The 121896-nt window shown below is 34.0% G+C and overlaps 8 protein-coding genes across 10 annotated transcripts in view; all 8 read right to left on the reverse strand.

Annotated features, from left to right (window-relative positions):
* Positions 1 to 6877, reverse strand: part of LOC123557496 (heat shock 70 kDa protein 12A-like) — a 13931-nt gene extending 7054 nt beyond the window's left edge. For 2 of the 3 annotated variants that reach the window (XM_045348979.2, XM_045348978.2), the window contains exons 1-5: positions 5689 to 6877; positions 3158 to 3289; positions 2610 to 2810; positions 2156 to 2374; positions 830 to 986 (exon numbers count right to left, since the gene is read on the reverse strand). In XM_045348979.2, coding sequence (XP_045204914.2) covers positions 830 to 986; positions 2156 to 2374; positions 2610 to 2810; positions 3158 to 3289; positions 5689 to 5715 — 736 coding nt within the window. In that variant the 5' untranslated portion in view covers positions 5716 to 6877. The remainder of the gene's footprint in view (positions 1 to 829; positions 987 to 2155; positions 2375 to 2609; positions 2811 to 3157; positions 3290 to 5688) is intronic. The other variant, XM_053543812.1, reaches the window with a different exon arrangement.
* Positions 6878 to 7075: 198 nt separating this feature from the next.
* Positions 7076 to 18246, reverse strand: LOC123558483 (heat shock 70 kDa protein 12B-like). Its single transcript, XM_053543813.1, has 6 exons — positions 18120 to 18246; positions 16357 to 16488; positions 15051 to 15242; positions 11821 to 12039; positions 10045 to 10201; positions 7076 to 9703 (listed from the first exon to the last, which is right to left on the reverse strand). Exons 1-6 carry the CDS (start codon positions 18144 to 18146, stop codon positions 8640 to 8642), a joined length of 1791 nt encoding a protein of 596 aa, XP_053399788.1. The 5' UTR covers positions 18147 to 18246; the 3' UTR covers positions 7076 to 8639.
* A 15020-nt stretch (positions 18247 to 33266) lies between these two features.
* LOC123559097 (keratin, type I cytoskeletal 9-like) lies at positions 33267 to 37117 on the reverse strand. The gene is made up of 3 exons (XM_045350913.2): positions 36484 to 37117; positions 35573 to 35938; positions 33267 to 34569 (listed from the first exon to the last, which is right to left on the reverse strand). Exons 1-3 carry the CDS (start codon positions 37007 to 37009, stop codon positions 34532 to 34534), a joined length of 930 nt encoding a protein of 309 aa, XP_045206848.2. The 5' UTR covers positions 37010 to 37117; the 3' UTR covers positions 33267 to 34531.
* Positions 37118 to 55588: 18471 nt separating this feature from the next.
* On the reverse strand, positions 55589 to 67154 carry LOC123557497 (protein eyes shut homolog). The gene is made up of 13 exons (XM_053543815.1): positions 66845 to 67154; positions 64996 to 65133; positions 64156 to 64377; positions 63469 to 63606; positions 61936 to 62157; positions 61183 to 61404; positions 60938 to 60982; positions 60511 to 60617; positions 59906 to 59970; positions 59196 to 59368; positions 57844 to 57928; positions 57018 to 57049; positions 55589 to 56757 (listed from the first exon to the last, which is right to left on the reverse strand). Exons 1-13 carry the CDS (start codon positions 67002 to 67004, stop codon positions 56237 to 56239), a joined length of 2130 nt encoding a protein of 709 aa, XP_053399790.1. The 5' UTR covers positions 67005 to 67154; the 3' UTR covers positions 55589 to 56236.
* LOC128557108 (uncharacterized) lies at positions 67134 to 68102 on the reverse strand. The gene is made up of 3 exons (XM_053543817.1): positions 67940 to 68102; positions 67722 to 67814; positions 67134 to 67540 (listed from the first exon to the last, which is right to left on the reverse strand). The coding sequence occupies exons 1-3, from the start codon at positions 68100 to 68102 to the stop codon at positions 67161 to 67163; spliced, it is 636 nt and encodes a 211-aa protein (XP_053399792.1). The 3' UTR covers positions 67134 to 67160.
* LOC128557107 (uncharacterized) lies at positions 67979 to 86774 on the reverse strand. The gene is made up of 7 exons (XM_053543816.1): positions 86497 to 86774; positions 84046 to 84120; positions 82975 to 83199; positions 82639 to 82750; positions 80366 to 80552; positions 70387 to 70519; positions 67979 to 68116 (listed from the first exon to the last, which is right to left on the reverse strand). Exons 1-6 carry the CDS (start codon positions 86614 to 86616, stop codon positions 70495 to 70497), a joined length of 744 nt encoding a protein of 247 aa, XP_053399791.1. The 5' UTR covers positions 86617 to 86774; the 3' UTR covers positions 67979 to 68116; positions 70387 to 70494.
* A 1069-nt stretch (positions 86775 to 87843) lies between these two features.
* Positions 87844 to 98776, reverse strand: LOC123558484 (uncharacterized). Its single transcript, XM_053543814.1, has 7 exons — positions 96474 to 98776; positions 96087 to 96220; positions 95233 to 95473; positions 94010 to 94382; positions 90919 to 92079; positions 90450 to 90571; positions 87844 to 88505 (listed from the first exon to the last, which is right to left on the reverse strand). Exons 1-7 carry the CDS (start codon positions 98306 to 98308, stop codon positions 87977 to 87979), a joined length of 4395 nt encoding a protein of 1464 aa, XP_053399789.1. The 5' UTR covers positions 98309 to 98776; the 3' UTR covers positions 87844 to 87976.
* Positions 98767 to 121665, reverse strand: LOC123559098 (uncharacterized). The gene is made up of 14 exons (XM_053544660.1): positions 121455 to 121665; positions 120372 to 120472; positions 119293 to 119564; positions 118321 to 118361; positions 116594 to 116685; positions 115840 to 115948; positions 114362 to 114439; positions 113032 to 113286; positions 110033 to 110290; positions 108509 to 109687; positions 108199 to 108303; positions 107292 to 107479; positions 105222 to 105383; positions 98767 to 100302 (listed from the first exon to the last, which is right to left on the reverse strand). Exons 1-14 carry the CDS (start codon positions 121663 to 121665, stop codon positions 98767 to 98769), a joined length of 4587 nt encoding a protein of 1528 aa, XP_053400635.1.
* Between the last annotated feature and the right edge of the window lie 231 nt (positions 121666 to 121896).

Raw genomic sequence — 121896 nt, forward strand, 5'->3', positions numbered from 1 at the left:
CTATCAATGAAAATACTCTGGCGTTTTTTGGTTTGTTTTGTTTTGGTTGCTTGGTTGTGATTTGTCACTCATCACCGGTGTGCAAAACCAAAATAACAATATAGCGTGTCATACGAAGAACTAATTTCGTTTTCTTTTTAAATATGACATGTGTTCCAAGTATGTTTCCAAGACGAGTGTATGTAAAAGGCAAAAGTTAACTAGCAGTAGTACGTCTGAAGGGTAAATAAGCGAAGAAAAATCTTTATTATCCATTAATAATGGCCAAACTGTAAATGTCTAGCATTGCCTCTGGACTTATGAAACGTCATTTAACGGCCAGAAAACAGGACTTTTGATAAAATTCAGTATTTGAGTTCATCAAGTTGTGTGTCTGGAAGTAGCATCAAGACATCAATTTGATAGATTTTCTATCTGCTAACTGCTTGTGTATACAGCGAAAACAACACTCATCAATACGTCTGCAATATGCCAACAGAGAGATCAGTAACAAACAGATATTTCAGCAATTTTAAAGGCAAACTCTCTGTGACCAAAACTATAGGGCTGAATTTAGATTCCACTTTTACAACCTCAGCATCTTATTGTGGTTGATACTGAAGACAAGTTTGAAAGGCTTTGTTTTATAGAATTGGACCTTGGTGTCTAGATTTTAGTTTCAGAACATTGAAGAATGTGGGCTCTTGAGAATTAAATCAGCGTACTTGTCATGCACTATTCAAAAGGTCACAATTGAACGTATGAAACGATCATATCAAGATTTTTAAACTTAACATCGATGTACAAAAAATGGGCTCAGAGGGGTAAAACGTTCTTTTGAATTTAATACCTCCACAATCTAGTATCATGTATTTCTCCCCGATACTGAAGCTTCTGATTTCAGTTTGTTTTACACCGGCAACTCTTTCAACAGGAAGATATCTGCAAAACAGACTGGCTGCCTCAGGTTCGAGACTAAGAGAAATCTTGTCTGTGTGAATCTCTGCCTGGAATAAACAACACACATGTACCGTTTATTCTAACCAGACAATTCTAGTAGTCGATATATGATCAACAAAGTGTCATTAGATATGTAGCCGAAATTATTTATACTTTTATGACCTCTTAGTTTTATTTCAATGGTTTGTAATAATTTTCTAAGCTGATTAACAAAGTACAATATTTATTTATATTTGATTAAGCATGCAGAAAATTACGTAATACGAAGGTTATGTTGTAAGTAATTATAGTAGACTAGTGTAAATTGTGCTAAGTAGAAAATGGCATCCAACTTCTATTTTCAGACTTACTGTGACTTCAGATGTTCTTGTATCTGTAACATGTATTTCTATAAGCTATAATACATTTGGGGTGAAAGCGAACATTACTGTTAACTCGAGAAAAGTAATGGAAGTTATTCACACTACATTTACTTAAGTTTTGGTAATTCAACTTATTTCATTTGATGGATTATCCAAATAGTATACAGTCCAAATCATTTCTTTGAGAGCATCGCATCATCTTTTAAATAACAGATCATTTCCATTGTGCAGAGAATGGTATACTTGCCTTATTTCATTAACCTTACCACTTACGTTATTATATGTACATGTAATAAACAGTTTCATACATGTTTCAGAGAATTAGGTTATCCGCTATTTTGTGTGCATACATACACTACTTAAAACTCTTTTCATATTTATTTTCAAGAGCACTCTGTGTATAGTCGTCTACATAGAACAATGTGATGGCTATTCTAAGATTGCTCAAAAGTAAAACCTATCGCAATGAAATATTTGGACAGTTGGAAGTCAGACCTAATCGTTAATAATATTTGATGCGGACATACCCCTTGTCGAACTCATCTCCAACAATGAAAAAATAGAAAGAACGGAACTTAATATCGTCCTATGGATTTGTGAGAGGAGAATAGTTACTCAGTTCAATTGTGAGAAAAGCTTTCATTTTATTTCTTCTTTTTCCACTTTCAGGAGCTGTCAGTAATGTAGTCCAACTCGTGACGTAATTATCATTTTCATTTCATTTTGGTCTAGACTATTAGGGGAGGTAACTTCAGTCACTGGAGTTATCGATAATCTTGAAATATAAGGCGGTACTATCATAACCCCAGTAGGGGCCGATATCAACTTGGTAAAACTGAAACTTGTATTCTTACATTTATTGCGGCCTCTCTCATGAATTGTTTGGCAGAGTCAGTCCAGATTGCGGGTACAGTAATTACCCAGTGGATGTCTTCTGGTCGTACATCTATTTTAACAGCTTCACAAGTCTTTATCATATGGTCTTTCAGGTACTTTATAGACGCTGTGAACACAGTCATTGCAGGCATGTTCAAACCTTTGTCATCTTGGAGAATTGTCTCGCGTGTCAATGCCTTAAAATATAGGAAAATTCGGTTACTATCAGCTTGATGAAATAGTACATATTCATATAGAAGTTAATCTTCTTTAATTATATGCATTGCAAGACACTGTAATATGTATTGCTATGTAGCCTTCTAAGATATCATTATAGCTTCTAGATAAAGGACTGGAATGTCTTATTACAAAACCAAAGTGGTCTAGCTTTTTTCTTATAACGGATGTTATTGCATTTCCAGTAAGACGCACCTCATCCTTATACAGAAGCATCTTGAAACGCTTGAAAAAGTACCAGTTCCAATGCTCCCCGTCGCCAGCCACTTCATTGTACTTCTGCTCCGCATCATGACCGAATGAATGAAACTGTTTCTCTTTATCGAACAGTATACACGATGGTGTTTTGTGAGAGACCTGAGCCGAGGATGATGACCAGTTATTTGCTATTATCTTCTAGAAAAACAAAATCAAATGAATTGAAAACAAAGAAGCACGTGTAAAGACATACCCGTTTAAGAAAGAATATTCAGGTGAGTTTAAAGGTTAAAAACAACGTAAATAAATATCTGTGTCGTGCCGTATATGCATAAATGATAATACGATATAGTAATACGCATATATGCTTTTTTATTATATATCCTTTTCCGCTTTATTCAACAACATACACAGTAGTTTGAATAAAGATTTAAGTCAATACTACTTTTATTCATTATCAGTACTGACTCAGAACATACACATATTTGTTCTAAAAGGAATTTAAATTGTAACGAAACTGTAAAAACCTCTCAGAAAAACCTCACCTGCAATGGGTCAGACTCAAAGTGCTTTCGCCTTTGGAAAGCATACCCCGAGTATGTTGTTCCGAAGTCAATGGCACCTACCAGCAAACGTTGTTTGAGGGCACCAGCTCGAACAGGGATTGCTGTAGAACCCTGGATGAGAGAGATCAGACTGAATACGATTATCTCTGGGTCTCAGGAGTTATCTATGTATTATGAAGGTAGTAAAGATTTTCTGTACTATCTCCTTGATGTTCCAACAGATGTTTATAAAACGTCGTCATTATGTTTTTAACGATGCGAAGGTACTTGATAAACTTATACGACATGAAAAAGTAAATGCTGTACTTAAGACAGTTTATGTATTTTTATAAAAAGGATGAGGATCTAGTATGAAAGACGGAAATATTTTGGCACCTTATGTTAACGTTAAAAAATGTACGTAAAAGTTTATATAAGTAGTTTTGGTGGAATTTTAAGCCATACGATATAAGAGGCTGTATAAATTATATACAAGCATGCACTTGAAATATATGTACTTATCCTAGGTTTAAAGAAGTCGAGATTTACAGTATACATGTATATTGAGAAGTTACTGAAGTGTTTTGCACTATTATTTCGTGTTATTTTCAGTTGGTATATAGCTGAGTTCAATAGTCATTTAAGTCATTCGAGGTTGTCTGCTTTGCTTGACACAAAACACACTTCTTACATGTAGACAAACTGTATCCCTTCCCGCCCACGCATTGAAAGTGTATCCATTGCATCATTTTAAAATTTTAGTAAAATACTAAAGTTTAAAACAAATTAAAAGTTTAAACAAATGGTAAAAAAACTGGTCGATATACATGTTGTGCATTTGGTACATGGTTGGAGTTGCATTCATTTCAATATCTAAAACTAAATTATACAATAGCCATGAAGGGAGGTAATCAGAACTATTAAATTCAATGATACTTTCAGTTGAATTTGTATATCACTCAATCATCAAACTCCTGACAAATATTCAAATACTGGAGAAAATAATTATCAAAGAAAGAAATTAGAAACTAAAAATAAATTCTATGTTTATGTTCACAAAAGTGTGACAGCTATATCATGAACAAATGTATTACGAGTTTTAACGTTATTTCGAATATTAACAGTACAAAACACGGCATGAAAACGTCCCATATGCATGCTTAACCTGCTTGATATGCTTAATTTTAAGAGCTGTTTTAAGTATAATCAGTACCTAACTTGTTGACAGTTGTTAGTAATACAATATAGTTTATATTTTACAGATTATTCCAAGAATTGAGGAGTTTTTCTGGATCATGACATTATCGCCCAGATTTCTCGGAATGGATATGCTTTTAAGATTGATGCATATAGAGAACTGTTCTAAAATGGAGTGAAGTACCACGAATGATACATTTGTCTCGTTCAAAGATCCTTTAAAAATAGAAAGTTACATTTTTTAAGATAGAAAGATAGAAGACAGTACTTTACCAAATTTTTCAAAGTCGCGCAAAATATAAATGCATTGTTAAAATTCAAATGAATTTATACGTACTCGTAAGTTTGATGAAATGATACGTTTGGAAGATATGCATGTAATGAATGTACTTGTTTTTGGCTAGCAATTTAACTGCCATGTCACTAAGGATTATATTTGTCGGCAATAAATTATTGGTAGGGTTGTCAGGCAACCAGGCGATTGTACCTAGTCGTGGGACTTGGTATCTTTCTACTTTCCCCTCCCACGACGGGGTAGGATTAAGTAGCTGCCTCGCAGCACACTGACTGGGTAAGTATATGTAAGTTTTCCGTGTAGGAATTAACGAAAATTGATATTTTATATGATTGAAGTTCAGTTGAACAGGATATAATCATAAACTTTAGGAGGTTCTTGTATTTTTAACTTTACAGTAAAATATGTGAAGTTTTCGTTTACTTTGAAAAAAAAGAAAGAATTAAAGTACATACATGATGTGTTGGTGTTAAAGCTAGAAAATGTGTTAACAATTTCGATACATGGCAATGCATAATTATAACAAATCCTTCCTGTATTTGTTCTCCTTTCTTCCCTCGATTTTATTGATTATGGGATAAACGATTTGTTTTCGTTTTTGCGCAGCGAATTAGGAAATAAAATATTCATTCCTTTGACATAAAAAATGTAAACATATAGTTAGATATAAATCAAATTACTATATTGTGGTACTTATGAAAATGCCCGAGGCACGCCCAAATGTCCCAAACAAAATATTATTTCATGTTCCATATTTCAACCCTTTCAGCCGAGTTGGTTTTACAGATAAAACGGTTAATACATTTAAACACATTCACATACGTTTAATCTTAAGTAAAACAAATATATTACGAACTCGGACACATTAAAAGCAAGGAATTATAAATTGAAAACTGGAAAAGTACTTTTTATTTTGAAAAAAAAACAAAAAACAAAAAAAAAAAAAAAAAAACAACATGAGATCATGAAATCATTACTATCTTTATATTGAACATATTAGTGCATAAATGGTTAAATGATTCAAATATTTCATATTTACCTGATCTATCCTGCTGTTCGAAGCCATGTTAGGTAAAAATGTTTTGTTTTAACTAGTAGGTAAAAACATTTTGTTTCGGAATTTTTCAAAAACTTATTAAATGGCTTTTAACTTCCTCTTTCGATTTCAATAGTCTTAGTATTGATGAAGGTAGGTAACACTGTTAACCACTTGCAACCTCTGACAATACGATTCCGCTCCCTTTGAAGTAATCAGTGGGTAATGTATAAGATAAAATGCTATTGATAAACATATGGTTCGTTATTCAGGCAATTGCTATATTGTTATTGTTACAAACCACTTATAAAGCAATGTCTTTCAGCATGTATACATGTTTAAAAGTGCTTTACAGAATATGGAAGGAAATGAAAATACAGCGACAACCAAAGAAGAAAAATACACAACCAAAGTAACTGCTTTTTAAACTTACGACGAATTTCAAACTGCAGTGAACTTGTCGGTTTGCCAAAGAATCAGACAGTTTGCTAAGTGTTGTAAAAAGAGACTCTGCTTCTCTAATCCTGATAAGGCCTTTGAGCAGTGTACGCAGATGGAAGTTTGCTCTAAATACCATATTTTGTTATGTCAAAACAAAAATAAATCCGCACTGCGCATACGATTATGTTTATCTCTAAATATGCATTCTGACAAAGAGTTTCTATTTTTAAATTCATCAAATAACAATGTCAGAAGGAAATAGAAACAGTATCCTTCGGGTGCTACACGAGATGCACGTCGCCAATAGTTACCTAAAAGGTGACGTAATCTAAAGGAACATATTTTGATTTAAAAAGTAAACTATAACTGATAGTAAAATCGCTCATTTGTTGTTTAATATTCCAAGCGTTTGCTTGAGTCTGTTGAAGATTAGATTTGCGTATAATGACAAAATGATTTTTGGGTAATAACTGTACGTTCAAAAAAGTCTCGAAAGTCATTTTTAAGGAATAAAAAATGAAATAGAAATGAATTGTTTCGAAGAAATGATTTTACAGCCAATACTTTACCCATTAAGCAAAACGTTCCTAAAATATTAGTACGCTCTTACAGTGCACATTTGGGTCGGTCTCATATGTTATTTTGGTACATTCAATAACAAGTACAGATGTTTGGTTCAACGTAAAAGGGTTACGTAAGGATGCATCATCTTGGACAGTCAGTAAACTGAAAATTCAAATCTTAGGTATTTTCTATGGAGGCATGCAAGTATAAATGAAACAATATAAAGGAAAGTTTTCTTTGACTTTCGTTCTAGAAGGGATGATTGTATTGAATTTAACATTCAATGTAAAAAGTATATATTTGCTTACGAATACCATACAAACTGATAAACAATATTTATAGACAATGTGACTTAAACTTTTGTTACTTAAAATGACAGCAAAGATTGTTATTGTCTTTCCAAATTTTATTTTGAGAACTTTATATCAGAATAATAACGATAAAGTAGAACAAGGAAAAAATAAAAACACTTAAATAATATCACAAACACTATCATAGTGCTTCATATTTACTTATTTTTTCTATAACCTTCCCCTTGAGCAGATATAAGAAAGGTTACAAAGTATTGAAATCCGTTACAGTTAAAGCAAATTTTGTAAGGTTCAAATAAAATATCATAAAGGAAAACTGGTCAAATAAAACAGAATACAATGTAAATGACCGCATAAGTATATACGTTTCAGTTATTTTGTACATGTGCACTTACATTTAAAATGCTTGCCAGGAACTGGACTGACTTCACTCTGATTTTACAAGGTCTTAATTTTTTATTAAAAAGTCATGTAATATTAATAACCAGTGATAAAGAACACAAAGTGTGACAAGGTTAAATTTGACACATAAAAAACAAAAAATATTCATTATTGATCAACAGATATATAAAAGTGATCACACCTCCATGGCGGCCATGTCTTTGACAAATCATAATAATTTGAACAATATTGGTAAGTTGGGATATTTTTTAATCGGGACTGCAGTTTCATACATTAAGAAGATTCTTAAAGTTTCCACTACATTCATATAGAGAAAACTGGCCGCGTCCTCTGGTTACCATGATTTTTAACGAATCGGAATAATTTGAAAATCTTGGTAGAGGATCTTTTTTATTTCCAAATTGGGCCAGCAGATTCATACAAGAAGATTTTAAATGTTTACACTATATACATATAGGGAAACATAACCACGTCCAGTTGCAGCCATATCTTTTCATGAATCGTTTTATAAGGACTATTTGTGTGGAGTTATTTCAAAATCGGACCAGCAGTTTAGGGGGAGATACCTTGTGAAGATTTTTCTATCTATTAGCTCTAACGGCCCCTATGTGCAACCAAGCGGAACCATTTGAACAACTTTGGAAGAAAACAATATAAAGAAAATCTGGGTCAAATTCCATCAACTTCCACCATATTGTTTCAGAGTGCATTATGTTTGAAAAAAAATATGGGCAGACGGACGGACGGACGCCTGACGGTAAACGATCACAATTGCTCACCTCGAGCACTTCATGCTCAGTTGAGATAAAAAAAGAAACATACTTTCTTTCTAAAGATATGTCAATACTGCCGCCAAAACAAACTGCTTAAAATTTGCTGATCTTATAAAAATGGATGAAGCATACGAACCTATGCTTTACCTTGACCATAAAATTGAGAGTATGTGATAAATTTCATGACAATCTACATTGTAGGAGAACTTGTATACGTGAAAATTTATCATAAATGTGATTTTCCTATAGACCAACCATTAATTTAAAAAGACGTGCGTGATATCCAAATGTTTCAAATCACTCCAGCACTTGACCCTACCTTTTAAACCAAATTTTCTTGGCATATTCTGGGTTTGAAATTAAACGCTTTATTCAAATTCTACACTGCAGAAAAATTGACCGGAACGTGCAGAACTACCTCACCTACATTCTTTTGGCAAAATCTGTTTATTCATGTCTATGATTATATCCTTAGCAGATCAAAATCAGCTTCTTTCTCTTGTCCAGTTTTTGTTTCTTTTACCTTGACCTTTAATTCAGTGTTGCCGAACTCAAATTGAACAACTACAGGATTATCTTTGCCAGTTGCGTCGTTCAGAGATATATTGATTTCTCCTATTTTTCTACTTCCCTCTTCATCCACATACAAAGGGTGCCTCCTGGGAGACGTGTATACCAATACCTCCATTCTAGATCCGCTGGCTTCAGAAGGAACATACTCTTGCGTGCATACCTTTTCTTCGGTCTTGTACTCCTGTCCGACCGTTGCATGCTTACTGAAATAGTCCTTACATAGAACTATGTCCCCTTGGATGACTCGCTTTTCCGGTGGATCAATGCCTGGCTCAAAATGCTTGAATGCGCATATACCGTATGAATATTTACATACACGAGCTGTTATCATCTTTGGATTATGTCCAAAAAGGACAGCTCCTTTCAAGACAGCTTGTCCCGCTTCTTCTGGTATTATTACACGAACTTTTGGAAACGCCTTTCGAACCTTGTCTTGTAGCATCTGGGACTCACTAAATCCACCAACCATTAGGATTTTTTCAATTTTGTGTTCGCTGACAGACTGGTAATACTCCTTTGCTATTCCACTTATCTGGTCACAAACATCTGTGAAAAAGTCCTTCACAACCTCAGCATCCACTCGCATCTTATCTTTGTTGAACGTAATTTTGCCTTTTGGATGTTTTGGAATACTAGTACTTTTCTCAATATCCATATTATTGAGCTCTCTGTATGTACTGGTAAATGATAACGGTATCTGGAATGTCTCAAGACCTGTAAATTCCGGAGAAACTCTTCTTTTCTTTATTTCAAAGCTTTGCATCACGTCTAGGTAATCGTCTCTGTAGCGCTGTTGGATAACTTCCATCACGTCAGGACCAAATACCTCGTTCAGCAGCTGAATAAATTTTTCATCTACCTGTGTACCACCAAACTCTCCTCCATTTGCTTTTGCCAGTTCCTTCAATGTGCTGTCTTCCTGTATTTCGTGTACAGTTATATCAACAGTACCGCCTGCAAAACGAGAAAATGAATTCATTTAAGCGCATTACAGTTTTTATGTTTCTTTAGCTGTGATAGACAGACTTAAAGTGGCTGACAATATAAGTATATGATATACACAAGTTGTGAATTAAGAGAAGCAAACTATTTCTTGAGCGACACTTTGTGCGTTTGTGTCCCTGTCTTTGACCCTTTGAGATCAATTCAATGCTACTGTATACTAGAGTTCTGCTTAAATCAGTGCTTGGGGAGTGATACTTATTGCATATTTCATAACTTCTCATGATGAGATTCAGTCAAACTGGTACTAAATATTTATTGAGCGTCAAAGTTGCAAAGTCGTAAATTAATACCTCCACAATCGAGTATCATATATTTATCCCCAATACTAAACGATCTAATTGCAGTTTGGTTCACACCGTCAACTCTTTCAACAGGAAGGTATCTGCAAAACAGACTGGCTGCCTCGGGTTCGAGACTCAATGAAATCTTGTCAGTGTGAATCTCTGCCTGGAATAAAGAATTCAAACTTAAAATTAATTCTATTCAAGCACGGAAATTAATCTTTCAGCAGCCATATGCTACTGTAAATAATCTGTCATGAAATATATAGCTTAAATGATTTCTTCTATAATGGCCTAGGTTATAATTTAGCCTTCTCTAATACTTTGATGGTATTTTGATGGTATCCACACCTGTATATTAGTTAATTGTACATTGTACATACTAATATAGAATGGTTCTTGCTAATAGTCTAGGTATACAGATTATTGAACATGTATTCATTATCAGTGTAAAAAGAATCAAAGGTAAAGCGAATATTGAGAGAAATAATCTGTTCTGATGTAATTTTAATGGTCTGCAAGAGAGAAATAATAATGTGAAAATCTTTGTTTATTCCAATGAGTGTAATCAGCATAGCTGCACAAATAATAGACGGGGCGTCATATATTTCAAAGAACACTATTAACTGAGTTTTAAATGTGTAATATGTAAGTGTATTCACTTTAAGCTAAGAACGATGAAACGGATTTTTTTCGGGATTGTCTGAAAGTCAATGTTAAGGTAGTGTAAGTTCAGACCTTATCATTAACAAATGTCTCGGCTGACAAAAATCACAGGAAACTATTCTCCAACATTGGCAGAAACAGAATGAGCAGAATTTAGTAGCAGTCCAATGAATTTATCATAGGACAATATTCAGTCTTATCTCGCCTTCTACAATTTTCTTACATTTCTACCTGTCAATAGATGTTATGTGCAGACAGGATAATATTCCATATCCTGCTAGTAATTTTCCGATATGAATTTTGATTTAAATAAATGGCTGCCGCATCGCTGGCGTGATTGAAACAAGTCAGATTATTAGCTCCGGCAATAGATATCGTTCATAAAAGGAAATTTAGTGTTTTCTTGCCGTTTTCATTCGCCTATTTAGTTTAGTCTCGTGAAGTTAGCCGTACGAAGCGGAAATAAAAGAACAATAACTCTGTATGGGAAACACGGCCCATTGAAATCTTGTTTTAAGTTAGATCATCGCAAAGCAAAGGAATAAGCGTATTTGTTACTCAGCAGTTTATTGTAGGATCATTTAATCTACGTGCAAGATAGAGGATTTAAGAGGAAACGGGATGAGTCCCGAAGTTTCAAAACATTTCTGACATCATAAAATCAGATGATTTTCGAAAGGATGGAACAGAAAGTTTATTTTCTGTTTCTGATAAAACCAGTTTATTACCTGTATAAATGACTTGTGTGTGTTGTTGTTCAGTCAAAATACAGTTCATTGTGCTTTTATGGCTGGTGTTAATCAATTAAAAACAAAACATGATGACCAAACACATGATTGCAAGATTCCAGTTTGCACTGTAGACTGTATCGAGTATAGCATGGAAGTAAAGTGTAGTCGGCAAGATAAGATCATTACATAGCTTGTGGGTGACAGGATACGTGATATACACATGCACGATGTCTCAAAAATCCATATCAGGCTCGAGCATACTCTCGCCTGATACGGATTACCTCAACAGCGTATATCCCGTATCCTGTCACCAACAAACAGTGTAACCAGTAATATCATAGTGCAGTAATGGTTCCATATAAGAAGCTGAGATCAGGTACATTCTTACATTTATTGCGGCCTCTCTCATGAATTGTTTGGCAGAGTCGGTCCAGATTGCGGGTACAGTTATTACCCAGTGGATTTCTTCGGGACGTACGCCTGTGTTCGCAGCTTCACAAGCCTTTATCATGTGGTCTTTCAGGAACTTTATAGACGCTGTGAACACAGTCATTGCAGGCATGTCCAAACCTTTGTCATCTTTGAGAACTGTCTCACGTGTTAACGCCTTGAAAAGTAGGAACAGTTCGTAAATATTTAGAATGGAACGTTTGTCACAAAACCTAAAAAATCAAATTTCGAACCTGCCATATTTGCATTTGATTAGACAAATTTAATGAATTCGTGATTATTGTAGGATCAGTTGGAAAGCCTGGCCGACACATTCACATAATTTGTCAAGAATACACTTATTGACCGAAACATCAACCATTCAATATGCGTTTTATCAATGACATCAGAAATAAATTACATACTGAAGCATCGGTAAGAAACGATTTTCAATGTTATTAGCCAAGAAATGTGATTGTTTTCATAAAATATTTATTAGTATAACTTTTAACAGGAGCTTAATACCTGTACATGGTTGTGGTATTAGCCCTCTAGCCATAATGGCAAATCTCATATCATGATATGGCCCGAGAACTTTATTTCGAGCGCTAATATGAAACTATGTGAAACGAGTTGAGTCATTATAGTCAAAAGGCTAACACAAGTCGTTTACTGAAATTTAATTGCAGTATATACTACATGACGTCAGAACTCGCGGATGTTTCGCGACGGACCGGAAGCGTGCAAACAGAATGTTAACGAAACAAATACAATTTTTTTTGGCGTTCTCAATTCTGAATGATCTTCGGATAGATTTATTTGATGAGCATTAAGTATAGCAGACAACCACTGACTGGCAGTTCACTAAGGAACTGTCCTTTCCCCTATTCCTTTCTATATCTTGTCAGTTAGGATAGAACTTTCATCAAAAGTAGTTGCAGGAAGATAACAGTACTCAATCAGTTGGTGTGAAATGAAATTATATGAATTTTAGTACATTTTGTAAGTGACCCCTAAAGTGCGTTTCTAAAACCTTATAATTCTATACCTACTTTATCAACGAATTAACAAAATAAACGAAACGTTCATCGATATTTAATACAGAATGCAACTATCATCTTCTAACTGAAACAAGCCATTTCATTTATACACCAGGGGCCGTATTCATAAAGCATCTTAAGTATAAGTTTTGACTGAAGTTGAAGATTTTACTTAAGTTTGTGGTGATTTCAGCTTAAGTCTAAGTAAAAAACTTAAGTCCTATTCATAAAACAGCTTAAACTTAAGATACGTAAGAAATGACTTAAGTCAGAAAACAAAATAGCGTCGTGAGTACGATTAAAGTGTTGTTTTTCAGATAAAAGCACTTTAAATATAATTGTGCATGTTGTTTCTGTCTGAAATTAATGTGTTTTTTTTAATGTTTTCGTCCTCAATAAAAGCCAAGAATTACTTATTAAATTGTTTTATGAATAACAAATATACTTAAGTAAAATAAATTTCTTACTTAAGTCATACTTAAGTAAATAATCAATTTCTTATACTTATACTTAAGATGCTTTATGAATACGGCCCCAGGCTGTCTGGTTTATTGTGCACTTGGTTTTCAGCCCATTTCGTGTTACCCGATTGTGGCAAACTTTTAAATGTAAACGTTAAAAAATGTAAAGCTTTATTCAGAATAGTTTTTCTTTTATATTTTTTTACAATGAAAGTACTGATTATCACAAATGATCACAAAATGGACTTGGGTTGTCAAACTTATTTTATTGTCAGACAGTTAGTATAAATATAATTGCTTTTGTACTATGTAAGTTCAGAACTATAAATTTAAAGAAGCTTTATTTTTCATTGTTCTAGCGACGAATTCCATTAATTGTAGGAGTGTAAGGAAATCCTTTTTACCTAGCTACTACACTATACGACTTAATTTCTTATCATCCGCCACGAGTAGTAGGGGTTATAGGAATGGTCTCCGTCCTTCCGTCCGTCCGTAACACTTTAGTGTCCGCTCCATATCTCCTAAACCCCTTGAAGGATTTTCATCAAACCTAGGTCAAATGATCACCTCATCAAGACAATGTGCAGAACTCATAAGTCAGCTATGTCGGCTCAAGGTCAAGGTCACAACTCAATGTCAAAGGTTTTAGCCTTCCATTTCGTGTCTGCTCTGTATCTCCTAAACCCTTTGAAGGAATTTTATAAAACTTGGGTCAAATGATCACTTCATCAAGACAATGTGCAAAACTCATGAGTCAGCTATGCCGGCTCAAGGTCAAGGTCACAACTTAGGGTCAAATGTTTGAGCCTTCCATTTTGTGTCCGCTCTGTACCTCCTAAAAGCCTTGAAGGATTTTTTATGAAACTTTGGTGAAATGATTACCTCATCAAGACGATATGCAGAACTCATAATAAAGTCAGCCATGTTGGCTCAAGGACAAGGTTACATCTCAGAGTCAAAGGTTTGAGTCTTCCATTTTGTGTCCGCTTTGAACCTCCTAATCCCCTTGAAGGATATATATGAAATCTGAGTAAAATGATCACCTCATCAAGACGATGTGCAGAACTCATGAGTCAGCCATGCAGGTTCAAGGTCAAGGTCAAGGTCACAAAGGTTTGAGCCTTCCATCTTGTGTTCACTCTGTATCTCCTAAACCCCTTGATGGATTTTCATTAAACTTGGGTCAAATGATCACCTCATCAAGAATTCATGATTCAGCTATGTCAACTCAAGGTCAAGGTCAAAACTCAAGGTCAAAGTTTAGAGCTCTGTTTCTCCTAAACCCCTTGAAGGATTTTCACGAAACTTGGGTCAAATGATCACGTCATCAAGATGATGTGCAGATTTCATGAGTCAGTCATGTCAGTTCAAGGTCAAGGTCACAGCTCAGGTTCAAAAGTTTACCCTTTCACTATCAATAATAGTGGCGGGGGATTTAGCTGTCTTTCAGACTGCCTTGTTTAAGTTAAGTAAGCCTTTGAATATCACTGATACACAATAAACTTGAAACTTGAAATACAAACGTTATACATGTACATCTTTCAGGAATAAAAAGTAACTACTTCAAATATTAATTATATGACAGTTCTTATTATTTCAAGAGTATTTTTAAACATATTAACAATATACTGTAAGATAGGTTTACAATGACAGCTAGTTTTTAAAACTTAAAGATTTAAATGATGTACCTCATCCTTATACAACAACATCTTGAAACGCTTGAAAAAGTACCAGTTCCAAGTCTCACCAGCGGCTGCCAATTCATTGTATTTCTGCTCCGCGTCATATCCGAATGAATGAAATCGTTGATCTTTATCAAACAGAATACATGTTGGTGTTTTTTGTGAGACCGTTGAGGATGACCAGGTGTGTGCTTTTATCTGTGGGTAAACAGGATTAGAATGAAATTATTTGAATATTAAAATATTAACTAAAAGATAGAAACAGCAAAAGGGTGAAATAGTTATTCAGTTTGATATGATAGAGGAGTTAAGAAGGATTGCAGATAAATTTGGCGTCGTACAGCATATGCCAAAAAGGGGGACAAAAACAATAGCGCCATAGTAAAACACACATGTTATTAGTTTGACTACAGTTGATAAAATATGAGATGAAGAGTTGAATAATCACACGCAACCTTGGGGTTTTTTTTTACATTATCAGTCAAGTATTTTTTCGAAACATACAATTTTTGTTCTAAATGCTATGGTGGCTGATTTCTTCCATTTCGCATTTTTTCGCTCCGCGACCCCGCCGAGCGAAAACTCGAGGATTAACAAGTTAAAATGGCGGGGGCGCGGGGCGAAAACTCGCTATTTAGCGGTGGCATGGAGCAAAAACACGATATTTAGCGGGGTCACGGGGCGAGATTTAGAAACTTGTATGTTGGGTGCGCGGGGTGAAAACACGATGATTAGCGCTGCTTAAACGTCGAGTTTTCGCACCGCGCCCCCGACATTTCAATTACTAAATCTCGCCCCGCGACCCCGTTAATTATCGTGTTTTCGCTCCGCGCCCCCGCTAAATAGCGAGTTTTCGCCCTGCGCCCTCACCATTTTAACTTGTTAGTTCTCGTGTTTTCGCTCGGCGAGGTCGCGGGGCGAAAACTCGCTATTAGCGGGGGCGCGGAGCGAAAACACGATAATTAGCGGGGTTGCGAGGCGACATTTAGTAACTCGAATGTCGGGGGCGCGGCGCGAAATCTCGTCGTAATTATTGTGTTTTCGCCCCCGTCCCCCCCCCCCCCCCCCCCCTCAACATACCAGTTACTGAATCCCTCCCTGCGATCCCGCTAATTATCATTTTTTTCGCTCCGCGTCCCCGCTAAATAGCGAGTTTTCGCCCCGCGCCCCCGCCATTTTAACTTGTTAATTCTCGTGTTTTTGCTCGGCGGGGTCGCGGGGCGAAAACGCGAGATGGAAGAAATCAGCCGCCATAAAATGTAGCTTATCTTGCAACGAAAATATTATCATAATAGCTTAGACTTCAGCTTACCTTTAATGGATCGGACTCAAAGTCAGCCCGGACTTGGAAAGCATAACCTGAGTATGTTGTACCGAAGTCAATGGCAGCTACAAGCACACGTTCCTTGAGGGCACCAGCTCGTACAGGGATAGACGTACGACCCTGGATGATAAATATTTAGTATATGTTTACCTGATATAGATTTATCAATCGATATTAAATTTAAACACAGATAATCCTTATCAAGTATATTTGTCTTGTCTAGATACATGTAAATAAACTTTGTAAATAAACCATGTTTGTGTGACACGTAGCAACAGCTGAAAAAACCGGGTTTAAGGTGACTGTACAAATTCATACTACATGTATGTTTAATAATGCATTTATCAATTAAGTGTGTACTTTTTCAATCTTCAGTACTGTTTACAGGTTATAAGCGTTTTGTGTTTATATAGATATTTCGTTTAAAAAACAAACAATTGTGTGCATAATGTAACTTAAGGTAGTTCTGCACGTTCGGATCAATTTTTTTTCTACAATGTAGAATTTGATTAAACCCTGAAACTTCAGAATATACTTACAACATTCTGCAAATAATAAAGATAGGGTAGTGCGCTTGATTTTTTGCTAGAAGGATTTGAAAAAATTGGACCTTACACAAGTTTTTTTTTTTATAACTGGAGTCTATGAGCATATCACAATTTTCATAACATTTTCTTGAATAGAATTTTTTTTCTAAAATGTTAATTTTTAATGAAATTTCTTATAGTCGAAAATAAACATATGGTCTATTATATGGTATAATAAAATGTACAGGTCCGTGTGCTTATTTAAGAGATCATGAATAAAGTGATCCGCATATTTGAAGCTGATTTTAAAACGTTATTCGGAATTATTTAACAGGTCATATATTTAAAACCATATTTAAACTTTAGAAAGGTAGTAAGTTTGCCTAGTTTACAATATATTTACTCACGGGTTGCCATTAATTCATGAAATGCTTTTCATTTCAGTACGCCGAATCCAGGCTTTCCTCTACGTTATCCGGATAAATGACGTTACGTCATTACTTCCGGTTCATCAAACGTGCAGAACTACATGTACCTTAATTAAGTAGATAGACGAGATTAAAACGAGATTGTCTCTGATGGTAACGTATGTTCCAGCTGAGAAGCATCCAGCGATGCAGACACTTGTTAATCTCGTAGCACATGCTAAGCATGCGTTCGACTTTTTGTGAAATTTTATACAATAATTGAGACCTTTTGGTACATTAATGGTAAAGTAATTAAATGAAACTTTATATAAATACTTTTGCTTTTTACGTGCATATAATGTATGTGTCTCAATTATGGAAAACCTGACACGAAACTAGCTATATAAATGTGTAGAAATTATATGAATTGTAAAATAACTTGCTCCTTCGGCTTCAATTTCGTTTATTGACTTAACCACAAAATCCACGAAAATAAATACTCTCCTATGAATACTGAGTTTACAGTACGCATGACATTACTATATTGTGTTATTTATTTAAAGGCATTAAACCACCTTGTTCTAAAACAAGTTTTAGCCTGTATAAAGGCCCGCTCAAATGCATTCAAACTGAAGTGAAAGAAAAATTAATAACCAATGCCAACACATTATAAGCAAGTTTTTATCTCAACTAAAACAATAGGTAAAAAAAGAATGGTACTTTCACTTTTGTTAAAGTTTTAATATGAAATCATTACAACATTTAACTAAATATATTACGACATAAATGGTAAACAATGTAAATATTTCATATTTACCTGACCTATTCTGCTGTACGAAGCCATGTTAAATAAGTGTGTTTGTAACAACTACGCAAATCATTTCTTTTTGGAAATTTTTATGGGTGTAATCTTCCTCTTAAATGGGTTTAAACTTCCTCTTTCGATTTCAATTGTTACAAGTTAGGAAGGTAGCTAACAGCGTTAACTATTTCAATCTCTGACAGTACAATTTGTCTCCCTTCGACTAGTTATATCGAAAATATGCAGATTGGATATATATATATATATATATATATATATATATATATATATATATATATATATATATATATATATAATGTGATTTATCCGGTCTCTTATTATTATTATTTTATTATTATTATTAATAATATTATTATTATTATTATTATTTCATCATCATCATTATTATCATTATTATTACCATTATTATGATTATACCACTTGCACAGTACTCTCTTCATGCATAAATACATTAAAGAGTGCATTACACAATACATTAAGAAGATACAATCGACAAGGAAGGGGCCTCCGTGTCCGGGTGGTTAAGATCGCTTCAAATCACTTGCCCCTCGCCGATGTGGGTTCGAGCCTCATTCGAGGAGTTGAACTCTTTTTATTGCCAGGAAGCTATCCAGCTGGCTTACGGAAGGTCGGTAGTTCTACTCAGGTACCCGCTCGTGATGAAACAAGCTACTGTCTGTTTTGAGCTTATATGATATATACACTAACTCATATTAGCCGGCTTCATCTAATTTGTAATCAAGAATAAATCATACTGGTGGAAATATAATAAGTTCAAAAGGTTATCGTCTTTCATTACTTTTCATCAAACTGACAATATAATGTAACATATCTCCTTATAAAAACTCAATGAGATTTTCAGCGTTTCTTAACAGCACGCAACTATATAATGTAAATCATTTATTTTTAGGTAATAACTGTACATTCTTGGATGTCGATTTTTACGAATTAAAAGATGCAATAAAAATAAATTGTTTCGAAGAAATGATTTTACATCTGATACTTTCACACATTAAAGTAAAACGCTCCTAAAATATCAGTATGCTCTTATTGTGCACATTTTGAGTCTGCCTCATACGCAATTTTTGATTGAAGCACATCCAACAACAAGCAGTAGTTGGAAATGTATCATGTAAACAAGGTTGTTCACGCATATATTTAAAGCATTTCTTGACGTGTAAATTTTGAGTGAATTTTGAATTTGTTCGAAATAATTTGCATTTTGTTACATCTTATTGTTTGATGATAGTGTTCAAGTAAAATTTTGCCTACTGAAAAAAAGAATCAATTTGTAAATCTGAATAGAAAAATACAACTATTCAATCCGTTTATTTGCTAAAACAACCATACTTCTTGAAAGTTATTCGGATAATTTTGTGACATCTTCCCAGCATAATAAAAATTTTCATGGCATAGGCATGTTAGTATTACAGCAGGGAATATTCAATTTTGATATACAAATGTTACAAGAAATCACCGTTTCTAATATTTTAGCATTTCAACACATATAAATGACATTAGATCTTTATTTATTTCCTAAAATCTGAAGACCATTTCACCTTCATAAAATACAATTGCGTTGACTTAGAACATATCATTCTTGATGTTTAACTTACCAGACTGTAAGATAATATTAAAAATACGTAAGCAAGAATCTGTCACAACTGCCTATTATTGTACACAGAGGTAAATTCAATACAGTTACGAATATAAGTATTTTATGTTCATAATGGAAAATGTGGCAGCCACATTTTAAACAAAGGCATTATTAGCCTTTAAGGTGAAGAAGGTGTAATGAGCAGGATTTTCAAAAACAAGTTGCATTCTTGATTATATACGTAAATAACAGCAAAAGTTGATCTTTATCCAATGTACAATTATTGAAAAGGTCAAATGCACATTTTTTACGCAAATGACGTCGAAATTTCACGTTTTAGCCTAGTCGAAAGTAGTTGTGACGTTGCCGTTTTCATGGCGATTAATTTAGTTTCGGGGCGTTCATTTTATTAAAAAAGAAGTATTTTATTTCATTTTATATAATATGCCAGTCGAAACCTATACGGTGATATAATTTCCAAATATATGCTCCCACTATTCGCCGAAGGAATGCTTACTTTATGCAAAAATCATGCCAAAATCTTTCTTTGAAATTATTGTTTTCGTGCGGAATGACTAAGTAGTGTGCAAAAATTGGTCCATAGATTTAAAAAAAAAACATTACTTATAAATTAATTTTACTGTAAAACGAGCAAAGAAAAATCGGGGGTCACCGACTTCGTTTTCGCAGTATTGTCATAAATTTTCCCCTACCCCCCTTTTCTCGTACAGTTTTCAGACATAAAAAATCATAAGAAAATCATTTGATAAATCAATGAAATACACTTCTACCAGATAAATGTTAGCCCACAGCGACATTGACTGCACACGAGTTTGTTAAGTGATAAGTTTGAGTCTGACCCTTTCCGAATAATTAAAATGTAGCCATAAATCGTAGCATGTGTTGTTCCAAAATCTGACCTCTACGGAAGTGACGGTTCTTGTATAAATTGGGAACATGCATTTACTGGTCCATAGATTTTTTTTTAAAAATTATACAATTACTTTAAAGTTACTCAGCAAAATAACGAGAAAAAAAGTCCTTAACTACCGACTTCGTTTTCGAGGTACGAAGTCGCAAAAAATAATGAAGTCTCAAATGGCGCTATGGGCGGCGTTTGACGTTGCGCATTTTCCCGCTTTTTTTCTGACGTTATGCAAACGTCTTATTACTAAAACGGTGTATGCTGTTTGCAAATAAATATTAGCCATTCCGTTTTATAAATCTAATACTTTACAGCAGCTACAATTACCTTAAAATAAACAAATCAAACAGCGTTGGTAATAAAGACCATCAAAAAGGAAATAAACTTGTAATAATTAATGCATAGATTAGATACATATCATTAATTATTCATGTTAATTGTCGATAATATGTCTATGTAAATAAATTTATAAACTAAGATCATCAGATTTATTTTCCTAAAATTACTATTAAATCAGAAATTTCATAATATTTCAGAGCACCTTCAATTAAATGCAAAGTAAATTGAAAACAGAAACCTTAACAGGTAGAAATTTTGAACATTTTTTTTTTACTTTGATGCGAACATTGTGCAGCAGGCATTATGCAAACTAAAATTTTAGCAGGCTTTTGAAAAAAACATATGTACAGACTTGAAATTTATGGACGGTAAAGAGATCTTGTCTGTAACAATCTGACCAGGGTTACCACGATTAGCTTCTGCACTTGACTTGATTTGGGCTCTAACTCCGAGTGCCTGGTTGGCAAAGAAATCTGGCTCATGACTATGCCCCACTGTTGATTTGATGTCTGTAAGAAGCTGAAATATATGGAATATCTATACAGTAGTTACTTTTACCATTTCGTTAGGAAATGGATTGGCACTTTAACAAATAGACTTATTTTTGGCTGCTCAGTGCTACATCAAATTTTACATTTTGGAAGAATTTTGATTCGAACATGATACAGGAAAAGTAGCAATGCATTTATGCTGCTTGTGCATTTAGTAACGTAAGATATGGTCACACAGGCTGACAAGAAATGTAACAAAGTAACATAAGTTACAAATGCATAATATCAGTGAATCTTAAAAAAGGTCTTTAGTTTTGTGAAATATGTCAGAGAAGCTGTAATTTATATAATGTTATATAATGTATTTATTTTCCTATTTTCAACAAAACCAGCTGCACATATTATTTCCTTTCCAACGATACTTGTATTTTGTGGTTACCTCTTGGGTGCAATAAACCCCTTGTTTTTTCCTAATTCATCAGATAGAGTATCGGCGAAAATATTGTCAAATATAAGGGAATTTTTACAAATATACATTGTAAATATAAAAATTCACTCGCCAATATATCAGTGATAATTGCACCCTAACAAGACTTGGCAATATTTTTAGAGAGCATTCTCATTTTATTGTGGACTTCGATTGACTCTTCTTCATGTATGCAAAGCCAGCATTAAGGAGTTTACGAGTACCTTTAGTACTTTGAATGACTTCCATTATGAAAGAACATACAATGATCACTCTGGGAGTACTACGTTACAACGTATGTCAAGTCTCAACGATAACATGTGACAACAACTCAACGACGATTGCTACGGTATCGCTACGACTTTGCTGATTCATTTATTATGTGTTATCAAGTATTGATTCTACGTTTTCATACCTGAAAAGGTGAGTTTAATGTGTGAAAGCAATATTAGCTATTTGCAGCAATTTTAAAGATAAAACGAACTAGTTACAAATAAACTTATGTAAGCTACATAAATGTTGCAAGGTCGCAACGATAACAGAAAAATATGTGACAAAGTCTCAACATCATAATTACCATTTCAAATTGTAGAAAATTCGTATGTACATTTTCTCTTTACGTCGAGACCATTTCTTGGACACTTTCATAAATGACTGGATGATGTCTGAGCAAGGTACAACAGTTTATTCAGTATGACAAACGTATTTGTCGTTCAAAAGCTAAGCTATCATTTTACATTATAGTCTTACGCAGGCTGGAATAAAAGTCTTTGAAATGGATGCATAAAATCATATAATTATACAATGTCAGCATGAATTAAAACGTATGGTTAATGCTCTACAATAGAAACAAGTATCTTCACGTGTTCCCTATAGATAGAGGATATTACATGAGTGTCTTTTTCATACTGAATTTATTAAAGGAGTTGAATAAAATTATAATATGAGAGGCTCTGCCGAGCATTTTATCAATTTTATTCAACGAGTTTAATAAATTAAATGTGGAAAGTCACAAACGTAATATTCTGTTTATCACATGTTAGCTTTTTTCCTGCCGAAACATCAGAAATTCTACTTTCTTTAACTATTATAAACAAGTAAATTTGACTAACGTTTCTAATACATTAAATGACGTCGACGTAAAAGCTTTATTAAACTAGTGTATTATCATTTTTATTTAATGGCTTTATTTCACTCCCGCGTCGTCAAACATGTGAAAAAATACTTTCATTTATTTCAAATACCATGGAATGTTGTAAGCATTGTCGGTGACTCCTACAGTGTTGTTCAGCTGAAACATTACTCATACATTCAGTTTTAAGAAGTGTATATTATGTTATGCATTTCAATGTTTACATTGTACGCTAAAAGTGGGTAGAGAACCTGAAACAAGAGGCAAAATGTGTTTGAAACTGGGCTTGTCATTTCAAATGTACCTCATATAAGAACACTCGAATAAAAATACTGTTTGTGAAAAAGAGACTTTATTTCAGCTTTGTTGTTTTCTAAATCCTTTCAGGCATTATCATTAAACCTCAAAAATATCATGATCTGATTTGCCGTTTAGCTCAAATAACTGACCTCGGAATAAAAAAAGTCGGTCAAATCCATTCGAAAATCATTAATTACTATAATGTACAAGTGCGTTACGCATCCTGATGATGGATGTAAATTAGCTAGAGACACAGCTAATGTAATGTACTGATTTTAGTAACAGGAATGAGAGTTTCGCTCTTACGTTACCCGACCACAAAATTAAAACTATTAAAACTTTTGTTTCTTCGAGCGTATGCAAACCGAGGGATAGTAGTCCCCAGAATATATACCATTGTCTTCTGATCTAGAATATAAGCATGGACGGATACTTAGAAAATAAGGAAACACAACTTATATTTTAAAAAAATCTGCAATAAACAACTACTGATGCACTGACCGGTGAGAAAACAATATGACGTTTCACATGAAGACAAATTGTCACCAAAAGTCCGATTAATAGTTCTTGAATCACGAAGTCGAACAAATTTTATCATAATAGTTTAATATTAATGTTAGAAAGAAGTGATGCAAGGCTTTCTTGTGGTTAAACACGGCTCATAGTTCTAACGCCTTCTTGGTTTAAATCATTCGTAGCTACCTCTGAGTCGTGGTACATCAGACGATAAATCAGGCAAAGGCTTTGATAATTTAATAATGCTGCAAAAAGTTTTTAGATTTTGCCATATATGACATATAATACTTCAGATTCATCAGACTGTGGAGCGCCCGCTTCGAGTGCGGGAGGTCGTGGGTTCAATCCCTGGCCGCGTCATAGCAAAGACGTAAAAATGGTGCTTGTAGCTTCCTCGCTCGGTGCCCGGTGTCAGTATAATGTGACTGGTAGGGATATCATGTCAAGTGCCTACGGCGTGATATAGATAATGAAAATAATTTGTTTAGCTAACCCAACCTACAGCCTTTCACGGGCAGTTATTGCGTAAAACTACCATGACCGTTTACTCGAAATCAAGAGCAAACAGTTCTGGTAGAAATCATTTTGTTCAGAAGTTTATCATATTTCATTCTTCTCCATTATCTGTGGAAATATGTGTTTATATCAAGTCTCAAGGAATATCCTATATCCCCGACGTCCCAATTAACACACTCGGATACGTCATAAAACATGTTTTATCTTCATAATCATCATGTATGTTTGTACCAGCGTCAAAGATACTAGAATGGTGGAATTAATTGAAGAAAGGGAATGCCTTTCACTTCTGTTAATTTATAGTCACACGTTTTACCCACATTCAATTAATGTTCCAAAATCCGACTGTGACACATTGCTCCTGTACTTTATGACATTTTACTCATACATCCGGTGCGTTTGGCGCTTTTCTTTAGGATCTCTTTTTATAAACTTCAATAAAAGGTGATAATTTATACATTTAGTCACCTTTTCTGGGTTTCCCAGGCTACACTGAAGGCACATAGTACGTAATGTGGTACTTTTGGAAGTGTCTTACAATGTAAATAGTTTGAAAATTCGAAACAAAAGTGATGGATTGCTACGTAGTTAACTAAATATTGCTTTGAACCACGACGAAAAACGTATTTTCCGCTACATGAAGGGGAGCTAGGATGTCAATGATATGAAAAGGAAGATACTAATCTAGCACATTCGCACACGTACAAACATAAGGTCACAATTTATTCACAAAAACGAACAAACTCGTAGCATATATTTAAAAACCAAACAATGCTTTTAAGTAAAATATTCTAGTTAATTCAACAACAATATCCTTTAATGGAAACAAGACCGGGATATAGAATAAATACACATTGTGGCATCCATTTATTAGATAAAAATGTTCTGCTACTAGAACCCACTCTTACGGTTCTGTATAATATATTTTGGATTGCATACAAAGACGAACGTTGGTCATTCCTGTCTTAACTTTGTTATTGTCGTATGATTAGTGAACATTGGTGAAACGAAAATAGCTGTTTGTAAAAGAGATGGAGGCATTTAAAGCATAATTTATGATATGTTACAAGAATACGACGTTGCGACTACATATTCCTTTTAGTGTATTCGCTTAGAGCCATATTTTGTGTCCCGTGCGATTGTAAAAAAAAATTAATGGCGACATATACCAATCTGTTCCGTAATGTCTGAAGTTTATTTTAAGCCATGTCGCCAGTGTGAATTCTGGGACTGGACCGAGTTATGACGTCATCGAAATGGCGGCCATTTTTTAAAATCAAATATATCATCATCTTAAAATGACTGACAGAGGTGTTTGTTTTTGTTGCTGAAAGTGAAGTTTTTTTATAGTTTACACCGTACACATACATAATTATTAGCATTATGTTATGTTAAATAAAAGGAATGTCATTTATACAATATTTAAGATATATTATGCCCAAATTTCATATTTGAATACATGAACAATTATCGTATATCATTTATGGAATTATAAAATAAACATGTTTGTGAGTATGAAAGGTAGTATGTTAGGTTTAAATACTACATACTAATTAATGTGTAAGTAAACAAACATAGTATGAATATATTACGCTAGTAAAACTTTGGAAGTTTGTTTGAAACAAATGTTGTTACTTTACAGACATTTAATTCTGATTGCAGTATAGTTAGTTTATATATTTAGCCAAGGTAAAGATGTTTAATGAGGATTTACTAGATTTAGATCAATATGCAATGATGACATATTTATGTAAAAGGTAAGCATAGTTTATGTTTAAAGGGACGTGAAATAAAGGAAAAGCTTTGTTGAAGTAAATTCTATGCTGCATCGTAATTCAATGTAAATCAAAAATAGAAACCTGTTGATAATTATCTTATAGTAATAATCTTACATAACTGAAAACAGTAATGATAGATTATACAAACTTATAACCGAAAGCTTAATCATCTCGCAGGGACTTGTACTCACGACCCTTCAAAATTATATATCAATATACTTTAATATGATTCTACATGTATCTTTCTGAATGAGTGCACACTTTTCTCTTCTTGACCTCTTCTCTTGCTATTTAACACAGTTGGACATAACTATAGAATAAAAGAGTATATTTATATCTAATTTATCTTTCACATTTATAAGTTACTTTCTACTTTTCGTTGCTGTTGTTGTGACACTATTGACCCATTCAAATTGATGTGTCGTCGCCAAACCCTTTAACCATGAAATATCACTATTCCGTAAAATATACACAGCATTCAGTGAAAACTGATATGATGTCTGAGGAGCATTTACAGTAATTTCAGAAATGTTTAAGCCGCTGTATGAAACATCAATAAATTTGCTTCTAACATTTTCTTGACATTGTTTTAACATATGTTCGTTAATATTTTCTCTGTATTATTTTATACCTCTGTATTAGTTTATACATGTAAATATGTATCAAAATGTCTGCTCATAACAACACTAAGCTCCAGTAGCACAACTTTGAACGATATGGCAACTATATACGGGTATGAGATATTAAACATACGGTGGTAAAATGTGCCCTAGCACTTATGCAACAGCCTTTTCTACCATTCGAAAATGCATTTAATATGATGATCACAATTTCTCTGATGTAGACTGATTTTGCACCTTGATAGAACCGCGTCAGTAGGGACACAACTGATCGCGCTAAAATCAGATACGAAACTATTTTTGTTGCAAAAGCAATAGAATAAAAAAGTGGAAACTTAACAGGTCGCTCAACACGACAAGAACATAAATGTTGCATGCTCGGTTTGATTGAGCCTGTTTATGGACGGTAGTGGAAATGCATGCTACCATCCACGCCTTCTAGTCCCGGGTTGAGCAGAACTCAACATTTACACATGCTAAAAGTACGAAAAGCAATTTAGAGACATCCGTAGATGTATTCAAACGGCGGTGCACATGGAACCTTCAATGATACACGGGTTGTGGCGTGTAATTCCATGAAAAGCGGCGTTTGGTCCCCAGATAAAGTAATAGGTTTGCCCCAAACGAAAAAACAATGGGCATAACTAAACAAACTGGAATTTAGAAAGAGGATCTGAGGTAAAATATGACTGACAATTAACAAACGCCCTAGTACCAACTAGAAGTGTTATAATGATTCTTTTTAGAAAACAAGAGCACCGCAATGCGGAGCAATATAGGCCCGAAGGTATGACATATGACCCATAAGTGTGACCTAGACCTTGAAGCCAGCCATCCGAAACATACACTATGCACGTCGTATCGATGTGGTGAACATTTGTGACAATTGTCTTTTAAATACTTCAAGCAGTCCAAGAGTTACAGAGCGGACACGAAACAAGGGTCGTATTTGTGAACACGTGTCAATTTCTTCGAAATCCTTCTATGGGTTCAAGAGTTACAGAGCGGACACGGAATTGCTTGCGGACGGACGAACAGACGGACACCGCCGACATAATATAAAACGTCCCTTAGGGCGTAGAAAGAACTTGTTTGTTTTCTTGTCAAGACTGGCAATAGCAAATATTAGTTATTGCAAGAGGCCAGTGCTCTGTGGGTGAAAAATTACAAACGGCGATCAAAAAGTCTTACAATATTTCAAATACGTCTAAATTCGGCAATAAACACAAAATATGCCAAACTATTGTCGATGAAACGAATATATAGCAATTCAGTTTTTGGACGGAAAGGTTAACACACAAGAGCTTTCCTCTATAGCTAAATTCTTTAGGGGAAAATGATTCTCATCCCTCAGGCTGGTACTTACAGGACCATGATAATCAATATCTTATTTGGAAGTCCATACCTATTTTATTGCATGTTATTTACGTTGGCTGATTCTGGGTCCTCCAGCGGATATCAAGAATGACAATTTGAACATGTCAAGGACACTCACGTTCTCAACTCGTCACAGAATCGACCCTTACATGTACGCGTACATCCACAAACCTACTGCAACATTTCGTGGTTATAACTAATAACATTTGCAGGTTGCAGCCAGTGTATTATACATTAAAGATCAAGAAGTATAGAACTAAAATACTTCTTACACGGGTTATATATTTATGTAGACTACTCTTAGCCCATTAGAATCAGATAGCTACTAATAACTGTTCTCTAAATAGGTTGTCTATATTCCAAGAAACTTTGTGAATGGTCGCCATATATTCTTTGCTGTTGACAATTGTGATGTCAAGAAAGACACTTTTGACAGCAAGAAATCTGTCGTAGAACTGTAATGAAAATTCTCCAAAAATGTTGTTAAATGTTGTGCCAGCCCTTGATAATTGACAAAATTATCACAGAACTTTCAGGAGTTTTTAAAATGCCAGACGATGGCAAATGATTCATTTCACAATCGTGAAACCCATCATGAAAAGTTTCCTTATCACAAACTGGGCTAAAATGACCGAAATGTTCTAATATGAAGGTTACAATCCGAACTATGTACTATGGAAAGTTTATTGTTTAAAGACTCCATTATTGTTCAGTAAGGTTTTGAGATCCTTACTTTTGAAAGGCTTCTATCAAAATAAAACATATCTATCGACAAAGAAACGTTAGAAAAAGGTAGGAATTCTAATCATTGCATTTGATTAAGTGCGAATGTTAAAGGGCGTTGTAGAGTTCAACGCGATACGAATGGTGGGTCAGCAAATTGGTACAGTGTGCATGTGTAGCAGAGACATAAAGCACAAATAAACAGCTACAACCCTACTGGAATATGATTATATTCGTATATGTTGATGGTATAGTATGTATTAAAGAAATATATTCAACAAAAAATAAGCTGCTGAAATAAAGTAGGTGGGGTAAGATATATTTTATTATTTCACATTATTAAATTGTTTATATACTTCAATATTGTTATTACATTGACAACACATTGTAAGATGGAAAACCAGAGATAATAAGATCAAGTTTTGCTGTGTCACATAAATAAATAATGAATTACGCAAAGTTATATTTTCAAACTTTGCCGCCATTTTGATGACGTCATAGATTGGTCCAGTCGCGGAACTCGGACTGGCGACATGTCTTTTCGTGACAATTAGACCTTGTCTAACAGTTTGGTCGCCATTAATCTTTTTTCCGATCGCACGGGATCCCCGTTCTGAATACACTATTCATATTTATAACAATATGGCTCATTAACTCGAATATCTTGGGAACAAGCTCAGGAGCAAATGAGAATGGAATTATTTTTGAAGTTAAACATTGAAAGCCAGTTAGAGATTCGTTCACTGTTGTGTTTTAAGTCTACACCAAAAGGGGCAATAAACCGGAAGGCAGAGGTAAACGTTTGCCTTCGTCATATTTTCCTAAGTATACACGTGCGCAAGTTAAGTAGTTAGGCTGAAGTTATCTCATAACATTTCTGTTTACAGCAAACACACTGAATACAGATCCATGTTAGATGATGTATGTCCCATTTTCGTTTCGTAAACATATAAATTTTCTGTCTTTCTCAGCATATTAACAAAAGTCTTGAACCACTTCAATACATTCCACTTCTTATTTTCGATTTGCAATTAATTTGGACCGTAGTTAGCTTCGTATCAATATTACAGGTAGTAATTATTATAAATTCTGACTCGGAAAACAAAACAAGTTAATTTCTTTCATTATAGTTGGAAAAAAGAAGGGGAATTATTTTGAATTAATCGCGAAATTTCATAAATCCGCAATTTTGTTTTATGTTGCCATGGAAAAAAACTACTATTCTAGTAAAATATTGAAATGTATATTACTTTATTATTGCTAAGCAGCTTTTAAAAATTCGTTAAGCCCCTTTAATGATTTAAAGTAACCTAATAGACATAATACCTTTAGAACACCATTTCCTTTCCCTCTTCAGTTATATTATTAGTTCAAATTGACCTAAGTATACTTTGTGAAATGGTCCACTGATTATGGTATTTGCTGTTTAATATCAAAACTGTATATCATATAAACGTTTGTTTGTTTGTTTTGGGTTTAACGCCGTTTTTCAACAGTATTTCAGTTATGTAACGGCGGGCAGTTAACCTAACCAGTGTTCCTGGATTCTGTACCAGTACAAACCTGTTCTCCGCAAGTAACTGCCAACTTCCCCACATGAACCAGAGGTGGAGGACTAATGATTTCAGACACAATGTCGTTTATCAAATAGTCACGGAGAACATACGCCCCGCCCGAGGATCGAACGCACGACCCCGCGATCCGTAGACCAACGTTCTTACCTACTGAGCTAAGCGGGCGGGCTCATATAAACGTAACATTACTTTGACTACCTGTATTACCCTTCTCATTATGTTGTGATATCGGCTACTGATTGATAAAAGGAAGCGTTGGTGCGTGCATTTTTTTCATGCCGGATGAAAACAGTCTTCTTAACTTTACATATAATTCATGCCTATAATTCATGCCTGGTGAAAGTAATACCAGCCTATTCAGATTGTAATCATACATATTATAAAATCATTGCTTTTCATACGAGAAAGTAGTAGATATGCTAATTCACATATGCATAGGATCAATACAACGCATGAAACTTCCTCCTGCGAAGTAATTTTGTTGTAATTTCACGCCCAAAGTATCATGAACTTTTAGTTAAATGTAACACAAATTTTAATTTTGCAATAACATCTTATTTAGTTTTACGTAAACAATGAATTTAATATCATATATAATCTGATGCCTTGTTAGTGTTTGAAATGCAGTGAGTCTTTATATCATAAGTCTTATTTGCGGCCAAAGATCTGGCGTAAAAACTCCATATAAGAAAAGCAAAAGTGAGACTAAACGAACTATAAATGAAATGTAGCTGAAATAGTCTGGAATTCATACGGCAGTATTTTGTACTTGTATGCAAAACATTTGAACAATTATATATCGACTTACAATTCGTTGTATTTTCTTGTTTCTTGTATGTATATCTTAAATATTACTGCGGTAATTATAAATATAACCAGAAACACTCATGCTTTACTGAAATTAAGAATATTGCCATATTACAGCATCCTTTTGCAGTAAAACAATGATGAACTCAATAATGCATAGGAAGTTGATTTTCTGTTAATATAGAAAGTAAAAATATATACTATTTACTTTTACATTTAAATTACCTGAATGACAAATTTTATCAGATTAGAATTAATTACAACAACAATTAAATATATCTAAGTGACCCCCAAAAAGGCACATTTGTCACCTATTCACATAAAGCGTCCATGACCGCAGTCTAGCCCTAATATAACATGGAAAGTACCTGCATAACTGACCATCTTACTTGGAACAGCCATGTCGGCACAATCTGCAGCAGGCTTGACTTTCTACGACGTAACTAAACAAGATACAAAAGGCTTATCAAAGCTAAATGTTATATCAGCCTAGAACGATTCATCCTTGAATATGCATCAGTAGTATGGGACCTTCTTAGCTTCTAACATGCAGCAATACCAAGCAGCTTGAAGCGGTGTACTATGGGGCAGCAAAATTTGTCATGAGAAACTAAATGACCACAAACAGCACTAGCGTAATGACTGAAGAGATCAGTTATGACTCATGAAATGTTACGATGTATTTTGTCATCATCTACTTTGGATCAGTCAGCTCTTGGAGCATGTCGCGGATACTCATGTCGCGGGCACGCGTAGACCCTGGACGTCTCGAGTCAGCACTGACAAGCCTACACTGATTGCATAACCCGACTTTTGAATCAATCAGCTCTTGAAACATGTTAAGGCTGCTTAGAATCTGAACATCTTCAAGTTAGCGATAGCTGGCCTACACTGACTGCATAACCCGACTTTTGAATCAGTCAGCTCTCGGAACATGTTGTTGCTGCTCAGACCCTGGGCATATCAAGTAAGCGCTGGCTGGCCAACGCTAGATGCACAGGGCACGGCTTTTATCTCTTCCATCACTGCAATGTTTCATTTAACTTACAATGTCTTTTAAATACACCCATCTGAGACGATCTGGACTCTGCAAATAATTTTTTAGACAGGACTTGCGTCACTATCAATTCAGTTGTTCTTTGAAGTTATATAAAATATCGTTATTAGTTTTGCATAATTTCATTGATAAGGTTAAGGTAGGTAGGCAGGTAGGTAGAATTTATTCATACAAAGGCAATATGCTAATCAGTACAAAATATACATACAGTGATTAATGTCTATGGCATATTATACAAAGAGATAGGGCATAAAATTGACCCAGTTTGGTGACATACTTTGCATTTGTTACAAGAATAACATCTAGTTACAAGAAGTAACATTAATTAACATGTAAAGACTATTAAGTAGTGTTTAGAAGCATGCGTAGCATTTTGACTACAAATAGTCGCCAGACGACACGTAAGTAACATCCATGTAACATCCTTGTAACATTCTTCTGACATCTTTATAACACTACTAAAGAGGTAATTTTGCCAAATTTAAGAAATGAAGTGTAACATGCGTAACATTTTGACTAGAAAAAGACGCTTCTTTTCAGACACACGTAACATGAGTAACATCCATGTAACAACTTTGTAACATCCTTGTTACATCTTTATAACACTACTTAAGGCGTTTTTTCGGCCTAATTTAAGGAATGAGGTGTAACATGCGTAACATTTTGAAACAAAAAGACGCATCTACTCAGACACACGTAATATAGGTAACATCTATGTAACATCATTGTAACATCTATGTTACATCTATATAACACTACTAAAGACTATTTTGGCCAACTATAAGAAATGAGGTGTAACAGGCGTAACATTTTGAATACAAAACGACGCCTCTTCTCAGATACACGTAACATAAGTAACATCCATGTAACATCCTTGTAACATCCATGTAACATCCATGTTACATCTATATAACACCACTAAAGACGTTGTAGCTTTACTTTTGGTTGCACCAGTTGTGCAATTAAAAATCCTTAAACCCGTGGATTTACAAAAAAAAAATAAAAAAAATTGCAGTTTTGCTTTACATGTTTGTCTTGGCTCTTTCTCGGCATAGAAGCTTGTTTTCTACGTATTTTTGTCTATGTTCTTTAGTTTACATGTACATTTGGATATTTTTGACGGCTTCCTTCCACTTGTATTTACAACCTTTGGTTTGGTTTTTGTCAGGTAAGGACTGTTTTGTTATAAGTTAAATTTCAGGTATATTGTATGTTTAAATCAACAGGTTGTCATGTGATATTGTGTTCACATTTTTATTTGTATTCATATCTGCCGGTTTCAGTATAGTTTCGAATATCTCGTCCTTCCTCTAGACGTATCTGTTACATTCAATAATTGGTTCACATCAGTCTCGTTCAAGTACGCTGAATTCCTAGCATAACTGCTATGGCTCATGTATCATTCCTAGCTATGTCAACGGAAAATGTATTAATAAAACAGTTTAGAATGAAGATGATAATTATGTATGAACAATTTGAAGCATTTTGCAGCTTATTTCATCAAATTTCAAGCTATTGCAAGTTAATTTTTATACATAATCTCCCCTATTCTATCACTTGCTGTCACTTTTCAGCTCCCAGTACAAAAATGTGCTAACATGTATTCAAATGCGCTCAAGACCATTATAAAAGAATCTAAATGAACTCCCTAATAACTATGTAAAAAAAGTGGATAAAGAGATAAATCACGACAATGAACAAGGGGTATTGTCGCCTTTGAATCCCTCCTTTGATATTGCTACTATACTGTTATGTAACGTAGTACGCTAAACCAATCGGGAAACATGTCTTAAACCATTTTACCCTTGACGAAAAACCTAGTTTGACACTTTTTCTGCATTTTTCGATATTTAGTCATCCCTTTTTAGTTTCAGAAGAGTTGTACAAAATGCTTACGTTCGTTTGTAATTTCTCTTCGATTGTCCCTGTCTACTCTGATATTTTGGTCCTTGTACAAACCACGACTGTTTCAGTGTCAACATAGTAGTTAAACTTTACAATAAGTGTTAATTTTGGATAATCTTTATGTCTGTATTTAGGACTATGTAAAATACGTCCAATCAATGTGCTTTTTCAATATATATTTATAAACTCTTTAAAATTCGCAAGTTTGATGATTTCATTTCAAATCCGCCATTTTGTGCTCACAAGGAACATTTTTCTCATTTGATTCTCCGCAAGTGCAACTTCACGAACCATCAAACTCATCATCCCATGAAGCATCCCCTGCAATAATTTAGAAGTTTGAATGAAATAAAGATCATCTTAACAGGAATACGAACGATCAATCGGTATTATTTTCCCATGTGTTAGTACGCAATGATTTCACCCACTTCTTTCTTCTGTTTAGGTTATGTAAGGTGTTTGGTTTTCTTATGGTGCTAACGTAGCATTTGCTGCATCTGCAACATGTGACTAAATGGTTATATTCTAGTATCATTATAATAAATGTATGAGATCCTTAAAGTAAGCTCGTATTTATTTGCCATAAGGGCAATCATAGCAGGATGTATCCAAACAAGAATTATAATATTGAAGAATAGTTAAGCCACACCATAAACAGCGTAATCCCGCCCGCTTGGCTCAATACGGAGAGCGTAGGTCTACGGATCGCGGGGTCCTGAGTTCGAGGCCTGGGCGAGGCGTATGTTCTCCGTGATGATTTGATAAAATTCATTGTGTCTCAAATCATTCGTCCTCCACCGCTGATTCATGTGGAGAAGTTGGCAGTAACTTGCGGAGAACAGGTTTGTACTGGTACAGAATCCGGGAACACTGGCTAGGTTAACTACCCGCCGGTACATAACTGAAACATTGTTGAAAAAAAAAAAACAATAAAAAACACCCCCCCCCCGCCACCACCACCACCAAACAAACAAAAATAAACAGCGTAACTATAATTATACTGCTATCAGATATTATTAGAAAATATTTAACTCTTTGTTAAATTTTTATAATGTACTTATCCATCTTTCTATTTAGACCCTGTCATTTACTGTCTAAAGGGGTGCTTACTAAAAAGAGACTAAATGGCGAACAGTGCAGATCTTGATCATTCTGCACAGGTGCGCAGGCTGATCATGATATACACTGATCGCAAAAGCAGAATCAATCGTGTCCAGCATGATAAGGGTTAATGGCATACAGGAAAGTAAGTTTCATACCGATTAACGTTTAATGTCTACTCTCCGTGCACAACATATACTATACTAAATGTCTCTCTACTTACAAACAGGAATTCTGCCACCAGAGCCCTTCGTACCGCCACCAGAGCCGTCCGTACTACCGCAGCCCTCCGTACTACCAGAGCCATCGGTACTGCCACCAGAGCCGTCCGTACTACCGTAGCCATCCGTACCACCAGAGCCTTCCGTACTACCACCAGAGCCGTCCGTACTACCGTATCCATCCGTACCACCAGAGCCTTCCGTACTGCCACCATAGCCGTCCGTACTACCACAGCCCTCCGTACTGTTACCAGAGCCGTCCGTACTACCGTAGACCTCTGTACTACCAGAGCCCTCCGAACTGCCACTGGGGCCCTCCAAAAGATACGTTGTAGTTGTTTCTTGTTTAACGTTGAGAGTATTTTCAACTGTAATGAAAATAAACAATTGAATAGGATAACATTAGATTGAACTGAGACCCATACTTGGGCATTTCTTACATAAGGACTATTTATATGTTATAAATATATTTTTTTCTATAAACTGTACAGGATGTAGTCTTAACCATTTGCATCAGACCAGACAGATGCCACTTTACATGTTTCCTACCCTTAGGCATATACTAAAAGAAACATGGCACGAACGGGAAAACATTCTTACCCATTTTGATTGTGCATATCTTACCTTTAAAGCGCAATTCGGTGATTGGGTACTTTACATAGTGAGCAAGTGTTAAAATAGTTCTGCACGTTGAGATCAAAATGTTTCGTCAACGTTTAACTCTTCACGGCTATGTCAAACTTTAACAAAGTCTGGGCAAAGTTTCTCAATTTAGCTTCTTTTTTGTAACATTCAAAATACCTTACCGTTAGAATAATACAACGAACTAAATTAGAGCCCATTAGAAGCAGTTGCAACGATGACATGTGAGAGACAATTATTGAAGAATCTGAAAAAAAAAAGAATACTAAACCTGGTTGTTCGGTCGTTGTGACAAGAATGACGGCTATTACAACTCCTGTAACTAGCAAGAAAATGATCAATAGTAACAACAGTATTTTCCATTTTCTTCTTAGACAACTAAATCTCCGTTTCCGTAGAATGCTATAAACACTAGCTCGGTAACGGGTTTGCAGAGGAGTTGTGTATGCTGTTTCATAGTCTGATCTCACGTCTTTGCGCTGTATGCCAGGCGACTTTTGGCGTATGTTGTAAGAACTGAATTCAGTATCATCTTCGCTTTCACGAGTCAATATTCCAGTTCTTTTTTCTGGATCTCTTTTCAACTTCTCTAGATTTTCATAATCCAACTCCTGTTCTACCAAATCACTATATACATGCTCTCTGTATTCTTTTCTCGATTTATGAGTATTTTTTTCAGGTAATACCTCATATGTATTTAAAGCTGCTTCATTTACATAAGGCTGATCATCATCTCTGAATTCTTCAAGTTCAATAGCAGTATCGTATTTATATGTCGGATTGTTGATATATTCCATTTTTCTTATAGAGAAAAGATTTATATTTGCTCATGTAAACAGAAATATATAGTTCGTTTCCAGTGTTCAGGTTGAGATGACAAATTTTATTATATTAAGTTGAACATAACTAAAATGGTTTTTATTTATACCACCCCGAAATAGAAGCAGGAAGTTAATATTTAATGGGTTTGACACATCAGTGGTTTTAGCAAATATTGCTGTTGTTTTTTTTTTCTGCTGAAAAATTTAGTAACGTATTTTTTGGACAATATTTTTTCACAAATCATATTCTTAAAAATCGTTTGTAATTGTAATGTTTTATTTACAGCAAACCTCGTAATAATTATATTAAAATCTAGGTTTTTAAACAATATCATTTTTTTTTTCATTTGACAGTCTTGAGTCCATTCCATCAGTCTTGCTGAAGAACCACATAAACCAGTTATAGTAAATGTAACATAAAAATTGCACTGTAAGCGAGTCTTTGTTTCGTTTTCTTTGTTCTAACATGCCTTGATGTAACATGTGAATTTCTAATTAAATATAATACACACAATTGGCATGTTCTCTAATTAAATATAATTATAGGTTATTAGCTTTGTATCGGAAAATGTGCACGAGTTCTTCAGTGGAAATATTGCGCGACTTTAGGAGCGCAATATTCTTCGCTGAAGAACGAGTGCATATTTCCCGATGCAGAGATAATAACCTTTTATTACATACGCATCTACACGTATAAATATTATGTAAATATTATTAATATGTTCAATAGCCTGAATTGGATTGACAATACTGAACTAAATAGAAAAAAATAGTACAACAACACATACTGAATTACGTCACGCACCCGATATGAAATTCAGGCGTCAGTGTATGGAAAAATATTGACGTTTCAGGTACCAGAGTAACTTAACGGGGAATAGAAACAAGTAATGTATCGGGTGTGTGACGTATTTCAGTGTGTGTTGTTGCACTATTTTTTTTCCATTTTGGTCAGTATTGGCAATCCTATGCAGGTTATTGAACATATTTATAATGTTAATATAATATTTATACGTGTAGATGCGTATGTAATAAAAAGGTTATTCTTTATTTGTACTTGTCCGCACAATAAACGCCCACTTCCGGTTTTGATCTGCAAAATTGCCATGTGGGATGTATGAACCTGAAAACAATCTCATTTCATGCAGAATGTATTTTAGTAGTGAAAAAGTGCGATTAAAGCACTCGTTCTACAGGGATTCGCGCAAAAGAATGGGAAAATTAGGCTCTATTTACTGTGGACGTCTATAGACTGCACCACGGAAGCACATTTTCGACCGAATTACTGACCTTATTCCTTTATTGGTCTAAGGTCAGTAATTCAAATCCTTGTTTGTTTCATATAAAAATCGACAACTTCAGGTCGTCTTTATGTATCTTTATACAACATCACTTTTTCTTAAACCTATTTTTCACAAAAGTTCTATCATAAATTAATGAAAAAGTGAAAAGATAATATGGGTTGAATAGTTACTAGTGAAATGCCAGTCAGTTTTGGTCTGCTACCCTAAAAATGACGCATATTTGCTTTTGGCCTAGAAACCTTGAAACCTACTTCCGGTTTCGATCTTCAAAGTTTGTCATGCGGGGCGTATGAACATAAAAACCGTCGCATTTCATGCAGAAGGTATTTTAGTAATGAAAAAGTGTGATTAAAGCGGTCGTTCTACACGAATTTGCGCAAAACAAATGGGAAAATCAGGATCTATTTACTATGGACTTCTTTCGACTACACCACGGAAGCAGATATTCGACTTATATACATGTATGACCTATAATAAAAAATATGTAATTACTACAGAGTATGATCAGGGAATCAAACTAGATTTAACATGCTCATTCTTTGTTGTCGACACTCCCCTTTGTCGACATTCACCACTACGGCATTCTTTTTCATTACCATTTATTGTCGCAGCCTTTTAGACTATTTCTTCGTAGTCATTTTTAGTAGTTAGTACAATGATTTAAAGATATGAGGAACAGATGGTCAACATCTTATCTCAAACAATCAATATCTTATTTCGTGCGCACGACATCTTATCTTGAGCGATCAACATCTTATCTCGAGCGATCAATATATTATCTTGAGCGATCAACATCTTATCTCGAGCGATCAACATATTATCTTGAGCGATCAACATCTTATCTCGAACGATCAACATATTATCTTGAGCGATCAACATCTTATCTCGAGCAATCAACATCTTATTTCGTGCGCACGACATCTTATCTTGAGCGATCAACATCTTATCTCGAGCGATCAACATATTATCTTGAGCGATCAACATCTTATCTTGAGCGATCAACATATTATCTTGAGCGATCAACATATTATCTCGAGCGATCAACATCTTATCTCGTGCTGTCAACATCTTATCTTGAGCGATCAACATCTTATCTCGAGCGATCAACATATTATCTTGAGCGATCAACATCTTATCTCGAGCGATCAACATCTTATTTCGTGCGCACGACATCTTATCTCCAGCGATCAACATATCATCTTGAGCGATCAACATATTATCTTGAGCGATCAACATCTTATCTTGAGCGATCAACATATTATCTTGAGCGATCAACGTCTTATCTCGAGCGATCAACGTATTATCTTGAGCGATCAACATATTATCTTGAGCGATCAACATCTTATCTCGAGCGATCAACATCTTATTTCGTGCGCACGACATCTTATCTTGAGCGATCAACATATTATCTTGAGCGATCAACTTATTATCTCGAGCGATCAACATCTTTTCTCGGTCATCTTATCAATATATATATTAAGGACCTTTGTGTGAATTCAGATCTTTAGTAAAAACATACGGCTGCCACCGTTTTTGTTTTTGTTTCGATTATTCTTATAATCGTTTCACATGTTTGCAGGGTTAGAAATTTAAATACTCAAACTGATAAAAGAAGGCAGCAAAAAATCAGTGATGATGCAAAGAAATAAATTTAAGTCCTTGACAAAAATAAATTAGTATGTAGGCTTCGCCCATATATCAAAGAATTTCCTTGTTTTTCCTTAATTAATGCATGCAACTTTTCTGCGCGAATTCATCAGTCGAAGTGAAATTTATTGTTATTCTTACATACAGTATGCATCATTGGTTATGTTCATTTGATTATGAAGATTAGGATGACCAATTATATGCATTGCTCTCCTAAATGATGTGATAAACTTGTACATGTACTTGTGGGAAGTTCAAATAACAGCGGAATAGGCGGGACCCTAATTAACAACTTGTCCGTATGTTTTACAGATGACCTAAATGCACACACAAAGGGCCTTAATATATATAAATAAGATGTCGTGCACTCGAGATAAGATGTTGATCGCACAAGATGAGATGTTGATCGCTCAAGATAATATGTTGATCGTTCGAGATAATATGTTGATCGCTCAAGATAATATGTTGATCGCTCGAGATAAGATGTTGATCGCTCAAGATAATATGTTGATCGCTCGAGATAAGATGTTGATCGCTCAAGATAAGATGTCGTGCGCACGAAATAAGATGTTGATCGTTCGAGATAAGATGTTGATCGCTCAAGATAATATGTTGATCGCTCGAGATAAGATGTTGATCGCTCAAGATAATATGTTGATCGCTCGAGATAAGATGTTGATCGCTCAAGATAATATGTTGATCGCTGGAGATAAGATGTTGATCGCTCAAGATAATATGTTGATCGCTCGAGATAAGATGTTGATCGCTCAAGATAAGATGTCGTGCGCACGAAATAAGATGTTGATCGTTCGAGATAAGATGTTGATCGCTCAAGATAATATGTTGATCGCTCGATATAAGATGTTGATCGCTCGAGATAAGATGTTGATCGCTCAAGATAATATGTTGACCGCTCGAGATAAGATGTTGATCGCTCAAGATAAAATGTTGATCGCTCAAGATAATATGTTGATCGCTCGAGATAAGATGTTGATCACTCAAGATAATATGTTGATCGCTCAAGATAATATGTTGATCGCTCGAGATAAGATGTTGATAGCTCAAGATAATATGTTGATCGCTCAAGATAAGATGTCGAGCGCGCGAGATAAGATGTTGATCGCTCAAGATAATATGTTGATCACTCAAGATAAGATGTTGGTCGCTCGAGATAAGATGTTGATCGCTCAAGATAAGATTTTGTGCGCACGAGATAAGATGTTGATCGCTCGAGATAAGATGTCTCGCGCACGAGATAAGATGTTGATCTCTCGATATAAGATGTCGTGCGCACGAGATAAGATGTTGATCGCTCAAGATAAGATGTCGTGAGCAAGAGATAACTTAATCTTAAAAAAAAATAACATATGTCCTAAACATACTACCGTATATAAATGTCTGTGAGTGTATGTATAAAATGTCTGAACAACCCTGTAGGTAGAGTAGACCGGTTTAAGATCATAACAGAATAGGTTCGAATCCAGCGCTAATGCCTCTCGGTCAAAATTTTCCTTTTTTTTTTAGTAATTTCATTTTAAATTATTTATGTTTTTGTTATCTTTTTTTTTAATTTTGCTGAAAAACTGGGCCTCCATGGTCAATTGGTTGAGGTATCTGACTTCAAATCACTTGCCGGTCATCGTTGTGGGTTCGGGCCTCACTTGGGGCGCTGAATTCTTCTTGTGATGAAGCCATCCAGCTGGTATACGAAAGCTCGAAAATCGTCAAATGACCTATAATTGTGTCTATGCGACGTTAAACCCAACACAATAGAATAGAATTAATTTGCTGAGAGGATTAGGTAAAACAATTGTTAGTGCAAATGCACAAACATATCTTACTATTTTCCTTTTGCCGCCATTTATAGTTGTATTCCGTCACACGTATGCACATTTGATTAATTTGTGCTGATAAAATAATGGGACCATTTATTTTTGTTATTTTCTGTAAAAAAAATGTACACTTCACGCATGAATAATATGCACAGAAGAAAGATATATAAATCATTTGTTTAAAGAAAATTGTAAAATATACGAGAGGGATTCGAACCATGGACCGATATAAACAGTGTATGTTTTATCACTTTTACACGCTTGCGTACCGTCTAAGCTATAAAACGCTTCGGTTGAACGGTGCAGTTTTTTGACGATAATATTTTTATCACTCATTCTGCATCGCTTTAATAAACAACATCATATCCCAATAACAAGGAAGAGTTTATATTTTAGTGAGCAGTCACGGCTCAGTAAAGTGATTAACTAAACATGATTTATAGCAAGGGTGTAACTTGTGATATTTAAATATTTAATAAACCTTAAAATGTTGCATGTAGACGGAAGAAATTTGTTTGCAATTAAACATACTATGCGACTGATAAATAGGTCAATCCGTTCAGACCATTGCCTTCTCTCTGATGGTGGCCGTGCGCGAAGCACGAAATCACAATGGCGAAGCTCGAGGCCGAAACGAGGAAATAACTCTTAATTTCGCCATGGTGATCTTGTGCTCCGACATCCTGATCTTGCGCTACGCTGATTGATTCGTATGATTATGAAGGGCAAAACGCGAGAACAAGTTGGTAAAGCGAGAGATGACGATGGCGAAATTGAGAATTAAATTGATGCTTTGCCATTGTGATTTTCCACTTTGCCATCGTATTAGTGCGCTTCGTGTATCACCTTCACAAGTTGGAGAAGCGCTAAGCTCGAAATCACGATTGTAAACCATGGAATAAAGATAACAAAGCATGAGATCGCGATGTCTAAGCACTAAATCGCCGCATTCCGTCTTTTCGCGCTTCATCATTCATCATTCGCATGCGATACGGGAAGCGCGAGATCGCAATGCTAAAGCAGGAAATTACAAAATGTTCTTGATTTCACGTTTCGTTGTATGAGCGATGCGCGGAGGGCAACACCGTGATGTCGAGAGCGAGATAATGATGACGAGCCTGCTAATTTTATGCTTTGTCATCATGACCACGCGCTGCGCCATCGTGACCTCGTGCTTCACCATCACGATCTCGAGCAATATTTAATGTTTTATTTGGTACTAACAGAAAATAAATCATTTCAGAATTTTGAAGACACTGTTTCTTTTTAGTCTACAACTTTACCATAACAGAAATAATTATTTCTTAAAGACGCACCCAAATATATTTCAACATTAACTGTTGAGTCCTTAGACTATCCTTTCTAAAGTTTCTCATTATGATTCCACTTGACTGCACGTAGGGCAGCTGTGTATGACTTTATAAATGCTTGTTAGATCCTCAAACTTGGCAGTTTTGAATGGTCAAATAGATAAGTTCGCTTAAATGCACGTAGACATTGGCAAAGCTAAATCAGAATCACCTTAAAACGACGTCTATTGTTGAAATATTGCGTGAAGTTGGTCTGTAACATCCTAGTTTTGACCTTTCTTAGATTTAGGATAGTTCACTGAGAAATAGTTTTACAGATTTGTTTTAAACAATTTCGTATCGTTATTTCTTTTTGACATGGTTACTTGCACAATACGTCTCGAATATAAAAATATACAATCAACTTAGTTTTCCTCCGAGTTTGCAAGGCAAAAAAGAAATGAATTTCAAAAGTGGATTTACCTTAAATTGTGTATGAGGGATGCTAAAATAAGAATAATAATAAAAAATCCCTACCAAGGATTAAACATCTTATGCCTAATGAACTATACGCCGGAAGCCTTACCGATACCGTCCATCCGCTTGACATCAATAATCAATCTGACTGAAGTACATCTCCTATTACGCTACGCATAGGATCTGAAAACGACCTATTCATTGCCTCGTTCTGACGGCATTTCACTAGCCAATCAGAGCCTAGCTTACAACATCTTGCAAATCTACCTCTAGCATTGACTTTTGATACTTACAATTCTTATGTCGCAATGTATCAGATAGCCGGTTAGCTCAGTCGGTAGGCCACTTGCTGTGTAAGCGAGGGGTCCCGGGTTCGAGTCCTGGAATATCTGCATATTTTTCTTACTCTTTGACAATCGAACAAGTCGTCTGATTGGATAACATAAAAATGGCAATAATGGAAATCCAAAATATACAGAAGACGAATGTGAATGGGTCGTTCTCAGATCTTCGTTACATAAGTCAGATTGCATCAATAACTTACCCTTTAAAATACATTGACACAAAGGACAAAGGGAAGCAAACTCAATAACTAAATATGAATCTAACACTGTTCGAGTTATTTGCGATATCTTAAGTGTTCTACAATGGGAAACAATTTTTTTAAAGTTAAAAGACAGCATTGGCACGAGTTTTGGTTTTTGGCAATCGATGACAAAAGAATGAATTGTTTATAGATTAAAAGTATTTAAGGAAAGTGAACCTAAAACAAAAATGACCAGAAAAACTGATATTGGTTTTATTTTTACATTATTTTATGAAACATGTTTCATTTTTTTCTTGTAGTAGTTATTTTATTACTTCATTTTAATCGTATACTGACGCCAGTTGCATGAATTGCCCGTTAAATGAACGAACATTTGTCGAGTTCTTGAGATTTTAATTGGCATTTCGAAGAACAGTTTACTGACAAGTACGTAGAAGAATGTTGAATTGTCATTTATTTCTTAAAATATATTAACAATGTGAGTGGTAGCTGGGCGTTTCGTCCGCACAGATTTATCTGCACATGCGACAGGAGGATGTAAATTAAGAAACGTATATCTTGTATATGTGTTTCCATAGTAACGTACCTATTTATGCTCGGACACCAAAAATGAATTTATGGAAACTGCGAATTATGACTTTGTGTATAGCTATGTAAGATATCACAAAATAAAAAACTTCATTAGTCTTTGCGACAAGAATAATGTGCAATTTTTACCGCTCTGCGATAATGATGATTGCTGAAACGACATATCTCAGATACATGTATTTGATTTCTTAATAAAGTCACGTGCATTCTGATACGCACTCGTCTATAACTGCTAAAGAAGACTGCAAGAGATTTAACTGTATGATGTTAATTTTATGCATTGGCGTTGGAAGCACCATTTTTGTGTATATATATATATATTTTCTTTTTGATGATAAACACCATCTTAAATACTCACTAGAATTAATCATTTTGCTTTTGAAATATTCTGAATAATCAGTGGTAACAATTCCTACAAGGGTCCCGCACTCAAATAAAATATCTTGCTCAGATTCTTTTCCAAGACTTTTTCCTCATTATATAAGCAATCAAACTAAAGAGCAATAGGCTTGCGAAACCTTTAAGACTGGTATTTTTCACCAAAATGCAGGATTTAACGTTTAAAACATCAAAATGTTCTGGGGCAGGACCCCAGTACCCTTCCTAGTCATAATGGTAAAATGACCATCTTATTTAAAGAAAAGCTTCAGGCTGTCAAGCGGTCTTAAAAATAAAAAAAGACCTTTTCGACATTTTGATAAAATTGCTAAAAACGAGTAAAACTAGCAGGGCATTCCTAGATATACATTTTTTGTCCAAATTCCTTGATTCCTAGATATACTTTATTTTTTTCTCCAAATTATTTAATTTTTATTTTTTATCACACATGGATTTGTTAACATAAAATTAGTAATTGTTTAACTGTTTATAAATTCTAGTAATTCCTATACACAGTACTTTAGGGATTATGTATAGCATTCCAGTTTGTTCATCTGGGAAAGATATGGATTTAATACTTATCAAAATATGCCTTGTAAGACTATATATCTATAAGCGTACAGCAAATCACAGAAATATGAGCCGCGTCATGAGAAAACCAACATAGTGGCTTTGCTACCAGAATGGCGACCAGCATGGATCCAGACCAGGATCCATATTGTTCACTAACGGTTTCTCCAATTGTTATATGCTTTGAAACAAACAGCATGGATCCTGACCAGACTGTGCGGATGCGCAGGCTGGTCTGGATCCATACTGGTCGCAAAAGCACTATGTTTGTTTTCTGATCACGTGGCTAATGGGGTGTTTGTTGAATGGATAATGCTTTATCTTTTCTTTTACTACGGGTCTTTTAAGTAGAAAGGTCGTGTAAAGCTACCTTTTTGTGTGGCGACGTCAGGTGTATACAACCCCAGGCAATGATGCGACCCTTGGAGTGTCTATTTTGTGTAAGGCAACACCAGTCGAGATTACTATTGTATGAGGCGACCCTTGGAGAGGCCTATGGTCTGTCGGTGTCTGTGTCACAGAATTATGTTGGAAGACCTTCTTCCTCGTCCTAACATACATGATGGTAATAAAAACTTCTCGATCTGATATGCATGATGTTCATAACAACTTCTCCATTTTTGTTCATAACATATCTTCTCCATCTTAGATCCATGATGTTTGTAACCACAACTTCTCCGTGATGTATATATATATTCTCGACATTACTCAGAGGCGGAACGTGTTAAATTAAGATCTTTTTGTTTGAGAATTATTTATTATTTTGTTAATTGATACTTACCAGTATCACACAAGTTGTTATTTAGGAACAATAAATAGATGAAAACAGTAAAATTATACCATATTGCTGCTGACCCGATGTTTCTGTTTATAGGCTAGATTACTGATACCATTCTGTTTGTTCTGTTTTCAGCATATACCGGTGCTAAAAGGATTTGGTTATTCAAACAGATGGACAAACTTCACCATTGTATCAGAGAAATCTCCAGATAAAAACGAATGTCAGCCTTACACTTGGCGCAAGAACACAGCTTGAGATAGTAACGCTTTGGAACATGGATAATTAAAGAATAATTTCGTCAAATTTGATCTTGAATGGGCTGCGTTTACTTTTGGAAATACACAGCCAAACACTGAAATTGATGGATCCATCAGTTACAATTAAGAGCGTTTATACTAAATTTGGACAGGTCACACTTGACATGCAACAATTTTATGCGGGCAACATAGATTTGAGAAAGCTTATCGATAAATAAGCGCTTAAATAAGAAGCAAATAACTCGGTTGCTGGAGGAAACTATTTCCTCACTCTTCAGTTTTAAGTGTCTTTAAAGAATTGAATATTGAAGTGATCTCTGCATCGATCATAACGAATATTTGTAAAGTTACAAAACAAAACCATGCATAATCATCAAAACACTTTGGCATGAAACGGTGTTTATTGATAATATTTGCCTCAAACTATGTGCACCGTGAAACTCTGAATAATACAAATACCTGTCAAAATAAAATGTTTTATTGAAGAAGAAATATATGTATTAAAATGGTATCCTTGTCTGTGTTTACTTGATATAAATCTTACAATACCTGTATTTACTTCAAATCAAAGTAAAAAATTGCCATTATTCTGGGACAAAACCATTTCTCCTCTGGAAATATCATCTATGCCCTTTTAAACAAAGATCTTGCTTTCGATTTAGATAATTTAATTACGTAAGCGTCTTGCGTGTGTTCCTGACATACTACACTGAATGAGCGACGGTAAATAGATTTACTACCCCTAAAACACTAAGTGGAGAACTAGTCAGATTTTGAAACTTAAATTTCAATACGACCGGTAACTGTAAACACATAATATTGTACATAAACCTACATGGCATTGACCCACTCCACAAATAGCAACACCTTTCATTTGAAAAGAGTATTTCTGAGCTAATTGCGATAGATTAGCTTATTTCAGGCTTGTCGTCGGCTTGTAGCAAAAATACAATTGATTGAAAGCATTGCTTTTTTGTTACATTAAGTCATAATACAGACTGATCGGAATAAATATGTGGATAGGCAGGAACACCAAACAATCAAAAGTACATTGTAACCCACTTTTACAGACTGACAAGTGTTTGTTTATCACCCAAATACCAATAAATCTACCAGTATCATTAAATAAAAATAAAAAAGAATAATAATTAAGATCTTAAATTACAGAATATAAAGGCGCTCACTCGAGAATCGATGAAAAGTACAGTACAACCTCCACGAGCGGCCCTCTCTTAAGCAAAAACCTCTATAACAACATCATCAAAATTTCCCTAAGCTGAAATATACTATCAAATTTACCTCTTCAGAACAACAACCTCTAAATAACAGTCAATATTTGTGTCTCCCAAAGGGTGTTGCTCTACAGAGGTTGGACTGTACGTACAATGTGTAATTCGAACTGTCCATGTTATCCCTGACCGTTTCCGATATACGAAACCCAGAATAACTCGAATATACATGTTATTATTGATTCCCCTGTGAGCTTGATCAATGGATGTTATACAATGTTTATTTGAGATTCGTTGTATAAAAACGACATGGTTTGTATTTAAATTCAGCGACAACACAACAGTGAATATTTCTGTCTGTTAACATTAATTTTATGGCGTCTATTTCTTGAGACACTGGGTTTGGTTTGTGTTTTACAGCACAACAATAAAGTACAGGTTATATTGCTCCAGAAAGAACTTCACATCTCATTCAGATCGAAATAAAAATATGAAGTATCGAATTCAAATTTTATATTCCTGCTAGAATCACAGAGATACAGAAAAACTAGTGTTCAGGCCCTATTAGTCGCCTCTCATTATTATGTAAGGGTAAAGCAGTGGTTCCACTTAATTTCATACACAATGTGTCCCAAAACCACACTGGACATTTTATGGGTAAAATGTCAGAACAGTGACATTGCATGTCTAATATACCGTAGGCTTGTAATATTTTATACCGGATAGACAGACAAAATGGGGCATTTCTTTTAATTGGGATAGTGTAAATATATACTATTCAGACACATGATACCGAATACAATATCTCGGAAGACCCTTTGGAAACATAGAACGCAGCCAAGTAAAACTAAAATTGAGCCGCATCACGAGAAAACCAACATAGTGCATTTGCAACAAGCATGGATCCAGACCAGCCTGCGCATACGGTCAGCAGCCATACTGTTCGCTTGCAAACCCTATTGCAATTAGAGAAACCGTTAGCGAAAAGTATGGATTCTGACTAGACTGCGCATATGCGCAGGCTGGTCTGAATCCATGCTGGTCGCAAATGCACTATGTTGGTTTTCTCATGGTGCGGCTCAAATTTGCTTTAAAAGAATCTTTCATGAGCGATAAATCTGTTACACCCCTAACACCGACATATGAGACTCTCTATTGTACACATAACTGAATTAACTCCATGTTTAGTTTTGTTTTATCATATTTAATTGACTAAACAATACGGCAATACAGTACTACACAATACATGGAAATAAGTAAGCCAAGAAACAAATGAAGAGAGATTGAATTAATAATCCATACATCAAAAGCAATTTGCGGACGGCCCTTTGCTAGAGTTTGACTTAAGGAACACGACTTGAAGAATTTTTGTATTTTCGACAGGCTACTTCACGGCATGGTTAAAGAAATTGTGCGAAAAACAATTCTAAAAAGCCAATTGATACATAGCGCAGTTATGTATTCATTCAGACTGAAGAAAACTGAAAGAAAGGAATATCAATTTGGACTCCGTGATCCCAAGGAACAAAAAAAAAAAAAATGAACAATATTGTATCCAATTCGCTGTCCAAAGCCTTTATAAGAATATGAAAGTATCTTTCAGAAAATATGTTTCTCTGCAGTCGCTGTGAAAATAAATAACATTAAAATATCTATCAGATTTCATCAATATTTGTCAACATTTAATCAGAAGTTCATGTTCTTAATAAAAAGGATGTGAAATGCTACATAGTATTCGATGTAAGTAGAATTCTTTGTAATAGCTTCTAACAAATATGTATTTCCTACGAGTCCATGGCCACAGTCCGGGTTAAAGTTCAGGGTGCAGATAAATTCAGTAGTGGTCTCAGACCAAAAAAAAGCATCGGGTACAGACCAAACATCACTGTGTAGCCTAAAACACTTCAGATTAGGGTAACTATTATCTACTAGGAAATCGTCGACAGAAATTGTCGTTATATAACTGAGGTGCTGAGGATTCCCCAGGAGGAAAATCTAAATTATCTTCTTTTGTATTCTCTACGGTGCAGAATTACATACAACATCTGGCTGGTAATACAATCACTAAAGATTAAATTGGACAGACAGAGAGTGTAACAACGATTGCAGCTATCTCTCTATAACTTTTTGCTAAGACCAATTGAGCCGTGCCATGAGAAAACCAACATAGTGGGTTTGCGACCAGCATGGATCCAGACCAGCCTGCGCATCCGCGCAGTCTGGTCAGGCTCCATGCTGTTCGCTAACAGTTTCTCCAATTCCAATAGGCTTTAAAAGCGAACAGCATGGAGCCTGACCAGACTGCGCGGATGCGCAGGCTGGTCTGGATCCATGCTGGTCGCAAACCCACTATGTTGGTTTTCTCATGGCACGGCTCAATTTATGAACATTGATATGAACAAAGTCTAGCATTCTTTAAATTTTAAATATTTTGTAAGAGGTCTGTTCTGATATATTCTTAATCTAATGCACCAAAGAGAAAGTATAGAACATTTTCATGGTTACATTATTTATAAAAATACCCTTTTTCCGAAATGATTGATATTTGCACATACTGATCAATTAAAAGAAAATTTAATCCTTTCATTTTTTGTGAAGATATAAAAAAACATTTATAAATTAAAACATCTTTTATTTAACCTATTTTGAACCTAATATTGTTAAACAGTGATCACCTATAAAGGCGAATGCCGCAAGATATATGTCAAATTTTAAAGTTTTACAGCAGAGCTGTTGAACAACTTTAGAGAATGAACTAGTGCATATTGCTCAATGCAAATCTGATAACATTCTATAAAAATGGGGAAAGTGTTGCCTGTACATTTTAAAATAGCTTGACAACTTGAAGTTCCTCTATCACTATTTTTGAGTAAATTTATGTTGTGTGTTTTTCCTTAATAAAATGGACATTTTTCAGAATGTAGCTATAGAATGCTCTATTTCTGCTGAACTCTCTTTTTATTTCTTATAACAGTTCTACTGAAAAAAATCCTGTAGTTTTGTGAATATTGTTTCACAGCCAGTTTATATCACACATTATTTACATGCATTTATACATGTACTAGTAGTATCATATTCTCTTTCATATGTGTAAAAGGAAATAACTGTTAGAAAAACTTGTAGTAAATCGTGTGAAGGGTTATTTATCTCAACGATATCAAACCATTAATATGAGCAAATGTAAATTTATCTAAGTTTATGTACGGGTAAAGCAATTGATCATTTATGAGAACAACTGTGTCTGAGAAACGGATAATAAAAAGAAAGAGCAAATTTTAAAACGATATTATTTAAAATAAAAAAAAAAATCACTTGCAAAAAAGCACATCGAGCTGTAACAAGACAAGGCTGCCTGAAGTCATCAAAATTTAATCTTAATGTTTAGTTCCCAGCGCAGTGTCCACAGTGTAAGTAGCGTAGTGACTGGAGCGAGCGAGTAATCAGGCGGTAGAAATTACGGACAGCAGAGCTTCATTTTCAACAACAAACCCAGAGTTGGTATCAGTTCATCGACCTAGGTATAAACGAATCCAGTAACGATTCAATTGAGGAAAAAAGCGATTTGACATCGCCTTCAGAGATGTGTCTTGAAAACAGACTTATAAAGAGTACTATTTTAACGGATTTTTTTTATATAATTTAAATAAATGCGTTAAAGCAAATGTCCTATTTTCCCTTAAATCAACGGTCTTTTTAAGGACAGATTAATGTGCTACAATGTTTTAAATGTTTATTGACACTGTTGTTTTACCACATCTTTGAACATCACGATCATGCTGCTTTTTAATATAAATATAAGTATTGTGATGTCGACAGCTAGCTTTCCTGTGGACAGATTAAATTTGAGTATACTCTTTGCTGCGTTTAACAAAGGAGGAAAAAAAAAAGTTTTAGATATGAAATGTTATGCTGCAGGGGCGTAGCTGGGGTCTTTATCATAGTCTGCAGAGGTTGTGTATGGGAATACTGAGGTATAATACCAAACAATTCATTTTCAGTGACGACGGTAAATAATACAGTTTTGCATATATTTGAAACAATCACTGTGATGGAAAACCATATTCTTTCTTGAATAAGATTTTATATAAACTTTGTTGACTCTGAACTATTGCAGTTCATTGGATTTCTTTCTTTTGCTTGTCAAATATTCACCACACTTATGCGTATCTGTGTAAATGCAGCTACGCGCCTGTGTTGTAATACAGCAAATTGACATGTAATGGACTAAGCCATGTGACAGATAAGCAAGAGAATTATTAAAACGCCAAAAACAAAAATAACAAAAATAATATGAGTGAGAGGGGTAGGAACTTTGTTGACACGAGTTGAGAGGAGTTAGGAGTGCGTCTAGGCGTGCTATTGAGTACCTCAGGAGAGACTGTGAGTGTCATTGCAGCTATAACTAGAGTATTTAAACCTACGACAGATACCACAATTTTGTGTTTGAAAGAACAAAATAAGCTTATAATGATTTTGTTAGCAAAGCAACAATGATTCGAAAAGCAGTTGGATTTGATCGATTTTAAGCTGACATACCGGGTTGCTCAAGGAACTTAAATATCTAGATGGAGAAGTAATTTCCATTTAAATGAAAAGTTTCCATTCATTTTGAAACATTACGGTTGTTTTAAAGTAAATGCACAAGACGCCGTTTCACGCATTTAGAGACACTTGACTGTAATGATGCAGTAAGCGCGACCTTCTAAAACCCTTTTCAGAAGAACATCATTTTCATGTATTAGTAGTTGCAACATGGTTGAAGAAAGTAAGTGTATGATTAGAATACTTACTTAAAACGTAGCATGGATTTCCATTCTTTTCTACTCGGCGTACCAGACCATGTGACTAACAGTAAAGTGATAAATTTGATACTTGCGGAAATGTTTACTTCAGAAATGGCTTGTCCGACGCCTGCTGGTTAGTAAATATTGTTTTAAACCAGTGTTTGCGGAACGCATGTATTCAGTATAAGATCATATACGGCAAACTCGCCACTGAGACAATTTTCATCCCATATCTATGGTTTGACATTGAGTGGCATATTGTTGACAATACCTACGTTGAGGATCTTCAGGAATCGATGTACATTTATTTAAAAAAAGACTCGCTATGACTTTCAGGATTTGATAAATGCAAACCTTTTCGTAGGAGATATGCAAACGTTGTCTATGGGGATATTTCAACTTTTCGTTGGATGCTATGTAACATGGATAAGACCATATTGCTAGTTAAAATAAAGAACACTGTCAGATAAACTTTATTACAAAGACATGTCTTACTTCATACGAAACAATTTGGATTTAACGCAGCTTCAGTTATCTTCCAATAAAGTATGCTGGACCTGCAATAAGACCAAAATTCCGCTCAAAAATTGTGGCAAGTGCAGAGTAGCGTGATACTGTTGCAAACACTGCAACTTTTCGACTTGCGCCATGTACATAAGTCGTTATGTATATCAGCTGACTCGCAATAAGAAAAAACCCAAACATGACTAGGAAGAAAAGAGGTACTGAGTTTAAAATGAAACTGAACCAGTTTATATTCACGTATGAAAAGTTTTTTTAATGAGACAGAGCCATGTTGTATATAAAGCATAGGTAATACAGGCCAACATTTTGTGTTATCACAGTCAATGCGTAGACACAACAGTTTGAAGACATGTACTCGCAAAAAATGGACATTTCTGGTATTAAGAAAAAATTAAATGGATCAAAATTTAAAAGAAGTGCTTTACAACATAAACATACAATTTATTATAAATATGTATACGAGTGTTCCTCCCAGCGGAACAGACCACGACCATAGCAAAAACAATTTGCTTGAGAGTCAGTCTAAACCAGATGGGGCCTTAAGTGATCTGGATAATATCACTAAATGTCGAACTTAAGACTAACTTAGTTGAAGTAGACATTTCATTTCCGTTCCTGGATCTAAAGACAAATCAAAGACTAAAGATTTTCCACGTTGTAACAGATGAATCCCATCCAGCATTCATCCCAACAAAGCTACAAAGTCCCGCCTGCTAAATTTGTCAAAGGCAGACACAATCCTTTCCTAACCTCCTTTGATTTTTTGTCCGATAATATCCAAATAACGATCAATTCAGTTTTCTGCTGATTTTTATATTTTAAATTTTTATTTAACAATATCAAATGGTTGGGATGGTGACCTCCGCGGTCAAATTTTACGGGGCGGAAGGTCGGGGATGTGGGGTGGGTGGGGGAAAGGGGAAGGGTAAGGGGAGGAGGGTGTTCTACATTCAGATTTTTTATTTGTTGTTAGACCATGACCTGTATCTTTTTTGTAGAATTCAAGTTTATTTTAATTATTATATTACTTGAACCATAATGATTTGTGCGCACGATATATTATAAGAAAGAAAGATTTTACTTACTATTTGTACATATTCCCTTACGGGAAATATTTAGTATATCTCCAGCTGAGGTTTAAATTTTGTATCAGTTTTTTTTTATTCTTAGTATTAATCGAAAATATACCGCGCGCACAAATCAAAGACAAATTTTTATTTGAGCCTACAACTCTACCATATCAGAAATGATTACTTCTCACAGACGCACCCAAATAGATTTCAACATGAACAGTTGAATCCTTAGACTATCCTTACTGAAGTTTCTTAATATGATTCCACTTGACTGCACGCAGAGCCGCCAGAGTTGATGACTTCATAAAGTACTTGTTAGATCCTCAAACGTGGCAGTTTTGAATGGCCAAATAGATAAGTTCGCTTAAATGCACGTAGAAATCGGCAAAGCTAAACCAGAAGCCCCACAAATCGACTTCTGCTCTTGAATTGTTGCTTGAACTTCATCAAAGTTGTTCTGTAGCATCCTAGTTTTGACCATCCGTAATGATGATTGATACAACGAGATATCTCAGATACATGCGTTTTAAGGTTTACCATCCATTGAATACAATATTTCTTTACAGAGTCCCGTAAATTTCGATCCGCCTCATATATATTTACATACTTGATAATTATTCTGTTGAACTGGGCAATACAATTTTCTTTAAGTACTTTTTATTTTACAAATGCGTTTGGCATAATGATAAATTGTTATGTGTTTTTTTTTATTTTGCCGACAGTCGAATATTCAACCTCTTAGCAAATAGCATCTGTTTGTAGTCGTCTTAGCAAAGTGGCGTAAGCTATATTAATTACTGATTTTTGTTTAAGGGTAAACTTTTTGCAGTACGTAGATCCCTTTCAACGAGTTAGTTCTAATATGAATTCTATAGTTTGTTAAGCATCATTTTTGGCTAGCTTGTTAGACAAATGACATGGGCGTACTTCTGAAATAGACTCATGTTTTGTTTTAATTAAAAATGATTAATGAAACGACTCTTAACTAAAATATGTTCAAACTCGTCGGAAGAAAACATGGTCAGTCGAATGCCTACATAGTCATTGAAGTATTTAGAATTACGATTATTATTCAATTCCTTGAATATTCTTACCACAGCATATATAGTAAATGTGATGATAAACTTTGTTGGTAATAAATACTGAGGGGATATATATATATTCTTATAATTTGAACTATCTTTTATAATAATCTATAGTTTATGTAATTGGGTTATCAGTGATGACAAAGCATTTTCTACATGCAACCATTATGATACACACCTGCAACGCTGTTATCCGAATATACTTTATTTGGGAATAAACAATCAATTATTACTAATCAAACTGCATTATATTCTAATAACTAATTCAATATGTAATCAGCGATAACAATACATCTTCTATAACATTATTTCATTATGACACACAACAGCAATTTGTGATTAAAACCAATTTCTTATCATTCTTTTGATGTCTTTGTCTTTACATTAAGAGCAATAATAAAACATGGTTTAACATATGCAATGATTCTGATATACAAAAGCAATTTTGTTGTCCAAATACATTTTATTTTGGAACACATATACGCGCACGCACACATGCACACACGCATGTAGACACGCTTACACGCACACAAATACAAACACATTTACCGTAGCTCACGGCCTCTCGGTCTTCTTCAGCAGCGTTTATTTACATTATCAAACATACGTTTATGTATATATAATAATAAACGTACATCTAAATTACTACAGTAACATGCCTGATGTAAATGAATATGGAAATAAATGTCTTAGAAAATCACGTACTATTGTATGAAGGCAAAGTATCAATTCACATTTTTGCAATTCGACTCCGCTAAATCAACTGATTTTAACAAATAATTCCGAATAATAAAACAATAATTATTATCTTTCGTGCCCAATAACTGCTACATACGTCTATTCCAGTTTACCACAATAAACATAGGAATCTTGATCTGGATAATACTTGCCCTTTTGAGAGCTATCCGATCCATTCTGATCATACACAGGATGAAGTTGCCATGCTGATGTACTGTGCTGTTTCTGCTGCCTCGCCGATTCCAATGTCTGCCATGTCGATGCGCTATGCAGTTCCTGCTGCCTCGCTGATTCCAATGTCTGCCATGCCGATGTGCTATGCAGTTTCTGCTGCCTCGTTGATGGCAGATAATCGTAGCGATCGTTGATACGGGTAGAGCTCAATGATAAACCATCATGATTATCGGAGTCCAGGTCATCACGATCGACGTCTGTAGAATCATATCCTGGATTAAGGTGCTCGTACTCGTACGACTTACGCCTCAATTGAACATTGTCATTCTGTATTTTTTTAGTGTCATTGTTTTTATCTTTCCTTAGACAAAAGCCAACAACAAATGCAAATATCAAAATTGATATTGGTATACCAGCCGAGAGAGATATAACAAGGATAGTATAATCTGAAAACGAAAAAGAAAATACATTACGCATGCATATACTATAGATCTAGTTCAGAGGTTAGTATAGTATTAATAACTCATCAAAAGGTCCTATATTAATGAAAAAGTGAAACTGCATTTAATTTATCAGTTCATGTATTGATTAAATTCTGCAAGTGCTATTCACCAGAAATATGTCAAATGATATATTCTGAAATGATAAGAAGTATTAAAGTGAAGGAAAAATTCGTAAGGATTCATTAACGATTTGCATTACTGACCTTTACTGTTTTCTGCGGGCGGTGTCAATTTTCTGGAACTATGAAAAACAGTTAAAATGAATAATTTTGTTAGCAATACATGTACCAACTTGAAGACAAAAAGAATCCATTAAGGTAACAATGAAATTACGCGTTTAAATTCATTGAACATAATCTTTCATTCCAAATATTTTACAGAATCATATTGATTGATGTTTAAATAATTATGTACATTTTAAGTATAACAAAAGTCCTTACCGCCCGTGACACCAAGATTTTAACAAAGTGAATAATAATCTTGTACATGTATAAAATATTAAATTAATATTCAGTGGTAAAAACAACAAAATTTAGATACAAGTTTTCAGGTATGAAAACTAAATATATCATTTACATACAAGAAATTGTCATTTAAGTTCGAAAGTTTACAAAATAACATATATGTTCTCTCACCAAATAACAAACATATCCTTCGAAATGTGTCATATTCGAAGAAATAACCATATGTCCAATTAAACTATTAATAAAACCTTGCACATTTCATAGAAATTATAACGAAAAATGGGCCTGCTATACCTTTAATATTTTCATGATAAACTTATACCTTATTAACCGATACAAGTTTGTCTTCTTGTTTTATATGTATTTTCACCCCGTGTCATTGCAAACTATTTCCATATATTTTAAATAAAATCCCTTTATTGAATATCTAAGACCTTTTTGCAATAAACATATGTAAATTCATGTTTAAAAGAAAACCGAAAGACTTTCAAATAATGTGTCGCAAAAAATATGTGTTCCGGTAATCATTCATGTCTGAAATAAATCTAAAAAGTTGCTATTTTACCTGCATCTAGGCTTGCCTTGTTCCTGAATGCAGTCAGTCAGATTGCATGGACTGAGTGACATATATGCTTCGCACACGTTTTTGACTGAAATTACAAGAATATCAGTTTGGCGTCAATTATAAATAATACAAATCGTACAATAAACATCAAAGCCAAACACAATTTGTTCTGCAATGTCCTATCAAACAGGTGTCGTATACGTGCATGTATGAGATACCATATTTCGTTTTGTCTCCCCTCATAATGCTGTAACGTTATACTAGATGCAAAATATTTATTACCTCACACTTAACTTTTAATTATTACATTATTTATATATTTAATATTTCATCTTATCACATGATTGACGTCGCGGGAGTGAAATAAAGCCATTTCATAATATTTATAATGCACTACTGTAATAAAGCTTTGACGTCGACCTCGTTTATAGTATAGAAGACTTTGGTCAAATTGACTTGTTTATAATAGTTAATGAAAATAGAAATTTTGATGTTTCGACAGGAAAAACTAACAAGTGATAAAAAGCATATTACATTTGTGATTTTCCACATTGATTTTATTAAACTCGTTGAATATAATTGATAAACTTATCGGCAGAGCCTCGCATTTTATTATTTTAAATTTATTCAACTCATTTAATAAATTCAATATGAGAACACACTTATGTAATATCCTCTATAAATTTCTATGGAATCTGGCAGTTTAACGATGTTCTTACGTTTTCGTTGCTTGTTTGTGAATTAACTGTTACATATATTTTGTAAGCCCACGCGTTCAAAATAAAATGATAATATAGACACTTTTCTCGCAAGCATTTATTAGCGCTTTCACGGTTAGCAGCGTTAGACAGTTTTTTAAAGAACTCGCGAAACGCGAGTGTTTGCACTGTAGGACATGATGCAGATTAATATTAACGAATATTTTGAATTTGCAAGTGGCATAATTAGCAAATATTTGTGAAAATAAAATCATCACGAATATTAGAGCTAATAAGTAATATAGGGCTCGTTTTGAGGTCAAAATGCACAAGAAATCTGAGCGTTTATTCATCATTCAAGGGTCATAGTTCCAAAGTGCCTTAGCTGATTTGGCTAGTAATCGAACTTGACCAAGCACTTATTGTGGCAAACACATTTTGTTCAAGTTTGGTGAAAATCGGATGAGAAATGTTCGACTTAGAGTGTGGACAAGGTTTGTGACAGACACACACTCAGACAGACTGACAGACAGGAGTAAATCAATATGTCTCCCACACCACTGTGTGTTGGGAGACATAATTACCCAATCTAATATAGTCAATGTACGAATGTACTTAAATTCACAAAATTTGTACACTGCAACCCATTTATACCTTTAGTTTTGTTGAGACTAACGTCTTTCACTGTGACCTTTTGTCCATCAAATATAAGCAAAGGCTTGTCTTCACTATTTGCTGTCATCTTCGCTACTGCAACAGCCAGCTCCTCTGCAATCGGTGTTGTGTTTTTTGTAACGACCTCATGATCAACTACCAGACTTCCTATACTACAAAATAGTTATAAACATCAATAGTTTAGGGATATACTTTTCCTATTGTTATCCACATACGTAGTTCTAATATGAAAAGAATATAATTGTACAACACAAAATATTTAAAGTAGTATTTGTGATCAGAAATTTCAATATGCAAGGAATCAAACTGTACTAAACTAACATTTTAAAGATAGTTTGTTTTCTTGTAGTGAAGATGTCACTTTAACTACAAAACACTTTTTGATATTTCAAGTAAGAACTTTTGTGTAATTCAGACGTCAAACATTTGCGATATCCACAATAAAGTTCTAGCAGCAATACCTTTTCAAGATGTTATTGTCAGGAAAGAGTAACTATTTGACGTTCACTGGTCTTTCGTGTAAGCATCCAATCGTGAAACATACAATTCAGTTTTCTTGTGCTATATTTTAGGTGCATTTTGTTTATTGAAGCAACATGATTATGACGTAACTATAAGACGGCAATTTTTACATATTATATCGAATTTATGCATGTACGGTACTGAAAATACTAGTAAGTAAAATTTACCTTATGCTACGAACAAGGACTCTGATAAAACTTTTGCCCAGTTGCTCTGTGTAATAATCTGAAAGCTGAAATGACATAGAAATGTATTTTACAGTTCTCAGCTGTGTTTAGATTTTTACTACATTGTTAAAATTAAGGCCGAAATATAAATAAATAACATTAAATATTTCAAGGTACACTAGACCCAAGTTTCATATTTGAAAACATGAACAAATACTGCATTTTGAAAATTTGTAAATATAAAACTAACAAATCTATTTGTATTGATATCAGTACTATGCATAAGTTAAAGACAGTACATACTGTATGCATGCACGGCTGAACACAGTATCAATGTGTACTGCTACTAAAACATTGGGAGTTTGTGTAAACAAGCGACATTAAATTATGAATGTAGCTCTACATGCACATGTAACGTATATATTTAGTAAATATTTTAGTAAAAGATAGCCATTGGATATCTTATTATTTTATTGTTATTATTTTTACCACTTATGTATCTACGGAAGTTCATGCACAAGTTTATAAACATATTTAGGAAAATCCTAAAGAAAGTTAATCCAAAAAAAAGTTAATTACACTTTAATAAAAACCTATAACCTTACCATATCAATCGATAATTTTTTGTACCTCTGGTAAGTCACTTCAACCTCGAGATTATCTGTTGGTGGTAGCTCGAATTCAAGATGCAGGGTCACTGGTATCACTATTTCTAAAACAACAACAACAGCAACAATAGCAACAACTTCATTTCAGTATGCAACTGTATGATTCAGGATATTTTAGAAAAAAAAACATACAGTTTTGATTGATTAACGTACGTGTCTCATTATTTCATTTTCCAAATCATTAAATCATTTTCCAAATACATGTAGTATATGACTTTAGTACAAGTTTCTTTAGTAGTAAATAGTCTTTCCTAGTTAAACTGAAATGTTCGCCATAATGTTAGATTCACTTATTAATAATCAGTGCGTTAGATTATCAAACCTAACACCATGGAGAAAGAAAAGCTAATTGATTGGTGCTTACCATTTGTTGAAGATATCAATGTAGTGGTCTCGAGAGTCTGTATTTCTAAAATGTAGAAATTTCTTATTATAGAGTGTAAAGATGTATAATTAAAAGCTCCCATATTGTAAATTATGTTACTTATTTCAAAGTTTTTCTTTTCCACTTCATCTTTAGCGTCAATGTCAAGTTTTGTAAATAACAAACCAAGAACTTACTTGACAAACACTTACAAAATGGTCTATGGAAGAATAGGAAGAATTTACCAACACAAACACTGCCTATTGGCTCATAACCCAAACGGCATAGGCAGTCATATCCAGACATCCTATTCTGGCATGCTGTATTTGCTTGACCTTCACATATTGAAGTATTCTTGCATTCATTTATATCAGCTTCACATCCAGTACCTGTCCATCCATATTTACACTGACAGAGATTTCGTTCTGGGTCACATTTCGCCGTGTTCTCAACAATACATTGGCATGCTTAAATCAATTTAATTAAGGCATAAATATATATGTGCTGGAATACTTAGATGGAGAATGGTGAATTGATTTGTACTAATGTTCAAAATTGGTGAAATGAGATCCAAAGTTAGATGTAATTATTATATTATGTTATTATATTCTCTTTGATGTGTGTACGATCTGGAAAGTTAAGAAAACACATTGGCTGGCATTAAGTGGTTTCTATTGCTGTTGATAATAAAGTACTTACCATAGTCGCTACAAGAGGAACCTGTCCATTCATCATTACAAAGACATGTTCCATTACTTTTAAGGCAATCAACAGTGTTGTTCCACGTACAGTTACATATGCTTTCATATATATATATTTATATGCTCCGGACATTCTGCAAAATATGTTCTTTCTTAAAAAAAAAACAATAGGTAATTACGATTTAACTTCACATCTAAATTATTTTGCCAATACTTACTAGATGATATTTCTAGGTTGACATTTTAAGTTTAATTCATATTGGTTACATTATGTAAGACATGACAAAAAAATCCTACCAACGCAACGCCCATTCTTAGATTGATACCCAGCACTGCAAACACAGTCATATCCCCAGTCTCTATTCACACAAACAGTGTGCGGAAAATTGGCACATACAGATTTGTTTTGACATTCATCAATATCTGTCTCACATCTGTCGCCTGTCCACTCCTTTTTGCATAAACAGGATTCAGATTCAGGTTCACACTTAACCGTATTATTTGCAATGCAATGACACGCTGAAATAAATGCCGTTTAAGTTAGTACTAAATATTATCTGGATCAACCAAAGCTTGAACCTACCTAATTTCGGTACTTAATTTATTTAGATGCTTACTTTTGTGCAACTAGGAAAGGTTTTATTAGACAAAGATTGAGCCTATCATTATTTTATAGCATGTTTAGGAATGATGACGTCAAAATCGAACACTTTACTATTTTCTTATTGTTTCTACATTCTTTCGTGTAACACGAAGTTATAGGTTTTATGACCAGTTTGGTAATTTATGTACAAGGGGTGCTCTAATATCTTTATTTCTGATCCCAAAATCTAAAAATATAATAGATAAGAAGAAATCAAATGCAAATATTCTAAGTTTCAGATTTCAGAACTGACATTAGGCAACGCCACAACATCTTAAGCAGCCCGACGTTATTAAGATGCTTTCATATCACACACAATCAATTGATACAACTCGTGCTTACCACTGATTTAATGTTACTCCGCATTAAATGCATTTTCTACACCTTCCTACGAATAAATGAATACTGTTCATATCATATACCCCTGTCGTATTTATGAAATGGGACACTGAACTTACCGTATCAGGCAGCTATTTACTTTTCAATACGAGACTTAATTAACGTTATTGTTTTCTGACGTCTAAACCGCCAGTCTTTAGAAATATTCTCTTGACCACTTTTAAACGTCTGCACGACTAATAAAATCTACTGGTCATTGTCTCTGTTAAATCATGTACTTGTAATGCCACTTTTTATCGTTCTGGTATATTTTAGGCTGATCAATGGTATAAATTATAGACAGTACGTAATAGCAACAACTTTGATTAACTTAACAGGTAGTGGTTTTGCAAGATTCTTACTGTGATAGTATCTATGATTATGACTAATCATGGTCTAACAATGTTGACTGTATTATTATTATTTTTTTATAACGTATGAGGATTGAAACATATTTCATCAAACTGTTATCATATTTTTTTTACTTATCAGTTTACCACAATGAAAACTGTCACTAAAATGTCACGTATCATCTACTTGCTTTTTCGCAACGGAAATACAGATGTTGTCTGTACAACACTAAAATGTTGCTCCAAGTATTCGAACCTCAGTTGATTCCGACTATCATAGCACTTCAAACAATAGGTGCAAACATATGAACGCTGTAGATAGGGTCATATACTGTATAATCGAAATGGTAAAGAAGCATTTTTTGTTTTTAAATATGGTAAATATCCTGTCAGTTCTGGTTCTCCGTTTGTATATTCGTAAATGATACTTTGATAAAGAATAAAAATAAAGTTACATACCTGATTCACTGCAAGTAAGCCCTTTCCACTCTGCTTCACACACACACAATCCGGTGATTTTGTCACAATGTCTTGTGTGGTTCCAATTGCAGTGACATGTCTGATTGCAGTTTAACCCATATTTTGTATTTCCACATTCTGTTGTGACATACAATAAAACAAGTGCGGATCGCTATACAGTTATCATCTACTCGACCTTCCAAAGATTTTAGTTTAGTAGAAACAATAGGGTTATTATGGCAATACTTTAATTCGACTCGGATGAATTTGGCAGTGGTTTGTCACAGCGGACCACATTTTCTTATTTACAGGCGAAACAAGAAAGGAATTTCCACCAAGTACTATTCAAATTTTGATTTCTGTCAAATTTCTGTCGTATTGGTGAAACATTAACCGTGTTTTACGGATATTTCACGAATAAAATAAATTATTATATTATAACTCTTTCTTAATACGAACTACCGGGTACTGGGGCTGTAAACTACCCACTGTTATATTTTCGTGGTCTTATGTTAGGTACAGAGTAAGTAAAAATTGACTAGCCTAAGCGAGAATCAAACCTAAAATTAAGGACTATACACTTCCGATGCCACTACAGATTGTTCACAAATACCGTAACATAAAATTTACAGAATAAAACTACTGATATATCCCATTCTGTAACAGTATAGCTATTAGTATATTTACCAACACAAGTGTGATTTTCAAGTTTATATCCTGCTTGACAGAGACAATCATATCCCCATTCCTTACTAACACAGGATGTGTGTGGATAATTGCCACAAAGAGAAGTATTGCTGCATTCATTAAAATCCACTTCACAACTGTTGCCAGACCAATGACGGTTGCATAAGCACAGTTTGGTCTCTGGATCACAACTTTCTGTATGGTTAGATATGCAGGAGCACACTGAAATATACAGGTGCACAGGACTGTTAATAGTGCCATCTTATAGGAAAAGCACATTTTTCAAAACTTGACTACTCCTTATAATAAAAATTAATTTATCAAAAGAAAATTTGTCTTTGTTAGATTAAACGTCACACCGACACAATTATAAGTCATATGGCGACTTTCCTCAAGCTTTTAGTTGAGAAGGAAGGCCCCAGGAGTCCCTTTGTGCATTATTTAATCACGAATGGGCATCTGGGTAAAACCAACGGACTTTCATAAGCTAGCTGGATGACGATTTCTATGTCCCAAGTAAGACTTAACCCCATACCAGTGAAGGGTGACCCATCGGTTTGCCCGGAAGCCCGTATCAAACGAGGTAATAGCTACGTCAGAAAACAAAGATATAAAATATAAACCGTTCACATATAACTGATCAACATTACAATAGTTTAAATCAAATGTAAGTTCTCTATTAGCTTTTTTGTCATCCTACTATGCTTCCAAAGAATCCATTGATAATGACATTTCATGTCATGTTATAGGCTCGTACTTAAGATTAGAATACAAATAAAAAAGAAGCGAGCCAGAAGCTGTATTATAAGTTCTAATTTCAAACTGTGATTACAATTTTACCTGAATCATTGCAAGTAAGACCTTGCCATCCCGAAGCGCAGTTACATGTTCCATCCAACCTATCGCATTGCACAGTATTTTGCAAGTTACAATCACAGCTTCTGTCGCAGCTCATTCCATACTTATCTTGATCACATTCTATGATAATAAGCATATTTCAATTACTATAACGTCTTTATTTGTCCATCACATTTATTTCATTATAGCGTCAAACTCACAGCGGCACGTTGAAAATGTATACGACACGAAAAACAAAAAAAGTGTTGGATGTTGCGAAGGATGTAGACATTAGTCCTTGATGTATTTTAATCAAATTAATACATCAACAACATTGACTTTCGCTTGAGTAAGATCATTGTATTTCGTTCAGTTGCGTATTGTTATATCACTAAGATGTCACCCTTTTGATATAACTACTTGACATCTGAACTCCATGCAGTGATTTCATTAAATACAAAATTGCTATTTGGGATATATTATTTCTTAAACAACACCATTATTTTTTCAAAGTTGAAGTAAGCATCTGCATTTTTTGCCAATTTGAACAGTTTCGTTTTAAACTTAACTAATAAAATCTGTAAAAGATCCTTTCGAAGCAAAGAATGCAACCAAGAAGAATTATAGCAGACTCGGTTTAATTGAGTCTGTCCATGAGAGGTAACTAACGTACACTTTTGTAAACACCTACATGATTGTACTCATCGTCTGATGTAAAATATATCTCTAATATTGGAAAAAGGGAAATCAGTAAGTTAGTCATATTACGTTTTTCATCCTTTCAAAAGTGTCACGGATGAATAAATCCTTTCCGAAATATTTTGATAAAAACTTGGTCAGATTGTAGAATTTCATGTGTTAATAATTTGCATGTGTCTTTTAACAATACATGCACTGTATGCAATAACTATTTTAAATAAATGCAGCTTACCTTAAAAATGTGAGAGAATTAATTAAATAAATGCTATTGAATATTTTCTATTTCCTTCAACACATAGATACCAACTGTGAATGTTCTACCCATAATAAATATGCCACCGTTATTTTTTTGATACAGAACTACGGCAAGTCATTCGTCGCTGACGAAGATCTCTTAACTGTACAATTCATCATGTAATTAACTAAATTGACAATTCATCTTTTATTTCATCATGTCACATTTTAAGTGTTATGACGTTCTATGTGTGTGTTTTTTGCAAGACTTGAGTTTCACTTGAAGTGTGTGGTATTTCTATCTAATACAGTATAAGATGGCACCATTAACCGTGGGGTTGAACCTCTATATGCAGCCTATCTGGGCGTACCAGGTGCTTAAAGCACTGGTATTGGCAATAGGGGTAAATCGATCTCAAGGGGAGGGGTGCGGTCATGGTGGTTTGTTACAATAAGGCTGTAAATATTATCATGGTTCACTGATGATATTGTTGTAATAACTATTATTTTTATTATTATGTACAACGCCACTGAATATATCATTTATAAAAAAGGCGTTCAATCAAATTGTTCAGTTTCAGTTTTGTGACTGCATATGTTATGTTGTGTTATTTTCCTACATATTTGCGACATGGCACATGTTTAATTGTAAAGCGCCTTTGAACGTATATTCCATATGAAAAGGGCGCCCAACAAATCTGGTATAATAATATAATAATATAATAAATAATGACTAGTAGTTTGCAACTTTTTTTTCAAAATTGGTTAAGGTGTTAAAATAGATGAATTGAAAACCTTTTTGTAGTTTTAACAGGCCATATACAATTAAATGATATGTACTCCTGTTAAAAAGATTTCCTGTAAAATTCCAAAAAAAAGACGTACAAAATCTCTAAACACGGGAACGCCATCATTTTACCTTCGACACAGAACTGTGTTATCTCTAGTTTCCGTGAATATGTAGGCAATTGAAAACCACTTTGTTCTATTTGTACGTCAACTGACAGCGTAAACGATTTCGGGGATGTGTGTACAAGAAGAACACTGTTGACAAGCATATCATCAATTTTGTATTCCATATTCTCTCCGAGTTTTTCTTCCGTTAGTGGATCTACCCCTGGAGGTAGGTTTAATAGTACAGAATGAGGTGCAATATGTGAACCATTATCTGACCCGGTTTCATTTCTGTCCTCGATTACAACAGACGAGTTCAACAGAGCAGCAAAGGAACCATTTTATTCGAAAAAGCAGCCTTGAAGCTGAATGTCTACAGTCGTAAGATTTTTATACACCTTGATACTCATTATACCCGATCTGGTAAAGTTCCAGTCTGAAGATGTCTGGACAACAGTTATATCTAGATTTAAATGTCCTAATACTTGTGTGGTCATTTCGAGTCTTCCGAAATCTCTGTATGTTAAATGAAGCTCGCCACTTTCTAGTAGACTGCCTTTAGAAAATACTGTGTCGTTCTGGAATCCCGTGACGAATATTTCTATCTCTTCTAGTGATCCAGACAGATTTCTTGCAGAAATGGTTAATTCAATGGGCACATTAACATATCCAACAGCTGCTGATGCAAGTTCTAAAACTGGTGGTTCCGGTGGCGGTACACCTAAAGCAATATCATGTTGTAATAGTATAAATAAGTTAGATAACTGTAACAGAACCAATAAAACGTTAAGGAATTTCATTTTGATTAGTTACAGCTATATATACATTTCATGAAAATTTATTATTTATTTCCTCCTTATCTGATACTCGTTTACATAAGTTAAATAACACATCATACTTACTAGAATTGCAGTTTGGTCCATAAAATCCATCAAAACAAATACAAACATTTGTTCCAGAACTGCAGTTGCCATTACCGGAACAAAGACAGTCGGCTTAAAAGAAATATTTTATGAATTATCAGTCATGTCAAGTAAGGTTCTCAACTTTTAGAAAAATACACAAAACATAAATAAGCACAAATATTAAAGTTAATTTGTTTGAGTATTTTTCAACTTACCCATTAATGTTTTAGAAGTAACATTCATCATGTTTTCTGGTCCAATGTTCTGAATTTTTATTCGGTTGCCAACATGGTCGGTGCCAACTGCCACTAATAAGTATGATTCACCAGGGCGGAGGGGCATGACATAGATATCTTCCGTTAGTCCGGGTTTAAACATGGAAAAACAGTTATCTGTTAAAGTAATACTAGATCGAATGAACTTATAATAATCTACACACTTACAAACATAATATTTTTTTTTATTACATGAATTAAATTATTTTTAAATCTCTTGAAAATTCGCATCAAGTGCATTGAAACTTTTGAAACTTTCAGTTTCAAGTTCTTGGTTGTACGAAATGGTATAATTGGGTTTCTTTAATTTGCCAGTCAAAATATTAAATATGGAAAATATAGAAATTTTCCATTTTTCATCAGTTATGCAAACAAAATCGGTCGAGAAGTATTTAGCTATGTACATCTGCACTGACTTAAGTTAAAAATTATTCTCCACTTCAATATTTCGCCACAAATTGCACATTTTCATAGAGGAAATCAACACAATTGGAGGAGGTAAATGTTTAAAGTGAGTATTTTCAAAAACAGTGATACAATCAAACGTGTTAATCATCTTTGGTAAAAACATACCGAATGTGGATAATTGCTAATCTAACTTGTTTGAGTTGATGATTTTAAATGAACTAATATCGACCTTTTAGTGAGGTAAGATAAATTTAAATACGTTTCAAAAGATAAATGTTATTGTTCTGTAATACTTAAACTATTGTACAACAACGGTGTTTAATTTCAATTATGCATACAATAATGTTATAAAAATCGTTTCACAACCCATGTTCCAAAATAATTTCGCACATACAAACGGTAGTGTTTACTGTCGGGTGCATCAAAATCTTATAAATGTGAAACTGTATTATTCTGCTGAATTCTTACGAACAAACAAAGTCAAATTGAATGTATATTTAATTCACACTGTTCCAAAGGTATGAAAACACTAAAATTTGAAATAAAATAATAAAGGTATACAGTTAAATCAACTAATATGTTTTCGTAATAACTGACAATAAAATCAAACACCATGGATCCATAGTTTAGACATGCATCTTTACTTCATTTTACCAAGGACGAAATATTTTATTTTCGTTATATCAAAGGTGAAAAAATTCGCCCTTAACGCCATATCAAAAGTTATGTGCATAAATTTATACGTGATTTGCAATAAATTGCATTTGATAATTGCTGATGCTTAATGTTTGTCGATTTGAGCTTTTCAGTTAAGTGCATCTAATTTGTACGGAGGCTAATTGTTATCAATTTGTGATTTGCAGTAAATTGCATTTGATTTTTGCTGATGCTTAATGTGTGTCGATTTGTGATTTGCAGTTAAATGCATTTAATTTGTACTGAGGCAAAATGTTATCGATTTGTAATTTTCAGTTAATTGCATTTGATTTTTGCTGATGCTTAATGTGTGTCGATCTGTGATTTGCAGTTACTGTAAGTGCATTTAATTTGTACTAAGGATCAATGTGTGTCATGTGTTCCTGTATTTGTGTGTATTGTTCTTGTGTGTTTATTTTATGTGTGTGTATGTAGTGTGCGAGTGTTGTTCGTGTGTGTCTTTGGGGAGGCTGCGTTTTTGGAACGTAGCTTTACCTGTTGGATATTCTTCCTTGTTTTTTTTTTTATAGTTAATTGCATTTAATTTGTGCTGATACTTAATGTGTGTCGATTTGTGATTTGCAGTTAAGTGCATTTAATTTGTACGGAGGCTAAATGTTATCGATTTGTGATTTGCAGTAAATTGCATTTAATTTTGCTGATGCTTCATGTGTGTCAATTTGTGCTTTGTAGTTAAGCGCATTAAATTTATACTGAAGCTTAATGTGTGTCGATTTGTAATTTATAGTTAATTGCAATTTAATTTTGCTGATGCTTAATGTATGCCAATTTGTGATTTTTTAAGTTAAGTGCATTTAATTTATACTGAGGCTTAATGTGTGTCTAGGGGGCCTCCGAGGCCGAGTGGTTTTGTGTGAGGATGCTATCCAGCTGGCTAACGGAAGGTCGGAGGATCTACGCAGGTGCCCACTCGTGATGAAATAATGCATGGAGGGGCCCCTGGGGTCTTCCTCCACAACTGACGGTGGAAATTCGCCATATGACCTATAATTGTGTCGGTGCGACGTTTAACAAAACAATATCAATAAATATATAAATAAATAATGTGTGTCAATTTGTGATTTGCAGTTTATTGCATTTAATTTAAAATGATGCTTCATGTTTGTTGATTCGTGATTTACAGTTAAGTGCATTTAATTTGTACTGATGCTTAATGTATGTCGATTTATGATTTGCAGTTAACTACTTTTAATTTCTACTGATGCTAAATGTGTGTACATGACCTAACAAGGTATAATTTATATTCGCTTTACTCTATATACCTTGATACTGAAACAAATCAACATATTTCACTCCTGCTCCCCAGTCTATGGTGTCGAACGATAACGTCACAGCATCTTGTGATTCGGTCTCCGTTAAAACTGATCCGTTCACAGCAGGTGGCCTGACGTCAATCTGCAGAAAATCGTTGATACATGAGTGCAGGATGAAAGTACATGTGCACAAATGTTTAGCTTTATATATCTTCCTTTATTAGAATTTAGCTTGGAACACACACTGCGAAAAAAGGGTCAATATACGGGAGTGTACGGTCCCGTATATTTCGAAAATACGGGCGTATACGGGATGTATATTACAAATATACGGACCTAATATACGATCCCGTATTCGGAACATCTAGTATACGGGAAGTCCGTATATTTGTCATGCATATACGGGATCCCGTATACGCCGAATATACATAAATGTATATTTCCCGTATATATGCAATATACGAACTTTTCCCAAAAAATCCCTAGAAATGGTGTTTATTCGTGTCCTGCTTTAACATAAGTTTCATTTTCATGTATTTTAAGGGGCTTGAGACTTTTTTTTCCCGTATACTTTCCGTATTTTAGAATATACGGAACACGTATACGAGCCTGTATATTCCGAATATACGTAGTATATACGGGTCCCGTATTTTTGTCATATACGGACTGTGATGCATCTAATATACGGGCATATACGGACTTGTATTTTCTAATATACGGGCTTCGGATTTTTTCCGTAAAACGCATGATATACGTAGTTATACGGATCCCGTATTTTTGTCATATACGGACTGGGGATTGCATCTAATATACGGGGCAAATACGGACTTGTATTTCTAATATACGGCTTCGATTTTTTCCGTATACGCATGATATACTAAGTATACGGATCCCGTACTTTTGTCATATACGGGGCAAATACGAAACTGTACTTTTTGATATACGTGCTACGGACTAGTCCCGTATATGCATGGTATACGCAATATACGGATCCCGTAAATTGTGTCATATACGGGAAAATACGAACTGCATTTTTATTATACGGGCTACGGACTATCCCTTATATGCATGTATACGCAATATACGGATCCCGTACTTGTGTCATATACGGAATGTATTTGCATCTGATATACGGGGATATACGAACCTGTAGTTTTTGATATACGGCCAGGTTTTTCCCCGTTTATGCAAGATATGCAGAGTAAAACAGATTCCATATTTTTTGTCACATTTAGACTGAATTTGGTTTTCGTGTTTGGGAATTCACGGACCAGTATTTCTAAAAGATACATTTACCAGACTTTTCCCGTATATGCATGTATAGTAAAACAAATCCCGTATTTTTCTTTATGTAAACTGATTTTGTATATGGGCACACACTGAAAGATGACAAAATGAATGTCGGTGATACCTACAGCAGAATACGGGATATTAGAAAAAAGCAAGACAAAGACAGGTATGAGAAAAAATCATATTGTTATTAATTGGAGACATGTCAGATTAAACTAACATTTTATTCAACTTAAATACTTTTTTAATCAGTTTTTCAAACGTTATGAATCATTTTCATTTCTGTCCAAATGAAATAAGCAGAATTAAAATGTGAGTAATCAATAACATCAAGCATTTCTTTTATATTATTATATTTCATTTCTGATTGAAAAACTAGCAATTCGCACATTTAATTCTGCGCGGTTGACTCAACAAATCAGTTGAGTATCACCTCTTTTACTATTGTCTGTACATGTTTTCGTTATTCCCATTAATGCTGACTACCGCTATAGGCTTTTCGATTTGCCGTCTTCTAAAAAGAGTAGTACACCCCTCCTAATGTCCGAAGATGTACTTTAAAAAGACGCATGTTGGTTCTCTACTGGAACACGATATGTAAGCAGGTTACAAATGATGAACCACATGGAAATATTCAGTTTCCTGATCTCAATAAGTATAAGCTTTTATCTGTTGTTACGAATGTCACTGAGAACGAATGGCTCATCCGGGCTGTCTGTCTGCATCTGTTGATCAAACTAGTAGAAACTTCACACATAAGTATATTCTCTATCGTGAAAATAAATAGTCGTCCCGTTTTCTGATTCCAGTAAACAACTCTTGTGTCAACCTGGAATAAAAAAAATGCACGCATTAAAAGTTATAAAAAATCGACTCTTGTAATTCATGGATACTGATAATTATATCTATTAAATGATGTGAAAATTATGACGAATAAAATAACATGTGGTCGCGCCGGGAAACGAACCCTGACCGCAGCGGCAATAAAGAAGTTTTCCACTGTCGTTACCAATTATAACGAAAGGGAGGGTTTAGTGTTTAATGCGCGTTAAATATAAGGTGACTTTTCTTACAATTGCGATACACTAGCGAAAGGCGCAGGCAGAGCCCTAGGTTGCCTCATATCAAAGATACATAGATTGAAGGACTTCGGATTTAAATCTTATAAAATTTTTGTTTGAATTTGATGTTCCCATTTTAGTCGTGCATCAGTCGGGGGTTTTAAAAAAAACTCAAAAGCTTTGAAAATTTAAAAAATCGTGTTTCCCAATTTTTTTGGTGTACCAGATTCGCACCAACTCTTCCCCTTACTTGGAGAAAAGGGTTTGGCCCCCAAAATTTACGAGATGGTTCTTTTTAAAGATTTGGGAAAACAGACTTATTGTTAGCGATAATCGTTTTTTAAAAAAGGTTTCATATGGATTAAATAGATGTCCCAAATAACGGGTGAAAGTGAAATGAAAGGTTTATGCCCAAAATTTGAGTTATCAATCATTTTGACAGAAAAACCTTATCGCAATAAATCAGCGAAAGCGGAGTTAGAATTCACCAAATTTATGGCCCCGCGGCGGGAAATGTGTCTAAAGCGGCATACATACTTTTGAGCATTTAATACTGAAAACCCTCTTGAAATTAAATCCAGAAAAATGAACGTTCTTACTGGCCTTTCGGGGGGTTTTTTAAACACTGCGAGTAGAATGGCGCTTTTGGGTGAAGCCCCGAACAGAGACTATGAAAATTTTGTGTACAATATGACGAAGTGAAACACATTTTCTTGTTGTCTCCCCTTTTATTGTAAATTAGGAAGAATGTTTTAACGATAGCTACTTATCATTAATGCGAGTCTCGATGTAAACTGGCATTTAAATGAGTAATACCCCAAGGGGAAAAGGGCAAAGTATCTTGTAAAGCTATTTAAAGGAAAAATCTTTGTAAGTAGTTTTTTTGCATCTAATGGGTAAACAACTTCACTATTCCATTTTCTGTTTTTGGGTATCAAACCCCAAGCCTTCGAATGGTAAGTTTTTGTTTATTTTTGATTTTTGTCTTTGGATATTTTGTGCTAAAGTTTGTCAGATATAAATATGTTTTATTCTTTTTTTTTTCTGTGAAATTATAATTTTTTTTTGAAATGCTTATAGGCCCAGGGGCCCGGGTGTAATTTTTGTATAGTATATTTTGTTTGTCATGAAAATTTAGAAAGGGCCCCTTAATAAAAAATTTACTTACTTACTTACTACTTACTTATACATTTTTATCGTAAAATTTATTAAAACTCAAATTCTCTGTTTTTTCCGAAACATTATAGTCTGTCGTATACTGCATAATTATACACCTTTAATTCCATATATTTAAAACATAAAATCCCGTGCCATAGAAAACCAACATAGGGGTTTGCGACCAGCATGGATCGAGACCGGGCCGCGCCCCGTGATTTGGTCAGGGCCATGCTTTCGCTTTCAAAGCCTTTTGGGAAATTTGAAAAACTTTTACGAACGAGGACCCTGAGAGACTGCGCGGATGCGCAGGTTGGTTCGATCCAGCTGGTCAAAAAACTAAGACTATTTGGGTTTTTAAGGGCTGCTCATTTATATTTTTTATTTTGTTTGTCGGCGATCTGGGGCTTTTGGCCTTTTTTTTGTATTTTTTAAAAAACATTGCTTTTTTTTAAAAATTTTTTTAAAACCCGTTGCAAAAGTTACACTAAAATAAAAAATTTAATTGTATAAAATGTTTAATCCCTTTAAATTTCATTGTGTATTAAATATTCCCGGGGGTAAAATACCCGTCGTGTTTTTCAATGGGTCAAAAAATATGATACCCACTTATTTCAAAGTGAAGGTATTTTTAAAATTTTTTGGTTTTTGGTTAACATGTTAATACATCTTTTTGGCCCCCCCTGCTAAAAAAAAAAAAAAGCGTTTGTGGTAATTTGAAGATTTACAGCTGAAAAAAATGGCGTAAAAAAGAACTAAAAAAATCCCAGTCAATGGGAATTATCGTAAAACTTTAATTTTTTAAAATGAAAAATGCCGTTGAAATGTTTTAAAAAAAACCAACTAAGCTGAGAAATTACTTTTTGTTTTACTGTTGGTTGAAGTAAATGTTTTTTTTTGATGTTAATATGAAAACGTTTAAAATGTTAGATACCTATTAATTATAATATTACTTTTATTTTGCAAAAAAAAAGCATATTACATATTCGATTTTTCCGTTTCATTTTAATTTTAAAATTTAAAACTTCATAAAAGTACATCGTTGTAAACCGTTTCCCTTAAATGCATCGAAAAAAAAAAATAAAATGACCAAAGCTTTTTGTTATCGTTTCACCCCCCCCCCCCCCCCGTTTTACAACAAAAACACTTTGTAGGGAAAATCGACAAATTTGGGTTTATGTGTTCCCCCCGCTTTACGCTTTTAAAGATGAAATAAAAATTGGAAATGCAAAGACTATGTATTTTGTTTTTTAGGTCACTATAAAATTCTTAAACTTTCAATTAAAAAAATTCTACATAATTAAATTGTTATTATACCAACCTTTTTTATATAATCTTTAAAAAAAAAATACGCTGAAAAACCGTTTACATGACTTAAAAAGCTGTAAGATAAAATAATCTTATAGAAATTAAATTTTCTTCTACTGACACTGATATTTTCGCAGAGAAAAACATTTTCTCCCCTTGAAAGGGGAAGAGATTTGAAAATTTTTTGCAAAAGTGCCTCTAGAAAAAAAGCGTTATTTGTCGTTTACCGGTCCCCATTTTCTAAAAATAAAAATTGTAATTATTAACTTTTTTAATGCTTTTCCGAGTTTCCCTTTTTTAATCGAATGAATAAACGTGATGCGCCTTTTTCATTCTTAAAGTACCCTGGTACCTAGCTTCTACAAAATAAAATTCTACTGAGTTTTTTTGTCCTTTCAACTTTAATCTTTTTAAAAAACCCCAGGGTATTCATCAAATGATTTTTGCACGATTTTTTTTATTTCAAACCTTGCAACATAAAATTTGGGTGCATCCTTGTAGAACGGAGAAAAAATGAATGAAAAAAATATTTAAATATTGTTGTGAAGAAATGACAATGAATGAATGAATGAATAACTATTTAAAGGCTATTCTAAATTTCTTTTTTTATTTTAAGATTACAAAATTAAAACTGCCTTTTTGACGCTTCAAATTTTGTTAAAGCAATAAAAAGAAACCCGTTTTTCCGATTAATTGAAATTTTAATCTGGTCTGGTTTAAAAAAAAAAAAATCATTTAAAAAAATTAAAAACTTAAAAATAAATAAGTATTCTCGTGTTCCTTCCCTCTGAAATATGCAATACAGATTACGCGTGCGTCTTTTGAGCGATTTTATCGCTTCGGGATATATAAACGCGCGAAGCGTGCGAGCGTGTTCTCAACTGTTGGTTAAACAAATTCTGTTGCATTAAAGACCCCAATTAATTTGCGCTTTTTTGTGTTAATTGGCATTCTTTCGAGTTTTGATATTGTCAATTTGCATAAAAAAATGTTAAAAATTTGTCAGACTGGGTTACCAGGTTTGGGTACATGGGCTATCTATTTATTTAGTTAAAGCATACACTTATTTCAAATTAAAGTTGCAGTAAACTGTTTGGGGAAATTATTGTAAGTTTATTTTTGTGGAGATGGGAATCAGTGTAAATGCTTATATCATTTGTTTTAAGAAAGACACTCAAAATTTTTCCAATATTTTTCGAGCGTTTTCGTTAATTTTAAAACAAATTTGTTTTTATACAGTATCATGTAACGCCCTCCACGTTACACGGTTATATTGTTTTAAAATAAAAATAAAGGGATGTTATCGACCTTTTTTATTTTATAAATTTTTTTTTTTCTCTTAAAGTATTTATTTTTTATTACGCTTTGATGGAATTGTCTTTCTTTTTTCTAGAAATTTTAAATAATTGCTTTTTTACAACGGGGAATATTTTTTAAAGGGTTTTTGCTTTTTATCGGGAATATGCCGAGTTCTTAGGGGAATTTGCGCGACTTTAACCAATATTTTTTTTTGCTGAAGAACGAGGGGAAATTTCCCAGAAGGTAATAACCCTTTTTTTTTAATAGATCTACACGTTAATATTATGTAAAAATTTTAAAAATGTTAATAGCCTGAAAAGGATTGCTACTTAACTAAAAAGAAAAAAAAAAGTGCACCCAAAACCGATTTTTCGTCAGCCCCGATTGAATTCGGGTCGTGTATGGAAAAAAATTGACGTTTCCCGGTATGTTTTAAGATAACTTTTAATAAATGGACCTAAAAATCACCCTGCGTTTTACAAATAAGTGGAAAGTTTTAAATAAATTTGGGGAAAAGGTAGGCCAAAATCCAACCCTACCCCCGTTTTGGCAGCTAAACGCTTTCTGCCCCGCTACCCCGACATGCGATGTATATTCAAATAGAAAATTTTTTATGTATATTTGTATCGATATTTATGTTTGGAATTAAATGAAATTTTGGAAATTACAAAAAATTCCCTGTGCTAGTCAATATAAAAGGCCCCCCATCCACGAGAAAAAAAATAGTCTGCCACAGTGGGTAATAAAATGGAATGAGGGACAAGGATACATTTTTTTTATCACGGACCGGTTGCACCACATTCGCAAGTTAGTCCTGCGAATGTGTTGATTTAAAACCTGCGACGTAATAAAATTTTTAGCTAAAAATTCGCATGTGATGCTTCACGTTCGCAGTTGTTAGGGGACACGGGAAACGTGAAATTTCCAACGAACTATCGAGATATCAAAACCCTTTTTTTTAAAAAAAGAAACACTTACTTCGTAAAATTTTAAACTAACTATAAAAAAAATTTCCCTTATAAAGCATCCATTTAGAAAATTGCAGATCTTTCCGCTTTTTCATTGATCACAACACGTGCGCACGTGTTAGTTCAATGGGCCTGGTGTATAAAAGGCTGCACTTTCCCGTGATAGTTATCCCCGCAACGTGGAATTACCCCAAAACGCCCGTGGTACTAAACGTGAGCACAAAAAAGTAAAATATTTCATTAAAGGCGTTTGTTTGAAACTTTGGACGCAGACACTTTATTGATTATTTTCGTCTTTAAAAAAATTTGATGTTTATAAGTAAATTCAAAATGTCTTTAACTTTTTCATACAAAATATAATGGATTAGTTCCTCTTTTTTTAAATATTTGCATTGTATGCACAAGCGTTGGGAAAAGTCAGAAAACAGTTAAATTTTTCTTGCTTAATTTTTACAATGGTGTGATCAACGGTGTATTTATCATACAAAAAATAGGGATGAATTGATTAATCCTTTTCTTTCTCAATTTGGCTATTTAGATTAAAAGTTTAAAAAAATCGGGAAAAGCTAGATGAAATGATGGATTCTTAGGGTTTTTATTTTAAATTTATACTGTTTTTTGGGGTGAATGCTTTTTTTGTTCATGTCATATTAAATATTAAAATTTCTTTCTTTTAATTTGGGTTTTTCTAAAACAGTACAAGTTCAAACATCGAAACTTTGACCTTTTAAAAAGGGGCCCGGAGAATATAATTTTTTCCACATATTGATTGCATCCCCTATTTTTTAAATATATAAGTTATTTAAACCCCTATTTTCCGGGAATCGGGAAATATACGATTGTATACCAACAATACGGGCAATACTCCCCCTTTTTCGAAATATAAAAAAATTTTAAAACCCGTATTTCCCGGGTATACGGGAAAAAATACGGGTTTAAATCGAAAAAATATACGGGAAAATTTAATCCTTGTATTTTCAAAAAAATAAAACTATACAAACCCCCTATATCCAGAATTACGGGAAATATCGGAGTTTTACAAAGAAATACGGGAAAAATTAAAATCCCGTTTTTTTAAAAAATACAAAATTTTTTAATCCCCTTTTCTGGTTTTACGGGAAATATACGGAGTTTACACCAAGTATCGGGACATAACTCCGTTTTTTCGAAATATCAAAAACATTTTTAAACCCGTTTTCCCCGGGATATCGGGAAATAAGGGGGTTTTTATCGAGAATATACGGAATTTAAAAACCCCGTATTTTCGAAATATCAAAATATCATTTTCCTTTTTCCGAATATACGGGGAAATTCGGGGGTTTTATATGAAAAATCGGGTATACGTCTCCCATTTTTGTAAAATACGGGTTTTATGTATTCCCCGAAAACCCGCTACGGGGGAAATTTCGGTTTGTATCGATCAGAATCCCTTTTTAGAATTTTTCCCTATTTCATAAATACGGGGATTGTTACTAAAAATTCCGTATTTCATTTAAAAAAACGGAAAACCTATTTTATTAGTATACGGGCTTTTAAAAAAAAAAGCCCGTACACGCCCGTATTTTAGTTTTCCCGTATTTCTTCCCGTATATGGGTAATATACGGGATCCCGTACACTCCCGTATATTAACTCTTTTTTCGCAGTGACATTTACTAAAAAGAAATGGCAAAATATATTAATAAATGCCATTAAAGAATAATGTCTCTGCTTTGTACTTTCTGAAAAATTCGTTCTAAATTATTTGTATTTTTGTTGAACTACATATCTTGAAAATAATCTTCACCGATTTAGTTGACTTACTTCCTTAGGTAGTAAAGGTAGCAAACACACGATCTTCTTTAACTGAATTATTTGAAGACATATTCCTGTTAAAATTACCCTTTACAAATAATGACGAAATGCTATCAAATGCATTAACCGCCAAAGACTAATGTTCCGCCTTGAAAATTCTTTTTTGTAATTTCTATTTTCGTATCATAATTGAATAATTTTTGTTTAGATTAGTATGATTGCACATCAAATTCTCCAGCGTCAAACGACTCTTGATTATTTGTGTGAGTGTTTGATAAATAACAGATTGCTATATAGTTACAGGATAATAAATTGAAAGGGTTTATTGAAAGGGTAAATATAATGAGAAAACTGAATACGCGCACACAGTTATATTTTAGTTATCACATGAAGAAAGGAATGCGTATTAACTGAAATGTGCATAAAGTACCTTTGTGCGAGGCAAAACCCTTTGATACTTGTGCTTGATATATACTGTTTAGTTTAACAACCTTACTAAATGCGGTATCAACTTATAATCAGGAAAGTCATCTTAAAATTCTTTTTGTTATATATAGAAAAATATAGAAAACACAAATTGGAATAAATCGCACGTTAATCATATCAATTTGTGAAAAATGCACAGAACATTTATATACATTTTTACCAATTTTTAAAAGAACAAAATTATCTCAAAATACGAATGAACACATACCCTCAAAATTACTTTTAGTTACAATGGAGAATTCGAAAGCATACTTTGGGTGTCCGCTTGCTTCCGCTTGATGTGAGATAAATATATGACTTTTCCAGATTTCGTTTAGATTTTATTACGAAGGAACGTATATCTTTATGATCCTATAAGTATTTATATAAATAGACATCTATATATTTACTGAAGTATGTTTGACAAGGCATTTACGATCATGAATAATTCATATTCATTTGCATTAAAATGAAGTTTAGTATCAGTGAAAAATAAAAATGATGTTTCCATCAAACCGATTCTGTTATTATTTTGTGCTTCCAAAGGATTTTGTTAAATATTTTATTAATTGTTTGAAGCAGTGAAAATATCAAATTTATATCACAGATAAATTTCAGTATATCACTAAAAAGCATAAAATAAAATATACCGTGTTAAATATATTTGGTGTATCAATGGGATCATTTTCATCAAAGTATTATGAAGCATTGGCGTGTATTGTAGAAAAATTTGCTCAACATCTTCGTGTGGCTGAATAGAGAATGTCACATAACCTTGCCCAGATGTCCCATTGTTTGGAGGAAGGAATCCTATACCTGGATCTACTGGCGCCTCACCTATCAGGAATAGATGAACGCAGGTTAACTATTGCATGAGACAGTATGTACTAAAATGCTTATTTACGGGAACAGGTAGCTCCTACTTTCATAATTTCAGATGAATTAGTCTACATACGATTGGTACCTACTAAGTATTTTTAGATATTCTATGTCGTATACACATTCAAATAAAGGTACAAGGAGATTGTGGCACCACAGGAAAAATGTTTTATAGTTGTCTAGAAAATATTTCATTTTTAGAAAATACAACCATACAACAGCAAGTGAAGTAAGCGTAATCCTTTCCATCTTTCATGTTTGATAAAACGTCATGACATTAACAACTTTGTTACAAAATTGTCACACCACCAAGGAATTAATTCTTTTGTTATTTTACTATGCTTTGCATAGATATAAGTTACATTTTATTTCAAACGGTAAAATAATCAAATCCTTTGACACTTGCAGCATAATAGTAATTGCTAAATGCACCTTTGCGGGTGGTTAACAAATATATTTGTATTTCCATAGTTTTACATGGAGCATGTAGAGAGTATTTCTTTTTTCATGTGAAATAATATTCATATTTAGCTTAATTAGGAAAAAACTTGAAATTCTCAACAGAGTTAATGGTTCGTCCTAAAATTATGCAACGAACAAAAAATATTTGAAATGTCCCGTTGTTGGCAGGTATCTTTTATTCTATACGAGGGGTGTTCAAATATGAATGCAACTAGGCCAATTTTCAGAACTGCTTAACAAACAATGCCAAAATAATTATCTCAATCCTTTCAGTCTTTTAATCCAATTTTTAAAGGTAGAGGGCGTGGACGGTAGCATACATTTCCACTACCGTCCATTAACCATTAACAGGCTCAATCAAACCGAGCCTGCAACATTTTCGTTTTTCTCGTGTTGAGCGACCTGTGAAGTTTCCACTTTTCTCTATTTCATTCTCTTTTCGAGGTATACTGTCCAGACACTGGAAACTAGCCGAACCGAGATTTTTGCGCGTTTGATATTTTCTTCCAGCAAGGTGTTTTTTGAGCCTCAGAAATAGGAAAAAATCACAAGGGGCAAGATCTGGCGAATAAGGAGGGTGAGGAAGCTCGACAACCTTTTCCTGTTTCAGATATTCACGTACAATGGCCGCTTTGTGTGACGAAGCATTGTCATGCAACAACCTGACACCACGGAGACCAATTTCTGGTCGAAGGTTTGCGAAATATGTCTTTAATTTATGAAGGACCTTGCCTTTGTAAAACTTGGTATTTACAGATTTACCCTTTCATACGACAATTTGAATAGCAGGACCTTGATTTGTAAAGAAAATTACATACATTACCTTTTCGAAGCTCATGGTGCGTTTTGCTATGCAAGGTCTTTGGCTTCCTTTGGTTGCCCATATTTTGTTCTGTTTATTTCGCTTGGGCTCATAAATGTGAACCGCCAGTGATGATATTTTCGAAAGATCGATTGTTGTATTTATGCAACTGTTTCAACAATTGTTTGGCGATTCTTAACCGAGCAAGTTTTTGCTCTTTTGTAAGGAGATGGGGTATCCATCTGACACTTATCCTATTAATTTTTAAATCACGTCTGAGAATTGTATGAGCAGCTCCTACTGGGATACCAACGCATTTAGCTATATGCCTTTTACTGAATCTACACCACTTTTAAATTTCTTACACTACCGTGTGACAGATAAAAAACAAAGTTCATTGTTCCCATAAACACGACATATTTCATTAAATATGTCTTTCGCCTGTATACCAAAAATACAGCGGTTCTTGATATAGGACCGTATTTGGTCAGTGAAAGGAGACCTTTTCCAAACCATTTTAGCTTTAGTGTACACGAGTAGATAGTGTTAATCGAGCTATTGTCAAAGCTAGACTGAACAGATTTAAACATGTATTGTATCAGTGGAGAGCTTACACAGCCCTCTATGCGATACATGTACATATGTTGTGCAAATCGTAGTTAAAATCGAGATATTGGCCTAGTTGCATTCATATTTGAACACCTCTCGTATTTTAGATCTAATTCCTCTTCAGTATTTCATTTTATAATAAATGGTAAGTGGTATTAGAGGTACACTAACCTGTTTGTGGATCAAGTGACTGGAATTCCCAAACTACTGTCTGTTTCACTAAATCAAGGCCCGAAAATGCCCGTAGCACAATTCCATGCTCGATCGTAAGATCTATGTTATCCTGGGTAATTTTAATGAAAAGTGTCCATAACTTGTTGCTTCTTCTTGACAAAAAATATTTTTGAAACTCATACATACTCAATATGTAACAGCAAAAGCATAATGTTATCAGTTACAATACAATAAAAGTAAAAATCTACCTTAAGTTGGTTTATTTAAGAACTGCTATTTACAATGTACCTTTTTGGTATTTGGTTCAATCTATTAAATCATTTTTTTCTTTACCTGCAAAATCTTGCTGTTGACCTGTTTTTTAAAATTTCCGAAAACAACATCTTCCAGTCGGAATGTCCTTGGATCTAGATTTTTATTATACTTATGCTCGATGTAAACTCTTTGAGCTGGAGCTGTTGCATTCTCATCATTTTCAAATCTTATTTTGTATTTCAGTCTTGATTCTTTGTTTATAAACCTTGCTGCTCCAAATCCAGTGGGTCCTAGAATATCATTCTACAAAACAGTACAAAAAGATTTACAAAGTATTCTAACATTTATTAGCATTTCGTTCAGTAATCCTGGGTATTACTAAGTTAACTTTTTGTCTTTGACCTCTCTATACTTCGTCTTTTATTAATCATTTTCATATGAAGAAATACTTGCCAACCAAGAGCAACATTGACAGTATACAATCCAACCAATCAAAACATTATAGCAACTCTGTTTGATTGAGCCTGTTCATTGCAAGTAAGCAAAAATGCAGCAACTATTAAGCACCTATACACCTGGCTTAAACATGTTCTTCTCTCAAGACCTTTAGCCGAAACAAATCAAAGAACATAGAATTTAATGACCAAAAATCCAAAGTGCCTATGGCGGATTTCGAACACCAGGGTCGCTTAGGTCCTAGCCCAGTGCTCTAAATGACGAGCAAAAGAGTCGACTCTCTGACACAGTTGTCAGAGACTGACTTTAAATGTGCAGGCTTTACGTAAGCAACTGTAACATGATAAAGAAATATAAAAAATACTGAATTAACGTGTTGCTTACTACAATGGTTGGGCTATGTAAATACTTTATAATGTTTAATACTTAGGTAAGTTGAAATTCAAATGATTGATTGCACGGATTTTGCATATTAATTTAATGTTAATATCTGGTAACATTCATGTTCAATATCAAAGATATTCGGCAAAAATATTCAATATCACAAAATATGTATTTTGACATGTAAAGTCCAGAACATATCAGATACTAGATAAATGTAGTTCTAACCTTAATATCTGATACCTTTTTAACTAAATATACAGGATGTCTGATACCAACTGTACAAAATTTTAATCAGTATGAAAAACTTACCGGATCTTTCGATATAACCCATTCAACAAATATATTCCAAAGTTCCTGTAACCATTTCTTAGGCATCTCACATATCTGTAAAAGAGAATAATCAGTCGCTATATGAATATAATTTACACACTTATACATGAACTGCCATAGGATTTCGTGTCAATATCTTCCTTTGTCCTTGTTCTTATCTGGAAATTAAATGATTGGCAACACCTTAAAATGAGAATTAGATTCATGTTGTAATAAAAACATAAGTTTTAGAGAACTACGTAGAAATGTACAATACATTGCTAAGATATTCCCGGTAGTCATGGTAGTATACAGTCATTTTCGGTTGTAAAAAAAAAAAATAAACATGAAGTGTATGCGCGGACAAAAATTGTTGTTACCTTCCATTTATGAATAAGCTTCAAATGAGGATATCATAATAGTGCTGAAATCAGACAGTTAATTTAAAACAATTAAGAAGGACGTTCCACAGATTTTTATGGATGCAAATTATTGATGGTCCTTGATATTTCATGTTACAATAAACGTTTAACAAATTCATTTTGAAACTTGTTTAAAAACGTTTAAAGGATCAAACTTGATTCTTCTTAACTTACATCTCATGTTGAAAAGAACACTATTTCTGGTTTTCTACACAATTTCTATAATTTTGATCATATCTAAATTTCAGATTTTGAGAATGTTTTAAAAGTCAAGCAATATATCATTTCAAAGCGTTTTTCTTATGTCTTCTTTCAGTTGAATAAAAAGTTCATTTACGAATTGTACCTCTAAACTGAATGTTGATGTCCCGTTTGTTTCATTGTTTGGAAGTGTATAAATGCTTGGAAAAAAACAACAAAAAAACAACAAAAAAAAAAAAAACGAAAAAAAAAAAAACAACAAAAAAAAACAGGCGCACATTGTCATTTCTTTCAAAAGCTACATGGAATATTTTCTAGAACAGGTCTATAAAGTTATAAACAAATCTTTGTTATTTGAGTTAAAATGTATCACCAGGTCCTTTCATAAGTTAAACGTGTTTTTGTAGATGAAGCTGACTTGGACGTGTAAGTTTTCAACTAAAGCGTAATGTTGTTTAAATTCGTTATAAATTGTGTTACCAAAACTTATTGTTCAGATTGACAACAAGTTATAGATAAAATCAACTTTTACTAAAGTCGTGGCCGAGTGGGTAATGTCACTGAATTCAAATCACCTCCTTACCGATATTGATTCGAGCCTCAATCGGGGCGTTGAATTCTTTATGTGAGGAAGCTATCCTGCTGACCCACGGAAGGTCAGTGGTTCTATAAATGCGCCCACCCATGATGATATTATGCACGGAGGGGCACTTGGGATCTTCGTCTTAGATCCAACAAAATGAATAAGTAAATTTACTAAAGCCAAGAATGTAAGTACAGGGATTCATCAAAAACACAAGATAAAAGAATTTCAGAGGGTAAAATGGTTTGTTTTTCATGTTCTTTTTATCCTTTCTGTTTTCAGTGAGCATTATGGTATATCCGAAACAAAACTCCAGGTACACAACTTCACATGCTGAACAGGGTTCATGTAAAGTTTCTTGCTGCTTATATACTAGGATAAGTGAGACAAATACTTTTTGACCCATAGTGCATATTTTTTCAAGAGCCATTACTACGGTCTTGCGATATGCAATCCAAAACAAACTAGGGTGCATGCGGAATAAGATGACTACAGGGTGTCAGACTCTAGGTTAAATTTCTTTTGAGATAAATGCAACACAAATTTTAAATACCTTTTTAGCATATCTTTACTTAGACAAGAACGATTACTCTGGTATTGCAATTAAAAACCCAAACAGAGCATCAACTCGACTTCATGTGCTTTTTTACATTCCCCTGTCTCATGACTTCAGGTCAAATGCGTCGCATTTATTGAGATACATGCAAGTGAACGCAAACGTGTAGGCTCTTTAAGCATATCTTTTTGACAGTCAATAGCAACAACCATAATCAGGCTGAGTAAAATCCAAAACAAAACACCAGTTGCAATAGCTGATTACTATTCCTATATGGTCTTATGATTCTAGGTCAACTACATTTTAGGTTTACGTGACACGAAGTTGTATGCCTTTTATGCATTTTTGGTAAGTCAAGGAATATCACTCCTCTGGTCTAGATTTGTGAAAGGCAGGTAAAACCTTTATATTCTGATGAACAATTATATGAGGTTTTATAACTTTATGTCCAACACGTTTTGAGACATGCACGACACAGATTCGGACTGACGGACATCCAGGCGGAAGGACGTACGGACAAGGGTTAATCTTAATAACAAATTTTTTGGGACAACAAAAATGTATTTGAATTGGTTTTTGTTATCTAATATCTTCTAACTTACTAATGTATACCAACATTTCATAACATGCTTAAGATATCTAAATGATTGTGATATCTTATCATGCAAATGACAATGCTTATATCTCACTTCCTTGTTTGCCCTGCACTGAAAATAAGCTTGAACCATTCTTTTCAGTATTCTGCCTGGTAAACGCAATATCCTGCTTTCAGCCATTCCTTTTAAGGATTTCATAAAGTCATCTTTCATGTCTTTGAAAGTGTAGGGTTGGTGGTCTATCAGTCGCTTCAACCATCCGCCACCTAAATCAGCACCAACGATGACAACCACTTCAGTTATCAGTCCTAACCCAGTTGCCGAAATTCCTCCCGCTATCCCTCCTGCTACAGCTGCTCCCGTTGCGCCTGAAAGTCATATAATGAAACTGTTCGGATATATATTAATATCTTAAACATCTTTGGCTTCTTACAATCGCTTATAATTACATACTCTTCATCAGTGTATGAGAAAGCATCACCGAGGTAGTGACATTGCTTATCGATGAAATGCGATAATAATAATTTCTAACAGAAGACAAACATTATTAAAAACAACACTTGAAAGTTTGCTTTCCCGCTAATGTTATCAATATCGTAAGTTTTCTGTTACAGTAAAAACGAGCACTAAGACCATTCAAGGGAAGTTATGATTTGTCATTCATGCCAATCTACGTTTCACAAAGATTTTGTCTTTGCATTTGTGTTTGACATAGTAACTCGAAATGTCGAGTTACTTAGTTACGTTTTTCGAAATTTCGAGTTACTAAGTCGTAATTTCAAGTTACTAAGTCGAAATTTCGAATATCGTATCTCGAATTTTCGAGTTTCTAACTACAATAGTTAACGTAGATGTATAGGTCCTGGCCAAGATTAGGTACCTGGTGAATCCATCAGCTAGCCCTACATGGTCATACGATTTAAGATGACCGGACAGCATTTGCGCATAAAAATCACTATTTAAACAATGTTTAAGTGTGGAAGGTGCCCGACCTAGTTTGAGACCATATGGCAAGGAAATATAGACATACCGTACATGAACCTGTAGTAATGAGTCTGACTAAGATTGGGTACCTTGATAAATCTAGATTTTGAGGAGCGGTCAAAGAAGGAAAACAGGAAGTATTAAAACTTGGAATATTGCAATATTTTGACCATATCTTGAAGGTTTTTGACCTAGTTCAAGCCCCTACCACCTGAACATGTTATACATGTAAATGGAGGTATATATCCTGGATAAAGTTTGAAATCTGGAGTAGCTCTAGAGGCTATGGGGTAGGTCATACATTGATGTATTGTAGTATATGTTCAAGTCGCTTCATGTTGGGTATAATATATAAATGTGTAGATAGATGATCCCTCTTCGAATAGTCAAAAGTTGTCCATTAGATTTTTGGCCGTTGACAGGCGTTCAAATTTTGCGGATAAATAGGCAATATATGAAGTCGAAATTCGAGTTAATACTAAAACTTTAAAAATTTCGAGTTAATAAATAAAACGCTTTTGGCACTTTAAAGCGTAATTAAAAAAAAAAAGAAAAAGAAAAAGAAACAGAAACGAAGAACAGAATGTATTTAGTAGTATTCAATATCATACTTAAAATATACAATACATGACTCCACCTTTCCAAACCTATCGCAAAAAGTTTTAGTTAGAATATAACCATCAAAATTATAACGATATGATAATTCAAAATAAAAGATTACCCCCCCCCCCCAAGACCACTCATCTTTAGGTGTACTTAACGCATAATCTAATACACCAACGGCTGATCCAATTGCAGCACCAACTAATATTTGTAGAAAATCTCCTTTTGGATCATTAAAGTGCACAGGATTATTTGAACAATAAGCATACAGATTTTTGCTGTGAGCTTTTAACCCGTACGCGTCAGTGCTAAAAAATCTTCCTGTATAGCTGTCGTACATCCTAGAGCGCATAAAATATATATCTGGAATCTCTTCAAAAGCGACCACACCCCATTGTCCAACAAAAGTAAACATTGATTTAATTTTCTTTGTTGAAGCGATTTCTTGACCAAACGGATCGGTGTAGTAATTGTTGAGTAAATCTCCATCCTCATTCAATATTTCTTGAACAGTCCTTAAAATACATACAAAAACGTTTGGCAAAAATACAGCAAACAGAAATATAGATTTTAAAGGTTTTAAAGGTGAATCTAATTTAAACAAACTAATAACGAGAAATAGGAATAATACATGTTACACAAATGCTGTGTGACAATATAATGTTATTAAACAAGCGATTTCATATTGGCCTTGTAATTTGTCCGAGGTTTGTCGTATTGTAAAGTCAACTTATAATGAAGTTTCATCTGATGTGCTTGGTTATCCCCTATATGTGAATTGTCATTTTATAACTATCACATGTATAGACTTTTAAAGTAAGAAAATCTACAGATTGTACTACTTTCAGAAATGTAATTATTTTTGCCTTGGATAACATATAAAAATCTATACTTTTATTGTACATATCATGTTTCCTAGAAAACATTAAACATTTTTATAAACTATTTCTACTTTCAATTGCCTCCTTTAAAAATGATTCTTGCGTATCTAATATATACTGACGAGATAAAAAAACACCCTATCGAAAATTGGCTTTATTTTAGTAACATAGCTTAAACTTGTTAAGCAGTGTCAGAAATGTACACAAACATAGCCAACCGAAACTCGTACGATTTTACTCATTCCATTGTTGAATTCATGTGCCTGCTCATGGTGTCTTCGTGCAGCACGTGTATTTCAACCATGTGGGTTTTTTGAGCGAAGTTCACATAGGTATATGTGTCAGTCAACATACAACCATATTTTCTGAGATTTTCTGACAATCAGTTCTTGATAATGCCGAGGTTAACATTCGGAGAGAGGACCAAAGTTTTGGCCATAGTAAAATATGGGCGAACGCAAGAACAATCGCCAGACGTTTTAACGTCTGTCGTTCGACGATACTGTGTTTCGTCCTGACGTGTCAGAGACACGGAATTCTTACTGGTAGACCTTGTTCAGGTAGACCGCATTACCTTCAGTACCACAGGGCAATTACATACGTCTCATACATAGGAATTCTAGCGTTCGCCTTTAAGATATTTTAACAGGTAAAAACAAAATAATTTAGAATATGACTACAGAAAGGTTAATGCCGCTAAATGGAATACAATGTCTTATCCGTCATCTGAATTTCTGCTGTTGCTACTCAAATGTTTGATTATATTTTATACACCTATCCTGGAAAAATGGATTCATGTCATATTTTGTAGAAATAAATAATTCAAAATCTGCTCTGACCTATTTCATAGAATATGTCAGTTTTTTCAAATGCTTGTTTTTATATTTCAGTTATGAAAAATTGTTATAGAACAAGTGAGCAAGTCTCAAAGCAAGTCTAAATCTTATAGGCAATATCAGTCTAGTAAAATCACAAATTTCATGACTTTTTTCTGTTAATGAGGAGGATAGTAATTAGGATACAAAAGATGCCCGAATTCAAGAAGCTTCTCTGGTTCTTGAACGTGCCAGGAATAAAAACATTCATACACGGAACTCTAACCCATTGTTAGCACTTCTAGTTGGAGGAGCGCGGGCTCGAACTCTCGAACCTGTATTCGTAGTGAGACAGTGTTATCACTGGATTACAGCGTCCGCTGACTATAAATTTCCTGCCCTCTATCCTCCTAAGCACTTCTTTGCTATTTATAAAAGGTCGTTCCGATTGGTGATATTTATAGAAATAGTTTCTGACTGGTCATAAGTCGTATTACATATTATATAGTCATAAATATTATTTTGCAACAACAACCTGCTCTAACAATTGATTGGCACGGTATGTACGTATGTGTATGCTTGTGAGATTTTTAAACTAGGTTAAGGTAACAAAATCAAAAGAAATTGATTTCAGAATTCCTTGCAAATTTAGAAAGTTAATAATAACTATGAGATAAACTTCATAAATGTGTAAGTAACTACTGAATTATCAAAAAAGGGGGTCGATAGAAGTTTCATAACAGACATATGTGTATTTACATACCCAATTGGGCCGTACGTAAAGTAAACGATACTTCCGTTGTCATACTGAGCAGCAATAAGGCCAATGCCATCACCACCATGATAAAACCGAACTCTAGATTGGTTGCCATTGTCGTTGATTATCTTAAACAGAATTACAGAATTATGAGTTATGACAAACATGTCATATATAAGCACTACAATTTTGGCTAATTTAGCTAATTGTTTGACTGAAAATATTTCTCTTTCATCAAACATGACCTCTATGTTTTTTTTTGATATTTATTCATTCCTGACAATATTCTACAAGAAAATGTAAATTACCGACATTTAAAATGAGTCATTGTGTGTCAGGTATCTCAGGTTTAAATGAATTCAGATGAAACAATCTTGTAAATAGTATTGAAATAAATTTTAGTGAATATACGTCTATCAATTTCATTTCGTTTTACATTTTGTTACATATTTTTAAAGTAAAATTTATAATTTACCTGTTCAATTATATCAGATCCATAGTTTCCTCTAGGATTTATGATGTATCGTGTTGTAGTATTATTACATGTTTTGGCGTATAAATTATCAAGTGCGTCATATTCGAAAAGGCATTTTATTGATTTAGACTTATACGATGACAGTTTATTATCTTCATCAAATGAAAAGTACTCCGGAGTCGAACCGTCCCGAAAGTTCATGTTACCGTTTTTATCGTACGAGTACGTTCTATTTCTATATCTTCTGTATTGGTTCATACTGTTTACTTCGGTTTCGTAGTCAAATCCGTGTACTGACACCATTTTTCTATTCTTCCTATTGTCGTAGATGTATTTGGTTACTGAACCTTTTGGATCAGTCATAGAAACAATTTGTCCAGCGCGATCATACCTGAACTTCCATTTCCCTTCATGCGTATCCACAGATACACGTCTCAAATGAAGAGAGTAGTCATATATGAAGTAGGATGCCACTGAACCATTTTTGAAAAAATTGGTTAAATTTCGAAGCAAACCTGTAACAGAGTCATAGCTATAAGTGGTTGTAATGTTGTTACCTAGTGATTTCTTTACAATTTTGCCCATAGAGTTATACTCTGCCGTGAGAATTACCTTATCGTCTTTAGTTGTAACACGCGTAAGCTTGTTAAGATCATTATAGTCATAATGCACGAAATAATCTTTGTTCGTTGAAAGATTTGACAAAAACCCTTTTTCATTGTACTTATAATTAATTGAAACATCAGGATATGAAATAGTTTTAACATTGTTCTTTGTGTAAAAAAATTCAATTTCCCCATTTTTATTTTCTGCACGTAACAAATTTCCATTTTCATCGTAGTTGTATGCACAAACAGACGAGTTACCAATATCCTTCATTGTCAATTGCTTTTTTTCGTTATAAAGAAACTTTTTGACACCATTATTTTGTGTCTTAACTGTGTGTCCATTTTGAGAGTATAAATAAGTTTTGTTGGATCCGTCTGGGAATATTATGCTTCGAATACTTCCATTTCTGTTAAGATTTATTCTGTATTCATTACCACCCCCGTCGCTAAACCCGATAAGCTGACTTCTGTTGTTAAATACAGTTTGCAACTTATCTCCATTACCATCCTCGATCGTCAACATGTTCCCACTGAGTGTTCGCTTAGTAACAATCTGTAAAATAAAGATACAATAACATGCCAAGCTATGAAAGCTTCATATTGTTTTTACGGCGGAAAAAAGTAGCTCAAAAGCACATTGTCACATTGTGTGTACATGCATAGAATAATTAAAAAGTCATGGAATTTTCTTTTGAACTTTGTGAAAGTATTTCGTAAATTAAATGCTTGTATGTTTATAAAAAATATGCTTTTCTAGAAAACATTAAAAAAAACTGCGGGGGATATATTTAGATCAGACCTGCCTTAATCAATCAGATAAAGACAATGTTCACGGCATTCCTTCAAAGTACTCACCCTGAAGACAAACAAACATTGGAATCTTGCTATCCATGACTTGAATGCTGCACAATAGTCCAAACCCCTTTAGTAAACAGTAGACACATTGACAAAATGCGGAACCAAGGGCGGTTATAGTGGCATGTCGTTTACCTACTTTCTTAGGAGAGATAAAAACCAATCCAGTGGACTTAGATCAGGAGAATAAGGTGGATGCACAAACAGCATAACGTTTTATGTACAGTTTGACTTTTGTTGGCGGATGCTCAGTCATGAATAAGCTTATGCGTTTAATTTGATAGTTTTTCGACATATTAAGTATAGTTTTTTTACGTCGCAGTGAGCAACTAGTAATTTTTCTTGGGATTGCAATTTATTTATCTTTTCAAAAATTTTGTTGCGCAATAAAAACGCTTCTATTTTTTGGTCTGATGTCTAAATATTGAGAATCCATCTAGCTTAAACCTTTTTTTAATTTAAAACAAAATGTGATGGACGGTCTCTTCTAAAATACCCATAGTGTGAGCAGTTCAGAAAATAGTATATCGACCATCACAGCTTCTAACATACGCTAGCAATTACCGTAACGTCAGAAATGTTTTTCTTTGTTGCTGCAAAAACATGTATCATTGAAAGTAGTCTTAAAATTTATTTCGGCACCGTTTTTAACTTTTAACCCAACGATAAACAGTCCCTAACGTACCTGTATCAACAGAACTACGGCGGATATGAACACAATACAGAAAATATCTCTATTGAAAATACCTGCCATGATTCTGATATGTCTTCGCATTTCATTATAAGATTGAAATATAGCCAATGATTTTAAGTGTGTATAGTTAAATAATATATAACATGTAGAATTAATACTAGATTTAACCGACATTTCACAGATATTTTTTTTTAATTATCCTTTATCAATACATGTATATGAAACCAATGTGTTACTATGTACTATAGTTCTATGCAAGACTATTAGTGTCAGATCTTAATGGCGTACCATCATTACGGGATGTTCATGCATATATTCATGGAATATTCAAGGTGTATTTTCGTGATACAGGTAAGTGCAAAAAGTTAAATAAGTTTGCCAAAATAGAAGTCCGTGTTATTGAATCTACTGTGTGAACTTTCAACAACAATCAATTCTGACTTTTAAAAAGGGGAATAATTTTGTCAAAATCAATGGTAGAGTTATTGAATTCGATATAGTAACTTAACTTATTCTCCCATATGTATATACTTTTCAGTCAAATGCAGCTTTTAGAAACATATTAAGAAATTAATGTCAGCTGTTGGAAATTTTCCAAGAACGAAGAGGATAATTTGGTCAGAACAAACCAGAGCTATGAGACCACTTATGCCAACTTGCCTTATGGACATATTGCAAGTTTCAAAATGATATTTGTTTAGTTTCCGAAGATGCGTAAGGACGAGATGGCCGGACGATACATAGACGAACGGGACTTCAAAAAAATAAACCAGTTAAGCACCCACTCTTCCATATAAAATTTTGTTTTGTTCAATTAATAAATATAGTTTACTTCGCATCTGCTTTGCAAATGACGTATGGTACTACAGAACACTATCACCCTAAATATTGTGAGCAAAGATTACTTTTATCTTAAGCATATTTTTAGCCTTACCAATTCACCTTCGTACTGAATTTCAGTCGACGAGGTTATGATTGTTTTGCTTGGGAGAAAACCTTTTCTCCGGATAAGAACAATATTTCCGTTTTCATCAAAAGTCAAACTGTAATCGCCCTCTAGGTTACCCTTCACCGACTCCACCCCACCAGAGCTGTAAGTATATTCTCGACTCAAAATTTGTTTGCCATTCTGGATGAACTTTTTCGCACTTAAATGTCCCATTTTGTTATACTCGTAGAGAATCATAGATCGGTCAGGGTTGATAATGTACTTCAGAGAAAAATCTTGGAAGTATGAATATCTAGTTGTTTCCCCATTACGCCGGATCTCCGATAACACTCCATTGTCTAGATCATATGCACATAATCTGAAAGAATTGGGAATAAAAGAAAGTAAGTGTATTACAGGGTCAATTATTAAATAGAAACAGAATGATAATTTATTACATGTGAAAAACATCATCATTTAATAATGTATGAATGTATAAGAATGCAAGCCATTTATCTTTCGATAAAGGGAGGTCGTATATATGAGAATCAAACCAGGTCAGGTATTACGGGCATAGAATGCAACAGAGCACTTATTTTGATCAAGACTTTTTATTTGGAGATATTTCTTTTTTTTTGGATTTAACGTCGCACCGACACATGATAGGTCAGCTTTAATGTTGGAGGAAGACCCCAGGTGCCCCTCCCAGCATTATTTCATCACGAGCGGGCACCTGGGTAGAACCACCAACTAATTGAGAGATAATGGATGTGTAACACTCATGTGTATCAGAACCTGCTTAAATGAAACCATTTTGTCAATTGTCGCATTACATGATGTCAACTGACCAGAAATGACAAAATATTTGAAGGTTTGTTGCAACCAAATACATGACAACACAGAATTCTAAAATCAACAACAATTTACTGTAAAATTCATTTTTACAAGAAACTATTCACTATTACATGTATAAAATTTATTCATGCCGACTGTAATATGTTAGTCTAACAATTAACGTGTTTGTAAAGCAACTGCATGGAATGCAGACGTAAAATGTACTGTCTGAATAATCCAAATCAGCTATTGCCGTTAAAGAAGCAAAACTGTTCGTGTCATCCGCAGCCGTTAAAAGCATTACCCTTCAGATTCGTATAAAATTTTAGCTACAAAATATATAACGGAAATACCAGCTTCAAAGTGCGCTTATTATGATATTTATGCACACTTACAATTTCTTGTTATCCACAGAGTTTGATGAATTTTGTAACTGCATTGTTTGTATTCTGTCGTGCCTATCGTACATTACATTAACAAATGAACCAGAAGAATGTAGAATTTTCTTCAGTAAATGTCCTTCGTATTGCAATTTTATAAAGCTGTCGTCAACGAGCGAAGAGATTTCTTTCAATGCCAGTGTTTCACTGTCAAAATGAAACTTCCTTCTCTGTTCATTTGGGATGTGAATAAGGTCTGCAAAAGTTTTAAATAGACTACAAAATGTATGATAGCTAATTATTATGTGTCTTTTTATTCTGCGGAAATTCAATAGATGCAGTTTCAAGTAAGCAGTAATGAAAACGAATTACAGAGACTTACAGAATTTGTAAAATTGACGAGTATCAGCTTTGCTCGCAAAATGGTCCAATAGTCAAACAGTGCGGAGTACTTACTGTCAGCAACTTTGGGCTTACAACCATTCTGACTGGTCAGTTATCTTATAAGCCCAAAGTGTGAAAATTAATCCACATTTTGATCTACATAATACGGAATAGAACATTTGACAGCGAGTAATGAAGAAAAAAAAAAGTTTTATGTTTAAACCAGGGTTCATTCTGTTCACAGAAAAGTACCAATATTTTTATACTTTTGTGGCCATCATAATACAACTAAGATCTTCCTACTTGAAATAGAAGAAAACGTTTGACTATTTTAGTTTGTTCAACTAAATTGTCATAGGAAAAGAATTTGAATTGCTACATTAAGAATCAGCTACTGATGAAAGTATTTTTTTGAATGTATTTTCAAAGCATGCTGGAGAATATCATTGTGCATAGCAAAGTTTTCTTATTGTGATAATACTTACCAGTTTCAGTTTTGGTTATAACTCCAAGTCTTTTATTGACAAACGAGCTGTTGCTATACTTGACAAAATTAAAATCAACTTTTTCTACTGTAAGTATAAGGTCATCGTCGGTCACTTGCTTTATTTTTGTGTCCCTGAAGAGAGTTTCAATTGCATTCAATTCAAAATGATAGAAGTAAGGAACATTTCGATTAATTTATTTTTACCTGTTTAGATGTTGTTAACAATTGAAAAGCACAAAACTTTTATTACAAATCCTGGAACATGAACGACAAATGGAAATTAACAATGGATGTAGATTTTTGTGTGTATTTTTTTCATTTAAGTCATGAAAATATGTAAAATTATTTATTTAAATTTGTTAATCGATAAGATTATAATACTGACCATAGTGGTAGAATCCATCCTTTTCCCATGTAACTCACTTGCGACCTGGAACCAATTCTAGAGGATAAGTACCGTTCGACTGACATGACTATTTCAGAATCTGACCTGACTTCTAAATCGGAATTTCGTACCAAATACCGTTCACTATAAGGAGAATCTGCTATGTCAAGAAGGTATCCAATTACGTCATCCACGATTTTTACGTATCTACCCCCGAGGCTCATTTCATTCAAAACGTCTGACAATTTCTCGCTTAGAGACAAAGCAGTTTTTCCTGTGGCAGCAATGAAATTACTCCAAATTGGGTCCCACGCTTGTTGGTCGTAGTGAGTTGGTCGTAAGATATCTTTCCGGATAATATACGGATTATCTGTATCTTTAGTTTGTCTCAAAATGAAGGTATTAAGAGCCATTTCTATGCGCCCGAAACGGTACGTTTCATTTTGTTTCGTCTCAAATTTCAACTGACATTGCGACTTCGGTGGTAAAATACCTGCGGGTCCGTTTTTCATAGAACAAAAAACAAAATAGCATTGTTTGAAAATGTGTCTTTTCATACCGTCGATTAAACGCACGCTACCCTTATCACTAGCTTCAAAAATAACAAGAGGTACGTATAAATCTGTATCTCCAGCATTTTGAAGGTTTACTGAGATAATACCAGTTTCTCCATTTCTAAGTCGGCCTGGGTTCTCTACTGAATACTCAAGATAGCCTTCCGTACCATTTTTGATAGTTATCTTGTCCCTGAATTGTATTGTTTCGTTCGAAGAATCAGATGTTAACTTCAGAACAAAAACAGTTAAATTATTAATTTCTGGAATATAGAATGTTGCATAGACATTACTTGAAGAAAATATATATGTTCTGATGGCGTCATAGTCATGTTTTGCATTCATCAAATGAATACGTGAATCGTATGGAAATAAGGTTCCTGTAATATGCAATGTTGTTTTTGCACCTGGTACTAAAGACTTCGGAAAGACGTCCAATATTTCAAAATGAGCGTATTTGATAGTTACATTTAAATTCTGAGAAGAATCTGTTGACATTGAGCCTGTATTTACAATAAGGATGTAGTAATTAGAATACATCGTGTTTGAGACTGTTATGATTTGGTCAGACATGTTAGGGTCATCAGAAACCTTTTCAAAGTCAAAAAGTGTTGCTGGACTTCCACCTTTAACGTACAGGCTATTAAAACTGTCCCTGTCATCTGATGATATATTGAAAATGAGGGTTTTTTCATCCGAAACATTGGTAACTTGTATTGCGACTGATCCGTATGGTACGATTTGTGCATTTGTAGTAGTGTTCACTGTCACTTTTGTGTATATGACCTTAGTTTTATGACCAGCTAAGGCAATGTTGTTATCTAAATTCAAGTCCAGTAAATTGGATCTAGTTTTTACAATTGTGTTATAAAACGAAGAGGCTACAGGTGGAGTTTTCGCCTTTATCATACTTGATTGTGAACTTGAGCTGTTTCCCTTCAAATCGAATTTTGAACACACTGGGCGACCTATCTGGGCATCGCTGATATCCCAAATAATGTCACGAGATAGATAAACTGAATCACACTTGAAACCACGTGCTGGTCTCGTTCCATTATTAACAACTAGCCAAGACACACTGACTTCTTTTTCATATTCCAACGTATTTGCAATTGCTACATTAGAAACTGCAATATCAGTACTTGCTCTTCCTTTGATATCAAATACAACACTATATTTATTATCATTTTCATCCTCTTCAAATAGCTCGTTACGAGAATCAGCAACAATTGTTAAATAGTAGCTCTTTGTTTCTAGATCTAGCGGTAGGTTGAAACTCATATTTACAGTGATATTTTCACCTTTGTTTATTTGGTAAGATCTGAGAACTGAAGATAATTTAGTATCAAATGCATCTAAAATGACATCAGTACTTAAGTAAGCGCTATCATACCAAATATGGTTTGTGGAAACATTACCACTATTCACTAAAACATACTGAATAGTTAAGGGTTGGCCGCTCTGAACATTTTTGAGTGTTATATTGCTTTCTATGCGTAAATTCGGTAGCCAGAATGAAACATCAATTTCTTGAAGGAACGAGCCTACTACTGTTGGCAATTCAGTCTGCAGCTTGGGGGAATCTGGGGAATGGGTAGATTTAGCATTTGTTTGAACGTCAACGGTATCATCGTCTGCCGTGTTATTTGAAATAATTGAAATAATTATACTGCCTTTATATGAGACGGGTATCAATAAAGAAGTTTTTGTGGAATATGTCTGTTTGGGTTCTAAAACACCTACGTGTATTCTGTAATGTTTTCTGGTTTAAAACTTGTCATATAAATTGTATCAATCCACGATGATAAATCAGTAGGTGTTTCTCCAATATTTTTGACGGAATATTCAACTATGATATTCGAACCTGGTAGTATTAAGTTCTTTTCACTTTCGGTAGTAAGGTTTACAATTTTTGCAGATAACTGTGCAGCTGATAGTTCTCTGACAAATACCGGTTTTCTCTGACACATGATATTATTATCCATTGAGTTCATTTCATATAAGGATGAAAACTCATCTGTTTTGACACATACATAAATAGCTCCTGATATATATGAGGGGATTACAAATTGTCTTTCTTGTCTATAAGAAGACAAAGTTTCTAAATTATGTGTTATCATGTATGTCATTTTTGCTAAGGCAGATTCTGTTTCTATAATACGCTTTATAATGACAGTGTCCTTCCATGTCTGAACTGTTTGCATTGAGTTTCCGATATTTTTAACCGTCCATTCTACAGAAAGCATTTTGTTTTTACTCAAAGCGTTAGTTGTATTTGCTGAGATATATGTCACTGCCAAGTCAGGAGTCGGAGCGCTTTTAATATTAAATGACTTTATCAGTCTATTGTTCTTTGTTTTATTACCTTCAAAAATATTTTCATCAAAATTTACTTTGACAACTGCGAAAAAGGTACCAGACATTTCAGTTGGAAGTGTAAAATTCACAGTGTTGGTGTATGACTGATTTTTGTTCAAATTAAAACTTATATCTACTGTAGTATCCAAATTATAAACGGGTCTCGCGCCATTGATAGTATTTGTAAAAAATAAATTGTCATGCCATTTTACGCCCGAAACGTTCCAGCACCCATCGTTAATAACGGTGTAGGTCACAGAGACATTTTCTCCGCCGCGGCTGTTTTCGGTGACCTGCATACTCTTAGGTATTAAATCAGCTGCTCTTAAATTAATGTTGACATTTTGCTGTATATACATATTATTTTGTAATTCCTGATCACCGGTTGAGCTGTACATATCATCGATTTTAATTCCAAATTGCAAATTACCGTAAAACATGAAAGGAAGTTCAACAATCTCGTTGTGAGTGTATATTTCGTCTGGAGGAAAGCGATTTCTTTTCTTTATATGGAAGTATTTCAATACAGAATAATATCTATCATCATCTTCAACAAACAAAGTGTCAATCCATTCACTGGAGAGACACATTCCTTTCCCAACATTTTTTACCACCCATGTCACGTTAATATATGTCGAGTTCATTGCATAAACAGCAGATACTGTGAAATTCTGTACTCTTAAATCTGGCAGAGCTTGTATAACTCTAACCATTGTTGACCGTTTATTGTTTTCAGTCATATTATATTCAAATAAACCATGTTTGAAGTCAGTTGTTATTGTCACGTTGTATTCCCCGGAACGCGTGTCGGGTGACACATAGTATGTCAAAGTCGACTTGTATTTCTCTAATGCAGCCAGACCTCCGAAATGTGTACTTGAACCGATTAGATGATTGCCAAACTTCGATACCAACCTCTGCAAAAAATTAAACTACTACTAAAATTTGAACAATAGATTAATTCATATTGTGCACGCTATGAATGAGTTGCTACCTCTCTTATCTTAATTGTATAAAACATATACATATGCAATGTATACATATATGTATACAGTGTGCTACTGTATTTGGAAAATATTTTCTGATTAATGTCAGATAATATTGGTCTAATGACAGTGCAAAAAAGTTTCATCGAGTAAGATGTTTTTCCAGGTATGACATATGTATAGCTTAATATATTTTTCAATCAGTCCGTGAAGTAAAGAAGTAATTTACATGCATGTGATAAAATATTCAGTGATTCTTGTACGTCATATGCAGATGTAATCAATTTTACAATAATGATAATTACACTTCTACTACTACTATTTCTTCTACTACTACTACTACCTCTACTACTACTACTACCTCTACTACTACTACTAAAATAATAATAACAGTAATAATAATAACAAAGAAAATTCAGATATACAAGTGTTGAAAAAATCTCTAAAATTATAATAGATACTTCAACTAAAATTTATCTTCCTTTGTCTAGGAAAGTCATTATAAAACTTGATAGTATGAACATCATACGTCTCCTTCTGCATTTTATTCAAGTTCTTTTTTCGAATTTTTTCTAACGTTAAGAATTTTTTCATACCCTGTGAGCTTGAAGAACATTAGTTTCTAAGACAAACAAGAGCAGAAAAAACATAGGTCACCGAACTCGTTTTAATTTTATGGGGTAATTTCTTCACCCACTGTTTATGCATTTCTGAAATTTTGTAAAATGGAAAAAATGTTGTACTTTATAACACATATAATATCCTTCTTAATCTTATAGGGATTTCAGGTCTTACAGATTAATATGAATATATGGTGATGTCAGTATTATATAAGCATAAATGTTATTAACAAATCTCTTTAATTTTTACATGTTGACATAATTACCCCACCCACTTAATTTTCAATGGAAAAACGTATTTAGATCTACAAAAAAAAATTCTGACGTTAAGATTTTCAAAAATAATTTGCAACCTTAATGACACACAAAAATGCTTCAAAATGGAAAGATAAAAGTTGGGGTCACCGTGCATCTAAGAGATTTATTAAGAAAAAAACTGTTAAAAGGTGGTGAATTTTGATATTTTTGTTATTTTTGTTTTAGTTCATATTTTCTAGATAATGTAACGTGCTATCTTGAAAACTTTTATTTTATTTATAGCTTAACATTATATGCTATCAGTCAGAAAAATATCAAAACCAAACCTGATCTACTTTAATAGATATTTGAAATTACCTACCCCTACCCCATTGTAAATCTTACGTCAACTTTAGGCAAATGCCAGCCAAAAATAAGGGTAAAACATTTTTTTTCGCAAAAAGAATAATATATTTGGTTAAATGGTACATTATTAGCCATATTTTAATTATTTAGAATTAATTTGTTGCAAAACTTTTGTTAGAAAGCAATATTCGAAGAAACATTTTTCAAAATGGCGGATATCCTGAAATAAAACGCTTGTACATCCTTAACAGAAAAAAAAACAAAACAATCTTATGTTGCCTAACTAACTGGTTCTTATTCAATTCTAACATACTTTTTGTCTCTCCAACACCCACACTTTTCAAAGAAAAACAAGTAAATTCGATGAATTGGTATCCCCCGCCGAAAGGGTTTGTGGTGAGGAATGGCAAAAAAATATATCCGGCAAAAAGTTAAGGATGTTAATAAGAAGCAAACAATTTCATTAGTCAAAATCAATTTAACAGAAAACAAATGTTTAATAAAAGAGTACATAATAAATGTATGATACTTTGATCCTGGCTAAAGAATTTATTTTGAATGGGATATGCTTACTGTAGTACGCTTAGCTGCTTTTAAAATTAAATGCAGTTAATTGAAATGTGAGCTTGAAGTTTAACTGGAACGAGATATTGTCTTTGAGTGGTTTGGCACCAGGTGTTGCTGTTTAACATGTACATTTGAACTTAAGGGAACAGATGTTCTTAAGAGAACACAGGTAAGATATCTTGAACATGGCTGTGCAGTCACAACTTAATATATTTATTTTTTTAGGAGGTGGGGGTGCGGGGAAACGGGGGAGGAAACAAAATTTCACATGTTGATTATAAATATTGATGGAAAATTAAAAATGAAAAAAAAGGGTAAAAGGGTAAAGTTGTGGTGTGTATGTGTGGGGGGGGGGGGGGGGTACAGAGGAAGCATGATCAGTGGTGGGTATGACTGGGTGGAGAAGTGAGGTGGGGGAATGGTACAACTTGCATGTTGATAAATAATCATGGAAGGTTTGTAAAAAATCTAAGAGAAGAAATGAAAAAAAAATTATTGGGGGTGGGGGGATGGGGAAGGGAAGGGGGGTTGGGAGGGGGAGGGGGTGTGACCAAGGCAAGTGGGTGACCAGGTGTGGGTGTGCAACTTCACATGTTTATAATAAATGTTCACAGATTAGAATGAAAGAAATTTAATGAAATTCTGCCAAATGGTAAATTTGTTATGTACAAATATGAGGATTTTTAGAAAATTAAAGGGCAATAACTCTGAAGTTACATATGAAACCCGTTCGAAATTGTGTGTGCACAACCACATTATAGTGCTCTAAATGCTGTTAAAGTTTCATATAGTACAAGGTCAAATATATCAAAAGTTATGATGCAGAAATTGCCATATCTATAGATCTATAGTACCCTATATAGTTAACACTGGAAACTTCTAAGGGCCATAACTCTGGCGTTACTTGGGCAATCTGTCTGAAACTTGATGGGCCCCATAACCTCATAGTGGTGAACATGTATATGAAGTTTGTTTAAAAAATTTGAATAAGGAATTTTTATTTTTTTTGAGGGGGTCGGGGGTCGGGGATAGGGATGGATGTAATCAAGGTAAGGGGGTGACCAGGTGTGGGTACACAACTTCACATGTTTACAATAAATTATCATGGAAAAGAATGAAAGAAATTTAATGAAATTCTACCAAATGGTAAGTTTGTTATGTACAAATATGTGGATTTTTATACAATTAAAGGGCAATAACTCTTGATTTACATATAAATCCGGACGAAATTGTGTGTACACAACCACATTATGATGATCTAAATTCTGTTTAAGTTTCATAGTTCTAGGTCAAATATATCAATATTTATGATGCAGAAATTGCCATATTTATAATACCCTTTATAGTTAACACTAGAAATTTCTAAGAGCCATAACTCTGGTGTTACTTGGGCAATCTGACTGAAACTTGACGGGCCGCAAGGACTCATAGTGGTGAACATGTATATGAAGTGTTAAATAAATATTCCCAACCATTTCTTAGATATGGCTCCGGACGGACGGACGGACGGAAAGACGGACGGAAGGACGGACGAACAACGCCAAAACTATTTCCCTCCGACTTTCGTCGGGGGATAACAATTATGTAAGGGTAGTATCAAAATATTAACCTCTTTTGTTATGGGTATTTTCTCAAAAAAGAAAGGAAACTGATTCAACTGAGCAAAAAAACCCATAGAGGAGGTATGTGGAAATGTTGCGAAAACACAATTCACTGAAAGTGTCCAATGTAGTACACTGCTGAGAATCAAAGGGAAGTCATAGAAAGTATATTGAAATGTACTATAACATGATCATTCGATCATTATGTAAAATTTGAAATTCGGTTCGTTTACTAATACTTCTTATTATATGTACATACGATTGTCAGTTGAAAATTAAAAAAAGGTTTCTAATGTGACAATGCTTATCCATAAATAAACCATATAAGAATAAATCCATTTCACATAGAATATCAATACTCAGAAGATATTAAATTGTATAATGGTTGTTCAAAAATCCTTTTACATAATAAAGACTTAAGAGTATGAAATTTACTATAAGGTATTGGACCCGTAATAGTAATGTTTAAAAAATAGCATTTGTTTGGTATATTCTTAAAGTTGTTCATGTTTTGCACTGTGTTGCAAATTTTAAACAACTTTTATCGTGCCGTTTTTTGTATAATTTATGGTATTTCCTCAAGCTCAAGTAGAGACAAATTTCAATGTGATGGCCACTAACTAAAACGTTTGCAGAGAATTCATTACAGCATTAATTTTGATAAAAGAAACATCAAACTATTGTTAAACAATTATAAAACACAAAATAAAACTGTAAATATCTTTTATTTCTAGGGTGCCTTAAGTAAACAGATTTAATGCGACAGAATTCTAACTCCAACATTGAAAAATTAAGGTCGAATCCTATGGGTCTGTTTTGAATTTTGCTCACTTCATTCAAAAATAACCTTGGGACAGAAGTAAAACCTACCTGCATTTCTTCCACAATATGTAATCTAAGGAATGAAGGCAAAATTACCGCATGTAACTCAGTATTTTTAAACGTGTCTAACTCTGCCCCTCCTGTTCCAGAGGTAAATTCACTTTGAACAGCAAGAAATCGCTTATAAAATGAAAATTTTCATCTTTTGTACAATACATCCATAATAAGTCTTGAAAGAAGTGAAAACTTACTAGAAAGAAAGGAAAATATGGAAAACAAAACTGGTCCCAGTGGGGCTTGAACCTATGGCCCCCTGAAAATTGCAGACAAACAATTCTATATATTGTAGGCATTGTAAATAAATGCCGGTTTTGAGTTATGGTCCGGTAAACATATTTTAATAACGTAAAATTCAGAAAAATTAGCGTTCTATGGATTCATTTAGTAAAAATAAAAATATCCATTTGCAGTCTTTAGAATATATATTTAATTTACATAAGATAGGAAGTGTTCATGTAGTAAAGATTTGAAGATTAGAAACCTAGAAACTAAGCACTTTGCCACGTTTCAAAGCTCAACCAAACATATATCACAGATCAAATTCACAATATTTTACGCAGTATCACAATGTACTTACGACAGCGTCTTGCCAATACATCTGTGACTTTGGAGAATTGCTTCCTTTATTTCCTACCGTCCAAGTGATAGTGACTGTGTCACCCGTGGTCCAGGTTTGCGGTGTGTGAATTCCTTCTAGGTCAAGGTCTGGGGGTGGGGCAAGTAAAACATCCAATGCCGTCTAGGAATTACAATTATACTGGAACATTATTCTGTTTCTTAATTTCAAATTTCAAATATTAATAAGAAATTTGTAGTGATTTTACAGTTCCTTTCATCAATACTTTCTATTCAGATAAAACTATTCAATATGTAATTGCATTTCAAAGTTGGCAAGAACTGTATACGGTCAGTGCGCTCGACTCTGAAATGAATGGCAAGAGTAATCGCCCTGGCAGCTTACACAGCAAGAGCCACACGCCGCAGGCCAATCATAAATAGAAACTGTGTTGAATGATATGATGTGATGCTTAAAATATCCGTCAATAAGAACATTTTAATTATAAGAAAGATATAAAAAGTGGGAATGGGGTAAAAAGGGCATGGCGGGGATAAGAACGGAAAGTGTAAGATGAAAAGGGTCAAAGGTTTTCATACGCATTTGAGGCATACCAACCTCACACATTGTTTTCAACTTTAAATAACATTAGCCAAATTACAAAAACTTCAGCAAATTTTGTATTTCTAAACAAGGACATAATTTGGAAAAGGAATAAGTAAGTTTTATGAAACCTGACCTTTGACATCATTACTTTGCTGAGTAAGTCAGTTTATGAGAAACATGATTACTAGCAAAACTTTCAAAATATTAAAATGGGAACAACTGTGAAAAACATTATCTTGACCTATTTGGTCATATTATGATGTCAAAGGTTTCTAGACTTTAGAATTTTAAAGCATTTGCCTTGTAGTTTCCGAGAAGTACGCTTCAATACAAAACATACTTAGACTACATACAATTATGCTTTCATGCAAAACTGTAACCATGATTTCTATGTTTAATAGGGGAATACTTTTGATTAATTGCTAGAGTTAAGCAACATATTGTAATTTGATACTAGTTTAATTGTATGCAGTAGTGTACATGTAGTTTCTTAGACTTTATTACAGACAAAGCTTAAACTAAATGTCTACGTTTAAAATGGGCACAATTATGACTAAAATGTAAGCTTGAATTATGTAACTATTCTGCGAGTTCATCTTATGATGCCAAAGACCTGTGAAAGTTTGAAAAACATTCAGTACAGTTCATTTTGTAATGCGGACTCGGGCGCCGACGGCAACATTAGAGAAAGGGCGCAACGAAAGATGTCTGTATTTAAAACATAGGTAAATCATGAATATCCTGAGACCGACCGTTAGCAGGTAGAAAACTGCATAAAAATAAAGATAAAAAGTCACTGGTTTCTGTTGCAATATTTCTGTGGAAAATGTGTCTCATATTTTAGAGGCCACTGATCAGGCATGCACACTTGAAAAATTTCTAATGATAATGAATAACACTAAATGGTAAATTGCCATTGGAATGCTTGAATATCCGCATCCGGTTAAAAAGTCTTAAATGTTTAAAAATCTGATTTTCAGTGTTGGTTTATGCTTTTCATAATACTGTCAATTCGAAAAAGGGAAAAGGTTAAAAACAGTCGATGTAGTTTGTAGATTCGTTCAACTGAAACATAATACGCATAGTACTCTATATTTATTGCCTGTCAACAGTTAAATAATATACATGTTACTTTCGTATTATATTTGTTTTAAAGGTTACAACACAGCAAAAATGTGTAGAACGGGGTAAGATAGATAACGTTTTTTTTCTCAAATTCTGATTCAAAGTTAATTTAAAAAGATTTCAGTGATATTAACGTCTTTACTAGGTTCCCTATGAATCAATTTGACAATGTGGTTTTAGTGCGTTAATAATATATTGCTATGGTTAGAACAAATGACTGTATGTTTGACTACATAACTTAAATTGAATTTCAGAATGGTAGATGTGAAAACTATAGTTCGCTCATAGGAAAATAAAATTATTGACGGACAAGTTGTACAAGGAATTGTGTAATTATGAATTTTAAAACATAAATTTTACCTGACTTGCGAATGTATTATTCTCACTAAGGTATTCAAATACTTGGTTGTAGATATCAGCTTGTATAAGCAGGTAAAACTGACCAAAGATAAATTCTGGTATGGGTATGAGCAATGTATGGGTATAGTTCTCATTTGTATGCAAATTTCCAGAATGCTTAACAGTCAATAATGTTCTTGTGTTAGAACCTGAAAGAAAAAATTTATTTCAGTGTTAAAGTTTTTGACAAAAGCTACAAAACTCAATCAATTGAAATAATAGCAGACTCGGTAATGTGACATTTTTAGATTGTTATTATTTTATTGATTTCATATAATTACATGACAAAACTATAGCAGCCAGACCAATTTTTTTTCTCCGTAACAATAATTTGATTTGCAAAAAAGTTCTAATTATCGTACGAGAATTCTGTTTCCAGACTGCGAATTTTAAAGAAAGTGTAATTCACCACAATTAGAAAAAATGTAAAACCTGTATTAGACATATATATATATATATATATATATATATATATATATATATATATATAAAAGAAAAACATCCAATGGGTTTCCTCTATCTGTATTTCTGTCCGGTGGACAGAAATACAGATAGAGGAAACCCATTGGATGTTTTTCTTTTTTATTTATTATATACTTGTCCAGGAGTAACTTTTAATATTTTCTATTATATATATATAGTATGAAAAAAATATATGTTCAAACAGTGTCAAAAGTTTAATTATAATTAAACTTTTGACACTGTTTGAACATATATTTTTTCTCATACTCTTTAATTCTATCTTTATGTTCTTGTATCCTTCCGGGATCCAGTGTGTTTGAAAGGCATTTCGTTGATGTTTTTTCTTTAATATCTTACTTATATATATATATATATATATATATATATATATATATATATCGATTACCCAATGTATTTGTTGGTGAAAGTATTATCCTATCAGACCAATGTCCAGATTTTGTTGTCCCCTTTCCAGTATTTACAATAGTCCATGAAATCATTACAGAGGTTCCTGTAAAATGATGAACAATATCATGTCCAACTGTACCTCAGACAGCTACAAAAATTAACAATTCTATTAAGATTCACATGATGTCATATATTTGTTTTCAAATTATATAAACAGTGTATATTATGGAGTGAAATTATTTTTATTTGTATTTCAAAGCTGTTTGATAAATGTTTTATGAAAAAGTTAGTTATCAATTCATCCATACCAGAAAATATTCTTCCAAGTGGGAGCTTGATAGAGATTACTTTCAGATCTGGCGGAGGGGTCAATTTCACGTCAATTGCTGATTTACTTAGCATCAGGTTGTTTATTTCGTCCAGTTCGCCTAAATAGTTATGATAGTCAGTATGGACAAATACATAAGCAAAGCCGAATGCCTCTCTTTCTAGCAGAAATCTAGCAGTTGACATATAGCTGTCATTTTGATACAGAATGTTTCTTTGTTCAACAGTGGCGACTAATTTTGCATTCTGGAAGTTTTTGTCCCATGAGAAGAAAACTGCATCAGTCCAGTGGCTACGCTGCGTTGCTATACCTCCGGTATTTATAACTGTCCATTCTATCGTACAGAATTGATCGGTAAATCCAGATTGTGGCACTATAATTGACTTTACAGATAAATCAGCAAAATCACGGGTCTCAAAAACCCAGACAGGACTTAGGTTGGATTCATTGTAACCATATTTGAAAACAACTTGCCATCTGTACATTGTGCCTGGTTTCAGTGACTTTGCTTGACAATGATTATTGACTGAAGTAAACTCAGAAGATTTAGGTCTTGTCGCATCTCGCTCCCACAAATATATTTCGTAACGAATTCTCGAAGATGCCTGTTGCCAACGCAAAAAAGGGTTGAGTTCAACTCCCGTTTGGCCGTTTTCTGGAGCCAGTGGTACTTCAGCCTGTCGAATTTTAAGAAACTGGTAGAACTTAATATTGTTACCGCAGTTATCTGAAATCGTCCATGACCTTTTGATAAGAAGATCACACCGTTCACTCGCATTATCTTTAAATGTAATATTTACGTCTAGGTTACATGGGTGCTTAACTTCAATCATAGATTTAAGAATATCAGTCATCTCGTCTAGAGCACCACAGGCCACCGATACAGGGCCTGGATAATGAGTTATATGCATGGGTTTTGCTGACTTAATATGTACATTTTGTACATATTTGTTCAAATTTCCAGCATTATCAGTCGCGGTCCATGTTCTGTCAAAAGCACATGGTCCGGCATTCGTATCTGAGTAAACTAATTGTGGCGACAAATCCATATTATCCTTTACTGTGACGTTACATATTACTTCTGGAGAGAAATCGCTTGTACAATCAACGGTCATTCTCTGTCCATTTTCACAAAACTCTACTTCGGGGGGACTGAAATCTAAATGAAAATATCATATTATGACTAATTCATTATCTATATTCATTTCAAATTGAAATAAACGATTACAAAAATACAGGAAATTGTAAAAGGCTTAAACAAAAGTCCGTGTATTTGTGTAAATTTTACATTCGGAACCATTTGAGTACAGCTAAAGTGGAAGATCTGTGGCATATAAGTTTCTTTTGCTTTCCAGTGTCATTGGTTAGTACTTACAAAGCCTGTGTTTTTTTTTCACAGATCTGGCTCTTAAACTCATTCATACAACTGCATATATTATTAAAACATTGTTCTGTGTTTCTTTCAGCCTAATTCAGTAGATTTTAATGCTAACATTATGATTACCAGTAGTCCATGTGTAGTTTATAACTGCCTTGTTCCATACTTCATCGACAGCTTCAAGATTTAGATTGTAAGCGACATTTGATGTAAGAGGTATGTTCCATGTTAGTTGTCTTCCTGAACAGTCCAAGGACTGATGTTGTTCATCTACGAAGCAAGAGGTGTAACAGGGGTTTGTGCACGCCCATTTAAAGGATACAATAGTTTCATTGCTCAGTTTTGACGGTGTCTTCAAAAATGTAATACCTGGTGGTGTTAAATCTGGAATGCATAATAATCAGTTCCATAATCCTAAATACAGAAGTCTAATTATAGGAATGAATATGCATATACGTGATCATGTGTTTTGTCTACTTTGCTACCGCGCACGCACGCGCATGAATGTGCGGTAATATACAGCGACAGAATATTTTATATCGAGTTCTAAAGGGAAAGTACACATGTACACATATTGTTTGTCCGACAATATGTGTATATGTGTTATTCATTTTTAGACGGACACAGATACATAATTTCACGGTCAGTACACACTCTATACAGGGAAGCGACCAAATATAAATGTAACCTAGATATATACTGGCCTAGTTATTACATACTCGTGTAAGAATTAAAAAAATTGCTATATATTATTATGCATAGATCTACTCCTATATAGGAGGTGTGCGTTTGTCCGGCGTTACGTTGTAAGCCATTCTGAAAGTAGGTGTAAAGAAGTACTTGAGTGATCCTGAATTTTCATTTTCGAAAGTGGATTTTTTTCAACATAATTTTATCAACGCAGGAGCACTCCGTACATGATTCTTTTACGACGCCCTTTAAAACATTCAAATAACGACATTAATTTACATGACGTTTATATATGAGCAAATATGTAACATGGCATGTAAATCTTTAACAATTTCATTACCTGTCGGTATGTTTATATGTACACGTGTTATTGGCTATTGTTTTAATTCTGTGTACTAATTGGTATGTTTATATGTACACGTGTTATTGGTTGTTGTTTTAATTCTGTGTACTAACTATGTAAGAAATTTCACAATATGCCTTGACATGTTAACTTATATTCACATATTGAAGGGTACTCTAGCACAACTCTTATATTAATGCAGTTGTTTTGTTCTAGCCGTTCAAAAGACTTGCACACTTCACCCGAATTGATTTTGATGACACATGCAAACACATTTAGGATTCTGTTAATTTTCTGAAGGAAGTTTCAAACTATTCTTAGAACAATATCCACATTAAATGCGCCTTTAATATTGACACGTCGTCATGTTAAGTTGAATGTTTGTACCAAGTATCTGAATGTTCACGCCTGAATAAAAATGTTACATTGCAGAAAACATTGGCCTTAAATCAATTACCATTAAGTGTAACATGTAGAGGTCTTGATTTGCATGCGACATGTCTTCTTGGTATGGTTGCTATTTGTGTCAAATTATTTCATTTCTGACATTATACCACAACGTGCCGGATACGATTTTGTGCTTACACAAATATCTAAATTTTTGACCTCTAAATGTGACCTTGGCCTTTAAGCTAGTGGTTGACAGTTGGATGTGAAATAACTTCTGAATCTGATAGTTATGTGTGCTCAGTTTTTCAAAATCCGACAAAGCACAACAAAGTTAACGGCCGAACAAGATTTTGTGAACATACGGACACACAATCGCACGTACGTACACACCAATAGGCGTAACATTTTGCACCCCAGCAGGGACATAAAAATCCCCGCTTCTTATAGAGGATAAACATGTTTTATTACTGCTCATGAACAGACTCAATCAAACCGAGTTTGCAATTCTCACTGTTTGCATTGTTTTCGGTGCTTCCGAGGGATCTACTTTCCAGATTTTATTTACTTCACAACAGCGGGTGTTAAGTGCTGTGTGGCGGCCGTAAAAAGTCGCCCCGACTTCATCTCAGTGTTGTTATATTTTCTGGTCCTTCGGGATCATTGATTTCAACTCATTTAGATTTGAAGATTGAATACTGCTTAAGCCGGTGCTAAGGGGCGTGGGCAGTGTTGCATTTTCCATTACTGCTCATGAACAGACTCAATCAAACCGAGTTTGCAATTCTCACTGTTTGCATTGTTTTCGGTGCTTCCGAGGGATCTACTTTCCAGATTTCATTTACTTCACAACAGCGGGTGATATGTGTTGTGTGGCGGCCGTAAAAAGTCGCCCCGACTTCATTTCAGTGTTGTTATATTTTCTGGTCTTTCGGGATCATTGATTTCAACTCATTTAGATTTGAAGATTGAATACTGCTTAAGCCGGTGCTAGGGGGCGTGGGCAGTGTTGCATTTTCCATTACTGCTCATGAACAGACTCAATCAAACCGAGTTTGCAATTCTCACTGTTTGCATTGTTTTCGGTGCTTCCGAGGGATCTACTTTCCAGATCTTATTAATTGCGATGACGCGGATATATCGCATATATTTTTTATAATTAATCTTTCAAAAATATGCTGCGATTTTCGAAAGGTCAGATTTCACAGGCAGCATGGAATATCCGACATTTTGAATACAATGGTCGAAAATATTTTTTATTCCATTTAAAGATTTTCATTTCATTTGATTCATGTAATTCGGACAAAGTAACGTAAACGTGAACTGGAGCTCAACATACACCGTTAAGACCCACGTTTACGTAGCTCTGGTTCAACAATGAATCCGGGCGTACTTTAGAAAGAGGACATAATTGAAGAGTTTTAGCGACAGATCATAGCAAACAGTTAATTTTGCCGGGTAGGACATGTCTTACAAAATTCTAGTTCACAGAGAAATATTAAACAGAGCAGAATTCATTGTCTTATGATATGATCTGATCTTATGTTTTTGTCGATTATACATATATGTTTTTCTTTTTTATTTATTTCATATTTACAGCGAAAAGTCTGCGAGAACTTCAGCGTACGTACCAATTTTCGGCCAACACGTGTTAATTACTTGTCATACAGAGAAAAATTTAAGGAAAAACGTAACTAAGACCTACCTACTGACCAATTATGGGTAACTAATGCACTGTTTCCTTCAAGGTCTGTAGCGTTTATCATTAAACAATATTGTCCTTCCTGTAGATCAGTTCCTGTCCATCTTTGGTCACAGACGAATGTTTTGCTAGTACCGTAAGGATACGTAAGGGTACAGGTCGTGTTAACAATTTCGTTAACAGTCCATTCAAAGTCTGCAGTTGCATTGGTTTTATCCGACTTCGCAGTCAATGTTATATGTGGCGGAGTGACATCACCTATAAAAGTTATAAACGAGTTAATTATCAATGATTTGATTTGTTAATTATTTAGTGGGGTTGGCATAGAAACATCCCCTTACCTGTGCTAGTAGGGAGATGCAGTGCAGATGATCACATATTGTAATATAATTATATGTCATAAAAGTAATTGTTGCCGCTTGCTAAGGTCGCGTTTTGGGTATTGGTTCGAATCCTAATTTCAGTAATTCAAAACAGTACTGAAAACGCTGCAAACTCTCCAGACGCTTACAACAGGTAGTGTGGACTGCGAAAAGAAGAAGATCATTGTAGCACAAGCTGTTGCTTTTTATATTTATCTTTAATAATCTACTTCACAAAATATATCAATGGGTATTTCTCGAAGAGGCAGATTGTACTACTTATTCGAAGCAGACATTGCGATTACCTGAAGTAGCATTTTTCAAAGATTCAAACTAAGTCAGCATTTATATGTTATTTTCACGCTTATATTCTTTTTGATATTTGAAGAAACAAAAGGCCCGAGGTTCTAATTTGTATCAAAGAACGATTTGACCATAAAGTTAAGGTCATAAAACATATTTAAAATCAGTAAGTCAGTTTATATTTAGTTTATTTTTTAAGATATATACACTGGCATTTGTTCTAAATAATACAATCTTATTTGCTGAATGAAGTACTGACATTTTGAACAAGTGATACATTCTTACTGTTGGTATGTCACATTTTAGCACATTTTAGTTTATTGATTCCATTACAACTATATTGCTTGTTTCTCAGGTCATAACCGATGATTACTTTTTCAAATTTTTAACTTCACGATTGCATTTTTACATTAACAATTGTTACATATCCCTCAAAATTAAAAGTAAAATTTTATTTCTGATTCCAGCACTCGCTCCATGATATCTAAACAATCCATAAAAGAAAATCAATTTGGAGCGGCCGCCTAAACGTGTTCTTCGAGGGAAATGAAACTATTATGCATTCATGAATGGACACGATGTCAGGGTTTCTATTTATTGTAATCTCACAAAAATATATTGCAAACAATTATTCTTTATGCAAGAAAATTGATACTAAATATACATACGTATCCGTACTCTCCAGAAGAAGGGATCATCAATAGCTGCAGATTCTGCACCACAGTATGACGTTCCTTTCAATACCCCTATAATAGAAATGCAATACATTAATTATCAATGCAATGAGTTCGATTACAAACTACAGTGTAAAACACTTTTTATACTTTTGAACTATTTAAGAAACTTTAATTACAACCATTGTCAGACTGATTATGCTGCAGTCTAAACGTTTGATTTTGCCACACCATTTTTACTCGATAAAATGAATTTTCAGGAATGCCTATTCATGTCTGAATTTTTTAAGCCAAAGCAAAATTGTAGGACAAATACATAGGGCTTAAGTCATTGTGACTACTTACCACAATCATATGACTATACAATGTGCATTTTGTTTTGATTTGTCTGTTTATCAACAGTATTTCAATTATGTAATTATGGACAGTAAACATAACTAGTGTTCCTGGATTCTGTACCAGTACAAACCCACATGTAAGTGCCAACTTCCACACATGAACCAGAAGTGGAGGAAGAAAAATTTCAGACACAATATCTGTCATTTAATCGTCACGGAGAACATACGCCTCGCCCAGGGATCAAACTCACACCTCTGAGATCCGTAGATCTGGGCGCTCTTACTGAGCTAAGCGGGCGTGCTTTCATTTCATTTGCATGTTATATAGTTTATGGTTTGTTGTATAAAGTCTATGCGTTGTATACAGCAAGTACTTAAAGAGAGGTATTTCTTTTAGAAGTGTGGAGAAGCAGATTATGTGCTCTATTATCGTTCCATTAGATATGAGCTACTGTTAACCGTTCGTCTGTCAGTTAATCCATGTGTCAGCAAAATATATGTCCTTTTTATTTCTGGAAACACTATTTGAATTCGATTTATTTCATTATCAATGTTATTCTAAGATCTTACTAAACACTATACTATTCTAGTGAAAACTAATCAAGGTAAACAGATCAAAGTTAGAAATAAAGAATAACACAAATAAAATTACATACATAACAGAATCACAAAAATATCACGTCATGCACTAGAACCCTTGATTTGCAGTACAACTTAAGTTTTGTTTAAATCTGTCTACTCATAAAGTAAGTAAACTAAAGGTGAAACTGAAGTAGAATATCATAATATCATACGTTGTTTTTGAGCTGATAATTTCAGCTGTATAGCATTAGGTATATATGTTAATATTTTACCCGTAATAAAATATCATGAACTTCCTTGTTATTTGTATCACGGGTGAATTTGAACAGAAATGGTTCAAAATAATTTGTTCATATAATAATAACGTTATAAACATTAGCTATTTCAAGCGTGTATTTGGCAGTCCTTAACACATTTGGCCAAACATGTTCTTAATGGCACAAATTATCGTTAATGAATAAAATGAAGAAGCATTTACCGAAATCAAACAGGAAGTAATATATTCTTCCTTTTCTTCGAAACTGGTAGATGTCAAGAAGAGCAGCGTCTTACTGCCGGTATCTAGGGTCAATGCTTTTGGATCAGAAGCGTTTATTCTTTCAATAAGAACACCTTTACTGTTGTACAAACTAATAAAGGAAGGCCGAGATGCTTGAACAAACTGAAAGTAGTACGAATATAATTACTGTATTTATATATTTATAAGTAGGATATATCACCCTCGATACTTCATTCCTTCTGACGGAATCCATCGCCGAGAGAGTAGGAGAGAACAGAAGCCAATTTACCTTTTAATGCTGAGCCTCAAGAAAAGGAGGTTCTGGTACAAATCTTCGCGTCTTTGGTCTTATCAATACGACTTAATAGAATAAACAGGTATATGAAATTTCAAATGACTAAATGTCACGTAAACGTTACGTTCAACCTAACAAACATGTGAACGAATAGCTTTTTTTATCAGAAATCAATAAACTAAATATCAAATCTAACCACCTCAAACACCAAATTATAAAGCGTTTGCTTCGAGTGGGAGATGTCATGGGTTCAATCCCTGTCCACATCATACCAAAGACGTAAAACTGGTACAAGTATCTCCCTTCCTTTGCACTTATTATTGAAAGGGGAAATGGCTTCGTTGCTCTGGTTTCCTTTATAAATTAAGATGCGAGTGTAATTGATATAAGTTGTAGAACTTGTTTAATAATCAACCTGAACTAGATTGCAGTTAACTATAAATATCAAATCAATGTTCAAGTCTCTGTATGACTATATTTAGTGCTACCCAAACCTTGCGTGTAGTACTTACATCGGAATCTGCTCTGATGACCCAGTTGCTTTCGTTGCTGTAAATGTTCCCCAATGGGTACTGTGACCCGTTAACAAAATGTGGCGGAGAAACTGAAAGCAAGCACATATTTTATAAATGTATTATCTTAGTATTCATTTGAGATCAATAACACATTTTCATACACAGTTAAAACTCAGTATCTCGTCGAGCGTTTTGCTTCGAGATAACCGCAATTCGACTTAACTGTATTTTAATTAAGAAACTGTATTGTATCTGACTAATATTTCAAAATATTCAGATATCATAAAATCGTATGTTAAACATTCGGTATATGACACGGGGATGATAACAAACAATAACGATGGTATTTGTCTGTGGCGGAGGAAATTAAACAAGATAAAGAATGTGTGATAATTTGAAAGCGGAAAAGATTTTACGTTTTTAATGGAGAACTAGTACTGTGTAGATTTATTTAAATCAACGTAAAATTGAGTCAGATGAATACAAAACAATGCAATGAAGTGCCATATAAGGCAATGCAATGTTATGCAATGCAATGCTATGCAATGCAATGCAATGCAATGCAATGCAATGTCATGCAATGCAATGCAATGCAGTGCAAGGCAAGGCAAGGCAAGGCAAGGCAAGGCAATGCAATGCAAGGCAAGGCAAGGCAATGCAATGCAATGCAATGCAAGGCAAGGCAAGACAAGGCGAGGCAAGGCAATGCATACAATACAATACAATACGATATAATACAATAAAATTCAGTACGATACAAAAAGCTTTATTTCGACATTAAAAATGTAGAGTTAAAGCAACATATGAACAATGATGAAATGAAAGTGATCAAAGGAGGCAAAAAAAAAAATCAGTGAAGGTTTCTGTTGTTACCAGGTGATCAGAAATCGCACAGTTTCTTAACTATTTACTGGTACATTCTTGTATAGAAACTACTTTTTAAATATCGTTTAAATACATTCAGTACATGCTTTTGGTAGAGTTATTGATTTTCTAGGCCCTGTTTATGGTATATTTAAAACATGTTTATCATTTCCAAGAACATAAGAATGGTAATTTAGTCGTCGTGTTATGATTTTTTATGCAAGAATAGCGACACTACACGTTTGTTTTGTGTATTAACGTCTGCAGAAGCCCTTGGGATATGTATGTGACCTCGACCATTGGTCTCGGTCACAAGCATTCGCGAGGGCTTCTGCAGACGTTAATACACAAAAAAAGCGTGTATTACCCCTACAATGTTACCAAGTGTTATCAAGGCACATATCAACTGAATAAGTCAAGAAGTTACAAAAAACGCGATATTTAGAATTGTTATATTGAAATTGAAGAAGTTAACTAGTTACAAACGACACATTGATACCAGTTATTGCCAGAGGCACAATATAATTGAACACGTAAATTAGTTACGGACGACACAATATTACAAATTGTTAACGGAGGCAAAATTAAAATGAATAAGTAAACTAGTTAAAAATTACACAATATTACCAATTGTTACTATAGGAACAATGAAATTGACCGATGAAACCAATATTACAAAATTACAAAATGTCATCAACACGGGAAACAAAGTAACTCTTTTTCTACACAAGCATGGTATTTAATAGGTAAATGTTCCAAATGAATATCATTGAGTTATTTACATAAGCAATATCACGCCAGCATACACGTCTTATATGACAACCCTTACATACTCGACCTGGAAAGGATAACGAGCTTACCTCCAGCCAGAAGTTTGATACATCTTTTTTCACTCTCCGATCTAGACAGAAAAAATATGCGGTCACAACGAATGGAAAACAAAGAGGATATCTATTTGTTTTAATGTAAGATTAAAATGTCTTTCACCGAAATAACAACAGCGCTTCCTGTTGACATGCAGTTAAGAATATTTAGTACTAAAGATGAGATGAGTGTAGAAAATTGATAAATTTCAAATTAAACATTTTAAGCTTAGTCTAAAACAGGCCACACAAAAAGTATAAAGCATTACAAGCTTGCATGCAATGTTTAAGAAACGATAAAAACATAAAATTTACCCCGATGTTTCTCTGGCAGTGAAACAAAATTGCTGCGTTGTTGTATTTGTTCTTGCTTCACTAGGTGCAAAGGTAAAATTCATCCTCCAGTCCGTATCATTGACTTGGTTAAGGTCCGTCCGATTAAGTCCCAAGGGGGATAGTGTTTTGATTTCCGAAATGCTGGAAGTAGTATACAATTTTATTAAAAGAGCGCATGTCGAACCGGAAACGATTGTGAGAATTCACAACAACATATATGACAACATAATAAAACATTTAATCCCATGTGGTATAATGAATGTTACGGTTCAATAAATTCATCGTGGTGACATGTATAGTGCCTCTTTAAGGTAACAGGAATACTTGGTTTCTGATAACTTACGATAAACTGTGCCGCCAAATACGTTTATCATGAGAAAGATTCAGTACATGCCTCAAAATATTGTTGCTTATATAAGAGTTGTGCATTACGTTGCTGCACATCAAATATAGACATTCCTAGTAATTACATACCATATATACAGAAATGTGATAAGTACAGCAAAATCGTGACTTTAGGGCAATAATTTGTCAAAGTTACCTTAAGTTTAAAAGCTACATGTACTTTTTGCAATTATTCTACAGAGTAAAACTGGTAATCAAAATGTCATAAAGAAAACGGTCTTCGCTTACCTTTGATTAGCGCTTAGAACCCGAGCAACTATTGATGAAGAATAAATTTGATCATGAGGTACGCCAATGCATGCATCCTCTTTCGGAGTAGGTTCTATAAAAACGGTTGTCTTCATACATGATTCTGTGGAATTGTATATATGAACAAGGAACTGCACGGGAATACTGCTAAACGGGGTCGTTGAATTAATATCCATAAAATCTTCCACTTGCAACGCAACAGCATACCAACCGAGTTTATACTTAGCCTCATAGTAGATGGTACATGCGTCCTAAACATAATACATACTCTAAGATCAAGAACCTGCATACAACATAATACAGAATACAATTTTTATTTAGAGTCGGTGTATGGACATAGTAATACACATTTGTTATTGACTTTCATGATAACCATATCATAACTTAACATCAACAATTAAATGATAAATCTAAATGTTAAAATATGCATTTATGGCCCGCAATATACATAAATTCCATGATTTTTTGTTAAGAAAATGTCGTCAACGTCATCGGACCGCGTTGACGTTCCTATGCATTATTTGAATACTCAGTGATGTTAAGCAACATATTTTGTCTTGCTTGAAGCAAAACACTACTGTTGAAAAGATGCAATAACAGGTTATAACTTTGTTGGTGGGACTTAAGGCGGTATTGGCATACTAGGCCGGAATTGTCAATACATCTCCTAGTATACCAATATTACCCTGGGGTAAACCACCCCTATAGAATAACCTCTAATAACCAGACTTTTTACTTAAACATAATCGATCTGCTTTTTCCATTACTCATAACTGAAGCAACGATACAAGTATTATCTAAGACAAATGTAAGCCCTCATCTTCGCACTTATCAGAATAAGTTCAGATTTTATCATATTATGCAGCCTCCAATAAAGAAAGACTTTTCAAAGAATATTTCATTATCTAAAATCTATCTCTCTAATCAAAATACTTTAAGAAAGTGGCAATAAATGATACACTCAACATCAACAAGAAAAGAAATTATTGAAATTCTATTTTATTGACTTTGTTATAAGTTTTTACATATACTTTATTAAGAAGTTCCCTATTACTTACATTATCCAAATGTGAGTTGGGGAAACCAGAGCACACGTCTCCACATTCTTCCTCGCCTTTTGCTAAGCGACATCTCACAACATCATTGTCTGGATCTTGTACTGTAATGTCAATGGTTGAAACTAACTTTCGCTACACAAACTAAGGTAACTGAAGACTTAGGACAAATTTATAGCGACTTAACTAGAATCAGAAATACGGAACATGACCATAAAATGTCTTTGTAGTCATAATTATGACTGCATTCGTCTCAGTAAAGTCCAATGTTTCAAGAGGGAATATAAATTGTCGAACAATTCGATGTTTATTCATAGATATCAAAATGCGACACAAAAATTCTTGGTGATGATTTTATGATGACAGACTGCTTTGTGTACAGTTTAGAAAGCAAAACGAAAAATGCGAATGTTGTTGCTTCAACAAAGTTTGTCGCCAGGGATGAGAGCGGCAACATGATATCGAAAATTATCTTCTCAAGTTCTGTGCTAAGGCTTTGATCAGCGTGTGAGTGAGTTTTCTCAAGAAAAACTGTGAAAAGCATTTTTTTAAGTCTAGTGTGCGATTATCGAAAACAAAGTCTTCAAAATATAATATTTCAAATGTTTTTATATATATTCTGGTAATTGTTAATGTCTAGAATAAAAATACTTTTATCCTTCGGCTTTGTCGCTTCAAGAAGGTATCTGTACTTTTTAGTATGAAATATAAAGTAAACGTATGTGTTTGTTTTACAAGTCTCATATACTGTTAGTGGTAAGTGTTAGGTTCTTAGACTTTGATGCAGTAAAATACAATTGCTCACTAAATTTCCGAGTCTAAAGTTTACTGACACCGTGCTTATCTGCAAACATTAATAAATTTACCAGTCATGTATGACGCCACGTGACTGTAAATAAGTGGTACAATTTTTGTAGATGTATTTGAGATATTGTAGAGATATCCAAATTGTAGTACTTTTAAAACGTCTCCGTCGTATAAAAACAATGTAATGAACAATACACACATTCCACTTTAAATGTATGATTACAGATATTTATAAGCGCTTTATTATATTGAATAAACTTTACATTTTATAATATTTACCAGGAATTTTAATTATGTGGCTGCATCCATATTGTAGTCTGATTATTGGCATAATTTCTGCTGTTGGAGATGAATTTATTATGTCTTTGTCTTCTCTTATATCTAAGTTGGCTTCCACCGTCAGCTTCCACCTTCCACTTGCACCAACATGCAGTTCACCAATCCAAGCATTTCCTTCAAACCTAATGTAAAGCAAGCATGGAAATGGCATATTGCAATTTTATTGTTCCTGCTTGACAATGTATACATTGACGGGATAAAATGTTACTGACTTCGATGCATTTTGTAGTATATTTATTCAATATAACATTGTATGTACGCCAAAGTATAGCTTTAAACATTTACGGAGTTTACTTCGTGTGAAAGCCTTTTCTGTGCTAAGAGAAAAAAACTGTTTTACTTTCATAACAGATGTGTTTTGGGGTACATGTAACACATACAC

Source organism: Mercenaria mercenaria, chromosome 5 (genome assembly GCF_021730395.1).
Source record: "Mercenaria mercenaria strain notata chromosome 5, MADL_Memer_1, whole genome shotgun sequence".
Taxonomy (NCBI): domain Eukaryota; kingdom Metazoa; phylum Mollusca; class Bivalvia; order Venerida; family Veneridae; genus Mercenaria; species Mercenaria mercenaria.

Excerpts from the sequence above, each read along its gene's own strand:
- LOC123558483 (XM_053543813.1), bottom strand. The coding sequence starts at position 18,146 with ATGGCTTCGTACAGCAGAATAGGTCAG. Across the intron at positions 12,040-15,050 it reads TGTTGTTGTATAAGGATGAG|GCGTTAACACGTGAGACAGT; the intron begins GTACATCATTTA and ends CTACTTTTCAAG. Across the intron at positions 10,202-11,820 it reads TGAGAGAGGCCGCAATAAAT|GCAGAGATTCACACTGACAA; the intron begins GTAAGAATGTAC and ends TCTTTATTCCAG.
- LOC123559097 (XM_045350913.2), bottom strand. The coding sequence starts at position 37,009 with ATGGAATATATCAACAATCCGACATATAAATACGATACTGCTATTGAA. Across the intron at positions 35,939-36,483 it reads CACAACGACCGAACAACCAG|TTGAAAATACTCTCAACGTT; the intron begins GTTTAGTATTCT and ends TTTTCATTACAG. Across the intron at positions 34,570-35,572 it reads TGGTGGCAGAATTCCTGTTT|GGGATGCTTCATGGGATGAT; the intron begins GTAAGTAGAGAG and ends AAATTATTGCAG.
- LOC123557497 (XM_053543815.1), bottom strand. The coding sequence starts at position 67,004 with ATGGAATACAAAATTGATGATATGCTTGTCAACAGTGTTCTTCTTGTA. Across the intron at positions 60,618-60,937 it reads ATTGATATCTTCAACAAATG|AAATAGTGATACCAGTGACC; the intron begins GTAAGCACCAAT and ends TTGTTGTTTTAG. Across the intron at positions 56,758-57,017 it reads GCCCGCAGAAAACAGTAAAG|ATTATACTATCCTTGTTATA; the intron begins GTCAGTAATGCA and ends TTTCGTTTTCAG.
- LOC128557108 (XM_053543817.1), bottom strand. The coding sequence starts at position 68,102 with ATGTTTAAACCCGGACTAACGGAAGATATCTATGTCATGCCCCTCCGC. Across the intron at positions 67,815-67,939 it reads TACTTCTAAAACATTAATGG|CCGACTGTCTTTGTTCCGGT; the intron begins GTAAGTTGAAAA and ends ATTTCTTTTAAG. Across the intron at positions 67,541-67,721 it reads TGGACCAAACTGCAATTCTA|GTGTACCGCCACCGGAACCA; the intron begins GTAAGTATGATG and ends ATATTGCTTTAG.
- LOC128557107 (XM_053543816.1), bottom strand. The coding sequence starts at position 86,616 with ATGAAAGATGACTTTATGAAATCCTTAAAAGGAATGGCTGAAAGCAGG. Across the intron at positions 84,121-86,496 it reads AGTGCAGGGCAAACAAGGAA|ATATGTGAGATGCCTAAGAA; the intron begins GTGAGATATAAG and ends TCTCTTTTACAG. Across the intron at positions 83,200-84,045 it reads GGGTTATATCGAAAGATCCG|AATGATATTCTAGGACCCAC; the intron begins GTAAGTTTTTCA and ends ACTGTTTTGTAG.
- LOC123558484 (XM_053543814.1), bottom strand. The coding sequence starts at position 98,308 with ATGAGTTTCAACCTACCGCTAGATCTAGAAACAAAGAGCTACTATTTA. Across the intron at positions 96,221-96,473 it reads GGATGGATTCTACCACTATG|GGACACAAAAATAAAGCAAG; the intron begins GTCAGTATTATA and ends AACTCTCTTCAG. Across the intron at positions 95,474-96,086 it reads TATAACCAAAACTGAAACTG|ACCTTATTCACATCCCAAAT; the intron begins GTAAGTATTATC and ends AAACTTTTGCAG.
- LOC123559098 (XM_053544660.1), bottom strand. The coding sequence starts at position 121,665 with ATGCCATTTCCATGCTTGCTTTACATTAGGTTTGAAGGAAATGCTTGG. Across the intron at positions 120,473-121,454 it reads CCACATAATTAAAATTCCTG|TACAAGATCCAGACAATGAT; the intron begins GTAAATATTATA and ends TTGACATTACAG. Across the intron at positions 119,565-120,371 it reads CCAACTCACATTTGGATAAT|GACGCATGTACCATCTACTA; the intron begins GTAAGTAATAGG and ends TATTATGTTTAG.